The following is a 106,983-nucleotide window of genomic DNA, read 5'->3' on the forward strand; positions in this document are numbered from 1 at the left end:
TTCAGAGGAATCCTAAAGTGTTATTTATACCTGCGATCCAGGGGATCTTGGATCCTAAAATTATATTATATTTTTCAATGAGATCAAAGAGATCCAGTATTCTCAAATCCTGGCATTGCATGGGATCTTGCGGATCTTGGATCTTGATTTTTGGCTGAGGCACAAGTCTGTACTTATACCGACAATGCATGCATAACCCCAGGGTCATGTCCGCCGCACGGTAGGGATTGCGAGAGTTACTAATGCTACTGTAAAACAGATGTGCTTGTGTGACATCGCATTTGCATGACCACCGATAACGGAACTGGATTGGCAGTTAATTTTCAGACGCTGCAGTTAAGAAGTAGAAGAATTTAAGCCGGCCATGCGAATATCGATGGCGTCTTACTGGTATAGTCGTCCTTCAGCATGCGTCATTAATCCTCTGTTTTCAGGTCTGGAAAGAGCTGAGTCGGATAAAAAATGCCGACTTGCAGGACATCAACGAGTTGGAACTCTCCCGGGAAGCCATGACCCCGATTGTGGCCAATGGCGAAGGTGAAAGAGCAGCTGGATGCCTCACAGATGGTAAGTTAACAACATTTTACCCGGGAATGTTGGAACCGTAACCGAATAGGTACCAAAAGCTCATGTATTTATGAACGTCCTGTTAACAGTTTGATATACTCGTATACAATTACACGGAAAGTATTTAAAAGAAGAGCAGAAAAATGTGAAATTTCATTCGTGCTTCTTATAAGAGATCATAGAACTTCATCGTTATATCCACTGTAGTAAACTACAGTGGATCCTCAATACCTATAGGCATTGAGTATGATTAACACATTTTTATCGTCAATTTCAAAGTAATATATGCGAGCACTATTTACTCTAAACATATTTTAATGTTATGCTCACAAGCATCTTCTAACCCGCACCCCGCGGGAGTTCCTGGATTTCCAGGCCCTGCTGGGGGGGGGGAGGAAACGTTTGAACCCCCCTTTTAACTTAGCTCCTGGGCCATGTAGCGATACGGCGAAGGCGGCGTTCGAAAGGACGTCAAAAATAAGGAAGAAATGATTTCGGTCACTTTTTTGGTCAGGTCAAAGGTCAGGTCACCAGAGGTCATTGAATGCAGAAGTTCACCGATTTCCAGGTTAAATTTTGATAATTTTCAATTTTTGACAACATTCAAATTTTGATCAGATCAACGCATAGCTCGGAAACTAATAGAGCTACAAAACCACAGAAAAGCGCCTTTGATAGCCCATTAACGCTCTTTCTGATTAACTCTCTCATATTTGACCTGCCGTCAGTGGTTTTGCATGCGGGGAAGGGGTAAAAACTGCCAAAATAGATATATTTTTTCTGAAAGTTTTTCAGTAAAACTTTTGACTTAAACCTTTCACGTACTTTCTTTTACCGGAATCGTCTTTCTCTCGGCAAGACGCATTGAATAAACTATTATGTGACCTTGAAAGGTTAACTTAAAAATTTGACCTCAGTTCAAGGTCATGACCTGACCGATAAGGGTTAGGTTGCATATCACTTGATCCGTTCGTCGAGATGAACACAACGAAGGTGTTTTCATCGTTCTATACCTCTATCAAAAGTTCTTCGCGAAAAACTGTCAGATACCATTCGTGACCTGAGATGTCATCAGGGGTATAAAACGGGGTCACGGGTGCCATTTTCATGTTAAGTGTGGTTGCACTAATTGCTTATATGCCTGCTTTACCATATTATCAGAGAGTATCATCGATGAAAACACTGAAATAAATTCATAAAATACAGGTATTTGCTGTAAAAGAGATTAGGTGCAGATTTGGTCAAATTAGCCGGTGCACTCGCCGGGTAGCCCGTCGCGAAAACGGCCAATATGACTTACGGCCAATATGACTTACGTCCAAAACAGGCGCCTTTCGATTGTCTCCAATTTACTTACCTTTAACTGAGAGGTCGCAAAATTCACCTGACCTTAGGCCATCGACATCAAAATGCTAAGATTACATTTTGTACAAACTGTTGCTCTTATCAATCGCTGCAAGTTTCAAAGCAATCGGTCACTAGGGTGTAGCTATGGTAGGCTTTATAACTTTTTAAGTAGTGAGGTCACTTGGCTTGACCTGGTGACCTGACTTTAGGTGACCCGGAGCGCCGCCGTTTTTTTTTTAGATATTCGCGAAAATCCACAGAAGGGGTGTTCAAACACCCTCCCCCTCCCCCAGCAAGACGTGGGTTAAAATTGCGAGAGGCATACTGTACCAAATTAAAGTTTGCAGTTCGTGGCCTTGATTTCTGAAGGTAAATTTTTCCGTCGCAGACGATGCGATCGACCATCTTCTCTGCACCGTGCTAAAGAGCACCAAGTTGTGTTCACATCGGCGCCGCAGCCACGGCCTCATGTGGCGGACGACTTCCACGCCATAGAGGGCGTGCCAGCAGTGCAGTTTAAGGAGCTAACGGCAAAGGTGAACAAGCTGCTGACGTGGGGGGCCGCGTTCACAGTGTTTGCGCAGTCGTTCAACCGCCCAGCCATCCGTCTGGCCGGCTACCTGATGTGTGCCGTGATCCTGAAGACCGATGTGTCGCCGCCCCCAAAGCAGTGGGCGGCGATGACCGGCTGCGTTTAGGAGTGCACGGGGAGGGACATGAGGCAGCACTTTAGGGACTTTCTGTCTCTTTTTGTGTTTGTGTTTCTGCCGGGTAGTTTTGCAAAGAAATGGCGTTAACATTTTTTCATGCGTGTAGGCCAAGTTCATGTCTGGAAGGGCATGAGCGTCGTGCTGTGTTCATCACCCTTGTTCATATGATCAATGATGTAATAGTCGTGGTTTATCTGCATGCTATGCATTGTTTTAATAAACCTTATGTTTTAATGTTATGACTCTCATCTCATGGGTGAGGCTGACCGCCAGGGGATGAGTCGACAGAGTGGAAAAACCGGCGGCAGAGCGATCTAATAGGTGTGTTCACTTGACCATCATGTTATGAGTTACATTTAACTCGCGTATCAATCGTTGCATGGCATGAGTTACTAGCAATGCTTGAATTCGTCACAAACGGTAAACTCATGTGGTATGAGTGAGGGAACGAGAGTTAACCCGCAACTCATTGGTGATGTGACCGCTACAGGGCTAGTAACATTTACTAGCGCCTCATGTAGTCAAACGTGTGGTGTCTTCATTAACGGTGTAATATGAGTAAGCCTATACTCGCATATCATGAGTAATCAAAATGAGTTACCAAGAGTACATGAGTTTTTCACAATCGGTTAACTCATAATACACGAGTGAAGAGACATGAGTTAACGCACAATTGAGAGGTGGAATGACCGGTGCAGGCCTAGTTACATTACCGGCGCCTCGAGCAGTCAAATAGGTTGTTTAAAATTACCGCCGGTTCATGAGTTTACTCATCACCCATGGGTAATTTTGTTTTCAGTGCGGGGTTAGTTGGGCCAGTTTTTACTTGAAGCGTCATAGTTTCGGTATACCTATACGTATCATTATTTGTTGATTATTAAATGAGAGCTTTTTTCTTTATCTTTTAAAGAAGACTTAATTAAAGAGAGATGGTAGTATCGTCTTGGTGTCATATCTGATCAAAACGACCATCCTCCAATGTCCCAACTTACCCCGCGGGCGGGGTGAGTCAGGCCAGGGTTGGGGCAAGCTGGTGCACTAGGAAAAACAGTTTATCTCAACACATTTTTATTCATGCTTCACATGAACAGTCATCGCTAATCCATGCGGGTATGTTTAACAACATTTAATGACAAAACGCAAACGTTTGCAGTACTCCTGCGGTAAACAAAAACGCACACACGCAAAATGTGTATGACCAGCTTCAGGTGTTTTTACAAAATGCACCACCAACCTCACTCATTCGCTCCCCGTGTAGCAGTTTTGACAGATGAAGACTGCTGCCCCCCATGTGCATATCGTATGTGCCCAATCTTCACAATGCAAGCATTTCTCCCTCGATTTGCTGTTGACAAACTTGCCCAACTTGCCCCACATCAACCTGACCCAACTAACCCCGAAGCGCCATTTTTATTTTGGAACCACTTGACCAATTCACAATGATTTGGTGAAGAACGGTTGAGAGTGTACTCATAGCCAAAATGTTCGCAGGTCTGCCAGGCGTAGCGAATTTGCAATGTCTCCACTATCAATGACATTAGAAGAGAATATTTTCAAAGCAAGAAAATCACTTTTGGTAGGGGAGAGCGGGGCCAGTTGAACCACTTTTTATATATTGACATGCACAGCGAGATCTAGTTGTCATATCCAAAAATGCACAATGCCATGAAAAATATGCTCTTTTGGCTTTATTTCAAGATATGTAAAATTATGTTTCAAACATATTTTGCTGCCAAACGAATGCTTATAAAACAGCTCTACGTCCGTTTCAAATGACCCCGATGCGAGGGTCAATTGAAGCAGCCCATGGGGTCAATTGCACCTATCCTTAACAATGGGATGTTTTCCTCTTTAAGGCCACTTTCTTAAAGGAAATAGTTCACTTTTTAACATGGGTTTTGAACTGGAATACACTGAAAACAATTCAACCCGCGGATTGCGAGTTGGCCCGAGTATCGCGGGTATTTTGAAGAAATTACCCGCTCTGCGCGAGTTTTTGCTGCCGGGTAGGCTGACTACCCGTTTAGCTTCCCGCGTTTCGCAGAGCATCCCGTTATCATCGTAGCTTTCACCCGCTTCACGGGTGTCAACGCCCGCTATACTCGGGTAAAACAGCAACCCGTCATGCGCGGATACATGAAACCTCCTCTGGCGGGGTCAATCACTCGTCCGCAGCGGGTTGTGGCCGCAGGCGTTACTCGCGCCCACGGAGTAAGCGCACCACGCAGGTTTTGCATCGTGTAACTCGCTGCGCCAAGGTAGGTGACATGCTATACGCAGGTTGCCTTGATCACGCATGTGTCATGGCAGATATCCCACTGATGCACGGCATTGGTTTTGAAATTAATACTTTTGACTTCGACGCTCAAACGAGTGTTGAAATGTGACGCGCCACAATAGTCTCTTTTCGGCTCGGCTGCGTGCTTGTGCAGGCCTTGTGCAGGGGATGTGCAAGGCAATTGTAATCGTAACTGTAACAGCTGTGGGGCTGCGTTCTGTGAGTTAGGAGGGTATACTTAACGGGCTTGGGACATTTGAATCATTGTTTGGATGACGTCACGTCTTGGCCGGCAGAATATTTCGCTGGAACGCTCAGCAGAATATTCTGCAGTCCGCGAATCTGGCGCATTGTGGTGAAGTTTGCAGACCGTTCTTAGCACATTTTATTGGTAAAAATAAGCCTGGATAAATAAATCTTTCCCGATGCAAATGAAATATTTGTCCAAACTATTCCTTAATATTTAAAACACTATAGGCGGATTCATGTCAATTGTCTAAGATAAGCCTTTTTACTTTCTGTATTGAGTCCGCCGTCAGTTCTTCATTTTAATCTGATATACACCGACATTTCAGTCGCTTTGCGTCAGGTAGCCTGTGGCGCAGTTGGTAGCGCATCGGTTTGTAATATCAAAGATATCGGGTTCGAATCCCGGCGATGGCGGCGTTTTCCTCCTTGAACGCCGCCACATGGAGGGTACTTTACCCTCCAGCTGATTTGGACACCCTACCAGCGGATATTTGTACTCGCAGAAAGCGAGTTCCCAATCCACGCAGCGCAGGTAATACGCCATGTGCGGATTGTGTACCCGCTGCGAACGGGTAGGTTGCCTTCTGTGTGTGGGTTGAGTCCTCATCCTATGCGGGTTAGGTACACAATATACTCGGGTTGACAGCCTGCGATATGCGGGTAAACGCACCCGCTGGTAGAGTGTCAAATTAGGTGGTGGGTAGGTGTACCCGCCAGCAGCGGGTTTTACTCGCTGTACGCGGGTTGAATTGTTTTCAGTGTAGCAGTTCCGTAGCTTGGGCTGAGACGAGCATAAATCAGGAGCTTTTACAGCCCAACGATCACCCTAGGCAAAGATATTCTATTTCTCGTCCCGAAAAAGGTGTCTTGCGTTGAGGATGTGTGCCTTGCATATATTTCCATCCAGTATGAAAAGAGCATGGGTCCCGAAAATTCTTCAGAAACTAGAGAAATTATCTACGAGAACTCTAGAGAAATTCTCGTACTGATCAATTAGGACATTAAGGGGAACATTATCAGATCGAGCAGATCGCCCAAATGCCGGTGGCTGAGATAATTTCTCTGTTTCTGAAGAATTTTCGGGACCCATGCTCTTTTCATACTGGATCGCGTGTGCCTTACAGAAACTGAAAAGTTCTTCCTATATCAAAATATAGAAAATAATATTTTGTTATAAAAAGGTTTTATTTTCTTTGCTGATTATTTTGAACATAAAAAATCATAAATCCGTTGCAAAAAAAATAATTTCGTGAAAGTGAACTATTTCCTTTAAGGAGATATTTTGTCCGGTTTACTTTTCCAAATGCTACATTCAATAGGTCGTTGGAAAGCTAAAAGTGCAAAGTTCCTCATAATAGGTGACATAAAGTACATAGACTATGGTAAAATGGGCGGATGAGAAAAATGAGAAATAGGTATCTCAGGCTAGTGTGCTTTCAAGCAAAAGGCCGGAGAAAAAGGGGTCAAAAATTGAGCTCTATTAAACCACTATTTCAGTTTAAAAGCTCATTTCAAAGGTGGACTATTTCCTTTAATGTTTACAGCCCCTGAACAATAACCATTGCAAAGGTCACCGGGGTCCATTGAAACGGCCTGTGGCCCTGTTTCAACTGACCCTCAGAGAAGCGTTTCAATTGACCCCATCCGCTCCCGCCATCTCGCATGCGCCGCAAAGCACATGTCAAACGAGCTGGAGGGACGGCATCATGCTGAATGAAGGGCCAAATAAAGTGTTATTCCGGAGCCAGGAGTTCTTCTTTCAGCAAACAAAGGTATATGAGATATCACAAAATATTCATAAGAACGATTTCTCCCAAACGCCCCTCAAAAACACAAAAACAAGTGTCAAATCAAAATTACCGTCCGTTTGCCGCCCAAACGCCGTTGACAAAGGAAGTGGTCGAGCGCGGATGCGGGTGGACCAAAAAGGATGGAAACATTTTAAACTCGTATAAAACATGCAATATTGCATGCAGGTGACTGAAAATGATACCAAACGACAGTACATTTTGTGGAAATTCATAATGACATCATGCTCAGCTGCTTTCTCTCGTTTTCAGTCTCTCACAGCAAATCTTCAAGGAGACCACCTTTGCGAGACAGGCACAGATCGGCCCGCCTGGCGGCTGACGCGATAGCCCGACGACACATGTCGTCTGGTATGACTCGCGCAGCCTTGGTGATCGCTCTCCTCAGGTCACTAAAGCTTACAGAACCTTCTTTAAGCTTTAGTGAATTTTCACGACCGGTGACCCTTGAGATGACCTACAGGAAAAAATCCATAGGGTCAGGTCGGTTGAGCAGACAGGCCAGTTCCACTTCGGTTCCAGGGTGCGACGTGGCTGACCTACCAAGCGACGCTAAAGAAGTTCTTGAAGTGAGACCAAGCGACGTATGGCAGTATCTTGGACCGCATGTGGTTCGAGCAAGGCGATGCTTCTCCTCGCATAGCAAAACAATGCTCAAGTGGATCGAGAACCACTCTGGTGACCGGCTGATATCCCGCGGTGCCAGTCGGAACTGGCCCGTCTGCTCACTTGACTTGACCCCTATGGATTTTTTTCCTGTGGTGTCATCTCAAGGGCCAGGTCTACAAAGAAGGTCCAGCAAGCTTCTGTGGCCTGAAGAGAGCGATCATCAAGGCTGTGCGAGTCATACCAGAGGACATGTGTCGTCGGGCTATCGGGTTAGTCGTCAGGCGGGCCGCTCTGTGCCTGTCTCGCGAAGGTGGTCTCCTCGAACATCTACTGTGAGAGACTGAAAACGAGAGAAAGCAGCTGAGCATGATGTCATTATGAATTTCCACAAAATATACTCTCGTTTGGTATCATTTTCAGTCACCTGCATGCAATATTGCATGTTTTATGAAAGTTTAAAATGTTTCCATCCTTTTTGGTCCACCCTGTATGTTGCATACTGTTGAAAATAAAGCTATGTTTCATCTGACCCCGTGTTTCAACTGGCCCCGCTCTCCCCTACCTGAAAACAAATTTTAGCGATTATTAACAGCACTTACCTCAGGAAGCGCTGACACCACGTTGACAAACAGACGTGGATGCCAAAATGACGTGGATGCCACTTGTCCGGTTAAACAAACCCGCGACCTATCCGTTGGGGGATAAAGGGCCTCCTCCCTGTGTGTTTTTTTTTTTTTTTTGGCAGATATCTTAGAAACGGCCGAGAATTTCGACTTAAAACTTTCATTACCTCTTCGAACATCAATTCCACATGTTTTCTGAAAAAAAATAAATAGGTCTAAGGTCATCTCAGTTATTGAGGTATTGAGGTTAAACTGAGGTCATGTTTATTGTTTAGTCATTTTTCGTCAAAAAAGTTATTAACGGAGAAAAATCGCAAAAAAATCAGACTCTCAGCCTAGAGAGTCAAATATTGCACCAAAGGTACAAAAAAGCATGGGAAACAAAATGGCTATCTCGAAAGTTCTTAAATCTAAAATATCTAGTTCTAGAGATTTTCTAACTCAAAATTTAGAGTTCTTGAGATATTCTAGACTTTTGGGGGAAATAAAAAATCAGGATATATGTCAGGGAGCCTCTTACTGGCCTCACGCATGCAAGAAATCAACAAAATATCTCTAAAACTGCCAGAGATATAGCCGTTTGAATGACTGAAAAATTAGCGATTTTCTACCCTCTCGCCCTTCGCGCGTGCAGGGCTCACTATCTCGCTCGCTCGTCCTTCGCCCAAAAGGCGTTTTGCTGGTATGTATGGTACACGTTCACCTCTTCCTGACTGAAAATGATCTTTGACGTGGTGAAAGGTACTTTTGCATTATTGAATACTTTTATTGTTAACTGGTACAATTTGACCTTTTCTGGCCTTCTTGTAACGTCACACACACACACACATATATATATATATATATATATATATATATATATATATATATATATATATATATATATATATATATATATATATATATATATATATATATATATATATATATATATATATGTGTATATATATATATATATATATATATATATATATATATATATATATATATAATATGCCTTTATAAAAACTCGATTGTTCAAAATTCAGCTTGGTGTTCCTACGACTCACGCAAGCCTTTTTTGATTTGTTTGTTTTTTATGGTCGAGGCTTACCTCTCTTGTGACGTCACAGGTTATCATCCATTTAGATGACTGTCCACATGTCAGCTATGTATATTATAAACATCACACCTGAACTCATTTTAGAAACCTAGGCTTGTTTTTTATGACCGACTTCTCGGCATTGTAAATTGGTCTGATTTGGCCTTGTTTGATCTCCATGTGACGTCACAGGTAAAATATCGAGGTCACCGATATCGCATCTTGTGTATCTCGATGAGCTCTTTCGAATGTCGTTTGAATCTTTCCGATCTGGCTATTGGTTCCGGAGATACGACGGGGGCGCTTTGTCACACCCCCCCCCCCTCCCAACAGGACGTGGAACCTGGCAGACCTCAATGGGGCGCGGGTTAATGGTGGGGTAGCTCAGGTTTCAGTTTTCCATTTTGTACGCGTCTCGGGCAATCGCAAAAAAGGTAAAAATGTATCATGAGGATTGTGGGCCGATTTGCGGTACACTCAAAAGGAGCTTGGGGATTTTTTAATGGAAGCCATAACTTACTAAAACACATAAGTAGACATTTTAGAGTGTTAACTGGAAATTATTGTTCTTCTAGGTTATGTTTCTTAACTAGATGAAAAATAAACCATTGAACTAAAATATTGGCTATAATGAAACACTTTTTGCACCAGCAGTGCTCGTTATCGTCATTATTCACATTTTTCTCCTTAAAAGCTTGCTTTTATAGCGGCTTTTTAGGAGAAATCCGATCAATTACGATGAACAGACGCAGCTCTCAAGCATGCACACAAACTCAAACGTACAGTCCATCAGCAAAAGTAATGTGCGGTTTCAGTCATGGGTATGTTATGCTTCTAAAGCATAGGGGCGATTAACCAGACTACAATGAAACTGTAAATGTTGCTTACATGTATCGTCACCATTGCAGCTTGAACTTTATCCATTGACGTCTTCTTTTCGATCGCTCCGCATTAAAAAAATCGCCAGTCAAAGCCATCCATTGAGATTGGTAAAACCGCTCATTTCTTTAGTGGTGGGCTGTACCTAAGTACTTACGTATCTCATCGGCATAGTTACATCCCATCACTCTTGTCAGTGATCAATTTGCCTTATCCACTCCTAGCTTTAGAGGCCTCAGATGTATTTGCACGAGTTGCGGTGGTGTGCGATCTCACCTGCCTTCCCCCGCCCCTCCCTGCGCCATCCGTCGTCGGTGGCTGGGTGACACCGCGTCTGTCGGGCTGACAATTAGCCTACTTACCACCGGCGCGCCTCACAGCTGCAGCCCCCTCCGGCTGCTGCAGCACACCCCAGCCACGAGCGGTGCTGCAGGTCACAGACACAGCACGCAGAGCATCATTCACTGGCGACCAGTGAGACGCCTTTGGGGGCGACAAACGAACGAGTGCAATAGCCCTCGCCCATGCAAGGGTTGGTGCAACCCCCCCCCCCTGAGGCTTTTCGAAAATAGTGCAAAAACCGCGGCGCGCAGCGCCGCCAAATTTTGGGTACCTTATAGGGCAAACCTTGCGCATCTTTTGATAAAAAAATTGACCGGGTCATGTCAGGTCACGGAGTTATGACGTCACAAAGGGAACAGTCTCCGGCCAGATTTTCACAAACTGAGTGTCAACGCCCGAGGTTTCCTGCCGGTGGTACGGACATCGGTTGATGGATCGTGATGAAACTTCCCATGCATGTTGGGGCAAGTATTGGCTATCATATGGTATAAGAAACTTGACCGGGTCAGGTCAGGTCACGGAGCTATGACGTCACAAGAGGAACAGCGTCCGGTACTATTTTTGAAAAGCGCCCGAACCACTATTTTGCTAATTCTTGTCACCTCAATGGGAATATGCAGCAATATTAGCTTCTATAGGGAGCAAATAGACCTCCCAAATCCAAAAATACAATCAGATTTCAAAAATTTAAATTTTGATTCTTCGAATTTCTGCCGCCGACTGTGACCTTGCCGACTTCCGGCGCTCCCAACGCGCCATTTTTAGAGCTAGGGAAACGAAATACATACCAAACGATAGAGAATTGATCAAGGAACACGATAGTGAAGGTTTCAAGTCGATATCTCCCACCGTTTTGCCGCAATCGCCGCGGAAATTTGAAAAAAAAGTCTATTTTTCCGAAAATTTGACCTTTGACCGGTCAAAAGTAGGTCAAATGTTGACCTAGGACCAAAAAAATATACCACCAATCGCGAGATCTCGGCGAGAGCAATCCGTTGGTCTTTTCCGCTAAGCTCTACGACGCTCCGTTTTCAAACGCCAAGGGGGGGTCGCACCAACCCCCCCCCCCCCCCCCCTGCATGGGCGAAGGTGGCAGATCGCCGTTTACGGGCGAGGGATAGTAAGTAAGCTTTACTTGTGATCAAGTGAGACGTAAGACCAACAACTGACTTTGGCGGGACACGTTAGAAATTGCTACCAGCAATGTTCAAAATGAGCATAAGCGCCCCAGCGTTCTCGAAATGTGCAAACGTCCTCTGCAACTGCGCACGCCGCACGTGCAGTAGTACTCCAATCGTTATATATCAGCATCACTTTGAGTAGGTGCCCACAGGTAGGCGATGTTTCAGTGTAATAGTCTCAGATATCCCTCGCCGGATGTTTTGGTTTTCTACATACACGCCGGCCGAGGGGGGGGCGGGTATGAGGGTATGATTCTCCCCTCGCCGTTTCGCCCTGGTGGAGCTAGCGCGTCGCGGAGAAAACGAGCGTGTGCGCCGTTACGAGACGCAGAGATTAATATCCGATTGATTCTAAGGCCCTCGGTCATCTGGTGACCTCTGCAGTCAGGTCAAGTGCCCCAAGGTATGGTTCCGTTTTTGGTGAATATACGTTCGCAAAAGCGACCGCAGAGCCGCGATTTTGGCAGCATCGTGTTCGCCTCGCTCAGGCTCATCGAATTATATACTTTTTGTTTGGATGAGGTCAACTTAGGATGTTGACCTCGGGACACAGTCAGGTCAGCCCCCCCCCCCCCCCCAGGTCACGAAATTGGTCGAAGGAAGTCATGTCGTACATCATTCGATTCGGCAGATCTTTTTGAGTCCATTGGTGACTTTTTCGACCCGCTAGCTTAATTTGATCGGAAGTTATTAACGAAACCCTAATATGACCCTAATGACGTCATAAATGACGTCACGCAACGTCAACATTGCAAAAGTGACGCATCGAACCTTGCAAGGAGTGCATGAAATCACGATTCTGTGTGCTTGAGATAGTTGGAGAGCGTTCTCCCGGCGCCAGAATAGCAGTTTTCATTTTTCCCCATTGACTTGAAATGTTTGTATGTGTGTATGTATTGACACCAAAAGCCTTCCACATATGGCGTGGCGATTACAGCTTGAGGTCATGAAAATGAGGTCACGAGGTCACAAATGGTGAGGTCACGAAAATGATCTGACCTCATATGACCTTTAGGAAAAATCCGAGATATACAAGTTGTGAGACTCCTGATGGATACTAGCAAGTAGGTACTGCAACTTTCATTCCCCTGTGAAAGTTCCTCTGGCAGTGAGGGCCTTGCAAAGTTGCGACATTTGAAGACCGTGCAGAGGTTCGCTTATGTCATAGGTCAGTGACCTGACCTGACCCGAAAATGCGGTTGGTGTCAAAAGATCCGGCTTGAATCAAAGAGCAGGTATGATAAGTTTCAGTTTTCCATCTGCATCTGTTCGGAGCTATCGCGAAAAAAAGCTATGGGGGAGCGGCACCCCCCCCCCCCCTCGGCCGGCGAGGAATATAGTTGCGGAGTTATTGCAGGGAACTTTTGACGCCTCTTGTTGATGCGCAATGCACATGGCACGTGGGTACATTGCCACCTGCAATCCACATGCATCAAGAGTAGTTCGGTACGTAGAGGGGATGGAACTACTCAGCAAAAGACCGCAAGTCAATCGGTTCAGTGGTTGTTGAGCGGATGAGCAGGTTTCGTTATTTCCTGTGTACTGTAAAGTGAAATGTTGTAGCATGTTCATCGACCTAACATGCACGATTACATACATAACTATACATGTATACTAGCCTATTTCCACAATCAACTGATCACAGCTGCACGAGGATATGTCAATACGAATGAAAACTACCGTACGCCAGGGCAAGGATGGCCCAAGCGCTTTCAATCGCCATTCGCCGAACACGTCTACTCCCAGGCGACGCAAGGTGCAGCTTTTCGAGCCGAACTGGACTGACATTCCGTTTTTCCTATCTGCGTGCTCGGATCGACAACCCATCGGTCTGTGAGAGAAATGAATCGACGCCGAGCAGCCATTGATCGTGTGTGCCGCGACTGACAGCGGCAGCACGACACTGGGAAGAAGGCCATCGCGTCGCCGCCCACAGATAGAGAGAGACACAGAGCTGCCCGCCGCGCGACGGCTCCGGACGCCAGCCGGCCGGCCGGTCGGGGAGGATGGTCGGCAGGTCCACATCAGGCGGCCGGTGCGGGTACACGTGGCCTGTGCAACGGGAGGTTCTCAGAGATGTCATGCATCTTTTTTTGGAAATAGGGCATGGCGACTGCAAAACTGTCATATTGTTATGTTTGACTATAGTATTAAATATCATCTTTCTTCTGAATGAACATATAGCAAGCCCTGACCGAAACACCCAGCTAGTGCGCCCACTGTCCTCTTCTTGAACTGGAGTGGCCGATGGACTCTCACCGCTCAGTTAAGTTTTCCAACAGATTTGAAGAGTGAAACTTAGCATTACCTAGTGCCAGCCCACGCCCCGTATACGTAGCGCTAAAGCATTTCGAAGGTCGACCACTGAGTTGGAGCTGCCTTGACATTCCAAAATAGCGAAATGAATCTCTAATCACACCTGACATTCCTACCACACGGGCAAAACAATTTGCCAGTGACTGCGGTGCATCGATCACTCACACGCGGTGTCAATATCTAGCACGACCCAGGGCACGCCAGGCGCGTCACCATTTGTACCGTGACGTTTGCGTCCGTCGTCTGAGGCCACCCATTCTCCGGCCGCTCAGCGACCCACGCGAGCGGCCGGGCGACCGCCGCGCCGCGCCGGCACCCACACGTCATTTAGCGTGGTGCGCCGGCAGCGTCATCCCCCTCCCCGCTGCTCCTCCCGCCCCTCTCCCTTCCCTCTCCCCTTCCGTCCCCTCTCGGTGGCCACGCGAAGCACGGGGAGCATCGGGCGCTGCTAATTCGACCGTTTCGGAAATAATCTTGTTATTGTGGCAGTAGTCGGCTCAGAGGCTAGATGAAACACGTTACCTGGGCTGTATGTGCTGGCACCGAACTGCTGTGGCCCTAGTGGGCTAATAACGAGAAGCTATAGTCTGGCAAGCCTAAGAAAGAATGAGGTGAAGCGCTCGAATCACTTTGCAAGCGTATTGATCATTGGAACTGTAGGTATAGTAGTTTGAAGAAGATATGTCTGAAAAGCTAGTTAGTTAAATTTTCTCAGATATATTCAAAACAATATAAAGGTGCCCTATAGTATGTATATGGTCTGGTAAAGGTTGATGCATTAGTAGTGGTTGCACTTTAAAGGTCTTCTTTCTTAGGTTTACCAGACTATAAAAGAGTTAGTGCGTGTAGTGATAGGTAATGTCAAAACACAATATTTAGCCGTTTTCACGACAGTTATCCGGCCCACAAATGGTCATTGGTCACGTTTGGTGCGATTTGGTCAAATTAGGTTCATGTGTTGGTCGCAGCGTGGTTTGCATTAGTTGTGTAGATGCCTTATCTATCAAAATATTAAGCATTATTCTGGAATAAACATTGAAATTAGTTCATGATGTAAATATATTTTCTGAAAAAGGATTTGGTTAGCTTTGGTCAAGTTTGGTGCAGATAACCCGTCATGAAAAAGGCTTATACAGTAGTTATTTTAGTTATTACAGTAGTTATTGTAGTTATTTTACGGCGTAAGAACGAACTGAGCACATCACGATACAAGTTGAGACATCGTGAAATAAATCGCCTAGACTAATCGCCTCACCCACGACCCAAAAGACACCTCTCTACAGACACGAGAGTTAGTTCGCCATTTCCATGGTCTGTATTCACAGGGGCGCTACCCTCTCGCGTGTTCTTCTTCCCCCTCCCCTCTGGAGGTAATTACCGCGCCACGCCGCAAGAAAGCAATTATCCTCGAACGGCGGCGCGGCGGCAGAGACGCAGGTCAAACGCCGGCCGTCCATCAGCCGCACAGACAAAAGGATGGGGCGGCATGCGCGACACAGGCGCTACATCGCCGAACGCCAGTCGCTGCTCTGAAGAATGTTTACGCTCTACAGTAACGTTGACTAAAAGAAACATCTGAGTAAAGCTGCGTGTGATACGCGCTTACTTTCTCTTCCTAGATAACGATAAATTTTGCCGTTCAAAAGATCACTCTAAAATTTGGTGGCATCATTGGTGGTATCATTTACCCTAAAATATATTAAAAATAAATCAAGTGAATCGTAAATGTTGGATTTTCCTTTTAATGGAAGTGGCATGTATCGTGTTACATATCGTTATCTTCCAAGATCATCAGTCACACCGTCCTTGAGGTGTAGGAGTGGACCTGCATCTTCACATGTCCTAAATGATACCGCAAGTGAGTTGTGCCGGTCAGTCATTTAGTTGGTCTGCAATGGCGTACCCATTTGTTATCGTGATTGCTGAATTCGTTCTGGAGATAAACAAACGGACCCGCACAACCGTGCACCTGCTTGATAAATGATATATGCTGCGCAGCCACATCCTCTCAGTCCTTATTTAAAGGGACCCTCCCACCTTAACATTAGATTTGAGTTGAGATAGCCAAAATGGGGTCCCTGGCTCACAATTACCGGTTTCGGCACTCACAACATCGAGAAATGCCTTAAATCGGAAATATTGAATTTCAAAATTGCAGCATTTTGATTCAGAGGGGCTAATGCTTAGGAATACCCCTCTGAATGTGTGACGTCAGCGCAGATATCTAACGATTTTTAAATGTTTGACTAAAACGTTTTGTAGCACGCGGTGGTATATGCTATTTGCGCGCAACATCTGCCGCAAACGCCGCACTTCTAAAATAAAGTCGCTAGAAACAGCGGAGATCCCAAAAAAGTAAACAAATGTAAAAGTCTAATATCTTGAAAACCGGTGAATATTTTTCGGTGAAATTTGGTAGATATTCGTTTTCGCTCTTTCTGAACCGAGCAACATCACTTTCATGCCAATTCATTAACTTTCTTGAAGGTGGGAGGGTCCCTTTAACCAGTATAACGCCTTTTGGGGCGACTAACGGAGCGAGCGAGAGGGTGGGCCTTGCACGTGCGAAATTGCGAGGGGGTACCTCCAACTGACTTGTGCACGGCACCCTACTAACTGGTCTCTAGCGATGTGCCAAATTTGGGCACAATCGGCCCAGCCGTTCTCGAGATCTGGAAGCGGCACCCTGCACGTGCGCACGTGCAAAATGGGTCCCAACTGACTTGTGCACGGCACCCTACTAACCGGTCCCTAACTGTGTACCAAATTTGAGCGCAATCGGTCCAGCCGTTCCCGAGATCTGGAAACGACCCCTGCACGTGCGCACGTGCAGCAGCACCCCAACTCTGGCACATGTATATGCAGTGCCTAGTGGGTGCCTACCTACATGCCAACTTTCAGCGCAATCGGCCAAGTAGTTACCGAGATATTGCAACAATTACAAAACTGACACCTCTTCGTTTTGCACGTGGCACGTGCATAAGGGGTCACCCACATGCATCGGGAATAGTCCAATACTTGGTAGAAGGAATGAAGCTACCCTACAAAAATTACCGCGTGTAAATCGGTCAAGTGGTTGCTGAGATATAAGCCTCGCAAAAGCGTGACCACGGCCGGCCGGCCGGCCGGCCGCTCATACTCAGAAATTTCCGTTAATCTAAGGAAAGACTACGCTCGCTTCGCTCGCTCCGTAACTATTCTTGATGCACAAGCGTGATCGTAACTGCGCATCTCAAGTGTCAAATTAGTTGTGCCAAATAATCCCCCTTGCAATATCCCAGGGATGACTGGACTGATTTATTTAGGTTTCCCACGGGAGCTTCCTTTCTATGTGTCAGGTATCACGATATGGGTGCTTCATTACAGGCACATGTATCTAAAAAAGGCTGACTGATTGCCTTCAAAACTGGTGCGTCATAAAGGTCCGGTGAAATCATGGTTGACCTATTTAAGTCAGTTGAGGTCTCAATTCGCACGGACTGCACATTGCACGTCATCAGTATGTAGATGTGCTCTACGTAAGAGCACTTTTATTCCAGCTTATCCCTCACCGGACCTATTGGTTTTCTACATACGCGCCGGCCGAGGGGGGGGGGCGGGTACGACCCCCCCCCGCCGTTTCGCCCCTGGTGGAGCTAGCGCGTCGTGGAAAAAACGAGCGTGTGCGCCGTTACGAGACGCAGAGATTGGTACCCGATTTTAAGGTCCTGGGTCAACCGGTGACCTCTGAGGTCAGGTCAAGTGCCCCAAGGTACGGTTCAGTTTTTGGTGAATAACTTCTCAAAAAACGGCCGCAGAGCGCCGATTTTGGCAGCATCGTGTTCGTCTCGCTCAGGCGCGTCTAATGATATACTTTTTGTCCGGGTCAGGTCAACTTGGGGTGTTGACCTCAGGTCAAGGTCAGGTCAGCACCCCCAGGTCATGACGTTGGTCGAAAGAGGTCATGTCGCATATCATTCGATTCGGCAGGTCTTCCTGAGTCCATTGGTGGCTTTCCCGACTCGCTAGCTCACTTTGATCAAGAGTTATTGACGAAAAACTAATATGACCTTGATGACGTCATAAATGACGTCACGCAAGGTCAACATTGCAAAAGTGACGCATCTAACCTTGCAAGGAGTGCATAAAATCACGATTCTGTGTGCTTGAGATAGTTGGAGATCGTTCCCGGCGCCAGAATAGCAGTTTTCATTTTTCCCCATTGACTTATAATGGTGAGGTCACGAAAATGACCTGACCTCATATGACCTTTAGAAAAAATCCGAGATATACAAGTTGTGGGACTCATAATGGATACTAGATCCTGCAAGTTTCATTTCCCTGTGACATCTCCTCTGGCAGTGAGGGCGTTGCGAAGTTGCGACATCTGAAGACCGTGCAGAGTTTCACTTATGACGTCATAGGTCAGTGACCTGACCTGACCCAAAAATGTGGTTGGTGTCAAAAGATGCGGCTTGGATCAGAGGTCAGGTATGCCAAGTTTCAGCTCTCTATCGCCAGAGTGTTCGGAGCTATCGCGAAAAAACCCTATGGGGGGGGCGGCACCCGCCCCCCCCCCCCTCGGCCGGCGAGGGTTATATGTCTTGTTTACGTTCCAGTCCCCTAATGACCGTGTTTAGCACCTGAAGATTGCTTGGATTTTGGAAGACACAATGACTGTGTTTGGACTAAAACGTTTTTACTTTCACTGACTGAAAACATCTTATGAACATCGTAAAAAGTTTTTTTTTTCAATTATTGTTTCAGATACGTCTTCACATCCGCCTTCGCATCACATCTCCTTACAAAATGGTTAGAAATCAAAACAGGTACTGACATCAGGAACTTTTTTTAGACTTTTCCTTCCGATTAAAGTGAGCTAAACAAGTCTCGCATTCAAAACGCAGGTCTTTCATGCTTTGCAATTTTGAATAAGATTTTTTTTTTCTTGAATTGCTAGAAAAAGTTGATCAACATGCCCTAAGTGAATTAGATTTTGCTATGGCTAATCAGTAACTTCCTCCATTTCAAGCAGCTTTCAGAAGTCAATCAAACACGATGGTCCAGCAATGGAAATAAATGTTTTGAGCTGGATTTAAGGTAGAATCAGCGGACATGATGTGGTACCTAATCTGCAATGCTGATGCAGGATATTGAAACAGGAGTAGTTTATGAATTCTGCAGCGCTCTGCATTATTTTCAACTCATCAGAAAATGACAAGTGCCTCTTCTTCATCGTTCTGGATCTATAGCTTCAGTAACAGACCTGTCCAATGTCCATAAGGTCAGCATCACCAATCGTTAGGGTGTGAAAGTTATGAGCAATCGAGTGAGCTGCAGTGTCTAAAGACAGTGAAGGAGCCGTGACCATGTGAGCCGTTGGTAACCGCCGGTGTGAACTCTCAGGTCAGTAGTGGAGCCTTGACCGTGTGAGGGCCGTGGAAAGCCGCCGGTGTAATGTCTCAGGACAGTTCACTGGAGGACCCGCCTCTTCCCCGCCGCGTGTGCCCACCAGTCACGGCCGGTGCTCGACCAATCAAAAGAGCCGGCGTGCCACTGGCCCCGCCCCCAGCACGTGACGAGGCCCGCCACTGCTCCCCTGCCAGTGGGTGCTGTGAGGAACACGACTCAGTGACTTGGCTGGGGGTGTGCAGGCTATTGCTGGAGTAGGCCCGGCGCATTCAATTCATTGAGAAGGTAATCGCAAAGCACTGGACGACTTTCCACCTGAAAATAGTTCGAAAAGGTGAGGTGGTTTGTTTAAATTTTGACTCTCACGAATAAGTTCTGTTCACTGTATGCCCAAAACTCAGCTGATTTGTGCATGTTTTCCTTGTCTTGTGTTTTACCTAGCGTGTCTGTAACGAAGGGTGACTGCGCGGTTCGAATGTTTTCATCGAATATCAAACTGGAAACGCAGGAACTCATTATAATACGCTATGAGCCTATTCAAGGAACTCGTATGTTAAAAGCTATAAGAAATCAGCTTGCAGGTCATCTAAAACAACCATCAGAAAGAGAAACCGATGCGAAGGGAGGTCTTACAAGTTGTTGATCCACAGATATGAGCTGAATGTATGAAGGTGTGATCTGTAAGCATGTAAACGAAGAGAGACAAACAAAATATGCATGAGGCAGCTTTTAAAACATCGAACGGGTTGAAGATAAGTTCAAGTATAGCTCCCGCCGCCCGACACCTGATGTTCGAAATTATTCCCCACGCGAAAGGGTTGGAAATGACGTTCAAATACTACTACTGTGCTGCATAACTGTTTCTTTTACAAATGCGCACATACTTACACGTTAGGGGCAAACAGTCAACAGCAGCAGCTCATACGAGGGGTGTCCGGAACGATCGCCCATGCGACTTTGGGAGCGCGTCCATCAGATGAAACGTCAGTTTGTCACGGCGTTAGTATGCTGGTATAAGTTGTTAGTTCATATTTTATTTTCCCTGTACCCTCTTATACTAACTAATCACATCATGAGAACCAAACCATTACGGGTTCTCACAGGAGCGGATTACAATCACCTTGTAAGTTGAATCAAGGGTTAAATCAACGTGTCCAAGTGACTATGAGCAGCTCATGTTTTTCGCACATATCTTCAGAACACGACACCGGATCGGTTTGGAATTTCTCATGCCTTTACATTCATCCTTTAGACACATAGTTTTCGAATTTCAGCTCCTCGTCAGGTCTGCTGGGGAAGAAGCGTCGTCATATATCAGGTCATGTTCGTGGCAATTGGTGAATGTTAGTTCGGTCTAAAGTGGCCTTCTAACTGAATTGTTATAAACGTCTAGATGATTAACAAACTGTTAAAGGTCTTGTAAACAGTTTGTCTAGCCTGAAATATGTCGTATGTTTCATATAAAATGACCTTTTTGACGACCTGACCTTTTTTACTTTTTTAAGCGCCCGAAAGATATCGGCGGTACAGGATAAAATTATTAAATCGCTCGTAGGTAGAAATTTTTTAAACGTCTCGCCGGTCGGCTCGACGTTTAAAAGATTTGTTCTACCTTCTCGCGGTTTAATATATATTAAATAATTTTCTAAAAGCCATATAAGGTTGCACTGAAGTCAACGTCACGTAAGGTCGTGCAATGTCATGCATGATGTTGGCTATATAACTAGGCTACTTTATGGATTAAACTTGGTCATAAGTTTTTAATTTACTCCACTGAGCACCCGGATTATCTATGTGTCCTGATGAAACAAGTCAGTCTGAGTTCACTTGGAAATTGGGATAAACCTTGTTTAGGCCTTTCCCCACTAAAAAGTAGCTACATGAACCCATGCCACAAGACCAACGTAAGGAGGCACATGGCCCTCGAACGTGTTTTGACCAATATTTGTATTTATGCAACCCTTTTTACCCGCGCATGGCTGGGGTATTTTCCATAACGCACATGTGCGATTAGGCTCATTTTTGGTTTACACACTCCTTGATATGTGCTTTAGATACCCTGATGGAACCAATCTTTTACTTCGAATTTTTAAGATCAAGGCCAGGTCATCCTAGGTCACGGATATTTAATGTCATGTATCAGTCACGTGACGCATGTTATATGGTCCATTTCACTCATAGATTTATTTCAAAAACAGCATCGTATGAGTCATTTGAGTTTATTTTCAGCGGCATTTAGCTGAGGTCAGGTCACTTTCAGGTAAAAAAAAATCAAATTTTGAAAATTCACAAAAATATGTATAATAGATGCAGATTGAGCTCAGGCAAACGATGGTGCGATTTATATTACTGTACGATGTCAAAAACCAACTGAAAAATAGTTCTGAAAAAACTAAATTGCAAAATTTTGATTCTAATGCGTACAACTCAGCCATCTTTTAAACATTGGGTTAAAACTTTTACAGTAGTTAATCGGTGGGTGTACTATCACATATATTTCGGGTTTTTCAAAAAAAAAGTCAATTTGGAAGAAAAAAATCATTTTTGGTAATTGTAGGAATATACATAAAGAAATTTTTTAAATTTGGAAAATCCGAGACGACAGCTTGATAGCCACATATATTCTCAGTCCACAAATGCAAAGAAATCGGATCTAGCCTAAAAAAACTCAGCTTTTGAGAGCGATTACCGTCGTTAAACGTTGTGCATCGAAATTGGCCGACATGACGTCACTCTTACGTCATTTTCGGCCGATCTGTGCTAGCTAGATTTTTTATTTTAACACAAGGTGTCAGATTGATGCTGCTGAAGGCACTGCAAGTTTCGTATTGATACGTCAAGCGGTCTAGAAGATATTGCAGAAAAACGGAATGGGCTCTGTAGAGCTCTCCCCCCCCCCCCCAGTCATGCGCGGGTTAAGTTATTTGCCAAATGCCGAATATCCAACCTTTCACTCATCGACCTGACCTGTAAGGTCTCGATTGATCTGACGCCTTGAAATGGGGTCTCTCAAGGAGTCGTCTTTTTTCACAGAGCAATAGCTTAACCCTCGCCGGCCGAGGGGGGGCGGGTGCCGCCCCCCCCCCCCATAGGGTTTTTTCGCGATAGCTCCGAACACGCTGGCAATAGAGAGCTTAAACTTGGCATACCTGACCTTTGATCCAAGCCGCATCTTCTGACATCAACCGCATTTTTGGGTCAGGTCAGGTCACTGACCTATGACGTCATAAGTGAACCTCTGCACGGTCTTCAGATGTCGCAACTTCGCAACGCCCTCACTGCCAGAGGAGATGTCACAGGGAAATGAAACTTGCAGGATCTAGTATCCATTACGAGTCCCACAGCTTGTATATCTCGGATTTTTCCTAAAGGTCATATGAGGTCAGGTCATTTTCGTGACCTCACCATTATAAGTCAATGGGGAAAAATGAAAACTGCTATTCTGGCGCCGGGAACGATCTCCAACTATCTCAAGCACACAGAATCGTGATTTGATGCACTCCTTGCAAGGTTAGATCCGTCACTTTTGCAATGTTGACCTTGCGTGACGTCATTTATGACGTCATCAAGGTCATATTAGTTTTTCGTCAATAACTCTTGATCAAATTGAGCTAGCGAGTCGGGAAAGCCACCAATGGACTCAGGAAGACCTGCCGAATCGAATGATATGCGACATGACCTCTTTCGACCAACTTCGTGACCTGGGGGTGCTGACCTGACCTTGACCTGAGGTCAACACCCCAAGTTGACCTGACCCGGACAAAAAGTATATCATTCGACGCGCCTGAGCGAGACGAACACGATGCTGCCAAAATCGGCGCTCTGCAGCCGTTTTTTGCGAAGTTATTCACCAAAAACTGAACCGTACCCTGGGGCACTTGACCTGACCTCAGAGGTCACCGGTTGACCTAGGACCTTAAAATCGGGTACCAATCTCTGCGTCTCGTAACGGCGCACACGCTCGTTTTTTCCGCGACGCGCTAGCTCCACCAGGGGCGAAACGGCGAGGGGGGGGGGGTCGTACCCGCCCCCCCCCCTCGGCCGGCGCGTATGTAGAAAACCAATAGGTCCGGCGAGGGTTAATTAGGGATTACTCGCGAAGGAGGTGTGAGTCGCAACCTCACCGATTCTACGCGGTCTTATAGAAAGGACATTGGCAATTCCAAATGACCAAAATGGCCAAAATATACGTTTTAAGGCATAAGTGTTTTAGATGTGTCAGCCTTAGCTGACACAGCTTAGACACTGAGAATGGATATGAAGTGTAGAAATTAGCATATGCCTACTTTTAACCATATAAACTTTAACTGGAGTCTTCTGAGAGAAAGTTTAAGTAATGAGAAGAAGTTGTAGTAGATACTACAGGTATGACAGCATTGCATTTATGTAATGCGAAGAGCAAGGTAAGGGACTCTTATATATAAGAGATCATTACTGAAGTTGCGCCTATACAATAGCCTACACAGGGCTACGGTGGCATAGGCGGTGCCAGTGAGTTGGAAATATGTATAAAGAAAATGAGCTGGGCCGATATATTTAGCCACTGTTTTCACTTGCTGGTATAGAAAAAGTAAAACTAGCATGATTATGATAGTTTGGAGATAAAGAAAAGAATGTATAATGCTTAGCATTTGTAGGGACTATTGTTGTAGGTATGTTGTTTTGTTGTGTCGCGTCGGCCACCGGCGAGTCGGCGCGCGGTGCGCGGGCCGGCCCCGAGCCGGTGACCCTAGCGCTAGCACGGTGTGATATGTTTTTGTGCGCGAAAGGGAGGAGCGAAGGAGGCAAGCGGAGCCGGAACCGTGCGCCACCGTCAGCCGATTGGTGCCGAGTCGGCACAACAAAGCAACATACCTACAACAATAGTCCCTACCCATTACATACAATATGATAATGCAGTTCGCGTTTTTTTTTTCTTCTTCCAGATTAAGATCATCCATTCAAATTGCAGTGTAAGAAAGTGGAGCGCATTCCTATAATCCCAACGACCTTTCTAAGACACCGAAATGTGGTGTGCTCTTTTTGTGAAATCGATATGCCGGGCATGCAGCCAGCTCTGGTGATCCTAAAACATCGAATCCTCTCGAAGGTGCCCGAGCCCCAGATAATCGCATATCGCGCATGCAGCACCCCACCCCGGCCTCCGAGTGAGCCGGCGCCGAACGGTTGTCCAATCTGCTCGCTCGGCTGGGTGGATTTGGCCCTATGGCCGGCGGGCGCCGCGACCGGTCGTCTCGGCTCCTTGTGACGATGATGGCCAGCTAACGCTGATGACCCGGCGGCCAAGTGGCGGCTGTCGGCCAGCAGTTTAGCCGGCTGCCGGCGACACCGGCCTGCCGCCGTACCTGATTGTCATGCGGCCGCCACGCCGCCGGCGTCGCACAAAACAGCGATAGCGGAGACCAAACAACAGCCAAGCTCCGCCGGGAGAGAGCCGCTGCGGACCGACGGAGGCAGACCCTCGAGACGAGAGGGGAGGGCTCGCAGCTGGCAGCGTCCGGTGAGATAGGTAGTAGTTGAGGCCCTTCATTGTGTGGCATAAGACGAGGTATCCCAGAGAGCTCCTGTCGTTTTTCCGGTGCTCCTGAAACGGCGGATCGCTGCTAATGGCTCACGGTATGGTCCAGCAGCTTCCCCGCCGCCGCCGACTTCTGCCCCATCATTCAATAAATCACGGCCAGGAGAGGGAGGCCGGGATAAGAGAGCCGCAACCACCATCCAGACTCGACCGGCAGGCCGCGTCTCCCCTCGACAGACCAAACTCGCCGTAAAGTAGCCGCGGTAGATTCCCGGAACGCTCGGCGAAGGGCGGCGCGCGGAGCAAGGAGACTGCAGATGATGGCAAATTGAGTGGTGATTTCGGTAATCACTTGGAAACGAAACGTAAGGTCGGTGTGTCGTTCAATCCGACTCCTAATTATGATGAAAGCTAACGATAAAGCATTGTTTTGCTTATATCAAATTACCAAAGGCATAGGCATCCATTTGAAGTTAACTATTAATTGATATTCAAGCTGAATGCTCGTCTTCTACACTTAAGCTAATGATGATTATGTTTCTAAAGCAACTTGACCATCTTTCGTCGTTTTGTTCGTTTTCAGCCGTGATCGTGGCAGTGCCGTTAACGCTTTGTGAACGGTCGATTTGAGAAAAAATGCATTGCACCTAGGTACTGAGGAAGTGGTAGGGGCTGCACCGAGTACGCTCTTCTGGAAGGTAGCACCAATCTTGGCGGAACAGCCAACCAAATCAGATGTCCATATTGGGGAAAGCAAATCGTCTGTAATTAGGTATACACTTCTTAATCCCCTGAACCATAAGATATTTAAACCTATTGGCAAGGATCCGATGCAAGTGCAGGTGTGTACTAGAAACGGAATAGTATGTACATACATACATAGGTTGGCACGGGAATTATGACGATGTTTTTCGTTTCAGCCGGAGCACTTATTGGAGCGATGAGCCAGTACTGATGCTTGAAGCATGATCTCAAGGAAAACGGTCATAATCGTCCTCGTTATTCTTCCACTAGGTAAGTTGGAAGAACACAAACCTCACATATGCTATCATGCAAGACTAGCTGCGATGCTGCCGTAGTCTCATTGGGGTCGATTTGGCTGTCCCCCAAAAGAAATTCTGGGCTTCTGCTCTGACCCGTTTTCCTGAAATCACGTTTTAGATTTATTTAGGCATATCAAAAGCCTCATAAAATGATGCGCATGTAGACCTAGCAACAACTCTCAGAGCCGATAAGTTGAAGGAACACATTACCTCATGACATGCACTTGCATATCTAGCCGTGTTCCAAAACACGCCCGCGCGGCGGCACATACCTAACTTGTGGACGACGCATACCGTGACGACGGACATGTTGGTCACACCAACTTGTTCGGGAGCAGACTTCTCACGTGTATAGGTATAGGTATTTACAACTGGCCTTGACGATACTTCACTGGAATGTCACCATGGGGCTGAGAAAGGTCAAGCTACCATCATAGCCTTCAGTTTCCGTCGTGTGACTCTGCTTATACAGACATCTGTTTAATGTCGGCTGCTGAGCTGGTTTACACAGCGCGTGCCGGCCGGCCGCGCTGCGTCACGTCTCTGTCGCGTCGCGACCGCCGCCGCCGCGCCACTTGTCGCCGCCGGCACGTGCGCCGATGATGATTGTGGCGGCTTATCGGCTCGTCTGGGCGGGCGGCGCGGCCGCAGGTACCGGCACCAGCGCGGCCGCGGCGGCCCTAACTCGCGCCGACAAATGCCCACTCCTTATCCGCCAGAGGTGGAGTTAGACCCCTGAAGTGGCCGCAGCTGAAAATGGCTGGACTTTTAGCACCGGCTCCTATAGCTTTTATACCCTGGCAATCCGTTTAATTTGAACATACTTGAGATTTTCTCGAAATAGGCCCGCGATTTAGAAAATATTGCAGGTGGGTGCAATGAACTTTCTAGTAAAGAACTGGTGGGCAGGAAAATGCAAAATTTGGTTACGATGCCCAGCTTGAAACACCTTGTAGAAGTTTTATTTGAACAGTCGCATACTCGGGTCATCGAATTGACAGCGTCATATTTGTAAGATGCTCCATTATTTTCACAGCGCTCATAGTCGCTATTTTTATACGTTTGTAGGTAGATATAGCTCTGAAGGTACGGCTGAACTACAACTCGCAACGCACACAAGGTCGTCGGGTGTGGGAGCTACCAAGGCCACCAATGTATGTACCTATTTTCGGTTTCAGCAGAACAGGATTGGCTGAGCGGAAGCCGTTTTTCGTGGTCGGTCTCTACGGGCCGTCAAGATATCAATGCAGCCTCACCAAGCTACCCAAAGCAAAACATCCCTACACCAACCGGAACTTGAGTCATAACTAAGCATTACCGTGCTCCATCTCCATGCAGCTCTCTTCTTCACTTTTTCTCAGTGCAGGATTGGCTGTAAATATGATGTTAAAAACGTATCATGATCAAAGAATCAGGCTTAAATAAATTTTGCGTTAAATGTAAAATTATTAACGTCATGAGTCTTCACTATTCATACTTTTTGTCATCACCTGCATAATGCTAACAGCTTAGCTAGAATCCGTTCCAGTTTTGTCAGCTGACGATTCCTAAAGCTCGAACCATTCCTAAATAGTCGGAAAACACACCAAACACAGCCCACTACCCACTACCCCAAGGCGCAGCGACCGGCCCCTGCAGTGGTCGACACGGGCCTGTAGCGGACCGCGGCCGTGCCGCCCGGTCAGCCCATTAAATCATGCCGACCGGCCGTTCCGATTCCGGCGCAGTAGCGCGCCACGGCCGTCGCCGGCGCGCCATCGCCGCCGCGCGCCGAGCGAGTCGGCCCGGCCGCCGCTGGGGAGCGATTCCACTAACAGGACTCGGCGACGATAAGAAAATAAGAACGCGAATCGTTTTGACTCTGAGGGCATGAAATAGATTGATTTTATCGACAGTACGTGGGGGCGCATTGGTAATGACCGGAGAGCGCTGGCCGGCACCGGAGAACCACTCTTATTTCGCCTTGAGCTGCTTTATGGGGACAGTTGTAGGATAGCACGCGGCGCGCGGCGGCCGGCCGCTGCCATCGCGCGATGCTCGGTACTCGGCCCTGATCGGCCGGTGGCACATCACGGCCCACGGACTGCGGTCACCGGTCACCGGCCGCGGCGGGCAGACGAGATGTCCGGGACGAGAGTGCTGGCCAGGCGCCGTAAATGCTTGAGGAACCAACAGAATTTGGCCTGTTGGAAAATGGTTACTGAGCTTGAATGAGTAAAGACTTAACCAGTTTCAGCTAAGTGTTACACAAAACAATGCATATAACCCAACTATATTGGGTGAAGGAGAGCGCCAGAAAGGCCCCGCTGTTTGCCATATGAGACAAAAATGGTTGGCTGAGAAGGTGCGAGAGATAGGTAAATGACATTGCGATCAACTCGTGATCACTGATCAAAGGCATATTGTCAATTACATGGGATTAGCCTGTGAATCAAATCATGTCTTAATGGCACCTGTACGAGTATTCATGCAGTCGCTTCAAATGGTACCTAACAATTCTTACTCCTCGAATTCAGTGTCGACTCATCATCTCTTTTATAAAATCGCGCCTCCAGCGAGACATTCGGGTGACGGTGGTGGCAGTGTCTGGGCCGGCGTGTGTCCCCGACCCAACGTCCGTATCTGACCGTCGTTTGTGTGTGACCCGGCGGCAGTGTCTGGGCCGACGACGACGTCCGTCTCCGACCATGGCGTTTGTGTCTGACCCGGCGGCAGTGTCTGAGCCGACGCCCGTCTCTGACCGTAGCGTTTGTGTGTGACCCGGTGGCAGTGTCTGGGCTGGTATCGGGTGGCGTGCCAGAGTGCCGTTGGCAGGCGCGGACCGTCACCAGCGCCGCGCCCCAGCAGGCCGGCCCTCCCGCGCGCCGGCTAACGGACCAGTAAACGCTCTAACGCGCCGGCACCGATTGTATTAAGTGCTTAACTTGTCTTTGGCGCCGTAATCGAGTCTGCGAACGGTGCGGAGGCATGGAAGTCATGCGAAGGCCGGCACGGGGACGGCGATTACACCGAATAAACTGACGGACGGGGGCGGCGCCGGTAGCTGGAAAGGGCCCTCCCCGGCCGGACGGGCCGGCCGTGCCAACAGAGGCCAATGACCGCGATCGCATGGCCAGACGCCCTTGGAGGGGTCCGAGCAGTGCCAGGCATTTTCACAGGCGACGGTTAAAATTCCAGATTTTCCAGGTGCTGCTTTCATGGGCGGGGTGCGAATGACTTTATCAAATATTGCTGTGTAACTTAGAGCTGTCCTCGACGACTCCCCACCCTAAATTAGCATACGGCATAGTTAGTCTGGTCATGATTTATTATCACCGAGCATGGTATTCTGAATGTTGGGCAGACTGTGTTACATGATTATTTAAAAGCTGCTCGAGCTAGCCGGTGCGACTCAACACCTCCACACTTTTATCAACTGTAAAGGCAATCAAACGTCAGCTCTCAATTATCGTGAGGATAGTCAAACGACACAATATAAAAAGCGATGCAATGCAACAGATGAGTTGAAAAAAAAAAACGAATAACGCACCACACAGTGACCCATGTCAACGTGTAGTCGGCAGTCACTTCGCTGTGCATGAAAGCACCCTCGCTATCCTCTAACACTAATTTTGTGCGTCCACTCGGTCATTTGGCCGCGGTGCCTTTCCGGTCCCTCGGTGGTCCCCGTCTGATTGGTTAGCGATCCTCGCTACCCGCGCCGCGCTCCGACGCCATAATAATGACGCGGACGTCTGTTTTACAGCGCTCGGTCGATGCCAGTTTTATCATGTCATTATGCCGGCTGTCTGGTCTGACAGAAGAAAGGGGTCGGCTCTCACGCACGGCAGGCTGCCGCGGCGTCTGCCGCCGCCCGGCGGTCGCCGCCGTGCACTGCCGACCTCACGGTCACTGGGGCCGGACCGGGAACACGGCATCGCGCCGCGCCGGGTCGGATCGACAGAGCTCATGGAACTCGAATAGGGATTGGTGCAGTCCCAGGACGAAGGCAGCTGATGGAAGGCCAGCAATAGATTGGATATTTCAGTTGACAACCAGCCTGGATGTTAATTCAGTCACTCAAGCAGCATCAATGATGCATCGCGCATTATCTCTAGGTGCTTTGTTAATGCCTCGCTGAGTCAGTGAAATCTTTAATATCACATTTCAAGCTACAGCAGAGCCTATCGTCGTGATGCCACTTCTGTCACCTCGCGGCGTTGTGGACCGACCGGTACTGGTTAGAGCAGTGCCGGAGGTGGCTGGTGGCCCGCCGCCGGCCTTTGTCCGCGCCCCGGTGGCCCTCCACCGGCCTGCAGCCCGGCAAAATGAATTGTCCGCGTGAGAGGCGCGCACACGAGTGGACCCCGAGATGGCACGGCTACAAAAACAGTCCGTTCGCTGTATCGTGTCGGCGCTCGCCAGTTCCGGCGCTGTTTCCGGACACGAGAGGCTGCCAGACGGACCCTCGGGCCACATCCGGTCAAAGACGGTCTCTCCCTCCCGACGGGGGAAGGGGGCGGGCGGAGATAGAATGTTTGGGCAGTTAGGACTGGGTGAAGTCAAACTGGTTGTCTAGCTGTCACTCAGTTCCGGGCCTGGCAGCAGAGTTGGGAAACGATAATGCGCAGTCACAGGGTGCTACTCACAGTCGTCACAGCCGATAAAATACGAGACAGTGACAAAAGCGCATTTCATCAAAATATGGATAATATTATTATGGTGATCGTTGGTCTGAAATTGGTCTGAAATTGGTCGAAAAGGATCTCCCCAGGCCTGAGCTAGCCATACCAGCCTTTGTGATAGTTAGACTTACAAAATTACACAATTCGTAAATAAGTGTTCTGAACAATGTGCAATGTATGTGGTTCGTTATCGTAATTCTTAAATCGTTCATGAAGTTGCTAGCTTTTCTGTTACAACTTTCTCATAATTTACATCTCACGTTTGGTTTGCCACTGGCTTACAATAGGACTGGCCTCGTCAATTGCGGGTTTGATAGCTGTATTTAGCAAGAAGCGTTGATAGTGAGACAGTTTATAAATCGCTTCTCCCGCTACCCACCGACTGACGTCTGCCGTTTGTGCTCACGCTGCAGGACTGGCATACAGACCCGAGTTTGTGGGCACGGTGAAAAATGTGACGGTGCAAGAAGGTCGAGAGGCGGTGCTCTCCTGCACAGTGGACAAACTCCGAACATACAAGGTGAGTGCGCTGCGTGACTGCCGGGTGTGTATTGCGGCACACTATAACAACCAGGCGGCCGCCTGGCTTAGTGTGCGTTGCGGCACAGTATAAAAACAGGCAGCCGGCTAGCGTATCGTGTACTGCGGCACAGTATAACAACCAGGCGGCCGGCTGGCGTATCGTGTAATGCGGTGCAGTATAGCAGTCAGGCGGCCGGCTAGTGTATCGTGTATTGTGGCACAGTATAATTACCAGGCGGCCGACTGGTGTATTGCGGAACAGTATACGAGTTAGGCACTCTGCCGGTGTGTGTGTGTGTGATCTGCACTTACCTACAGTACATATATCGGCCAGGTGACTGGCAGGAGGTGTGGTGTAGTGCGGCACGTTACTTTTTTCAGCTATTCATCCGTCCGGCTGTTACGGTATGGGTGCTTTGGTATGGTGTAGTAGACAGGTGCTTAGCTTTTACAGTGTGTAGATATTGCGGTACTGTATATCAGTCAGGCATTTTGTTGGTGAGATGCGCTGCAGCACGGCATAACAGGCGGTTGGCTGTTCGAATGAGAATAATTCGAATGAGCTCCGTCACCTTTTCACCGCCAAGACTTGAAACATATCTCTGCTGGTGTAAAACTGTCCTAAACTATACCTACCCGCGCCCCGTAGGGGGGGGGCCGAAACGGCCCCCCCTGTCCTTTTCGGTCGATATCTCCTAAACGGCTGGAGATATCGCCACCAAACTTTCAGGACCCCTCCGGGCATCAATTTTACACATTGTGACCAAAAATTTTTCCAGAGGCTATGATAGGTTGGCCACAAATGACGTCAGAGTGACGTCATGTTCTGTCATTTTCGACCGAAAAAAGACCTTCGCGAGAAGACCTGTCAGGACTACAGCTTTGAAGATACAGAAAAATGATCAAGACATAAAAGGTGTAAAATTGACAGGGCTACAAAACTGTTATCTCGAATTTTTGAAATTTTTGAGTTTTGACCCCCAAAAATCAAAAAAGCATTTTTTGGATATATTCGCCAAAAAATCCAAAAAGTTTTTTGAATTTCGAAAAAAACCGGAATATATGTGATAGTGCCTACCGTCTTCTATCTACATACCAAATTTCAGATCGATACCTCGTTTTTTGGCCAAGTTATAGCGAAAAAACTGTTCAAAAATGATGACGTCAAATTTTCAAACTCAATTTTTGGCAATTCTAGAACTCGTAGAGCAAAACGAAGACCACCATTAGACTCCCCGTGACGAGCTGCATCGAATCGATACCCATTTTATGCAAAAATATCAACTTTGAAATTTGACCTAATTTGACCTGACCTTGACCTGACCTTCACAAAAACGTGACCTAGGCTGGCCCCAAAGGCTGCCTAACCCACATAATCGCATTTGTCATGTAAAATGGACCATAAAACATGTATCACACGACACATTCATATTGTGACCCCCGGTGACCTGACCTCGCTGTGACCTGACCTGGTATCAGTGACCTCAGATAGCAAGGTATGTGTTTGACGAACAATGTACCATCGATGGTTTTCAATCAATTACCAATTTACTCGCTTTCACAGCACATTTCTTGAATTGCCTGTGAACGGTGAAAATCTGACCTTTGACCTGACCTGTGACGTCATCGGTTTGACCTAGGTCAATGAAATTTGGTCACAAGGTAGTTCCCGGGTGGGGCTATCGAACGCCGTTTGAATTTTGAAAATCGGCCGGTAACTTTCCGAAATCTTAGGGGGGGGGGCCGAAACGCCCCCCCCCCCCCTACGGGTGGTAGGGTCCGCCGGTAGCCCTACGGGGCGCGGGTTATTCAGAACTCTACCCTTGACGGCGTGTCAAATATCACACTATATACAAACAGACACACACAGATAAACAGACTACAGACAGACGTGGAGACGGAGGCGCGTATTCGCTGTCCGCGTGTGTCTCCTGAAACTCCAAACATTTACTGAAACCCTATCAGCTCTACAGCGGAAAACACAACATGGCGAAGTATTACACAGTAAGCAGTGAAGGTGATGAGCATCTAGAGTACATTGTTGTCATTTCATTTTTTTCTTTCTTTTTTGAAGTAAATATATAAAGCTTCGATAGATATAATATAATACTTCTGTGATATACCTATTGAATATCTAGGTCTCCTGTAAAATCCCAAACATTTCCTTAAATATTATTAATGCCAATCAGTTGCAAGAGCGCAATATCTTGCGACACATGAGATTTAAAGGCTATACCTAACTGATAGCACACTTCCTGCAAGTATAGTTGCATGAAAGCAATGTGATACAGGTAGATATCAGTTCCCCGTCATTTGGGTGGGCCATCCATCATGCCCCGACCTTCATGGGTCATAGGGATCAGACTGCTCTTCCGAGTACTGTTCAGTTACGTGTGGGAGGATGTGCTGTGTGGAGCTCGCACTAGATGATTAAAAATAGCGCGAAGCTTAGTCTAATCTAACATTTTTTCTGCTAGCATATAAGAAAACAATAAATGCAATTGAATGCAAATTATCCCAGCAATTTGCGAGCAATTTTTCGCCAAACATTTGAGTAGCTCATCGGTTCTATCAAGCACCACATCCCACAACTCGCTACCGGGCAGCTTTATTCGCTCGCTCTCTCATCCCAGGCATCTCGAGTGAATATTCGTCCTGTCGGCGGCGGCCGCGATGGGCCACCTATCAGCGTCGGCTGCCTGTGGCTGGCGTCCATAACCGGCCAGCGACGCGTCCGTGACGAGAGCGCCAGTATCGTCGCCGTTTGTCGTCACACGGCGTCCCCGCCGGGCTCACTCTGACCTCCTTATCTGCCTATGCCTCGCCGCGGCCGCGTGAAACATTAATCTGGCGTACGCCCCAGGGCAGACTAAATCATGAAAATTGGGTTTACTTAGGAGTTATTTAGAGATTAGAGCCGCACACCGCCCTCGTATCGGGTCCCGCAGGTGCAGTAAACTAATTGAGCCGTGTAAAATGTGAGTGCTCTGGTTGAGCTGCCGGATGTCAGAAATGATGGACACGTCGGCTGCCCGCCGGCGCCGCGCCGTGGAAAAACGCTCGGAGGAGACTGTTGCCCAGCCAGAAAAAGATTGGGAGGTGCGAGAGATCGCGGCGCAGCTACCGGTGCGGTCATCCACTGGCGGATGGCACGGTCGATGTGCATGCGTTTCAAGGCGAACTGTTTTCGAGTAGCCTCGAGATAAACAGTATGGTGTTTTTAGTGGGAATTTTAGGCAAGACATTGGGCAGTCTGCGTTCACCATTCACCACCCGACCAAACTTGATCGGTTGATTTGTTTCTCCAGCTGAAAGTGAAGTGGCAAAGTGTTCGACGATTTCTCACTTGGTTTCTTACTTACTCCTTGCTTTCCGTCTCCTTGCTTACTTCTTGCCTCCAGTACTCCGATGAGTACTGAGAAGCGAACAGTAGTACCGATCTTAGCAGTTTTAAACCAGAGACTTAGCAAAATGAACACTCGGAGGTCAACGCAATCAATACCTAGAGAATGTCGAAGGCAGAAATCAGACATAGAAAGCACTTGAGTCGCCCAAAACATGGCATTCTTGCTTGGGTGCTCAGTTATGTAACAGCATAGGTAGTTGCATGCATCCTAGAAACTGGCTCGCCCATAGGTCGATAGATTCACATTTAGCAGGCGAGCTAGATGCACGGTGGCGCATGCTCCTCCGCTGCCCGTGGCGTGCCCCCTCGGTCGGCCGAAGGCGCCACTGGGCTCCACTGTCCATGGCGTGTCCCTCGGTCGGCCAAAGGCGCCACTGTGCGCCTCCTCTGTCACTAATGGATTCCGGAAGTGTGCTGGCCGTCACGCTCTCAGAGAGCGTGGGAACGCTGTCGGCGCCGGCAGATTCGGCCGCCGCCGCTGATTGATTATTGTTAAACAATACTCGGTCATAACGTGTATGGTCGCGGGAGACGGCGCCGCCCTCCGCGGGGACCAGGCGGTGTCACCGCGGTGTCAGGGGGAGGGGTGGAGCGAGGGAGGGGTGGGAGGTAGAAGAAACTCTGCACAGTCCCCCACGTGGTGGGTGCGGTCCTCAGGCTTTTGTGCTTAACCACAATAGCTATAAGCTATTTTGTTCACGCATTCAACATAAGCCCTATTACACCCGTCTACAGAACTCTATGAGGTGACTGTAGAGTGTAGAAGCTAAAATTGCATCATTGAGAATAGAACCATTAAGTTCAGAGTTCTCCATTCACATTTCCACTCGATAAAAGAGAGCGAAACGGCGCCAGCACGATTTCATGAATAGCCGGATTTCATTAGTCATTCACTCGGCGAAACAGTCTCACTCTCAGAGGCTGGCTCAAACACAACACACGTGATTGTTTGCGTTTCCTGATCAAAGACTCTGAAAATGAACACACCCCTACAACAATTTACAGCCTCTGCGATACTGAAATACCTTCAAATACGTTGTAAAACTTCAAACGTGCCTAAACTGATTCCAAGTAAAACCATCAAATTAGCGAGTTTGTTCATGACAACTATCAAAGACCGATAGACCGCCTCTGTCGTTGCACTTTACGACTCTCCTTGTTCACGGCAGCAGCTGCAGCCGAATCTTCCCCGAGCTCCATCAGTTTTGTTTAACACCAGTTCAGCTGCAACGTCTAAAGAGCCACTCAATCACTGGAATATTGCCAGTCTTCGAAAGTGCACATCACAGTGGTGTTGCGTGAGGCCAGACATCACAGTGACGCCAAAGTGACGTCGCCATGCAGGCTGAGGCGGCGGAGAAGAGGCGCTCGAGTGACACGTGCGCCGGCCGGCCGGTGGTGCGGTTCCGCTGCAGCTTCGGCCACGTAATGATGGACGTGTTCCGGTCTCGCGGCTGGAAGGAGGTCGGCCCCGAGGACCAGGACTGGGACGTCAACTGGTGTGACGTCAGTCAGTTGAAGGAGCAGTACGACCACACCTTCCTGCAGGACCACCAGCGCATCTCGCACTTCCGCAACCACTACGAGCTCAGCAGGAAGAACATGCTGATGAAGAACCTGCGCCGGCTGAAGCGGCACATGGAGAAGAGCGGCAGTCGCGAGGAGGCGGAGCGCTGCGTCATCTGTCCGACCTCGTTTGAGCTGCCCAGCGAGTACCACATGTTTGTGGAGGAGTTTCGGCACAGTCCGCGCGCCATCTGGATCATGAAGCCGGCGGGCAAGAGCCAGGGCCGCGGCATCTTCCTCACGCAGCGACTGAAGGATGTCACCGAGTGGAAGATCAAGGACAAACAGTTCACGCCCAGCTTCCTGGCTGGCGACAAAGACGCTGCTCTGGGCCCCGAGACGTACGTCGTACAGCGCTACATCGCCAACCCCTACCTGATCGGCGGCCGCAAGTTCGACCTGCGCCTGTACGCTCTGGTCTCTTCCTTCACGCCGCTCAAGGTGTGGCTGTACCGCGAGGGGTTCGCCAGGTTCAGCTCCGCCGAGTTCACCACGTCCCAGATCGAGGACAACTGCATCCACCTGACCAACGTGGCCATCCAGAAGCACGCGCTCGACTACGACCCGGAGCGCGGCAGCAAGTGGAGCATGCGCCGGCTGCGGCGATTCCTGCGCGCGCGACACGGTGACGCGGTGGTCGACACGCTGATCGCCAATATCAACAACGTGTTCATCAAGGCGCTGCAGAGCGTCCAGAAGATCATGATCAACGACAAACACTGCTTTGAGCTGTACGGCTTCGACATCCTGATTGACAGCGACCTGCGCCCGTGGTTGATCGAGGTCAACTCCAGTCCCTCGCTGGCCACCACCGGCCAGGAGGACTACCGGCTCAAGTTCGCGCTGCTCGACGACACGCTGCACGTGGTGGATGTGGAAGGCCGGCTGACGGGCCGCGAGCTGCGAGTCGGCGGCTACGACCTGCTCTGGAACGACGGGCCCGTGCTGCCGGCGTGCAGCGCTCGCAGCTGCCACAGCTCCGGTGGCGGCGAGCAGCGCTCCGGCTTCCTGGGATGCCACAACGACCGAGAGCAGCAGCTGATGGAGGTGCTGCAGAGCAGGGGCGGCAAGGGGCGCGGCCGCACCGCGCGGCCATCCACCTCCGTCCAGCACATCTGTCAGTGAGGGACAGTGGCGAACGGTACTCGTACATCTATCAGCGAGCGCAAACCACTTCAGATGTGACATCAGTACGACCTACTGCGCAGCACATCTGCCATGCGTCAGCGTTCTCAGTCTTGGCGCATCTGTTACTACAGGGTGTTTCACAATAAATGTTACTTTTGAATAGCTTAAATGAAGATCTTACTTGTTCGTAAGCGCGTAAATTTTATATGCATTTTGCTGCAAATTTGTAGCGGTTTTTAGTCCTTACATTTTTTTTACAAACCGTCAACGGTTCCATCTGTATGGACGTGCAATGCCAACACCGTCAAAACGGGTCAATTCGCCGTGTACAGATGATGAGGCGGTATGGGTGCGTCATGCATTACGGCGCTTTGCGGAGTCTGACCGCAGTGCGACGGAGTTTCAGTAGCCATTTAAAAGGAGGAAGGATATTCCGTCAAAAAATGTCTTTCAAACGGGTAGTAGAAAGGTTCCAGAAGACACGAGACCAGCCCCGACTCCTGGCCGGACGGCGATCCCAGAGAATCTGGTTGAAAAAGTCAGACGGAAGGGTGGCATAGTGGAGAACCCGTGAAGGGTGCTGAACTGAAAGTTATATGTTCATCAGTCCTACTGTTCTGCTGTCTCATGTGGTAATACTCATGAGCCGTATTGTAATACGTCACTGAAACATCGTCGTTTGAAAAGCAACATTCATTGTGAAGGACCCTGAAGCTTAACAGCGAATTGACCCTTTTTGATGGCGTGGATATTGCACGTACATAAAGAATGCAGTTGATGATTCGTCATAGTTTTTGTAAGGATAAGAAACCCGAAAGAATTTGCAACAAAATGAATATGGAATTTATGGGCATACGAATAACTGAGGTCATTTTAAAAGCTTATCAAAAGTAACGTTTATTGTGAAACACCCTGTAGATAAACACACCCTGCGTCAGTAATTGACCAGACATCGCACATCAAGACAACACATTATTGTGGCCGTTTGCTCTGGCACCCAGCTGCCGCTGATGTTTCTGCCGGTAGAACTTGTGTTTTGCACACGTGAAAAGTGATTGTACAACATTGTTGCTATCTAATCGCTAACAAACTCTTAATTTGCATCTGCGTTGAAGTTGATAATTGGCGATCGACACCAATGCCGCAAGGACAATTTCTTTTAGAGGGTGGTATAGAGACAACCATAGACGACTTGTGCGCTAGGTCGTCTATAAAAAAGCACTGTTTTATCTATATCACTTGCAGATGCAATGATTTGTCGACTCAGTCTGTTAGCTTCTTTTCAGATAGCGATTAACACTGTCCGATCATCGACATGCTACTTCCTTTGTGATGACTTGGCGCCTATTCTGCATGATATTATCAGCGACAATCATGTTGTCACCAGAAGTCACCCTGATACAGAAGCTATGACAGTATCTGCCGCTACCGTTCGCTCCTGGAACATTGACAAAGCCGTACCTTTGTTGTGACCTGCACCAGCACGGCATCCGACATTTGTCGACGCCGAACGAAACGATAGAAGGTGGCGAACTCATTTGCTGCAGACCTGAGCTTCATGATTCTAACGTTATGGCCTAATCTCACGCAGCGTAATTGGAAGGTGGTCTTCGTAAATTTGACACATAAATCAAGCGCTGCACAAGTGAAATGTTTCTCTCATTCTCTTTGTGCTACACCCACGTCATTTTCTGTGGTGCCTCATGCACGGGTTGCTATGTCAATTGATTTTCAAAGGTTTGGGCGACTTGGCCACAGCTAATGGCAGAAAACACAGATTCCTTGAGCATGGAAACAAAAAAAAAATAGATAATCCTTCTTTTGCCGTTTCAGCTGGCTTCATTAAAGCTATTCCTATCGCATAAGAGACATTAAAAGAATGAACATCCCACAATTTTATAAAGATGTTTTAATCCTATATCAGGACTACAAATGCAAGGAGGTAGAAAGCGTCAAGTCGATACAGATGGAAATGATATGGTACAACCGAAATATTCAAGTGCACAGAAAGACAATATTTATTCCATGCTTATACAGGCACGGAATTAAGTTTGTTGGTGACATAACAAGAGAAAATGGCTCCTTTATGAGCCTGCAAAATTTGAAAGAAAAACTGCCTTCTCTGCGATTAGACTTCCTAACATATGAAACGATACTGCGAGCAATTCCAAATCACTGGAAAACGATCCTTACAAATACAGCGGTCAGAACCTTGTCCCCTGAAGAAAGAAACGAAGATCCCATCATTCGTGTGAACGATCGCGAAATACGCATAACCGAAGTACGCCCCCGTCATTTATACAGATACGGAATGCCTTGTAAAAAGCCAAAGGCAGTTAAAAGGTGGGAGGAAAGAGGATATGACAGTATGGATTGGGAAAAGTTGTTCAAAATTCCGTATCAATGTACCAAATCGACTCAGTTGCAGTCTTTCCAATATAGAGTATTGAACAGATATATTCCGACGAGAAGATATTTATGCATTAGACAATTGATCGACAGCCCTTTATGTCAAGAATGTGGCTCGCAAGATGATTTGGAGCACTTCTTTTACGAATGTTTCACTGTTCACCATATCTGGGATAAAGTTTTTGAGGGTCTAGGTATGTCTGAACACAATAACGTAAAACATGTGCTTTTTGGAATAGAAGAGGGCCGTAATGCAGTAAATCTTATAATCTTGCTTATCAAACAATACATCGCTAATTGTAAGCTACGGCACAATCAGATAAAACCATCCTACGAAGGGGCTCGAGCCACGGTTGTTCATCAAGTGAGGGTAGAAAAACATGCAGCATTTGTCAGTGACACCCTTAAAGCCTTTATTGAAAAGTGGCAAAACATATTCTTGTGCAGGGACATACATAGCATGGTGATGAATCGGTAAATAAGGATTACGATGCGTTTCAATCGGCACAGACGATCGCACAGTGCATCCTTTTGTAGTATGCATTGCTTAGTATGCTCCTCGCGCATCATGTGTATCTTGTATCTTGTACTATGCATGTGAGTTGAGTGAGCTGTTGCTGATAAAATAAGCAGCATATGCGCACTGCCCGCCCCTAACCCAACCCGGCTAACCGGAGGCCGGCACTATTAAGGGTCGGCCGGCCGGCCGGGCGCGCGGCTCGCCAACCTATCAGGGTGACGGGTCGCGGGCCCGGCCGGCGGCCTGGGGCATCGCCCCAGCGAGGACGGGCATGTGTGTCAATCGCGGGGCGATGCGGGGCGGGGCAGGAAGGCATAGGTGTATTAAACGCAAATGGAAAGTGAAACAATAAGGTGTAAGTGTGCAAATATCGTGTGATTGTGAAAATATATGAACAAGTTGAAAAAAAAAGCTATTCCTATCGCCAAGTCGCATTAGTTCAGTTACCCTTTATTTCACCCTTACGTGAAGCAGTGAGCGCGGTTCCCACTCAACCCGGTCGCGGCGGTGAGAGGCGTTTTCCTCTCCCCCCTCCTCACCCGAGCCCGATCACCGCCTCCGCCGCTCGGCGGGCGAGTGATCATTAAATTCCAACCATTTGCCACTTAGTCACAGCGGCGGACCTAAATCAGTCCAGGAGGAGGCCCGAGTGGCACCGAGCCGACGGCAGGCGCGCCTCTTCTGCTAGAGTTAGGGGCGGCGCCGGCCGGCCCTCGACGGCGCCCGACCGCACGCGGCACCACGAGCACGTGCCCCGCCGCTGCTCAGAGCACCGCCGCCGCCGCCTGCGGCAAGGAAAGATTTTATTGTTGAAGGTTAAAAAAAGGTGGAACGTGTCAAAAGATCATTTGTGAATTTCGCCAGTGAATATCTTGGAAAAAATATCCAGTCATGCATCATTCCATTCAAATGTCATATTTTGTGCCGATCGATTCAACGATGACAGCGGCGGTTTGCCAACTATACCAAGCGAGTCTCTTTTTTTCGACGAAAAGTCGTTTTCGGGGACTGATGGATTCTGATGCGTTCGGATGTAATAACCCGTCTGAGTCGTCACGTAGCACGTGCATGTGACACGAGACATGCTACGCGGCGCACGATACCTCCACGTGGTGGTTGGCGTGGTAGCAGCGAGCCAGTGGAAAGAAGTTCAGTCGCCCAAAGCTCACAAAAGTGATGCCAATTTTCCGATGACAGAAAAACACTCCAAAAAATAATTTATTATAAGGATAGAAAACCAGGGCGTATTTTAACATGTTAACTGGGTCGGCAATTGCCGACCCAGTCACGGAGAATGCCGACCCAGTGACAGCCGTTTGCCGACCCAGTTGCCGCCCCCTCTAGGATGCAGCACGCATATGCAGGCTAGGTGCCGTCATTCATAGTGAGGCTGCTGCCCTCCGAAATGATAATGCCGCCTCTTAAAGTGAAGCAGCCGTCTATAGAAAGTGATGATCCCGCAACTCAATGTGACAGTGCCGCCCCTAAATCTGTTAGTAGTCCCACTCAATGTACCTAATGGTGCCGCCCTTCTAAGAATCTAAGCATCTGTGGAGCCCCGCAATGTGATGATACCGCCCCTCAAGAAGATGATGCCGCCTCTTTCAGTATCGGTGGCGCCCCTCAATAAGATGGTGCCGCCCTCAAAGTGCCGGTGGCGCCCCTGAATGTGATGGTGCTGCCCGCCAACGAGTCGGTGGCGCCCCTCAAAATGATGCTGCCGCCCCTTAAAGCGTTGGCGCCGCCCCTTATAGTGTCAGTGACGCCTTTCGAAGTGTCGGAGGAACCCACCAATATAATGGTGCCGCCCCTCTAGGTATCCACATAGCCCCTCATTGTGATGGAGCCGCCCCTCAAGCAGACGATGCCGCCCCTCAAGAAGATGATGCCGCCCCTGAATGTGATGGTGCTGCCCGCCAACGAGTCGGTGGCGCGCCTCAAAATGATGCTGCCGCCCCTTAAAGTGTTAGTGCCGCCTCTCATAGTGCCAGTGACGCTCTTCGGAGTGTCAGAGGAACCCACCAATATAATGGTGCCGCCCCTCTAGGTATCCACATCGCCCCTCATTGTGATGGAGCTGCCCCTCAAGCAGATGATGCCGCCCCTCAAGAAGATGATGCCGCCCCTTTCAGCATCGGTGGCGCCCCTCAATGTGATGGTGCCTCCCTCAAAGTGCCAGTGACGACCCTAAATGTGATGGTGCCTCCCGTCAACGAGTCGGTGGCGGCCTTCAAAATGATGCTGCCGCCCCTAAAAGTGCTGGTGCCGCCCCTTACAGTGCCAGTGGCGCCCTTCAAAGTTTTGGAGGAACTCATCAATACAATGTTGCCGCCCTCTAACTTTCTGTAGCGTCCCTCCATATACATAATGGTGCCGCTTCTCAAACCATCCGTGGCGCCCCTCAAAGTGATGGTGCCGCCCCTTACAGTGTCGGTGGTGTCTCCTCAAAAGTCAAGGTGCCGCCTCTCAAAGAAATGCTGGTGTCCCTCGAAGTGTCGGAGGCGCTCCTCAATGTCATGTTGCCGCCCCTCAAACCTTCCGTAACGCCCCTCAACGTCATGGTGCCCCCCCCCCCCCAATGTGCTCACGGCGCCCTTAAATGTCATAGAAGCGCCGGTCAAAGTGATGACTGTGCTCCTGGCAGTGTCGGTGGCGCGGGCCCCTTATAGCGTCGGTGGCGCACCGAACAGTATCGGTGGTGCCCCTCAAAGTGATGATGTCACCCTCAAACAAACGGTGACGCCCTTCGAAGTATCGGAGTCCCTAAATATCATACCTATTGCCACCCATTAACGATCTGTAGCGCCCCTCCATATGATGGAGCCGCCCCTTAAAGTATCCGCGGCGGTCCTTAAAGTTACAGTGCCGCCCCTTACAATGGGGTGGGTGGCGTCCTCAAAATAAAAGTGATGTTGCCCCCCCCCCCCCCAAGTAATGTTGCGTCTCTTCTAAGTATCGGAGGCGCTCCTCATTGTCATTTTGCCCTACATTACTGCGCACATGGCGCCCTTCAATGTAATGGTGCCACCCCAAGGCTCAAAGAGATAACTGCGCTTCTCACAGTGTCGGTGGTGCCCCTCAAAGTGGTTTAAGTGCCCTAAAAAGTTGGTGGCGCGCCTCAAAATGATGCTGTCGTCCCTTAGCATATCTGCAGCGCCTCCAAAATGATAGTGCCTTCCCTTAACCGGCGCCGGGCTGAGGTTTGAACCCCCCTCCCGACCCCTATAACTTGGCTACTAGGCCACGTAGCAACACGCGGTAAGCGGCATTCGAAAGAGTGTCAAAAACTACTTGGGTCAGTTGGTTTACCGTACTTTGGTTAGGTCAAGTCAAATGTCAAATATCAGGTGACCAGAGGTCATCAAAGGTGAAATGTGGGTGAAATGTTGTCTGTTTCAACATTTATTGACAAACTGGCGCATAACTCGGGGAAGAATAGAACTACAGCACCGCGAAAAAAAGCGCATTCGATTGCTCTTCAACGTTCCTATAAAGTCCTCAGACTTGACCTAACATCAACGGCTTAACCTCCAGAGCACAACTAGTTTAACCCGTGCCGGGCTGGGGAGGGTTGGAGTGGACAGTGGACCCCCTCCGCCCCTCTACTGAGCTGTTTTAACCCTATTAGTGGCAGGCTCCTGGCTACCCCTATTAGTGGCAGGGGGGAGGCTGTTTACGACCCCCCTTGATATCTCGAGATCTAACGGGCCGATTTTCAAAATTCAAACGGCATTCGATTTCGCTCAACGTGATCTACATTTCTAAAAAATGAAAATTAAAAAATGTCAATAGGGGGGGGGGGGTAGAGGAGGGTAAAAACGGGCAAATTGCAGATACATTTTAGACTGTTTATCACGGCCAGGTTTCTGAACCAATCTTAACGCAACTTTTGCCGATCGATAGAGAATGAACCAGGAATTCACATGGATCCTAAAAATATGCATTTTCAAAAATCATAGGCGGATACAGATCATTGAGATTGGGGGTACTCAAAAAGTATAGTAAATAAGGTTTTTGTTGGTACTGTTTCTGAAAAGGGTGGTAACGGTCTTGTTATGTTACAATTTTCTTATGAGAGAACGACTACAATTGTATTGGTCATGCATAGGCGGTGTCAGGGCACCTATGTTGGGAGGTAAAACATAAATTAAATTAAAGGATTAAAACATAATCCTTTTTGGACGCCTGGATCCGCCTATTATAGCAAAAACGTGTCAAAAGAGGATGCACAATAACTGTATATGTTATCACATGATACCTTTCATTCACTGTTCGTAAAACTGGTGCAGCATCGTGATCTTCGCCCAAATGACTCGCTTCACGAATAGGACCCCCCAATTCCCAGTGCTCTGGAGCCGCCCCTGGTAAAGTTATGAACTTGAAATTTTCAGGGAATGTGCCCAATTTAGTTTTAGGAAAAGTCAGAAAATTTCAGCATCGTAGCTTCAGCGGTTTCGGAGATATTCCCGAAAAAGCTGAGGGGTGGATAAAAACAACCCCCCTGCCACTAATAGGGTTAATGAAGAACCTTTTTACTGTAATAATTATTGACTCACGAAAGTTATGACATTGTTTTTTCAGTACTGTGCTCCTCTCGTCAAGATGCGTCGAATGAACTATAATTTGACATTCAAATGTCATTTGGGAAATTTGAGCTCAGGTCCAGGTCATGACCTGACTGGTAAAGGTCACGTTGCATATCAGTCGATTTGTATCGTCAAACTGAAATCATCTAAGGTGTTTTCATCGCTCAGGCATGTCGCATGTCTCTATCAGAAGTTATTGAAAAAACTGCTGGAGGCCTTCCATGACCTGACATGAACTCAAGGACATAACGAGGGGTCGTGGGTGGCAATTTTCCGATTAAGTGTTTCATTTTTAATTGTTTTATGATGTTTAAATTCGTTAACTTTGACATTTGTCTACCTATAAAAAGAGGCATGCATGCCCTGATTTTCTCCCATTTCCTTATACCTAATGGAAGGGTCGCAAAATTGTCCTTACCTTCGGTCAAAGACATAGCAATTTCGAGACTTACATTTTATATATATACAGTTACACACTGTTTGTCTTATCAATCGCTTAAGTTATAAAGGGATCGTTCAGTCGGTGTATCTATGGTGAGCATTTCCCTGTTCCGTAGCTCAGTTGGTAGAGCACCGGACTCCCCGCATTGTCTTCGCTTGCGTTTTGTCCGCCGGCCGATCCGGAGAGAAAGTTACCGAGTGAAGATCATTTAAATTTCAAAAACTCAATGAAAATGTCACTGGGGTCACGAAAATATTTGAGTAGGTAGGTATACCATTCATTAATTTGGGGGGGGGGATGAACGTATCGTTACAAATCAATACGCTGTTCATTACGCGAGTAACTAATGAATAAAAAATGTATGACTTCATCCTTACTCCACCCGCTCTCCCTCTCCATAAAAAGAGAGTTAATTGTGTTGCATTTTATTAAGATGCAGAAAAATAGAGGCGTCAAAGGATATGGCCGAATATCAGCGACCCTTGCCGTGTAAGCAATGGGGCTTGCAATGGGGTATGACAAGTGGGGGTAATGGCCCCGTCCAGCGCCCATAAAGTGGGCACCACTCGTGCGACCTGCCGACCACTGTTCTAGAGCCATAAAACACCGTGAATGTTTTAAGCTTGACGATACGGATCGACTGGTATGCAACATGTTTTATTTATGGTGAGGTCATGAACTTGACCTCAGGTAAAATTTTTAAATTATTTTTTGTAAAGTCAAATTATAGTTCATTTGTCGCATTATGACACGAGAAATACTAGTTATATCCCGGAAAAATAGACGTAATACCGCTGAGCTTAGGTAGGTTGAATCTGAAATCATTACTTAGAAAGAGTTATAAAAGAACCGTCGAACGTGTCTTTTTTGTCATTAAATATCAGTAGGTATGGCGCCCCCCTCAGATGCCAAGTGCCGCCCCTATGAGTGCAAAATGCCGCCCCTAAATGTGATTGCCGACCCAGTGAAAATCCCTTAAAATACGCCCTGTAGAAAACATACCCATACCTACCATGCCCATTCCAACCAATTCGTCGCTAGCTTTGCTTTGCCTTAGAGCTTTGACGAATTAAACGCTAGGTAGGTAACAAAGTATGCGAAAATGAGGTTAGGGCTACCAGTTGTAAATCAAATCTTTTGAACTTTATACCATGAAAACTTATACCATATCTTTGTTTGCATTTATTTTGTGCCTATGTTCTGTTATCTATGTGCATACCCAGTACCCACCTACTTATAAATGATAAGGCATTGCACGTTCCGCGATATGCCTTAGCGCATTATACTTATAATATTACAGTCATGTTCTAAAACGATTGTCATCCTCTCAGTCCTCAAGCACCCTTTACGATCTCAACAAAGACTTTCCCGCGAAGCTGAGTTGTTCTGGCATTCGCAGGCCCTGCTGGCTGCCACGTAGCCGCTCCACCATTCCTACCGTCCAAATCCTCTCGTCAACGGGGCTCGCTCCTCCCCCGTGCACGTAAATATAAATTGACTGTGCCTTATCAGCGTGCCGGCAATAATCGGCCTGATCCTGGTGGCGGCATAAAGTGGCGACAGTTGCGGCGCCGATAGCGGCTCGGCCGAGTCGTTTCCGACGGCCTCCGGCTCCGAGACGATAGTACCGGTCGGCTCTCCACCGCGGTGGCTAGGCCGGGCGCGGTGCGGGGCCGGGCTGGGCTGCGACTGTTAGTGCCGACCAACAGTCAGAGTAGATCCTTTTACCGGTGAATGAGAAACTGATGCAAGCATACAAGGCATCGATTATGCATTGTATGCACACATGTTTCCGTTTCCGATAATCACGACTTATTAGTGGGTGGATTTCATATGTTAAGCGTTAACGAACCGCAAAGCTTCGTGCGCACGTTCTGCCGCCTCGAACGACTAACATAGCCGAAGAGGAGTCGTCCTTCATGTCGACTTCATCTGACCGACAACATGATTTCCAATGACCAATCACCATACTACCATCAAGCGTAGGTGGCAAACGTCGAATGGGCTCGAAAGGCTCGAGCCTGGACATTGCTGTACGTAGGGCTCAGCATGGTTCGATAAACGATTGGTAGCGGCAACATTTTTCAACTGTGCTGCTGCGTTGCCGGAGAGGTTTCTATATAGATCTCTCCTGGAATAAATACCAAATGACCATTCATGTTCATTGCTCATACCGTCATGTTTGTCGTTTGCCTTCATGTGACCTGTGGCAGACCGTCATATGCGGCCTGGACACTATTTCCACTCTACTTCTCGCCGTCAGGTGGCCTGGGTGCGTGTGGACACGCAGACGATTCTCACCATCCACACGACGGTGATCACCCGCAACCCGCGCGTGACGCTCGAGCACAACGGCCACACCAACTGGCACCTGCACATCAGCGATGTCAACGAGCAGGACCGCGGCGCATACATGTGCCAGATCAACACCGACCCCATGATCTCGCAGGCCGGCTTCCTGCAGGTGGTCGGTGAGTCCAGTTAGCACTGCACGTGGTCGGTGAGTTAACACGCGCACTGCAGGGGGGGTTGTTTTCAACCCCCCCTGTGGTTTTTCGCAAATTGCGAGAAAACGGCGGCGCGTAGCGCCGCCAAATTTTGCATACCTGTTCTCACAACTTTTGCACACCTTGAGTAAAAATTTTGACCCCAGGTGACCTATGGTCAGGTCACCAGGTCAGGTCAAGTGACCCTACCTCGAAACGTAAATTTCGAAGTTTGCAATCCCACCAAGCCCACAGTTGTTGAGATATGATCTTGAAACCCACAGGAACTAGTAAAGTCATCACGAGCTACAACTTGTATATCTCGGAATTTTTATATCGATGACCTAAGGTCAGGTCATTTTTGCGACCGGCCCATTATAAGTCAATGGGAGAAATTTCAACTTACTCTGAATGCCATCCTATGACTTCAATACGCTCAGGATCATAGTATTACAGGTCCCTGTTGGTGATTTCACCGAAACATATCACTTATGACCTTTGGAAGGTGATCTCCAGGTCATCTTAGGTCACCTGAGGTCACCAGCGGTTTTTCTTCAATAACTTGAGATTGAGTAGAGATAGAGACTCCGTTCGACGTTTATCGTGTTTTTCTCGTCAATGCGGATCGAATGATATGCAACATGACCTATTTCGGTCAGGTCATGACCTTGACCTGAGGTCAAATTTTCAACTTGACCTTTCGAGGTCATATTATATATCATTCGATGCGCCTTGACGAGCTAAGAACGATGGCGTTCGAATTGATCCTCTGTCTTGTGTGCAAGACAAGTTATTCAAGAAAAACTACCGCGAAATTCCTGTTGTGAAAATCGTAACATTTTGTCTTCGGTGACCTCTGGTGACCTCGTTTTTGACCTGACCCAAAAATGATCTTAGTATTTCTTGTCGATCTCATCTTAACCTATCCAACGCCGTTTACCGCTTGTCGCTACGTTGCGCCGTTTTCGAGATCTCAGGGGGGGTTGTTTTCAACCCCCCCCCCCCCCCCCTGCAGTTCGTGTTCGGCTCAGACCCGCTGCAGTGCGCGTGTTAAAGGTAGTGTGCCACCTTTGAAAGATTTCCCATTTTATTTTTCCTAGGATAAGAAGCTTCTGTTTTTACCTAATATCGCAAAAAAAATCAAAAAGGGCCTGGAATAGTGCCTTTTTCGCCTAAAAGTTTTTCGGTTTTTAGATATGTATAACAACTGTAGTGGGCTCACCTGCAAACAGGCGTCGGGCAACAATCGCGAATGCGGCGCACTTGTGACAGTAAGCAAAGGTCATTATAGTGTTACGACCATACGACGTACGGGAATGAGTTATCAGCTGTCTAATCGTAGACAACACAATGTCGAGCCTTAAACTGTTAGCCCGTATTGGTATTATTTCTTTTATTTGGCTGTCGAACATTATTTATGGTTTGAAATATGATTTTATGTAAAATAATTGATATGACAAAGCCGTCTTATAAGTTATGACCCCATTTCACCACACGCAAGTGGCAGAAATGACAATGATCAGCTGACGCATTTTTCTTGGCCGAAGTCAGAGCGCGCGGCCCGACGCACCACGCGTATTTGGAAATTCCGACCTCGACGAGCATCAGAAGCCACCTAACAGGCGTGTTCGAAACCGCAGGAGATGATGCTGAACGGGTTTATCGAAACTTGATTGGATGAGCATATCGGTAATAGCGATTTCAGTGTGTGCATTTATTGTTCATAGTGGTGTGAAATGTGGTTGGGGTACGACCGACAACCCGTCGGGGCGAATTTCGCACTGGGGTACTCAAAATTTGAAGAATTTAAGACGTTTCCATGAGTTTTGAAGGTATGGATAAGTTCTAAAAATCCGGTTCTCCTTATCTGGGCCATTAACTCCATACGGTCCAAGAAAGCTGGCACACTACCTTTAACCCTCGCCCATGTAGGGGGGGGGGTTGGTGCAACCCCCCCCCCCCGAGGTTTTTCGGAAATAGTGCAAAAACGGGCGGCGCTGCAAACCTTGCGCATCTTTTGATTAAAAAAAAAAATTGACAGGGTCATGTCAGGTCACGGAGTTATGACGTCACAAAGGGAACAGCCTCCGGCCGGATTTTCACAAAATGAGTGCCAACGCCCGAGGTTTCCTGCCGGTGGTACGAACATCGGTTGATGGATCGTGATGAAACTTCCCATGCATGTTGGGGCAAGTATTGGCTATCATATGGTATAAGAAACTTGACCGGGTCAGGTCAGGTCACGGAGCTATGACGTCACAAGAGGAACAGCGTCCGGTACTATTTTTGAAAAGCGCCCGAACCACTATTTTGCTAATTCTTGTCACCTCGATGGGAATATGCAGCAATATTAGCTTCTATAGGGAGCAAATGGACCTCCCAAATCCAAAAATAAAATCAGATTTCAAAAATTTAAATTTTGATTTTTCGAATTTCTGCCGCCGACTGTGACCTTGCCGACTTCCGGCGCTCCCAACGCGCCATTTTTTAGAGCTAGGGAAACGAAATACATACCAAACGATAGAGAATTGATCAAGGAACACGATAGTGAAGGTTTCAAGTCGATATCTCCCACCGTTTTGCCGCAATCGCCGCGGAAAGTTGAAAAAGTCTATTTTTCCGAAAAAAAATTGACCTTTGACCGGTCAAAAGTAGGTCAAATGTTGACCTAGGACCAAAAATATACCACCAATCGCGAGATCTCGGCGAGAGCAATCCGTTGGTCTTTTACGCTAAGCTCTACGACGCTCCGTTTTCAAACGCCAAGGGGGGGTCGCACCAACCCCCCCCCCCCCCCTGCATGGGCGAAGGTGGCAGATCGCCGTTTACGGGCGAGGGTTAAGTTAGCACTGCACGTAGTCGGTTAGTCCAGTAGCACTGCAGGTGGCGGCGCCACTGCAGGTGGTTGGTGAGTTCCGCGGCTCATGAGTTCGTAGAACTCTTGGCGGCACCACTTCTGAGCGGGGTAAAGCGACATGCGCTATAAAAGATGATCATCTCGTCTTTCACTATCAACTAAACTAATTATTTCTTGACGAGCTTTCGGGTCCTACGTCACGGAGATCATTCACTGTGTTTTTACTGTCTCTCCTGGCCAGACCTTCTCTCTATCTTTGCTCCTCTGCTCCTCTGCCCCTGCTCCTCCTCTGCCCCTCTGACCTCCCGGCGGCTGCCGGACGATGTCGCCGGCGTGTCGGTCCCGCCTCCGTCGTCACGCGATCCGCGCCAACTCGAGAGCGGCCTTTTTTCGGGATCTGGTTAGCGCCGCCGACACCGCGCCGCGGGCTTCAGTTGTGCCGTGAGCCGACCCGATGGATCGCCCGCAGCCGATAACTTCTGCGGCTTCATCGCCCGGGGCGGTACTGGACGATCACGCAAGGCCGAACCCCCACCCCCCACCCCTCCACACTCCGCACCGTCTCCTTCCATACTCAACCCGGTCCCAAAAGGCCGTCTCTGTTCTACTACACTCAACCTATCACCCAGAGTCCCGAACGAAGTATCTCAATGCATAAGTAGGGTTTTCTCCATTTTCCTTTCTGATAAAATGCAGATAAATATCCTTTTTCGACGCATCGAGACTCCCTACGTTTTGCTTTTGGAAAAAAAATACTTTAACACACAAACTAGTATATTATGAGCACATGTTATCCCAATAATGGACGTCGAGTAATTGCTATAAAATATAATCCTCGTTCACAGTGCCACCGAAAATTAACGACCTGGGCAGCAGCACGGACATGATCGTCAGGGAGATGCAGGACATCAGCCTGAGGTGCCGAGCGTCGGGCTTCCCTCCGCCGCGGGTGCAGTGGAGGCGAGAGGACGGCGCAGCCATCCAGCGCGGAAACGGCAGAGGTGGGAACCGGGAAGCGGCAGAGGTTGGAACGGGGAACGGCAGAGGTTGGAACGGGGAACGGCAGAAGGTGGGAACGGGGAACGGCAGAAGGTGGGTAGGGGTTACGACAGAGGTAGGTAGGTACGGGGAGCGGACAGTGGGCGCGAGGTTAGAGGTGCGAAGGGGAGCGAACAGGTAGCGGGACGTCAGACGTGGAAGTAAAGGTCAGAGAGGGACGTTAAGCATCAGAAAGGGACGGTGGGAGTCAGAGGGGGACAATGGTTTGTTCGGGAGGCACACTTCACCTGAATATTCTGTCACAAGGAACAGAACATTCAGTGAGCACTGTTAATTTTGTTCGAGTCTTTTGACCGCAAATATTTTTTATTAAGATATAAAGCCAAATAGGTATATAGTCCTTGGGTAACTTTCACCAGTTTATCCGATTACCTCTCAGCTTTATTCTCTCAGAGCAACCGTGTGTGTTAGCTAATGCATTCATCTCATAATCCAGACCGATCTGACGTTGTGTTTTCTCCCTGTCTGTTACGGACGCAGATTTCTTGCTCGGCGAGAGTTTTCTTTTCGGGAAACCGGAGAGCTGTTTTCTGTCAGGGGACGCAGGAGAGTTTTGACAGCGTCGCCGCCGTCAAGCCATTAAAAACCGGGCTCGCTTCATTACTTGCGCGTGAAATGCAATTCTGGACGCCACCACTCTTGCATTCCGAGCGACCCACTAAAAAATAGGTCTTGTGGTGACTGCCTGTCACAGGGAGATGTTTTGTGTGGGGGAAGGGGAGGGAGGGGGGCTGGAGAGGCGGCTGACCCACTCACTGGCTTATCTCAGCCCAAGAGACAATTCACTGCCTGATGTATCACGTGACGACGGGTCCCCTGTTCGGTCAGACTCCGCTGCGATGCTGGTGGAGGGTGAACAGCTCAACATCACGCGCGTCAGTCGACTGCACATGGGGGCCTACCTGTGCATCGCGCGAAACGGCATTCTTCCGGCCGTTAGCAAGAGGGTCGACGTCAAGGTGCACTGTGAGTGAGCCGGGGTGGGGACAGACAGGCCGGGAGGTCTGGAGGGAACGGAGACTGACGTGTCAATCGGAGCCTGGATTAGCGACTGTTTGCTGAAGTTGCCCGGGTGCTGTCACGTTCAATCTATATTGATTAATTTTGTGCATTTTGCAAAGTCTGTTTTGACCAATAATTGACTGGGCTGAGTGAGATTGTTAATATTGCCCCTGCCTGGTAGCCCGGTCCACCTGTGTGTCGCTCGTGAGTGACTGATCCCCACCCCACCCCTGTCTCCGCCTCCAGTCGGGCCAGTGATGTGAGGCGACTGATCCCCACCCCTGTCTCCGCCTCCAGTCGGCCCGGTGATGCTCGTCTCCTCGCAGCTCGAGTCGGCTTACGTCGGCCAGCGCTCCAAGCGCCTGCAGTGTGAGACCGAGGCGTACCCCCGCTCCATCAACTACTGGACCAACGGCGCCGGAGAGATGATCGTCGCCAGTACGTGCCTCGATCTCCCCCGACAAACCTGGGAAAACGACCCTGGCCGGACGGAGAGAGACCCACTCCGGGCAGACGACTGGGGGACCCGGGGTGAATCATGCAGACTCCCAGGATGACAGTAAAGACCATCGGGCGTCTGTCCGGTCCTTTGGCTGGTACGCTGCGGTCGCCCCAGACGCGTGGAAAGACCGCCGTCCGCAGCTGTCCCCAAGGCTCTGCCGTGTGTGCCGCCACGGGTCTCGCCCTCCCCCCCCCCCCGCCGTGTGGCCTCCACGGGGGCTCGCCCTCCCCGTCGCCCCCTGGGAATGGATAATCACGGCGCCAGCTCGTACGTCGTACCGCGCAGGCCCTGATTCAGTTAGCAGATGTGTTTTCGATTATCTGCCGCGGCAAGGTAGCAATCTGATTTGCGGCCGGCAGAGAATGTTTTTAGAATGTTAATCTGACAAGATTGGTGTCCCCTGGGGAACGCCCGAGAGGGCAGCGCCATATTCCCCTGTCATTTTTCCCTCGGCATCAGAGGACATATTCTGAGGCTCTTTCCGATCTGATTTTCTTGTATTACCTACGCACATAAATTTTACGTAATACTTCGTGAGAACGAGACGAGTTTTTGTACGACTGCCTGCTTTCGATAAAGCTTAATGTAAACAGATCACATTACAAGCAAAATATCATACAGATGGATGATTCACATTTCATTCTTAAGGTGCATTGCATGGTCTTGCTATTATCTGTGAGTCCCTTTTGTCCGTTTCAGGTGAAAAGTACCAGCTCAAGACTGTGGAGAAATCTCTGTATCAATTATCAATGATTCTCATTATCCACCACATACAGAGAGGTGACTTTCAAAACTACAGATGTGTGGCCAAAAACTCGCTCGGAGAAGTGGATGGAGTTATATCCCTGGACGGTGAGCAGCTTTATTTCGTGCGGAATAGTTTACTAGATCGCTTAAGGGGCCCTGACACTTGCACGATTTTGAGGCACGCATTGGCACGAATCGAATCGTGCCCGTGCGCAAACTAGTCGTGAACTGACGTGAAGTGTGCGTTAACTCGTCGTGACTTCGTGCCATGTCGGGTCAAAAACTTTGAAATGTTCAAAGTTTTGGTCACGACAAAATTTCGCAACCGGATCGTGAACTATGCGCAAACTGTTCGTGAACTCGTCGTGAACTCGTCGGGACGTTGCGGGAAGTGCGTAAACTATGCGCAAACTATGCGAAAAGTATTCGTGAACTCGTCCTACCAGCCCGTGCCAATCTGTGGATCTCGGCTTGCTTCGCAGCGCGAAATTTGGGATTGTTTGGTGTTTTTCCCGAGTCGATTGGACGCCTAGATGGGAAGTAATGACCGAAAATGTATTTAACGGGTCATTTCAGGTCAAAGAGGTCAAACTAGGTCACACGGGCTCATGTTAGGTCACAGAGGTCAAATTAGGTCACACGGTGTCAGGTTAGGTCACAGAGGTCACCATGAGGTCACGATGGGTCACGCCAGGTCGCAGAGGTCAGCCAAGGTCACGATAAGTCAGTCCAGGTCAAACTGGTCACATTAGGCAAGGTCAGGACATTTGTGTCACTGGAGGTCACGATGGGTCTTGCCAGGACACGGAGCTTACAGCCTTACATTAGTGAATGGGAGGTCCCACTTTTATATGGCATGCCCAAGTCGGCACAAATTGCGCAAACTTGTCGTGCCAATGCGTGAAGTGCGTAAACTATGCGCAAACTATGCGGAAAGTATGCGTGAACTCGTCGTACCAGTCCGTGCCAATGTGGACACTGATGGGCACGCATTCGTGAATTATTCGTGAAATCGTCGTGAACTGGTCGTGCACTAGTCGTGAACAGTGCGGGAGCCATCCCAGTTCGTGCACGAAAATGGCACGGCTTGCCACGACAAAATCGTGACCAAAAGTCGTGCAAGTGTCAGGGCACCTTTACTGTACGATAGCATTGTACATAAGGTATCGGTCTCGTATTTGCCTTTCTATGTAACTCATTGAGAATCGAGCCACTTATGCATTAGTACAGTCGGATTTTGTTGGCATAGTTATATCAGCAGCCGTAGTTTTGGTTCATCACTGAATTGACCCCGACTACCCTTCAGAGGAGCCTGCGCCGACGACGTACAGCACTGTGAAGCTGAACCAGAACATATACACCTCGCCGGCAGGTGAGTCAGCACCTGTCGCAGGCGGGGAGGACACATACCGCTGTAACATCACTGTGTGCACCACCCCACCCGTCTGTTACACGGCTTCAGGGAGCTTCAGCCGTCGCCTCTGTCCACCGTGGGTGCGGGAAGTTTCTCACCACATAGCTCATTACGCATTTATTAGTTTATCACTCGCTGCACTATAAAATTACACCTACAGGTTTCCGCAGTGAGAGGCTTAGACTTCCAAGCGAGGTTTCTTGTTATGAGGATTCGGCAATTGGCTCACTGCGCTTTTTCGCACCAGTGCTATTCGGTTGATGTACAAAAATCACGCTAATGTAGATCCTATTGTTCACTAGCACCAGAAGCAGTGCACCAGTGCACATAACTTGCGCGCATCTGTATACAGGAGCCATGTGTCGGGTAGTGCACAGTGCACGTGCACCACTGTGCAGCTCCGAGCTGGCAGTCGTCCCGCCACCGCTGTGTGTGTCCGTGTGTGTGTGAGTTTGCACGGCCGTTGCAGAGTCGCCGGCGGAGACTGCCGCAGAGCGGGAGGAGGTCGTCCCTGCTAGACCGGACCCCCGGTCCGACCGCCAGTGGGATGGTGTCCGCAGAGGTCCCACGCCGGCGCGGCCGGAGCGGCCACCTCCCGGTAACGGAGCAGGCTGAACTGACCTGAGCTTACCCGAGCTGAGCTGAGCTGAGGTGACCTGACCTGAGCTCACCTAAGCTGAGCTGAGCTGAGCTGACCTAAACTGACATGAGCTGAACTGACCTGACTTGAGCTGAGCTGGCTTAAACTGATCTGAGCTGAGCTGACCTGACCTTAAGTGGTCGCCTCCCGGTAAAATACACTCGTACCCGACAAGTGAGTGGCCTGAGCTGATAAGCTGAAAGGCGGTAGCTGACCGATTGGGTCTGAGCCGACCTGACCTGAAATGAGGGTCCACCAGACTAATCTGACTTTATACGAGATGAATGGTTGACCTGCTTTAAAAGCTAAGCTCAGCAAAAAAAAGATGAGGTTCCTATTTAGCCATACATGGCCTGGGCCATGGCTGAACAGCTTTACTTTTGATTTGATTTGATTTAATGCTGCTCAGTAACAATTATTGAAGAGCTGTCGGTATCAACATTAAAACATTGTGTTTTGTTACTAAACGTTAACTGCATGTTACCGAAGTAAGATCGGCATCTTTTACATCGTGCTTTAATTGCTTATCAATATATCCTGTCCATTAATTGCGTAATCCATAATAATGAATGTGCAGTCAAGAGTCGCACAATCTTTCTTAAGATAATTTCATTGTAAAAAGGTATTGTTTGTCATGCAAAGATGTGCCATTTAACAAGTGCATAAAGCGATATAGACAATTTTCTGGAGCTAACTGCTAACAATGCTGGTGCGTTCCTTTTTCAGGGCTGGGGAAGCCGGGAGAGGCGTCGGCTGGCGATAGGTACTCGGTCGAGCGGACATCTAGCAGGGCGACAGTCACCCAGGACGCCCAGTGGCTACTGGTAGCCATCGTCGCCGCTGCCGTGGAAGCCTACTGGGGCCTCCGCTAACCGGGAGACTCCGAATGAAACGCTGTTCCTGATGCCCACCGTGGTGATTGTGCACCGTTCAAAGCGTTACCGATGATGAAATGCATGATGTCTAGACTCGTGGTTTTGTCGTGACGTCACTGCAATCCATGCACGGGCCCAGAGAGAGTGTAAAGGAGCCACAGGGTAAGCTTCCTAAGCCAATGCAGGTCTTCAACTGATTCGGAGATTTGCAGTGTTTCCTGTTTACGAATAGCGTTTAGCGGCATCCAGCAGACAGATATTAACTATCTATGGTTATGCGAGTGAGTTGTGAGTTAAAAAGCAAGTGAGTTATATCACAGTGCGGGATTGGGGTGTATATGCAGGCCACACATGTGGCAACGCCACCCTTCCTCGGCTGATGCATCCAGTCCGTTTAAATGGATGAGCCTGTTTCCTAGGGTCACGGGCAATGAATGTCGCTATTTGCATCGGTGGGCTTTTGGATCCATTGGAACGGTAATATAGGCATTTGGTATCATGGTAAAATAGCGAAAATGCTAGATTATGGGAACATTATGTGGATATTTGATATGCAGCTCAGTTATAATTTCTCTCGACAATTAGCACGAGTTAATTTCAAATCATAAAGCAAAGCGAGTGTCCACCTCAATATCAATGTCTGATGTCACGACCCAGCCAATAAGTTTTTGAAAACTGTTTTGGAAGCAGGCTAGCTGCCAGGAGCTGCAGTTCGAGTCGTGCACGACTGAAAATAAGTTGAGTCGTCGTGCATTGTTCAGTGTTGACTACCTATATTTGTTGACGACGAGGTCGTTTGGTGAGAACGGATGTGGCAGTGTTTTCCGCCGTGCTCAGTCGGGCTTTGTGAAAGCACGAATGTTTGATGGTGAGTGTGCATGAGTGCGCAATATGTATTATGTAGCGTAGTCACGGGTATGTGCAATGTGGATTCGACTGCAGGAGAATGGAGGACTGAATATTCGGCGCTGCTGTCCATCGCTGTACGGTCCACGATGAACGTTGACCGCGGGTATCCCGGCCTGGAATGCTACTTTACTTACCGAGCGCAAGAGGTGATTCAATACACTGTGCTGGCCGGGAAAGTTGTCACAATTTGCGTTTTTTTTGGGGGGGGGAGGGGACAACCAATAATCTACACTACCGGACAACCAATACTCTACACTAGCCAAGAAGTCTGATCACTATATCGCAAAGCCAGGATTCTTGGGCTATCACCTATTACTACTTTGTCGGCACACCACTTATAGAATTCTCGACTGCTTTTCTCAGACCAAACGCGACGAGCGATCGGACCCCCCCCCCCCCCCCCACACACACACATAGGCCGGAGCCGGGTGCCGCTGCACCTCTCCCACGGTGTGCATTAAGGAGGCCGGTCCCGAGCCGCCCCTCCAAGACCGATGAAGAGCAAACCTGCCACTGGTGATGCATGCGGCCGGCGGCAGCATTGTGGGCCGGAGGAGCGCCGCGCCGCAACAGGGCGCCGCCGCGCCGCCCCTCAGCCCGGTATCCGCGCTGATTGATAGTGTGGCCCGCTGTACCAGCCGCCGCCGGGTGCCCGGAGCGATCGGCGAGACTCCCGCACCCATAGCGCCGATTAATACCGCCCCATTGATGTGTTATACCGCCTTTTATCGAATGGCGTTTCTTTGATTGAGCATATGCGGAGTGCCGCTTAGTGTAGCGCCGTTATATCAATGGAAAACATTGTTGTATTCTGTACATGTTTAGTTTGTGTAGATCAATGGTCAACACCCAACCTTTGGTGGAATTTTGGATGCACTGTTCACTGTTGAACCATTTGGGAAATTCGCATTATCGATAAGTACCTACCTATACATTATACAAGTCAACTTATCCTGACAAAAGCTATCCTGACAATGAAGAAAATGACGAAGTGCTAATTCCTTGTTGAAGTTTTTGATAATAAAATATAAAATAAAATGAAATATAAATAACAAAAATAACCAAGATAACCAAAATGTGAATAGTGTTAAAAGCTCTTTTTGAAACAAAGGTCGTGTGGGTAGGTATGCTTAAAAGCAGCTCCCTCTCTGTAACCGTCTTGAGCCAACGTAGACAAAAAATAAACACATCAGGAGGGCGGTACTTCCTTCGGTCGGAAAATCAATAAAGCGCGTTGATATTTCCTATCAGGATAAGATCAGCCGTTTGATCACTATCACGCGACTTATGTACACATTTCGCAGCACTCAGAGCGAATAGGTACCATGCATCTCACGACGACAGCAGGCAGAATCGCAAAGGTGTTAGAATGAATAAACTAGCCCAGGAGCCGCTGCGGGGGGAGGGGGCGTAAAGTTGCACCCTTTTACGTTCTGTGTGATATCTCCGAAACCTGATAAGATATGACTTGCTGCTTGATGTAGCTTCAAATGGTTGCACATTTGCACAGGCCATATTTGAGGAAAGTTTGGTGGTTGCAAGACTAAAGATGATTTCATAGTGATGTCATTAAGTTTCCTCGTTTTCTTATACATGGAGCGTTTCCGATGTCGTTGAGCATGAAATGTACCTAACGGTAAATGAACTTTACAGCACACCATTGAAGCATCAATGGTGTGAGTGGAGAAGGAACTCATGGCCTCCCACTCCCGATGGAGGCCCCAAATCCCTATCATGTCTAGACTCTTTTTTAGTCATGTCTGGTTTACTTTGTATCTCGGTCGGGGTGTCTGGGGCGACCAGCAACGCGGACCCGCTATCCGGTCACGAGACGCGGCGTCCCGACACCCCATAAAAACTTATGTGTTCTAAATACATTCACTCACTTCTCCTCTACCGACTGTGACGCCAACACCATCCGCGGATCCCGGCTCCGACGAGGGCGGCCGAAATGGCCGGCCCACATGTGTTACTCAGTTGCATGTTCTCCAACGTCACTAATAGGTGGGTATACCCCCACCAATTGCGGAAGTCGGTATTTTGTAAGGAGGAAAAGAAACGCGAATCTTTAATTGGGCTTCTGACATGACTGTGACGTAATTAAAATAAAGATGAACTCAACGCCAAACGTTGACACAACCAAGATTCTGTTTTGTTTTGTTTGTTTGTTTTGTTGGGTTAGGCCCTTTCGGTCGACAAGACCATTGCAGAGCCGGAAGGATGATAGGAATTAGGGGGAGACATTGGTCTGGGCAGGCACCCTAGAGAGTCGCCGGGGCTGAGCCCGTCCATAGGACAGGCCGACCAGCCCCCCAAGCACTCTCTGCACCCGGCTACGGGGTGCAGCTCCCTCGGGAGCAGCGGTGCCGCTCCAAGGGAGCAGCCCGCATGAGATAAAGATGCCTGTCCAGCCCGGAAGGGGGTTGTGGCGTGGAGGAGAAGGATTTCAGAATCCTGAGGATAGAAGCACGGATAGGTGTGAACCAAGATTCTTTCTACGACTGCCTATTCAGGAATACATGTGCAAAGTTTCGCTTATCTATCTCTTCGCATTGCGACGATATCATCGGAGATGTAAACAGGGGCAACAGATTCCCTCCTTCCCCCCCCCCCCCTCCCTGCGGCTGGCGGGTGGCGCGGAGGCGCAGCAGCCGCCGCGCCGGTCCGCGGCTCGAGCCATGCGGAACAGCATGCTTTCAGGCGTTTGTCACTGCTGCCATCTAGGAGCGATTATTAAAGCTCTAGCCATGCGGAACAGCATGCTTTCAGGCGCTTGTCACTGCTGCCATCTAGGGGCGATTATTAAAGCTCGAGCCATGCGGAACAGCATGCTGTCAGGCGCTTGTCACTGCTGCCATCTAGGAGCGATTATTTAAGCTAGAGCCATGCGGAACAGCATGCTTTCAGGCGTTTGTCACTACTGCCATCTAGGAGCGATTATCAAAGTATTGGTAGGGAACAGGGGTCCAACCTTCAGATGCCCTCTAAATACTATTCGATCCTATTCGGGCCTCTAAATGCGATATGTCTTAGGGTCTTGATTCGAGCAATATCCAGATGCCCAGCATCTTTTGTTTATTACACCAACCACGAATGCGAGGGCATTTGGCCCAAAATAATTTTTCCCCTTAGTTCAGGTTTGTTTTATCGAGTGTAAAGTAATCTTGGTTTGATAGACATCCAAAACTGCATATCGCTGTGCCGATTCGCTCGTATTTGAGGGAGAGCTTCGCGAGCAAAGAACCTCGTGTTGTCGGGTCAAGATATGGATAGAAGGGTTAGCAGTTATGGCTCAGGGCGGTCAATGGCCATTGAACCCTGAGGTTGGGCCATCGCCCATCAACCCTAAAACAAAGGTTAAGCTGCTCCTCTATAAACATTAGCAATCAAAACGGTCACAAACCAATGATCTGCATTATCGTCGCGCTGCTATGATCAGCAGCGTCGAACCAAATACCTTTTGTAGGATCAAGGTCAAACCGAGTGTTGACCTGAGATAAAGGTCAGGTCAAAGCCGGTCAAACAAGCGTGCTGATCCAATAAGCTGGCGGTGCTGATTCAATTCGACAGCCCTTCTAATCTTTCTCAATTCGCTAACATGACTTCTAGATGAACAGCCATGACTTTTATCCAGTAATACGTGCCAGAGTAGTCGATTTTCACGGTCTAAGTCAAAGATAAGTGAACGAACAACGATTGTAAGAGCGGCTTTTACAGCCCAATTCCGATCCTAAATACCTACTTTTGCTCTTCGGTGACGGCTCGCAGTCGAAGAAAAAGCATAATCAGAGAGGAGATTGTATTTATTATACACCAGCCTTTTCACAAAGAGAGAGGGTCAGTTCTAAGCATGTTGCCTTCTCACTACGGGAAAACTATTTAGCATTCACAGAATATTGCCATTAACTGAACGCATATCCACCCTGGAATAATACATTAGAATATACTGTCAACATAAATACATAATAGCGGCGGCAGTCCCCGCCTCACACGCATGCTGGCACCTATCCTGGCGCGCCTGAAGCCACCACGCTCCAAGCGCTACAAACAGTAAGTACAACTGTCTGACCCCAAATCAAGATCCCAAAAGTAAAAGCGAGCAGCAGTACCGTGAAATACATCAACACTGAATTCGGACGTGACGCCGATCTGGCCCACACCGGTGCGGCGATCAAGCGGCGGTTATGGTTCGCGTCAGTGCCAGCGGACGGCGCCCGGCCCGCAACGACACGGACATCGGACACAGCAAGGACCACGAGATAACAACGTCCGCCGGCAGCGAGATCCGACCGAACGGTACAGCCAGATCCGAGCCACTCCCAGCCGCCGAGTCGGACCCCACGCCCAGGGTAGAGTAGTGCGATTCCACTCCTCGTGATCTTCACTCAGGCGGCGGCGGTGTCGGGCCGCAGCCGCGTGGATAGTGCTGCCACCTATTCTGCGACGGTGCTGCCACCTGTCGCTAGCGTGGCGTCTTTGCCACAAGTGATGTGCGGATGGCTCTGCCTGCCGGCGTTTAGAAGCGGCGGTCGCCGGCTCCGCCCGGCTGCTGCATCTGAGTGCGCACGGCGTTGGCGGCGAAGTCGGCAGTAGCGCTCTGCACGGTCTCGTTACGCATCACTCCGCTGGTGAACTCGGCCTGGGCCTTGCTCATGCTGGCGCCGGTCGTGCGGTAGATTTTGTGCACCTGGTGACGGCCGAGATAGAGGTTATTGTAGGCAGGGTGGGAGAACGCTACCAGACAGGCCAATGTCGCAATCCATCAGCAATTGCTGCAATTCGAAGCTCTTGATGACATTCAAGTCTAAAACAATTACGTTATCTTCACAAAATATCTGTTGCGATTAGAATGAATCTAGCAGCCGCTAGAAGAAAATATGGCAAGCATCGAAAGCAATCGAATCCAAAACATATTTGCTGGCAAGCTACTGGTTTACTTCTGGCATAACCATTGAATACTGGCATAACCACCACGCTGACAGACCATGTTAACAGGGGGAATGGGAAGGAGGGGTTAGAAGAATGAGACAGGATTGCCGACAAAAGTTAAGGGCACCAACACCTCCGGATTCAAACTCAGATGGCTTTTGAATGGAAAACACTTTGCTACATGCAAATGTCTGGTGACTAGATGAAAATTACTCAATCACTCGCAAACAAACGAAACAGGAACTGAAAACCCGAATTTGTTTTTTGTTTTGTTGGGTTAGGCTCTTTCGGTCTAGTAAGACCATTTCAGAGCCAGGAGGATGATAGATAGGGGAAGACATTGGTCTGGGCAGGCACCCTAGTGAGTCGCCGGGGCTGAGCCCGTCCGAAGACAGGCCACCCAGCCCCAAGGCACTCACTGCACCCGGCTACGGGGTGCGCTCCCTCGGGAGCAGCGGTGCCGCTCCAAGGGAGCAGCCCGCATGAGATAAAGTTGCCTGTCCAGCCCGGAGGGGGGTGGCGGTGTGGAGGAGAAGGATTTCAGTATCCTGAGGATAGAAGCATGGAACGGTGAAAACCCGAAATCCGCAGCGAAACCCTTGAGCGTATGAATCACATCTGCCTGATACTTCGATTAAAAATGACCGAGAGATATCTATCCGCCGTGCCTGCATTATGCAATAGCAGCCTTGGCGAAGCAATCTTTTCAGAGGTGCAACACTTCCCAGACTAGTGAGGTGCACCGGTCACACCTCCTTCCGCCACCGAGCTCTGTTCCGAGTCTGCTTCCGACCCAGCCGATCTGTTGCCATGGTAACACACGCCGAGTGCAGTTGGCTGGATGTGGCGCCGGTCGTGGCCGCCGTGGGGAGCAGAGAGCGCCAGTCGCGTGCATTTTTCCGCGGCTAGTGGACGCCACGCCGTCCAATGGACACGCCGCATTCTTTCAGCGCCATCCAGGACACCGAGAGCGGAGTACTTCAGCATTCACCGGCCAGCCGGATCGGGAAATCCTCTACCACCTCCACCACTGGGTCCAGCCACCAGCGCACACATCACTCACTCATGCACAGCACGCACACAGAGAAATAAACGATACCTTCACCTCAAGACTTTCCTCCTCAGTCCTCACACACATGATCACAACCACACTCACACACAGACCATCGAACCACTTTAGAGTACTGAACCGCCCCAAAGCAGGCCTGCATCCTAAACCTCAGAAAATACCGAACCAAACTAAGTGGGACTAGATCAGAACTAATCAAACAAAATCAGGCCAACACAACCGACAAACCAAACAAAATTAAACGAACCAAGTTCAATATAACCCGACCAAACCGAACTGAGCCCGACACACAGTAATCAGTCTGTCCGGTTCAAACCGGACTGCGCCGGTTCGATCCGGCCCGCCTCACCCGCAGGATAAGGATGCCGCAGAGCGCGGTGACGCCGGTGAACGCCATGGCGATCAGAGTGGTCAGCAGCGCCAGCGCGGTGGACTCCTCGTAGGTGCTGAAGGCCACCGCCCAGCCGCTGGGGGCGCCGAACAGTCAGAGAGCGGGCCGGTGAGGGGTGACCACGAGAGGGGTCAGCGATGGTGACCCGGTCAGGGACAGCGCGCCGGTCACCCGGCCCGTGTCACCGCTGCGGTCCCTGAGGCGGCGGTCAGGTCAGTGCCGGGACAGCTGTGTGAGAGATGTGCCATCCTGAAAGCCACCTACGTCCGACCACGACCAACAAAACGCGGCGGAATGATGAAAAGACGCAACCTGAAACTGCTTCTGAAACACAGCACAACAGACAACTGCGGCCAGAAGCGTCACTCAGCGATCCAGTCAGGCACGAATCATCGAAAGCTCCTGGATATCTCGGCATCCGCGGCATGTTTAGATGACCCTAAATAGTCCTGAAAGCTAGCCAATCCGCCAGCCGACACCAGTCATACATACGTCTTTTTGAACCGATACATCTCATCGCTGGACAAAATCAACTCAGCTCGGCTAACGGGAACATACGAGTCCACAGGGAGGGCGACTCCGGCATGCAGCTTTGACCATATTCTCCCGGCGTTTGCTCTAGGGACTGTTCAGTGTTCAACCATGAATGGAGAGCACCCATCAGTCCGGGCGAACAACATGGAATATTACGTCAGAGATCAGATGAGTCGAAACCGAGGCCGAGACGAATCCATTATCTATATTGGAACGAAAAAAAAAAACTAATGGAAAACGAATTGATATGCTTGGCTGGCTAGGTAGAGACACCTTGAGGCAAACCTAGAAAGACTGGGTGAAGGCATATTGCCATGATGGTAGGAGAGCGTAAAAGCATCGGTGTTGCGTGATTCGAGGAGCCTAGAACTCTAACCGACACCCGGTGATCAGTGCAGCCACATCACACGTCCGGAGGGATATTTGGCAGGAAACGCTACTGATAACAACGTTAGTCGGATGACGGTCAGTCACAGAGGGGCGCGTAAGACAGTTATAGAAGAGTATATACAGAGTATATACAGAGTCTGGCATAGTGGATCGTGAGAGGGGTGTGAATGAACACCCCAGGAAGGGAGAGGGAGGGAGGGAATCTGACGGAGCGGCGGCAGCCAGTCCGCTGACCTTGACGATCAGGATGAAGTCGCAGAGGGCGACGAAGGCGAACCCGATGCCGATCAGGAGGGCCAGCACGCCGACCACGTAGTTGCCGGCCGTCTGTCCGGCGCTGATGGCGCTCAGGCCGTTGATGATGCCGCTGACGTCATAGTTACACGTCATGTCACACGTCAGTTGGGGTATCACACGTCAGGCACACACAGCGGACCCGGCAGGGCAGTCGGACGGCGGCCACCCGCGGGAACAGCCCGTGGCCAGGTCACGGTGGCTCGCTCGGCTGCAACTGGGCGTGGTGTCGGGCGACGAGGCGGGTATGACACAGACAAAACAATGGAGAGGGACATACTGGTGCCGGGTGGCCGGGGCACACAGAGGAGACTGTTCAATCAATCTGATGCCTAATCACTTATTTGAAATTAAAGACGTTAAACACCTATTCCAAAACAAATATCACAACAAAGGCAAAACCCTTACAAACATCTCTTGTCCTTGCAACAATCAAAAACCTTACAACAATCAGTAGATTGTCCAATCAATCTGGCACGAAGCTTAATCATTAATTTGAAATTTAAGACGTTAAATACCCATTCCAAAACAAATATCACAACAAAGGCAAAAGGCCTTATTTCTACCAAACAAACGCCCGGCATGGGCCATTGGGCAAACATCACCTGTCCTCATCCCAGACCAACCCCACACATCATTCCACCTGTACATTCCACCTGTAGTCCTCCCCAGCCCCGACTACCACCCTCCTGTCTCCTCTACTGTAGTTCCCCTCGCCGGCAGCGGCAGTACAACGGCGGTGGTATCGGTAACCGAACCCTCCGTACCACCGGGATCGCCGCCGGTCCGATCTAATGACACTCCCCATCCCCCCCCCCCCCCCCCCGGAGGGGTGCCGCAGAGGAGCGGCGCGGTGCAGGCACTAGGCGCCCCTCCCCCCTCCCCCTCCCGAGGGTTGCCGCGGCGGGGCAGGGCGGGGCACTCACCAGGCGCCGAGATTATTGATGCCGATCGCGTGCACGCCGCTCACCATCAGTTGAAAAAAGAACACGAAAAAGAAGACCATGAAGTTGAACGAGCTGTCACTCCTGTGAGAAACGAGAGATAAATTATTGCACGTCACAGGGGAATAACAGCTCTCAGTACGGATGGTGTTTATCGGTACAATAACGCGCACATTGAGATAGATGATTAATCGAAACAAGGCGACATACGCAGTGTAATCAACGCACTCGTAAACGTAAGATCCTACCCAAGAGCATGTTTGTACGTGTCATTTACTAACGCTCTTGAAGTTGATCACATTTTCCTGGAAAGCGAGAGCCCGTTACCCGACACCAAACCACAGCTATCACGTGACACGCCTGGGCTGAGTCAGCATCTCCCCGTGACGTCACATATCACCCCCGAGCGCCAGTGACGTCACACATGCTGGTGACGTCACCTATCTCCCGGCGGTCGGACAGACAGAGCCCGCGATAAGGCACTGAGCACTGCGCAGCGGCTAGTCGTTATTGACGCGAGAATAGCCGCGTTGGTGTAAAGGATACCATGGGTTCATCTGAACAGCGCTCTCGCACCCGTCTGTGTCTGCGGGCTCTTTGGGAGCAGATATCAAATAATAGCAATAGCGCGTGGTGTGGTTACCAGGGGCGGGTGTTGGCGGGATCCGGGACGGCCGCCCATGTAAAACCGCCAGCCCCGCGGCGTGCGCCGTCCGAGCGCTCACCTGAACGCCTTGTAGATGGGCCTGAACCAGCACACGTAGGAGGCCGGCGTGAACAGCACAAAGTAGAGCAGCGCCAGGCCGAACATGGAGAACTGGCCGAACTGGATCATCATCGCCATGCCGCCGATGATGTTCACCAGAAGCACCATACTGTGCACTGGGCGGGGGGGGGGGGTAATACAGTCAGTAACCAGCACCATACTGTGCACTGGGTGGACGGGGGGTGAAAATACAGTCAGTAAGCAGCACCAGGCTGTGCACTGAGGGATATAATGACGTCAGTCATCCGTTATACATGCTGTGCACGGACAGTTACTAGTCGTGGTGGACCGGTCAGTCGTGGGACCACAAACGTAATGACGACTGACTATTGACTATAAAAAATCACCTTTGATCACGCAAGCAGCTCGGTAGGTTTGGGGCGAAAACTTATGACGCTCAACGTTGACTGCACGATTTGGACAGTCAACTCAAAATACAAACTCAGCAACATCCCAGAGGTGCCCCACCCCACCTCACCCCACCCGCTGCGCTCCCCACTGGTTACTCACGCCCCCACAGGTAGTAGAGGTGCCGGGTGATGCGCTGAAACTCCAGCGGGATGTCCACGTTGATGTCCTGGTAGAAGCACGGCCCGATGGGCACGAACGACGGCAGCGGCGGCCAATTGTTCTGGCGCGCGTTCAGCTGGCCGCTGCGGAGCGCCTCCTCTCGCCGGCGCAGCTCTTCATCCTTACGCTCCAGCTCCTCCTGCTGGCGCTGCGGGCCACCGAGGTCAGAGGTCAGGTCACCGAGGTCAGAAGTCGGGTCTCCGAGGTCAGAGGTCAGGTCACCGAGGTCAGAGGTCGGGTCACGGCGGCTAGGTCACGGCGGTAGATTACTGGCGCCTGGTGAGGTCAAGCAGGTCATGCAGGTCAGGTCAGGCCACGTCGCGCACCATAACCTCAGATCCCGCCTGAGTCTCGGTGAATAGGTTAAAAACGGTCACCGGAAAACATTGATAGGCGTGTAGTGGATAGGATGGGATTGCAACAGGTCATTACCGAAAACGCAGTGTGCATTACACCGACCCCACCACCATTTTTAACAACCAGTATAACGCCTTTTGGGGCGACTAACGGAGCGAGCGAGAGGGTGGGCCTTGCACGTGCGAAATTGCGAGGGGGTACCTCCAACTAACTTGTGCACGGCACCCTACTAACTGGTCTCTAGCGATGTGCCGAATTTGAGCACAATCGGCCCAGCCGTTCTCGAGATCTGGAAGCGGCACCCTGCACGTGCGCACGTGCAAAATGGGTCCCAACTGACTTGTGCACGGCACCCTACTAACCGGTCCCTAACCGTGTACCAAATTTGAGCGCAATCGGTCCAGCCGTTCCCGAGATCTGGAAACGACCCCTGCACGTGCGCACGTGCAGCAGCACCCCAACTCTGGCACATGTATATGCAGTGCCTAGTGGGTGCCTACCTACATGCCAACTTTCAGCGCAATCGGCCAAGTAGTTACCGAGATATTGCAACAATTACAAAACTGACACCTCTTCGTTTTGCACGTGGCACGTGCATAAGGGGTCACCCACATGCATCGGGAATAGTCCAATACTTGGTAGAAGGAATGAAGCTACCCTACAAAAATTACTGCGTGTAAATCGGTCAAGTGGTTGCTGAGATATAAGCCTCGCAAAAGCGTGACCACGGCCGGCCGGCCGGCCGGCCGGTCGGCCGGCCGCTCATACTCAGAAATTTCCGTTAATCTAAGGAAAGACTACGCTCGCTTCGCTCGCTCCGTAATAAAAAGTTAAAACCATTTCAAACAAGGTACCATTACAAGGAATAACCTAAAGTTACAAAGCCTTCTCAATGAAATGTTGCGGGTCTCAATAGCCCACCAATGAATATAAAATCTATATCGCAGCATGTTAAGCTTGGGCTGTGATACAACGAATAACACCCGCAGTCTACAGTTACGTTCCAACATTTCGACGCTTCGGAGTAAGTGCTTCAATAGAATTCACAATTTCAAACATACTGACAATTCATTGTTTTATCGTTAATCGCGTTTCGTCGTTATCTCTGTTAGTAATCAGAACAGACTGTGCTGAACGGAGCAGCCACCGGCCGTTTATCAGCGTCCGTCGCACACGGGAAAAGACACGGGATATGATGTAAAGGACGGGACAACGGACGAGGCCGTGATTCAGAGGGGATGCATGGTCGAGGACGCTGGGATTGCGTTAAAGCTGTCTTGAGACGAGGATGCGTCGACTCGACTGTCGAGAAATGTTTACACAAGCGTATAGAAACGTGGAGTTTGACAGATACATGACCATAGTATGTGTCTGTATTTGGTGTCATGGAAGTCGCCGTGGTCTAGGTCTTACTTGCCTTATATTGTCAACGACCATAAAGAGTAGCCTGGTAGTCCGCGGCAAGCACAGATTAGTCGCATTCGTTTTACAAACAGCATCACATCATGCATACATGCATGAGTCTGAACAGGTCTGTTCTGGCCTAAACCGGTGGTGTCTAGAAGACAAGCTCACGGAGTTTCGTACTCTTATCGGAATTATACCGGGAAGCTAACAACGACCCGTGCGCTCAGTGCTCCTTTGATGTGTCGATGCAATCTGACTCATTTGACGTGAGTCACAAAGAGCAGCATCAGACGCAAAAAAGGACAGTTTCTTTTTTTCCGACGTGACGTCACTTACGCGTCGGCGTTGGGAGGCAAGTATCGACGCACTATAGCCATCTCGCCCCTAACTATGGTCATGCCTAGCTGCCAGTTTGCCTAACCAGTGTCCCGTATTGACCATGAGCGACCCTGGGGACCATCACGGTACATCACGTCACGAGACCGTCCCGCGGCATGACGTCACCGCCGGGCGTCTGGCCTACCTGTTTTGTAGACCCCTCTCAGCCACCAGCACAGCAGTGACCTCTGCCAGCGGTGTGACCGCTCTGAGACGAACCTAACCGCCGCAGGCGGCTCGGCATGTATCATACTCAGCCCGTGGCGTGCAACGATAGACAGAAGTAGGCAGACCACAAAGACGGGACCGGCTCACAAAACGACACAGGACATGTTGTTTTAGATACGACAGCTAATTGTTCTTTAGGAAATAAGAAAGATAGGGAAAATAAACTATAAAGCAAAGCACGGTTGAAGACATAGCGCAGAAAGTTTTTTTTTGTCGATGCACGAAGCAAAGCGGTCGGTATCGCTCTCATGTCACAAGAGCTGTGGTGTGCTTGAAATACAGTTTGATCTCGCGGCGGGGTAATGTACTTGATGAGGATAAGTGAGTGAGAAAAAATATCATCATCTCCGACAACCGTAAACATTAAAACAGTTAACTAAACGTAAGTGAGGAAAGGTACATACGTCCAAGCAAAGGTACAATGATATACATGCGGCCTGAATTTCATGTTAGTAATATGGTATGAAATACGCAGGTGTACCCGAACATCGGACATCAAACATAGAATCAAAAGTGCAGGCATACAGGTGTACCTACGGAGGTCTATGGTGCAGGGAATTAAAACGTTATGTGTCATGCAACATGCAAATGCTTCACTACCCCGTGGACGAAGCACACTTACCCGAAGAGCCTGAAAGTGGACAGTAAAATTGTGTTAGGTAAAATAGCGAACAGGCAGCACTAGCAAACACCCACTACGTCAAACCCATTAATTATCAATTATTACACGTCATCACACTAGGGTCTTGTTTCACGGCCGCTGCCAGCACACGTGTCAAATTGGGTTTCCATGGAGACATCAACAAGCCCATTGCTCCAGCACTACCACTTAGTGTGACGTCAACTCGCGAAATGCGCTGGCAGCGGCTGGCAGCACGGACGTGAAACAGCCCCAAGACATGCACATAACCAGTTAGTACTATCATCGAATCATTTACTTGTTGCACAATAATGGCATACTTCCAATAAGCTGCCCAATCGCTTTGAATGATTAAGCCAGATTTCTCAATTAATACTTGATTAATACTATGCCACCAATTTATTGAGTCCCGTCAGAAACACAGCATGCCACAAACTTCTCTCAAAGCAAAGCAGATTTAAGCACAACTATATCCTCAGTCATTTACTATGCCAATGTTAATAGCTGCGGCGAGCCACGTTTCTCATACAAGCATCCCATAACTTTTGCTCTCATAAAACATGTTACATGTCGTGGATATTGTAAAAATTCAAAGTCATAGAAAACCTCTCTCTCTCTCTCTCTCTACCCAAAAGTCACGGACCTTCTGTAAGACCACCGCCCAGCATCTCACTACGGACAAGATGGAGCCCCACCGTTCTCCTCTGCTCGGCACCCTCAGCAGACCGCGGCGCGCGGCGGGCTCACCTGGAGCTGCTCAGTGTTGATCTGCTGCTGGGAGGAGGCCGTGTACGGCGGCGGCGGCTGCGTGTCCTGCGTGGGCGACATCACGGCCGGCGCCGCGCCCGTGCCGGCCGCCGGCGCCGCCGCAGTCTGCTGACCGTCGAACGGGTTGTACTCCTCCAGGCCGGGCGCATTGCTCTGTGTCGCTGACTTCACGGCTGGGTCCTGGTCACATGGGGAGGCAGGATCACAGGTGTGCTTCAAACAGGAATAATGGCCGGCCAGACCTTTAACTGACAAATCGGTGAAGGATATGATCCTATACCTACCAAGCTACTTAAGAGGATGGATTTGAGCTGGAACCTTCAATGTTTACCAAAGAATAAGTATCAGAATGATAGGTCTATGGTACAGGTTTGAGGCTGAGTAGCAGCTCACACAGCATTTCAATCACCTATGGAAGGCCAGCAGGTGGTTGACAAGAGTATGCCACAACAGATACATCATGCAAGAAGACCACAACAGCATGTTTTCGCATTTGAAGTTAAACAGCTGGTTAAAATCATCAATGGCAAATCGACCCTTCAAAGAACAATAATTTCAAAAGATATGTCACCAGCTCTCCACCTAGAGTCCTAGACTGCAAAATATGACAATGTAGATGAGATCTCACAAGTACAGCCTACAGGGACACTCAGCCAATGAGCTGACCTGCTGGAATGGAGTGGCTGCAGGTTATAAATGTGAACTGAACTGAACCACTGTGCTGGCAGAGCCTTGTTCAAATATAGGTATGTAGGTATATGTGAGATACATGCATGTGAGGGACTGGAGTAGGTGAAGGATTAGGCATTAGGCATTAGGCAGCATGCATAAAATCATAAACAAGGACTTTCAACTTGATAACATATTTATAGGCCTTGCTCAGTGCAGTGCAGGCTGGTACAGATATCCAGCCTGATAGGTGTGTGCTGGTGTGGGCCTTTCAGTCTTTCACCCGAGCGGATGTGGCTTGTTGACGCCGTCTCAACTCTGCGGCCATGCTTGCAGTAAGGATATTTATGTCAGTTTGGTCTCACATATCATAAGGTGTGTCAAATTATTGAAAATCATGACACAATTTATAAAATGCGAATTAAAACCTTACCGCAAAAGGGTCAGCAAACGGGTTATCATCAAATCCTGACATTTTGGCTTGCGTTGATGGAGAAATGAACGCTGGCACGTAAAGCAGCTGAGCTCAGTTAAACTATTTAGGTGATGAGATACCACTTATGCAATCGTATCATAGCAAACAAATGGTCTTAATTAAAACAAATCCTTATATTTTCCCAATATCCAGCAGCCCCGCTTCGGTAAATGACAACACCGGCGCGACACTGCGCAATTTTAGCCCCGGGATCGGTAGAAGCTGCCATAACAGATCGATGACTTTTTTGTAAAATGACATCATAGATATTGATTTTTCGTGATTCGTTGAAAGATCCTTTCGGGTATACTGTTTCAAATTTGCATCAAGAGATATCTATCATATTTTCATTCAATCTGATCCATTGAAATATACTAAAAATTGACAAAAAAGTATTAATTAATTCCACCAAAGAGAAGGCAATACAAATTGTTTTCATGACGTCATCAAAAACTTAAATGGCTTTTTTGATAAATTTATCGAAATTTGTGGTGCATGTGATTCTCGAGGTGAGGTTGATGAGGTTTTGATCACAGTTATGATAATATGTGTTTTGATAATATGTGCCTTGCAAAAATGAAACGGTGTATATTTAAAGTTTATTTGGGATCGAAATAAATAGGCAGTTTCACAAGTCCAGCTTCTTGGCAGTGTTTAAGACAAGAGTGGATTTATTTTATATAAATAGACTACCTGATAATCCTTCAATGCCATTGATCTCTATGGTTCTCTATGATTGACCATAGATCTCTGTTCAACATAAATACTTATACCAGTACATGTACATATTTACCAGTATAACGCCTTTTGGGGCGACTAACGGAGCGAGCGAGAGGGTGGGCCTTGCATGTGCGAAATTGCGAGGGGTACCTCCAACTGACATATGCACGGCACCCTACTAACCGGTCTCTAGAGATGTGCCAAATTTGAGCGCAATCGGCCCAGCCGTTCTCGAGATCTGGAGTGGCACCCTGCACGTGCGCACGTGCAAAATGGGTCCCGACTGACTTTTGCATGGCACCCTACTAACCGGTCCCTAACCATGTAGGTACCAAATTTGAGCGCCATCGGTCCAGCCGATCTCGAGATCTGGAAATGACCCCTGCACGTGGGCACGTGCAGCAGCACCCCAACTCTGGCACATGGATATGCAGTGCCTAGTGGGGCCTACCTACATGCCAACTTTCAACGCAATCGGCCAAGTAGTTACCTACCGAAATATTGCAACAATTCCAAAACTGACACCTCTTCGTTTTGCACGTGGCACGTGCATAAGGGGTCACCCACATGCATCGGGAATAGTCCAATACTTGGTAGAAGGAATGAAGCTACCCAACAAAAATTACCACGTGTAAAATTTATGATTTATTATATATTGATATGCAATAAAATGAAGTGAGCTAAGGCTGCTAAGCACATCCTGGTTCTCTTAAATTGAAATGTTTTCAACTCTGGCTTCTCTGACTCTGGCTTCCAAAAGTCAACTCTGGGCAAACTTAAAGCCTTGCTGTTTTTCACGTGGTATTAGCACGTTGAGGAAATCCTCACGAAAATAGCTGTTCTTGCATCGTGAAACGAGAGGAATCCCGCCCGACTTCATCAAACACATGCCGGAACGGCAGTTTTAGTGAGAATTTTGTTGGGGGGAGGGGAATGGTAAAAGTATACATTGAGTCCGAGTGACTGTTAAAAGATAAAGTTTTCATATTCTTACATTATTTGACATCCTGAATCCAAAAATGATACTTGACAAAAATGACCTGACCTTGCCTGAAAATGTGGTTGGTTTCTGAAGATCTGGCTTGAATCAAAGGTCAGATATGCATGCCAAGTTTCAGCTCTATCTCCTATCGCGAAAAAAAAAACTATTGGGCGCCAGCCTCCCCCCCCCCCCCTCCCCCATCGGCCGGCGATGGTTAAAGCACTCCATTTCTATATTTGTTTTCCACTGACTAATACGTTGTTTATTTTTCAGGTATGTCACTGTAGAGGACGGTCTACATAAGTATTGAAAATAGTATTTTGCATAGAATCGTTGCTAGTCATCGTCCGAATTACATCATGGAAACAGCTACGTCTCGGTTGTTTTCTCGTCATATACTGAAATGCTGCCGGAGATTCAGTTGGAGTCAGGGTAAGCCAATAGTCCATTAAGTCAATTTTAAGTCAAGACATTGCTTTGTTTTAGTGTCATGATATACAATATCGCTAGAGCTAGTCATTGCACATGTTGCGTAGAAGAAGGCACATGTAATTGCGTGCGTGTGCTTATGTGTACAAGACGGTTGCTTGACGTACACTGTCGGCACTGGTGAGCGGGTCGCCATGCTCTCTGAATCTCTTGCTTTATTTTCTCTCGCCGGTCGTTATAATAAAGGTCAGATACTCAGATGTTATAATAAACTTAAACCGTCGCTCGGTGTCGTAGTCTGCCGTTTTTGTCGCGAACTTTTCGTTGGTCCTTACGAAGACATGCATGCGTGTCGCTAGCAGCGGTATCGGTGCATTAATGGTACTCTCACTCTCCTTTCCAGGCCGGAGGACGTTTCTCTCAGATGCATACAAGTGCCAGGACCTCTGGGATGCCCGCACAAGCCTACCCATCTTCAAAGACCTAAATATGGGTACGACATGATACAATTATGCTTTTCATGCTTACATATTTAATTGTTGGATACAGTTGTTAAATGATAGCCAAGGTTTTGCGGTTATCAAAAACGGTCTGTGCGCCACTCTTTCACTCATATAATATGCATTTCCTATACAATGTGAAAGTTTCACCCTCGGGCCATGTAAAGTCAGGTCACATTAGGACTTGACTTGCACCAGTAAGTCAGTCAATAGCTGGTAAGGACCCTCACTTCAAGAAAATCATGAATAGCACTCATGAAAACGAACTGTTCTTGTTTCAGATAAGTTCTACCTTGCCATTGATAAGAATTTTCAAACAAAAGGGAAGGTCCTTCCTGTCGACATTGATATCGTAAGTACCAGTTATTGTAGTCGGATAGTGCGAGGTGTTTTGTCCTCCTTGCATTCCCCGGTGGTTCTTGTTCCGTCTTCTGTTTCAGTCGGCGATGGCCGACTGACGTGTGTTTTGTGGAACGATTATTGCTACTAGAAGCCATATCTTCGTGGGTCCCATTGATGCTCTTATGGTATTGACTTGTAACGGGCATTTAAAATGTGATTGCAGTGCATGCTGATACCAATTACCAACGATCCCGACCTTCGGCTCGGTAATTTCTCCTTGCCGTGTATGCTAATAATGTGGCTAGGTATGTACCATACCAGATTCTCTGATCTAGCAACATTAGGCTAAAAACCTGAATTAACGTATTGAGTTTTGTATCTTTACGTAGGCTGACAAAATAACTTGGACTGATGTGTTTTGATGGGCCATAATGTCTAGATCCTCGGCTGATTTGAAGCTTGGTGTAATGTGCCACTTGAGTGCAGTTCGGTACCCGCTATGATATCCTCAATAGGTATGTGAATCGTCCTATACGAAACCTCGAGAATAGCGTATCTGCATGCCCGGCCCTCCGGCCTCCCACCCATGTAACGCGTTCCCCCGAGTGTATGTTTGTGCCATGCGCCGCTGTTGCCGCCAGTTCGCCGTGAATGCCGTGTCGGACCAGCAGCTGGACGACCTGCAGGACGTGCTGCACCGGTTCCGGCGCACGCCGCTCACCACCGGCGCGCTGCCGTCCACCGGCCACGCGCTGGTGCGCGCCCTGCTGGCCGCCGCTGACCCGGAGCGCCAACAGCGCCTTCTGGATGTGCTCGACGACAGGATGAACTACGGCGTTTTCCTGGACACCCACACGGCCAACATGTGCATGGACACCTTCCTCAAGGAGGGCAACTACAGAGGTACGACAGAGCAGCTGTCGAGGAGCGGATCGGTGGTAGGGGGTAATATGAGGCACGTCGGCTGCCCGGCAGCTTGTTCGACTTTTGTTTTATACATTTCTGTCCGTAAAATGAATAACGTCCCGTTCTTATATATTCGCATATTTTTCGTCGGCGGTTACACCTGAATTGCTCGAGCTCAACTTGTGCACTGTGTAACCTCGTCACCCCGGCCCCCTTGCAGACGCGGCCAAGATCGCCACGCACCTGATGCTGCAGGAGGAGTGGTCCGACCCGATCAACCGGGCGCTGGCGCTCTACTCGTGCTGCGCCTACGTCGAGAACCCGGTGCCCGAGCCGTGGCGGCAGCCCGACCCCGAGGAGGATCCCAAGGCGGAAACGGTGAGTTCAGGGTACCTACCAAGGTATCAGGGTACCAGAGCCCTCGACTGAAGTAGTGGAGACAGCCCGACCCCGAGGAGCACCCCAAGGCGGAGACGGTTAGCTCCTGAGTGCCGACCGTGACTCCGTATAATGAAACTGACGTCTGATAGATTGTTGTTGGTTGTTGACTAACGATAATGGTACGATAATCAGGCTAATGTGTAGATTTGATTTAATTGACGATGATGACTATGATTGACTGATCATTATTCGTATGGTATATGCCAGCAAGAAGATTGGCTTGCAGTCGACGCGCCCTAAAGCCCCAATAAACAAACAAACAAACAAGAAGATTGGCTCACATATTGAGCTGTCGATAGACTAGTTTGATGAAATGCACCAGCACCAGTACAGACTAGTTAAGCAGCACTCAAAGCGAGACGACTCTGCAAACTAGACGTTTTCGTCATCATTTCACTGGAGACATTGACTGACCCAAGACTGACCTAGTCGAGATGAAATTTATGTTCGCCGGCTGTTGGCAGTCAGTAACTCTCCCGCCCCGCCTCCCCCTCAGGAGTTCATCCGGGTGAAATACCTGCGTAACGAGTGGAACGACGCCCACTTTGATCTGCGCGAGTGGTGGGAGCTGTGCGGGAAGACGCTGGCCTGGGTGGGCGCCTCGGGCGACCAGCTGGGGGACCGCAGCTGCCAGCTGCTCGGCTGGGCCCTCTGGCGGCAGTGGGACCAGCTGCGTCAGTGCTGCGACCGGCTGCAGGGCAGTGACGGCGTTTGCAGGGATACGGTGAGAGAGCGGCGGTCGGAACCGGCGGGGGGGGGGGGTAGGGATGCGAAACGAGTCAGTAGTTATTGATTTGCATTAACAGCTGCTACATATTTGTATAGCTTGTACCCTTGCTCATCATTTGATAATTGTTAGTTCCTGCGCCAAACCACGGTTAGTCCCTCATCATCGGTCACAGTCACATTTGTTATTCAAATATTTAGAAATTTGTGTCCTTTTACCTACTGTATTCGATCCACCTATTTTACCGTAGGCGTAATTGTGGTGGATCTACTTATATTATAGTTCACCAGCGATAAATTGCTAGAAAATCAACAGGTGTGCTGGTATTATATATCGAAGTCAGAATATTTTATCGAAGTATAACCCGCAGTAATATCTTATCGAAGTCAGAGTCCCTCTACTAAACCGTATCTGCCGTCGTATCCCCTGTACCCCATGTGCTCCCGCCCACCGCCGCCGTGACCGTGTGTGTGTGCCGCGCCGCCAGCTGGAGCGGGTGGCCGGTCTGCTGGCGGACGCCGGCGACTCGTGCCCGGACGCAGCGGCGCTGTCGGCGCGGGTCTCTGCGCTGCCGGCCGCCGACGCCCCGCTACTGGAGACGCTGCGCCGCGCCGCTGAGAGCGCCGTGGCCGAGCACGAGCCGGCGGCGGTGGCGCAGCTGCGCGCCACATACGCCGACTGGGAGCGCCGCCGGCTGGAGGCGCTCGAGCAGCAGCGCCAGGCTGAGGAGCGCGCGCGCCGCGTGCAGGCGCTCGAAGAGAAGCGCCAGGAGCTGTGCGAGCGCGAGCGGCTGCTGTGGTTCTTTGACCGCGAGGAGCAGCTGTTGGCAGAGGTGGACCGCCAGTGGAACCGGCCGCAGCCGCCCAAACCGCCGCACGTTCAGAAACTGCTGCGCAAGAAGCGGCCCACGCAGACCGACTACGTTCCGCCGCACGTGCAGCGTACACACAACCAGTGATCATCAACAGGACCGTGTGTATATCTGTGTGTGCTGAGAGCGTAGAGGGCAATACATCGATGACAGTGTAAGACGCACAGTGATTTTGGTAGCATAGGCATTCAGTAATTAACATTAATTAGTGACTATAGTGCTTTGCCCGCGGCTAGATGTAGCTCCTGCATCGTATCACCCAAACGTTGGCCTAAGTAATCCGATTCGATACAAATCAAGACTGAGATAAGCTCTTTTGTTTATATGTTTCTACCCTGCGTCCCTAGCAAGTCCCGATGGTGATGCACGGGGGAGTAGGCTTGCGAAACATTTTGGCAGCAACCGAGGCAACTGCCTCGGCAACATTTTTGACCCGGCACAGAGGCCTGCAAGGCGATATAACCGAGGCCTGGATGGCGATGCGATGGCCCACGGAACATCGCAGGACAGACTTGAGACAAGGGAGCAGGAATACAAAGCTTGTCCCAGCCAAGGCCATATGTAGATCCCAGCGTCTATAACAAAACAATTTCGTGGCCGCATCCAAGGGCTATTTTAGAGACGTTAGTGGTGACTAGTGCGCCAGTTCACTTTTTTTATTGATTGCTATAAATGACGTCATGAATTTTGCAGTTTCAGTCTCATTTTTCTTCAATGTCACAGAAAATACGGTACTCAGGCTGTATATTTTGATATAAATGATATGCTATGATATTTTGAAGCGATTATTTTGCTATTTTTGTCCATTTCACAGTTTCAAGCCTCTTGAATGTTTGTGATGCTTGCCTCCATAGATATAAAAGACTAGATGGGACATTGGCAGTGTTTTAGTGCGTGCGACTGGCCGCCATGTTTGTGAGGGCGGGAATCTGCGGCGCTGTGTAAACACTACGGGAGGAGGGGGGTATTTGAGACTGATTTTGTGGTATTTTTCGACCGAAAAGTGCTAATCTTTTTTGCTCACGGCATTCTTTGGAATGTTTAGATTGTGGAACAAGTGCTGAAATATGCTTATCTATTGTAATTTGGCTACGTTAGCCTTAGACATGTTGCACTGTTGACGCTGATGAAGAATAGGCGGCACCAAAGGTAGATTTGCTTGGCATGCCTGTTTTAGATTTAATTCAGTTCCCATGTTTTTTTTTGTGCACACCACAATCCTTTAATTATTCTTGCATGGATAGAGCATCAGTCATATGATTTTTCACAAAGAAAGCTTACCTAGATAGGTACCAGAACATTGGCAGCGGAAAGCAGACTCATTACCTACACTTGCTTTGCCTGCTCACTTTCTACTGTTGCCTTCAATGGACAATATTTATGAAGTAAGAAGGTTTTATGATTATAGGTTTTAAATAAGTACTTTACTTAATGTCATCAGTTAGGTATTAAATAGTAGTTCAGTGCCAAATGAAAAATCCATGCACTATGCCAGATGCCTCGGGGGCTCTTATCCGCTCTGGGTTCAGAGTGCAGTGTGAGTGGCATACCACGCTCACCCTCAACCAGAGCTGATAGATAGTGAAAATGCCAGACGTCGTGATATCTGCACCAGTGAACCGTGTCGCACATTTGATCCCAATAATGAACAGCACAGGGGTGACGTAAAAATGTGCGTTAGTTGGAGCACCTAAACTCAGATTGTCATTACCTAATTAGTTTTCACATTGTAAAGCTTAAGCTACACTTCATGCTCTTTTGGCTCACCTGTTATCAGTATTAGTAAATAGGGTATTAGTAAATCTGGCATTACCATCAATGCTAAGTGCTAACAAGTAAATATGAAGTCCAAGGAAGATAAAAATCGTAATCTTACTTGACCTAACCTTACCTACTAACCTAACTAACCTACAACCTACAAACCTCAACCTACATACAACCTCCATACCTACAACCTACCCACCTACAACCTACCAACCTTATATGTGCCGACGGTGGCACCAGATTTATGGATACCCTTATTTGTTAGGTACTTCACTCCACTTCTCATTTTATTTGAAGCTCATTTAAATTATTGTATTTAAGTCTGTGTAAACTATTATTTTAAAAATCTGATGCTTTTCCATGACTGTAATCTCACTGTTTGCTATGTGTATTTTGTAGTGTGTACTGTGTGCAAATCCAGTATCCTACACTTGTATGCTACAGGCCTTGTTTTGATCTGACTAACTGTTAATATGTTTCAGCTTTACAGACTAGTATCTTTTGAAATTGAAATTTGCCTCTCAGTCTCTCAAGAATCAAGATGCCAAATAGATGTGCAGGATTTGATTGCTGACAAACCAGGGATGAGGCTCAAGAGTCAAGAGATCACCCTGCATTGGCAAGTAAAAGCTGCAGACTCTTGATTTTTTATATTGTTACAGGTTATCTGTCACCGAGAGCGATTGCTGTAGTTCAATTTCTTGCATCAAAATTGGCAGAATATGACTTCACTGATCACTCTGACGTCATTTCCGGCCGACCTATGGTAGCTACACAATTTTTATTTCTATAAAATGTTTCAGATTGATGCAGCCGAAGGTACTGCAAGTTTCGTATTGACACGTCTAGTGGTTTAGAAATATTGCAATAAATATATATTTTAATTTTTTCAATATATAAATGTAAATATTTTATTGCAGAAAACAGGAGAGGGGCTCTAGAGCCCCACCCTCCAGTCATGCGTGGGTAAAGGCCCATCAGTCACTAAAACCAGAATAAGTGCAAAAAAATTATTACCAAATGCCCGGAGACTGCTTTACCATTGCCAACATGTGTGTGTGTGTGTGTGTGTGTGTGTAGGTGCGTGTGCGTGTGTGTCAACAATGTGTTAACAACAAATACAACACTTGTGCCTGGCGTATGTTAACACTAAACACTATTAGCCATATTTTATTGATAATAATCGAACCTTCCAGGTGGCTGGAACAACCCCAGTGCCGCACAGTTCTGCGGGATATTCCGGCACCTGCTCCACCGCTGCGGCGTCCGGCCCGGCAGCACAGGGAAAGTGGCAGCCCTCGACCCGACCAGCATCCTGGCAGTCGGTCACACGACCAGCGGACGGGGAGCCAGCCTTACTACCTCGGCCTCCACCACCTCAGACAACGGTGCCACGGCACTCCACATCATCACGGAGCACGACTTCCAGCCTGGGCTGTCGTCGCCATCTACATCGCAGGGTTCGTGGTGAAGAAGGCGCTCGACTCTGTCAGCTGTAGCACCTGTCAGGAGACCCTGGTGAGCGACATCCAGCCGGACGACATGACACAGCTTTACCACCTCTTCATCATCTCTGCCAGATGAGCTAAGGTGGGGACGGGTTACATGCCTGGGATCTGACTGAGACCCGCTCATACCCTGCCGAAGTGTTGGTGATTTCAGCGGTCAGCTGTCTCTAGCCGGTGTCAGTGAGTCGCGGCCAGCTGCCGCTGGAGTGGGTATCTACCGTCGATAGCTGCTGTGTGGCGGATAGCGTGGATTTGGATGGACACTTCATATTAATGAACAGATCAATGTCTGGCCGATAAAAGACGTATTTTGTCGATGATTGCTTAGTGACTGAGTGGGTCCACTGGCGACCAATGCAGTGGGCGCTGGGTTAACGCCTCGCCTCTTGTGACCGTGTCGATATGTAGCACTGTTAATTGCCGATTCGTTGCCGGCCGTCTCTGCTCCGTGGCTGGCTGATCCGGCACAAACTGGTGTTCTTGGCTGAAGGCGCGGCTACAGTTACACTAGCTCGCCACGTGGCTGTGCGACTATCGTCGGTGCTGTCTGCAAGGGCGATGTCGGTGCCTGTAGGGGGCGCGGATTGATTCAAAGTGAGGAATGGGTCATCGGAGCTCGGGTCAGGTCATGTTCGGCTAAAATAAGCGGATTTTGCGATTTGCCGCATCCGGGTGAATTTCCTTGCCTTCTAGTGCATGTTTATGCATTTTACATGCGTTTTTTAGTGTTGATGTCTAGATAACGTGCATTTGCCTCGAGGTCAAGGCTGCGCTTCATATGGGCAGTTTTCGGAGCATCTTGCTCATTTTATTCGTAATCCTTAATTATGTTTGCGGATTTGTGCCTGCAAATCATTTTTTAAAGTAAGATTGACACGGGATTCGAGATCGGCGCCCATAAATACACTTCACATGACCCGCCATGTGTCAAGGCCATCCGAGGTCATCTAAGGTCGCTGACCTTGTATGACCTTATGTGACCCGGTTCGCTAGATTTCGAGATGAGGTTGATTGGGAATGATGTAACCCATTTCGCCGACAGTTCACGCGTTTTGGTCGATTTTATAGCGAAAGATCTCAAACTCCAGTGACTTTACTGGTTCGATTTCCAGTGTTTGACCTGACCTCTGAGTTCACCTGTTGACCTAGTACCCTGAAATTTGGTATCACTGGTTTACTCACATCGCGGACAGCATACCTATTTTTTTCCGTTCTTGCTCCGTCGAGGGGCGAACGGCTGGAGTTCACTCCGTTCACCCTGGCTTCCCCTACTCGTAAGACGCTGACAAACTACGAACGGGTGAGGGCTAAAATTGCACTTATTGTCGATCATTGTCCATTGCATACTGTATACATAGATATAAAGTATGGTAGCCATAATGGGAAACGAATTTAATCTTAAATTAGCATGCCAATTGCATCTACCTTCGGTGCCGCATATCCTTTATCAGCGTCTTCAGGGCTATATGTCTAGGGCTGATGTAATTACATTACAATAAATACACATGTTTCTGCCCTTGTTTCACAATCTACTCATTCCAAATAATGCCATAGGTAAAAAAGATTAACACTTTTCGGTCGAAAAATACCACAAAATCTGTCCCAAACACCCCCCTCCTCCCATAGTGTTTACACAGCGCCGCAGATTCTCGCCCTCACCAACATGGCGGCCGCTGCTACGTATTCGCGAGTCGCTCCCGACATGGGGGTGCCCTATCTAGTCTTTATATCTATGCTTGCCTCGATTTATGGCCTTGATTAGGACTATTGCTTGCAGTGAGATGGCTGCAATTCATCATCCTTGAACGCTTGCTGAGGATGGTGTGAAAACTAAAAATAATTTTTCCACGTGTAATGAAAGTGATTCCCTGTAGGTGACCATTATATACTTCACAAAATTACTCATTTTGATCTATTGATCGTCCGTCACTTAGTGTGTCCCAAAATTAGTCGTTATTTGTTTGCCTAATGCCTTCAGTTCTGTGCTGCTGTTAGCATCCATGCCTATTCCTATAACAATAGCATGTCAATGGGGGTCTGTCACAAAGCATCAGTGGTGGTTTTTCAGCTTTGAATGTCAACCATTGTTTCTAGACACAAACAAATTTGAGGCTCGAGCAGTTAAAGTTCAAAGTAGTCTGGCAAGTGGCATGCTCAGCTCACGCCAGTCTGCAAAACATGGCAGGGAGCTCGACAAGATTTTCGGGGCAGACAAAATCCTGCCCCGAATCAGAATGCTGAGTCCAGGGGCAGCCCAATTCCTGCCCCTAATGATGCAAATAATGTAACGATATAATGATGGAGGAAGCAGTGAGAAGCTGAGAAAATCACTTCTGTGTCAATTTTTTAACTTCTGCACCAGATTTTCCTGTTTCTGCCCCAATCTTCCTGAAACCTGCCCCTATTTCTGCCCCAATCTGTGGTGTCTGGCACTCTGCCCCGACGAGATCTCGTCGAAGCCTGCCACGTTTTGCAGACTGGTGCTCACGTAGGTACATGGCATGTTCGTAAGATTATTGGTCAGTAATCCATATCACAAATTGTGAAGGCTATCAAAGTACTTGCTTGGTCTTTGATAGTCTCCCACTTATAAAAAGGGGAGTATAAAACTGTTGAATGCAATGTGGACAGGTCATTAACATTTTGAATTCCTTTTAGTGCTAGGCTACCCAATGTGGAACCTCGAAATTAAAAAAGGAATGGGGATGATAGTGGTATTGTGCATCTGTCTGCATTTTGTGGACAATCTTGTGAAAAACATAGTCAATGTTAGAATCTGAAGCTGACTATAAGATAAAAAGGACATGTATGTCTAAGCAAAAAAAGATTCATAGAATATTTTTGAGATGTGCCTGAATGGGCTTCATAAGATCAAGATGTGGAAGAATAAAATGTGTTCCTTGTAGACTGACAGACAGGAATCCAAGCAAAGATAGGAGTTAAGGCCCTACTCCTCCAGACCTTTGGCTGGGGTTCCATTAAACTATGATGGCAACTTTGTTGAGTATTTTATCTGCAATTTCTTATCAATGCCTTCATTTTTGTAAATAATATGCTTGTTTGAACATATAAGATTCAGGATTTTTGAAAGGTTACAATATTGCATGCCTTTCTCAACAGTCATTGCCATGAGGCTGCTGGTGGGTGACCAATGTTGATGTATTCACTATTCATCACAATGCACAGATGCTTTGGGATTGTGCAGTCCCTCAACACTGTGGAGCTGTCAGCCACACAAAAGTAAAAGCTGCTTTGCACTTCAGATTGGATCAGAGTGAGATTTCAAACACCTTCACCTGGCTGACCCACTTGAGTCACTAGGTCTTGTGTTATTTTGTTTTCATAGGTTTGAATAAGTTTCCACACAGATAACAGTAGTAACAGTAGTTTTACTGTTATCTGTGCTTCCCATAATAATGAAGCCAATTCAGAATTCATTTTGCATCTCAATCTGCCTAGGTACATAACCACACCAGTTTGCTTTGTTACTAATGTTTGGTTTCAAGGAGGCAGCATAGTGAGAAAGGAAGCTGCAAAGAGCTGCATTTCCTATGGCTTGATGCTTCTAGTAAAAACTTCCAAGGACATGTAAAATAATAGATTATTGTTTTTTAAGACTTCCTTGTGGCATGTCCACAACATTATCACCTTGTGATTGTTGTGGACTTCTGCTGGTAGTTTGGCTTAACATTCCAGATTCCATTTGACCAGACTGTTTGGCTGCATTTTCAGCATTTGTAGCTGTAGCTGCTGGTGATCATGGTGAAACGAGGCATTGAGCACAAACCAAGCTGTCAAGATTTGGGAGAGTCATCAGATTCTGCATTCCAGGAGGAAATCGAAACAAGTGAGTCTCTCCACAGGCTTTGAAAATGTTGAATCATGAACATTTTGAAACCCCACCTTGGCCTTGGATAAACTGCTTCCAGTTAGGTTTGTTTTTATCAATTATGTGTGTAGTGTTACCCTCCCAATAAAAAATACTTTTGGTGGAATGTTTATTTCAATTTAATTTCTGAATAATAGACCTTCATATGCTGAAATCCAGTCTGTAATTTTGCTGAATTTCAGCTTGTAGTTAGGTATGAAGTGGAAGTTGTATGTGCTCATCAGTCTCTGTTTATGTAGTGCTCTGTGCTAGTCTAATAGTCTGAAGCTGGGGAGGCCAGTCCCTACAAGTATGTTACAAAGATCCGAACCTAGGTATTTCTGTTTTCAGGTATAAGCATGTGCCAGCACGTGGGCAAGAGTGTCAGCCTGGCTGACATTAAGCGGCAGCTGAAGTCGAACCGGCGGATCGGCGCCTGCGACAAGAAGGTGCCGACCCCATGCACGGCACCCGCGGATGGGGAGGAGGTGAGGGACGCCCACTGGTGCGAGGCGATGGCCGTCACCAGTAGTGACGTGAGGTGACTAGCTGGTGGTTAAAACCAGATCAGCCTTGGAAACTGTCTTGTACCAGTGTGTTTAACATGGGGTTTCTATCATCTCATCCAGCTCATGAAGCAAATCCTTAATCCCGGAAATCCGTATCTGCCTGCATCTGTAGCACTCCTTGTCTGCATCTGTACCTGTATCTGTCCGTGTTTCAGCAGTCGGTGCCGTCGGGCGCGCAGCTGCCGCACGGCGTCTGGCTGTGCATGCAGTGCGGCCACCAGGGCTGCGCGAGGCACGCCACGCAGCACTTTAACACGCCGCGCTCCGACTCGCACACGCTGGCCGTCAACGCCGCCGCCGACTGGGGCGTCTGGTGAGGATGCTGGGGTGGGCCGTCTGGTGAGCAATGAGGTCACGGAGTGGGGCGGCAGCAGCTGCCGACTGGGCCGTCTGATGACAATGATGCGGTGGGGCAGGTTCTTGGTTCCACGCTCGGCGGGTCGTTTCGGGAACTGTTCCTTACACTGACGTTTCGTGGCTGTCTAGAGAAACCATTGACGTCTTCGTAACCCATTGCATTTGGCTAGGAACGTACAACACGCACTTATTCACATTGCAGTGTTTCCACACAATGATAAGCTTCACTGTTGCTTATAACGTTGTATTGTATTTCCAGGTGTTTCACGTGTAACGAGAAAGTGTCACTGAAGAGCAATAAGAAACTTCACGAAGCTGTGCAGTTTGTCAAGAAAAAGCAGGGAACTCTACGACCCGGAGGTAGGTAACTTAGTACCACTTCCAGGCTCCAAAATCTATGGAAAAAATGCCATTTTCTCGTCTATGGAAAATGGCATACGTCACAGCAGTCCATAAGAAGGGATCAAGAACTGAAGCCCAAAACTACCGCCCAATTAGTTTAACCTGCATATGCAGTAAAGTGATGGAAAGAATCGTCAATGAACAAATAATGAGTCATATTTTGCAGAACGACATTTTGAACCCACGCCAACACGGATTTGTTTCCGGAAGGTCGTGTTTAACAAACCTCCTCTCCACTTTGGAAGACTGCAGCCGCAGCCTTGATGAAAAGGTACCTACAGACATTGTCTATCTAGACTTTGCAAAAGCTTTTGACACCGTACCACATGCAAGACTTTGTCATAAATTATACCGATCAGGGATTGGCGGTCAGCTGCTTAACTGGCTTGAAGACTTCCTCTACGATAGGAAACAGAGAGTTGTAGTCAACGGAGCCCACTCAAGCTGGGCAAAGGTAGCAAGTGGCGTCCCACAGGGCTCAGTGATCGGTCCCACACTGTTCCTTCTGTTTATTAATGACATGCCGGATCAAATAGTTAGCCAGGTGCAAATTTTTGCTGATGATAGTAAAATCTACCGACACATCAAGTCACATGAAGATGTGGAGCGCTTACAAGGGGATCTCCAAGAGATTGAGCACTGGTCTCGTCAATGGAAACTATGCTGCAATGCTTCTAAGTGCCAGACCCTTCGAATCGGCACCAAACAAATGATGTCCGACAGACCAGTCTACATGCTCGGTGGTACTAAGCTGGAGAACACCAACGAACAAAGAGACCTGGGTGTTATTGTTGACTCCTCGCTCGAGTTCAACAAACATATCAACAAATGCACCCAACGAGCATATGCCAGTTGGGGCATGGTAAGGAGAACCTTTGAAAAGCTGAGGCCGGCAATGTTTAATCTCACATACAAAACATTTGTTCGCCCTCACATTGAATTCTGTCCCCAAGTGTGGTCTCCATATAAGAAATATAATATCAAGAAGATTGAAACAGTTCAAAGAGCAGCTACAAGAAGAGTTGTGGGACTGCAAGGGTTAAATTATCCAGAGCGGCTGAGACAGCTTAAGCTTACCACCCTAGAAGAGAGAAGAGAACGGGGAGACTTACTTGAGACCCACAAAATCCTCCATCAGCTCCACGAGTGTGACCTCACCCAATTATTTAACGTTAGAAACCGAACAGAGCGAGATTACCTCAAACTGTACAAGCCCCACCACCGGACGTTGAAGAGAGGAAGATTTTTCTCACAAAGAGTTATAAATGAATGGAATTTGTTAAGCTCTCACACCAAGATGGCAAAAACATCTAACCAATTTAAGTCAAGATACGACAAACATCGGGCAGACAGACAAGACTGACCGAAGAGAAATCAAACTGATATAGAAAAACGCGTGATTCAAAAAAGAAATGGGCTACAACATAGACCTCGACGTCTTCTTCCAGAGCCCAAACAACCTTGATTCTTGATTCCAGCTTTATTTGACGTGTTTTTACGGTTTGTTGGCTCGTGACTCGTTAGTCATACAGGCAGATAATTGCAATTATCTGCCTGTAGCTTTTGTTGATCGTCTGATGGCGATTGTAATGTTTGACGGGCATTTTATTTGCATTTCAGCCACGCCGTCCAAGGAGGACACTCCGCCTCCCAAGTCTTCCAAGGGCGCCTCCGCTAAGGAGAAGCAGGCTCAAGCGGACCGCGATAACGAGTCACTTCCGAAGGTCAAGGTGAGTCTTTTCCGGGGTTGATCTGCTGTTTTGCAATTGGATCTGTCTTGGCACTTGAAGTTCCTCCGTGATTGATTTGCAACAATATGAATGGAAGTTTTACCATAGGGATCTAGCATTAGACCTTCGCAAGAGCACGGACAAATCACTCTCCGCAACTGACTGCGGGACCTCTCTTTCCTCTGACAGGGTCTGATCAACCTGGGTAACTCGTGTTACCTGAACTCGGTGCTGCAGTGTCTGAGCCAGTGCCACTACCTGACGCACTACCTAGACATCAGCAGCCGCTCCGGGCGAAAGGTCACAGTCAGCGCTGACGGAGAGGTGAGACGCGAGAAAGAAAGGGAGGGAGAGAGAGAAGGGGCGTCAGGAAGGGGGAGAGTGGCCGAGAGGATAAAAGACGCCATGAGTGTTTGATTGCCTGGCGAACCCAGCGGTCGGTCATCAGACGGCTCCAGTCTGACTGCTGTCTCCTGACTCTCCTCTGTCTGTAACTGATGTCCGTTCAGACTGTGCTGACTGCCGATCATGGCTGCTATCTGGCTAGTCTGTCTGCTCTTTGTGCCTGTCTGTCTGCGCGGAAACGTCTGACCCTGCTGTCCGCGTCTCCGCGCCGTCAGACGATGGAGCTGGTGCTGCCGGAGGGCGGGCCCATCACTGCCTCCCTGTGCGACTTTCTCAAGCAGATGCACATCACGGGCACCGGCTCCACCGTCTCGCCCAGTCACCTGCTCAGAAAGGTGAGATATATAATATCTCCCCCAGTCACCAGCTGCTCAGAACGGTACTGTGTTTCTTTTGTCCTCCTAATAACGTGAGAATGTCCTCAGCTCAATTTACCTTCCGAATAGAAATGCGATCAGTCTATTGACCACCTGATGAAATAGCTAGATATTTCACCTAGTCTCCAGGAGATGCCACCTTGAACGACTATTGTACGCTGTGCCTCTTTGTGTCCGCCAGATCGCCCTGAAGGTGCCCCAGTTTGTGGGCTGTGACCAGCAGGACGCACACGAACTGCTGCGAGCGCTCATGGAGCAGGCGCGGCTTGAAGATCTGCGGGTAAGTGTCCCACGCAACTCCAACTCCGGAGAATGGTCCATGATTGTCCAATAGCGCCTGGACAGGCATGTCCCTGGCCGTTCTAATGTTTCAGGGCGAGTCCCCGGACCCGGACTTGTTCCCTGCACAATGTCTCATCACTTTGTGCTCGTGATGAATACGTCTCACTGGTAAGTTGAAACGTGAAAATCAAGCAATTTTTTGATCGGTCTTTTCGGAGTTTTCGAACCTCCGGATCGGAGTATTATTACTTTGTGTAGAGCAGTGCAGTGCGAGCCGACTGGTGGTACATTTCAGTGTGTGAGCAGCTGCAGTGCGATCATTCTGGTCAGTTAGTGACAGCCGGCGTCCTCCCCCCCCCCCCCCCCGCTCGGCTTCCAGCGGCACCAGAAGCAGATCCTGCTCGGTCTGGGGCTGCCGGCCAAGGCCGACCCCAAGGAGGTACCCGACGACATGAAGGCGCGCGCTAAGGCGCTGGGCCGCCAGGTGTCGCATACGACCATCGACTCCATCTTCAGCGGCCAGCTGGTCAGCCTGGTGGTGTGTCAGGCCTGCATGGCCCGCACACACCGCATGGAGCCCTTCCTCGACCTCTCGCTGCCCGTCGCAGAAGATAAGGTGAGCAGGAGCTGTTGTCTTTGGCAGGTTATTAGATGAGTATTGAGCATGAGCTACCTTGAGTCTGTCAGATCTCATGGATTTATCAGCATTTTGGCATGACCCCTGTTGAGGTTTTGCTAATGAATGCGCCCCGTCTCCATCATAATTATTTATGCTTTCTTCTCCGTCGTTACTCCATGACTACCTGTTCGTCTGTTGCTCGACTTTGAGCTCTCGCTGTCTGTTACCACCTGTCTGTGTGTGCCGTGTATCCCCTCACCTGTTCCACCCTCCCGCAGCCGACCCGTCCCAGGAAGCTGTGCGGTGCGGGAGCAGAGGACGAGGACAGCGGAGAGTACGTCCTCACACCCAGCAAGGCCACCGGCTCCGGGCGGCCCTCCAAACACGCGCTCAAAAAGGAACGGAAGGCGGCGCGGCGAGCCAAGAAACACGGTAAGTGTGGACAGTCCCTGGGGGGCGCTGTGACCTGCTGGTGTGATACGCAGGGTTTTTGTAGTTTTTATGCTGGTGCCTGGTGCACGAGGGTTTACGGGTACGGCATTAGGGCGCAGAAGTATAGATAGGTTGTTTTTGACAAAGCTGTTGCGTGCATATATCTAGTTAATTAGACGAAATATGATAGGATAATATATGTATGACATTCATGCACTATGAGGATAATATATATATGACAATTGACATTCATGCACTATGTGCGTTTCAATTTCCGTTTCACGCTTGATGAGGGAGGGCTCTTTTCGGCCGCAGCCATGCGGTATTTAAATGGCGTGGCTACAATTATAGTTGTGTGCTAAGATATTCGACATGTTTTGTATCACTGAGTCGACCTGATTTTGACCTGACTCCCTCGTGCCCAAAGGTCCGGCGGCGGCGGAGGCGGACGGTACGGGTCCAGAGCCGGCCCCGGAGCCGGAGAGACAGCCGACCAGCGACTCCGGACAGGAGCTCGACAAACAGTCGGACGTCGCCCACGCAGAAGGTGACACAAAATACCGTGTATACGAGTGCTGTATGATCATGGTGCATGCCTTTATACACTTTTTGTCGTCTGGTTCTGGTGTCGTTGTACTTGTCCGCCATTTTCATTTTCTGGACATTTCTCGTAAAGACATTGGGTGGAGACTTCCACTGGCGTCGAACTGAAGCAGACGTCCAAGTTGGCGTCTAACTGGGCGTCTTACTGATGGACAGAGACTTCCAAGCTAGACGCGTCTAAAGTTAGCTGTCGCCAGATAGACGCAGCCGCCGTCCAGCTAGGCGCGTCTAAGACTTAGGCGCGTCTAGCTAGACGCGAAATGGAAGTCTCCACCCATTGTCTCGTCACCAGTTACACTTTGCTATCGCCTGTCGCTTGTTGGCCGTCTGACCCCACCCACCCGCTCTCGCTCCGCCGCAGGTGAGAGTGACGCAGACGAGGAGGATAACGGCGACACGGGCCCGATCATCTTCAGCCTGCTGTCGGAGCTCGACCCGCCGCCGGCCTCGGTCAGCGGGGAATCGACGGAAGACGAGCTGAACGAGCCGCCGGCCTCAGTCAGTCCGGACCCGCCGGCTGACGAACCGCCGGCCTCGGTCAGCCCCGACCCGCCGGCTGACGAGCCGCCGGCCTCGGTCAGCCCCGACCCGCCGGCCGACCTGGCCGCGGAGGAGCTCTCGGAGCGGCTCAGCGCGCTGATCGTGGACCGCGCCGGCGCCGCGGCCGCTGCGGACTCGTGTGGGGACGAGCCGGGCCCGCTGACGGTGAATGGCCGGCCGTCATCACCGGTGGAGGCGGACGCGGCGCCGGCCGGGCGTGTGCCACTGGTCGGTGGAGACGCCCGTCGTGTGCCGGTGGATAAGGAGGATCCCGGAGGAGCCGGAGACGCGGCCAGGAGTCAGGCGGACGGTGGGGACGGGGAGGGCGCCGACAAGGCTCCGAACGGCGCGCCGGAAACGGCGGGAGCGGCCGAGGTGGAGAAGAAGCAGAGCTCTGTGCCGGCGGAGAACTGCGGAGAGGAGGTGGAGGCGCGTGAGAACGGTCTGTGCGGGCCGAATGGACACTGCGGTCAGGCGGCCGAGGAGGCCCCGCGGAACGGCCCGTCACCCTGTGAGCGGACGGACGGCGGTGGTCCGACGGAGGCAGCGGCGAACGGCCAGAGCTCGACGGCAGGGGCGGCGGACGGCGGCGAACCCCAGTCTGCGCCGAACGGCGGCACCTGTGCGCCCACCGAGTCTGCCCCGGCCGAAGGGACGTGGACCGGTGAGGAGGACCCCTCACCCGCGGCCTCCGCCTCGGACGGCCCGCCGCCGCCGCTGAGCCGCTGTGAGTGGCTCAGTCGAGCGCTGACCACCCTGGCGCCGCGCTACCAGGCGGCCGCCGGCGAGTGCAGCCTGCTCACCTGCCTCAACCAGTACACGGCGCCCGAGTTGCTCACCGGCAACAACAAGTTCGGCTGCGACAACTGCACGGAGCTGCGCAACAAGCGGCTCACAGCGGCTGAAAAGGGTAGGGACTTGGGGTGGCAGGCGGGGCGGGGACAGTGTCAGGGCTGGGCACCTCTACAGTCTACATGTAATAAGGAGAACATTACGTCATTGCAGATTTCGCTTGACAATATGTCAAGTGTTTACTCTTAAAGGGACTATCCCACCTTCTAAAATGTTGTTAAAACCAGTTAAATTGTGCCCGACTTTATAGATTGGATGACCAGGAACACGGTTCTGGCATTTATTTTTCATTAAACATCGTAGGCTTCCCATATTCCAAACACAAACATTCAAATATGTGACGTCACAGCCCAAAATTACCTCCTTCCCCAGGCCATATTACTGTCATAAAGCTGATTCTTTTTACTCTGTAGGCACCACAACAAAGTTCAGACCAAGTTTTAAGCGTTTTTTCAACGAAAAAACCCATTTAAATCAGAATGACTAAACGAGGTGACGTCACACTAACGGTCGCTCCATGTTGAAGATAGGGCCTTGTGCAAGGCCCATTTTCAAATGAAGGGAACGAATTTCTTCAACACCAAGAGGCCGCGGGGGTTGCAACCTAGATAGATAGTGGTTTCTGAACCTCGCCGCAAACTTGGCTATCTCAACTCAAACCCCATGTTAAAGGTGGGATAGTCCCTTTAAGTCGGTGCATGTTAAGCGTGAGGTGGACGGATTTATCAGAAGTTTATGTTCAGATTTCATAATTGTGCGATAAATTAATGGCAATTCAGGCTTACAGATGCGCTACCCCAAATACCCCACATGCCTAATACACTTAACCCAATCCTACTAATCCAACTCCATAATTAACTCCCTCCCGCCACTTTTTCAACAGCGGCTGAGAAGAAGCTCGGCACGGTCTACAGCAACGCCAGCAAGCAGCTGCTCATCTATAGCCCGCCGCCGGTGCTGACCATCCACCTGAAGCGGTTCGAGGTGTGCAGCTTCAGCCTGCGGAAGGTGAACCGGCACGTGCAGTTCGGCGAGCGGCTCGATCTGGCCCCCTTCTGCTCCTCCATTAGCCAGGTATGTAATGGCAGCAGGCTGGGTGATTTGTGATCCCTCCATCACTCATCAGTTGAGCAGACAGCGACATGCCCGAAAGCTTCATATTACTATCCCTGCGTAGTGTGCATCCGTTATGTTTCGTGACTCAATATCGTAGCTCGTTGCTACTGGCCTTAGTCATGATTCATCTCATTCAGTCATTCATGATGGAACATTCAGTGATTCATCTCTCGTACCCATATGTAAGCCTCACTCACCGTATACTGACCGCAGAACCCTACCCGATTCTGTGCCACGCAGCCTCCCTGCCCCGTGCGAAATACTCCCACAACGCCGCCAGTGCACCCCGCTGCCGCCCGGCCGATAATCCACCAGCACACACGCTGGCACATGACGTGTGACATCCTCTCTCCCCTACAGGACCTGCCTCAGATGCGGGCCGGCCAGCGGCGGGTGCTCTACTCGCTGTTCGGCGTTGTCGAGCACAGCGGTCGACTGACCAGCGGCCACTACACGGCCTACGTACGCGTCCGCCGCCGTCACGACCAGCTCACGGTGAACCCTGCGCGACTCACCACACTCGTCACCGACGCGTTCGCCGTGGCGTGTGAGCGGGCGAGGCAGCGCGCCGAACAGACCCGACCGGAGACCACGGACGGGCCGCCCCCGGCCAGACCCGCAGAGGAAGGCCGGGGAGACGGGGAGGGTGGGGACGCCGCTGCCGTAGCACAGGAGCCGCAGACGGACCAAAAACAGCCCGGCCCGGAGCCCGAGACGGAGCCGCAGCCGCAGCCGGAGGCCGGGCGGTGGTTTTACGTGAGCGACACGCACGTCACAGAGGTGACTCTGGACAAGGTGCTCAAGGCACAGGCTTACATACTGTTCTACGAGCGAATTGTGTAAGCGACTGCGCTAGCTTGGGATGGTGCTCTGTGCACGGGGCTGTGACGGCGCGCGAATCGTGTCCCTCAGTCTGACCGAGGTGTGATTCTGGCCCCAATCTCCGTCGATGGGTGGAACTCTGTCTCGATCTGCGCTGATGCGCGCTGCGAGCTGCTGTGTAACTATGTCGTGAGTCAAGCGTGCGAGCGTGTGATGTGCCACTGTGATGCGGTTCCTGGGTTTGTCTGATCGGGCCGGGCCTGATCCCAGGCCGTCTGCCGAGCCGTCCTACCCGCAGCTAATAGTTGGCTCCCGGTGTGGGACAGCCCTGTGCGCGCGGATCCGCCTGCGGCGTTGTCCGGGGCCGTTACGGATTTTATGTGGGATAATCCGACCCATGGCGCAATCTTGTGACAGGGTGACAGGGTGAATCTTGTGACTTGTGTCCCCGACATATGATGGGTGCAGCTCAGTTATATGCCGCTGCGCAATGTGGAACACGCGGCTCGGCTCATGACAATATTATGCTGCGTTCGAACGAACCAGTTTCGTCTGTTACCGGTGCAGTGCTATTTATTTTTGGGTGAATACAATTTGTATAAGAGTATGCTAAAAAAAACCTCTTAAGCGATGGATGGAAAATAAATATGCAGTACCCAGGCGATAAATCACAGTAAGCGACAGCACACAGGAGCTGTTTTTAGACATCGACCTACACAAGATGACCACACACATGCTACGAAGAACCATATTAAAGTTAACCTGATGGAATCAAATCATTGACACAATGGCTGAAACGTATACGACATATCTTAGGTAGACGTGACGCTGCCAAGGCGTGCCACAATATCACGAACGCCTTTGGGCTGGCGACAATACGACAAAACCCTATCAGTGAAGTGACGCTCACAAATGCCCTAAACTGGCTGACTGAATGGGAGGTAGTGACAGCCCCGCGATATTCCAGACTTAAGAGGCGGCAGTGAGACTCTCAGCATACCGCTTCGACTAGTGACTGACATCGCACACCAGTCACTAATAACGTAATCACTCAGTATGCATCATCACCGTTGCCGTCATACTTCGGTACATGATTGCCAGTGACATTAACAATCGCAGTATATATCACCAGTCTCGTCACAGTGTGAGTATCTGCGGCCGCACGCCGCGTCCCCGCACTGCCTCTGTCGGCATGCAGAGCACGGGGTCGATGGGCGCCAGCGAGCGGTCCCCGAGCAGCGACAGGCCGGCCAGGCCGAACAGTGTGTGGAACGGGTCGCACACGTCTCCGGGACGGTCCGAGATGCCGCCGTCCTCGCCGTCCTGGCTGGCAAGGATGAACCTGAAGCAGACGGGTGGGGTTAGAGCTTCGAGAGAGGGCGGGGCGGGAGATGGTCAGCGCAGCCCCGTCAGATTCAAGGATACATCAGTGTGGGTAAGCTCAGGCAGACAGAAAGTGAGCTCAGTTACATCAAACTATCAGCCCAGCAGCCCTGCAGCCTCTCAGCCCCTCAGCCCTCAGCCCGCACTCACTCACCTGGTAACGCTTTCCTCGTCGATCCAGTGCAGGCGGCCGAGGATGGACAGCGAGGCGAGCACCCACCACGAGTAGCACACGTCGGGCAGCTTCTCGGGCCGTCCGTTCAGGCCGCCGGCCGGCAGCTGGCGCTCACAGAGCCACCAGCCGGTGCGGTCGGCGTCCAGCTCGCCGAGCCGGCCCAGCAGACTGAGCGCGCCCAGACAGCAGTACATCTGGCCGGCGTGGCTCTCCGAGCGCGGCCGAGAGCCGAACCCGCCGTCCCAGTTGTGGCACGACAGGACGAACTCGCCGGCGGCGGCCGTGTCGATCGCATCCAGACGGTTCTGCGCCGCGGAATAAGAAGGGATGTTACATTTGAGGTGTAAATTCCAGTGACAGGAATGAAACCGCTTACCTACCAGTTGGTAACAAAATAATGGAAACGGTAGCACAACAATCAGAAATTTTTGCGACAAAGGTTGGTTGGGGGCAGATTATCACAAAACACGTTGATAGATCGCAAAAATAAAAAAGACAACGGCTCATAGCTGATACCGTACACGAGGGAAACCGAAACCACGGACGACACCATCCGACAAAGTCCGACAATCACTGCGTTTCCATGACACATCTAAATCCATTTAACGAAATTTCACGTGCGTTTTTCTCAGATACTATTTACCTTATGCAAAAAAGAGCGTATGGCATTATCCAGCACCTAAGCCCATATTTACATTGATAAATGATGCCTAAATGCTATGATGGAGCAAATCCATTTTGCAAAGTCGGCCTAACCTGTGCCATGGAAATGTAGCTTATGTGAACTCTGTCACTGTTTATCGCTCATTACTATATTAAGTTGTCCGTAAAACTGTTTTGCAGTCTGACTGACCAGCAGTGTGAGGCAGGCGATGGCGCAGAACGAGAACCGGGTGTCCACCTCTCCCCAGGCGTCGCCCTGGAAGCTGCCATCAGGTCGCTGTAGGCCGGCCACATACTCCACCAGGCGAGGTACGTCCAGGGTGTCCAGCGCGTCGTACATGCAGCAGATCTGCCCAGCAGTGCGCGGCGCCGAATATCAAGACAGGACGAAAAGGAGAAGCGTGCGTCACACGCGCATCAGTCTGACACGCGTGAGGTACATCATATGTACGTCATACAATATCAGCGCTAGACTGCTCTGAGCAAAACGACACACAAACGGCCGCACTGTGCCGACCTCAAGACAAAATCTGACAGCACAAATGTCAAATTAACTCTGAATCAGCATAAAGTAGTACAGGACAGGCTGCTCAATTAGAGTTCGTCATGACCTGACCGGCCCCGTCCTGACCTGCACGGCGCTGAGGGTGTAGAGCAGGTGCGGGTCGTGTCCGACGGAGCCGGCCACCCCGCCGGCCGGCGTCTGACACTGGCCGATGAACCGGAGCAGCTCGGAGCGGTCCAGCCGGTCGGCGGCACCCAGCAGCCGCAGCCCGGTCAGCGTCCAGTAGGCGCCGCTCATACGCAGGTACTCAGAGATGGTGTTCTCCTGTAAGGGAGTGGAACGGGGAGACATAAGAAGGTGAAAACATGGATGGGTGCGATGTGCTAGATTTACCAGGTCCTTTTTCTCAGGAATTATGTTGCTACTGATAATGAGCACTGAAAAGCAAGAGATATTCTATGTAATCTTGGTCATTATGAATTCAAAACTCATGATGTGAGTGACATAATGTTATACTGAAGACAGTAAGTAGTTGCAGCAAGATAAAGATAAGCATAAAATCAGCAAAAATGTCAGTGCTGCTCAGGCTACACATGCATTTAATGACAAAAAAAAAATCATTCCTACTAATTGTCAGACTTCATTACAAGATCTGGAATGCATAGGTAGTTAGGTACTTACCATAGCATGTTTTGGATTGCTTGAATATGTTGCCAAATATTCTACATGCAGCTTGTGCAGAAGTTCCTTGGGTGCATCATCAGCACATTTGGTAGAACCCTCTACAGACTTCATTGTCGGACTTCAGGCTTCGGACAATGCAAAGACAGAGTTGCCTAAAAATCATAGACAAACAGAGCAATTGGTAACAATATTCTGTTTCACTGAAGCAAAATGCAAAATGCCACTGTTATTTGATACATATATTTACAAAAATTGCATAGAATAGAACATCATGTAACTAAATTGCAGGCTGCATGATGTGTATGTTAACGTATTAGTCTAAGCATAATATGAATCTAAATGAAAATGCTTGAAAATTTTCAACATTATTTCTGAAACTCCAAATAAATTCTTATTGTGTATACCTATCTTATTCATACTGCAATGTTTAAAAAAAAATGATTTGCCTATTTACCTTGGAAGCAACTGGAAGTTTGTGTATTTTTTGCAAAGCGTTCATTGTCATAAAGTAAATACAGCATATCTTATAATTGTTAACGACTCAAAACAGCGTGCCCAAGGTATATAAACACAATACCGTGCCCATTAACTACGAACAATTGTGTCAGAACAATGAAAAACCGGCTGCCACTCGGGAGAGGTGTGGCCGAGGGGCGTAGCCGTTATTGAATTTCCAGAAAACTTAACAATACAAGTTTAAAAATATAAAGTTAACAGAATCTATTAATATAAATGCCATGAGAATTTCAAATAACATTATCATTACTCTTACCCAAGATCTCTTACCTGACTCAAGGCCATATAAAGAAGAGTAAGACCTGACTCTTACCGACTCTTACCTTGACCTAACAGCCATAACCGTAACGGGTGTGTATCAAATGTACCCAAGTACAGTCGGACCCAGAATCCAACGGGACCCAAGATTCATAAGTACCCAGGTGCCTCAGGCTATACGGAAGTACCATAGCGACGTTGGGTCCCAAGGTCCAAGGTTGCCAGAATATGATTGGCTGAGCAGGCAGACCAATCGAACGAGCTGTTAGAAACTACTGTCCCTCAGTACACTCTCTGACAGTGGGCAAGTGCGGTAAAGAGTTCGCATACCAAAGTGACCCTTCCGGAGGACCGGCGGCCGGCGCCCAGTCAGGTAACAATGGGAAGGGTCGGAGGGACGGCCCGCCGCGCCGCACGGTGACAGCTGATTCCCGGGACGCTCAAGTGTCGCCTGTCAGACGCGTCGCCTGCCTCCCCCCTCCCGCCCCGCCGAGCCGCACAAAGCAGCCGGACCCTGTCGCGGAACGAACCACCCGACCATGCTGTCATCATCGGCGGCGAACTGAACTGAATGTCTTTCTGAGTCGTGGCGCTGAGCAAGCCTGAATAACTGGTCATGCTTGCGTATTTCATGCTTCAGCCCTGCTGTGAGCCATATTTTATGATTGCGGATCTTTCGCCGGCACAGGGGGGGGGGGGTTGATGAGGTTTTTCGCGAATAACTCGCGTAAAAAGCGGCCGATCGCGACGAAACTTTCAGTACCCTCGCATTGATCAATTTTACACCTACCCTGAAAATTTCATGACCCTGACCCAAATGACCTTTGACCTGTGACCTCTTTTCCGAGACCATGTTTGGCCGGAATCGCGATTCGGCGTATGTCGGCTCGCATTAGCCGCGCGTTTGCAAGCTTTTCGTCGTTTCAAACGTTCAAACATGTGATTTGATGTTGCTCCCATACATTAGGGTGGGTGTCAAGGTCACCTGAAGGTCAGGTCAGGTCATTGACCTTTGGTGACCTCGGGTGATCTCGGTTCACCTTTTCGAGTTTTACATGTTTCTAGCCTAGTTTTTGGAGCTGAATTCGAATTTAGCAATCATTTTAACATTTACGAAGTAGTTTTGGTGCCTTCGTAACATGTTACGAAGCTGTCAGAGGCGGTTGACACGTATTACGAATATATATACCCGTCACAACCCCTACCGGTTGACCTGACCTGACCTGACCCGACCTGGTCTAAATGCTTAAAGACATCATCTCTGATCAAAACTAACACGATATTCGTGATCGTGAAATTACAGGTATGGTAAAACGTCCCAACTTTGGTTGTCACCTGGTTATGAGTATGAGTTCCGTTTGTATAGATAATGCATTTAATATTCCAGTTTCGGCGGTACTACTCTATTATTTAGGTAAGCAGAAACGTATTAACGTCAGTAACGTGCTTTGGGAGTATATGATTGGATGGAGAACCGTTAAAAAAAACAATACTTCAGCATTTGCAAGCAAAGCTACCTAGCTCAATAAATTCACCCATTGCAAAAAAAAAAATACTGTTTTCAATGTCTTCGTCATCTATTTACCCCAATCAGCAACAATGCATCACAATATAGCCATTTCTGGATTGTGGCAAGCAAATAAAATGGTCAAGGCTGAAACAGATTTTCCGCAGTCAGGAAATCGCATGCGACTTGCGAGAGCCTATTCAAATACATTACAATCCTTCCCGCATCAAACGCATGCGGGAGGTGCGTACGATTGATGCGAGCGTGATTTAATCAATTTGAATAGGCTCTCGCATGCGATTTCCTGACTGCGGAAAGAGTCTGTTTCAGCCTTATTAGAAACCATGCCGGTGCGTTTTGTGAATTTTACAATGCTTGTTTGTAGCGGTATATCTTATATCTGTCATTTATCCCGCGTCGTAGACAGTATTTTCAATTGCTTCACGTGCTAAGAGAGAAAATTATCAGATGTTGAGTAAATGATTTGTTTAACAGGTTCTAGACGTGTAACAGTTGTTAAACGTCTACTGTGACGATTAACAAACTGTTAAACGTCTAGTAGACATTACATGAAATATGTCGGCGGCACGGGATAAATTATTAAACCGCTCGTAGGTAGAAAAATCTTTTAAACGTCTCGCCTATCGGCTCGACGTTAAAAAGATTTGTTGTAGGGGAGAGTGGGGCAAAGCGGCCACCCTAACGCTTCTCACGATGCCAACGCTTGATTTTTAAACTTGGAAAGATCGGTGGTCACGCTTTTGCGAGGCTTATATCTCAGCAACCACTTGACCGATTTACATGCGGTAATTAGTAAAGAAGCTTCATTCCTTCTATCAAGTATTGGATTATTCCTGATGAATGTGGGTGACCCCTTATGCACGTGCTACTTACAAAACGAAGAGGTGTCAGTTTTGTAACAATTGCAATATCGGGCCGATTGCGCTGAAAGTTGGCATGTACAGGGTGTCCCATAAGATCGTTCTCACCTAAATTTTACTTTTAGGCGTACTCTTGTTTTACAACACGTTCAGCGTAACTCGCAAACTAACCCGCGCCCCACTGGGGTGGGGGGCTATTCAATATTCATAGCCCCTGCCGTTTTTCTACTGCAATAACTTCTAAACCGCTTGATGTATCGCCGCCACACTTTCAGTACCTTCGGCTGCATCAATTTGACATCTTGTGTCAAAATTTGAACTTCGTATCCATCATAGGTCGGCCGGAAATGACGTCAGAGTGACGTCATGTTCAGCCGATTTCGACGCAAAACATTGAACCACGGGAATCGGTCCCAAGAGCTCAGTTTTTGAGCTAGATCCAATTTCTTTGCATGAGAGGACTCCGAATGGACTGCGCTATCAAACTGCCATCTCGAATTTTCAAAATTTTGAAAATTTTGAAAAATGTTTATATTTAAATTCAAAATTTGTATTTTTATCTTTTTCAAAAACTTTTTGACTTTTCGAGAAAAAAAAACGGAATACATATGATATAAAAAACGGAATACATGCTTATGACTTACCTACTCTATGCTTTAGGCTAAAAAAAAACGGAGCGCTGAGGACACCAGTAAGGTCATGTGGACTAATTCATGATCGAGATGAAACACTCGCCTAAATCCCAAAACGGTCTCATAAGCGCGAAAGACAGTGCCTCCTTTTCGCCCCTCTTGGTTCCTGTTCAAAAGGCCAGGGCCACGGTATTGTGGGGTTATAGGCGCCCAGGTGCTAACTAAAGTTGCACGAGGTACCCCAAAACTAGTTTTTTTTTACGAAGACTGGTTCACCAGAAGATCTAGGGATCTAAGAGAAGCTTCTTAAAAAGCTCATATCTTTTTCTGTAATTACCTATTGCTGACGAAGCTTCAGGAGCGAAATATTCGATAACTTTAGATATAACTTTTTGGCTCCTATTTCTGATTTATATTATGAGGTTACTGGTTATTCTTATATTATTATTATGATCTAAGAGAAGTCTCTACTTTCCAGCTTAACTCGAACCGCCAGTATTGACTCAGTTTTGGAGGGGAAAATGGCATCAGGGAGATCGGTCGGTCGGTGATACATTAAAGCATTGAGGCAATGATGATGACTACACGTTGACGCTTTGATTTAAACATAAATTAATAGAGACTGATTCTATTCATGTCAATACCTTAATTGGTTTGACCTTGGTACGGCTACCTACCGTCAACCCCTACATCGTAGCAGGGCCTCGTCTAACATGTTAACTGGGGGGGGGGGCAAACCCCCGCAGTCACCGGCCTGCCCCCCCCCCCCCAGTCAGGGTAAAAATGTCACTACTGGGGGGGGGCGGCAAAAGCGAAAAGGCAAACGAATTTTTACTCCAAGGCGTCGATGCGCATAAAAACAAACGCGTAAACGAAACATGGATGCAATGTGAGCATATTGATATACCCGATTAGTACCTCTCACTGTTTTCACGTGTTTAGGTATCTTGTTTACCTGATAGCATTGTTTTTTTTTCTTGGCTCACTGCTCAGCAATACGTTTAAAGGGACCCTCCCACCTTAACATTAGATTTGAGTTGAGATAGCCAAAATGGGGTCCCTGGCTCACAATTACCCGTTTCGGCACTCACAACATCGAGAAATGCCTTAAATCGGAAATATTGAATTTCAAAATTGCAGCATTTTGATTCAGAGGGGCTAATGCTTAGGAATACCCCTCTGAATGTGTGACGTCAGCGCAGATATCTAACGATTTTTAAATGTTTGACTAAAACGTTTTGTAGCACGCGGTTGGTATATGCTATTTGCGCGCAACATCTGCCGCAAACGCCGCACTTCTAAAATAAAGTCGCTAGAAACAGCGGAGATCCCAAAAAAGTAAACAAAAGTAAAAGTCTAATATCTTGAAAACCGGTGAATATTTTTCGGTGAAATTTGGTAGATATTCGTTTGTGCTCTTTCTGAACCGAGCGACATCACTTTCATGCCAATTCATAAACTTTTTTGAAGGTGGGAGGGTCCCTTTAACGTTACATTTCGGGTTTTCAGGCGACCTAACTCTGTGTCCCGCATATTATCTTTCACGTATTCTCCTGTTGTTTCTGTCCTCGGGGCGTCAATCTATTGCTTCTACCCATCGTCGGCCTCACTACGCGACGTCGAACTTCTAGCTGAACGGTCACCGGTGTGCGGCAAGAGTAGCTCCTAATCGTAATGAAGCAGGCTCCCATTCTGGGTGATCGTAAGTTCAGCTTGGTGGTCTGTCTCTGGGGACAGGAAAGACTAGTGTGGGCTACCAGAGGTCAACGTGGGTCCAGAAGCTGGCATTGGCCATCAGAGCTCGGCACCTGACGCTCATAAGCCAGCGGGGCCCATTAGAACCGATCAAGGCCATATATACAGGTTGTCCCAGAATTACCCGAACATTGTTAATTAGCGTATAAAATCGTATAAAATAAGGCAAATATGATTGCGCTTTTTTCTTTTTACCGTCCTATATAGTCAACTAGGGTGGCTGTCAAATAGCACATGCAATAGATACGCTTGTTACAAGATCAGCCGACAATGATGGAAAATGCCAGCCATTGCTGGTCTCAGTTGTTTTACGGGTCTCCCGGAACTGGGTGTAGGCCTGTTTTCTTTGACCTCTTGCCGGAGGATATTACGATCATATAAAGATAAACTTGACATCAAAGTGTTCCCAGGCCATAAGGTATTATCTCCCAAAACAAAAATTTCTGCCTACACCACTTTTGCTGCGTTTTTTACATCTGGAGTGGAGAAGCTCCATGTCTGAACATGGCGCGACCTTTGGCTTCCAACAGATTTGGTTTCCAAAACAAACCCGTTCATGGCCACTTGGTTCACGGCATCCAGTTTTTGTACTGGTAGAGTATTACCGCAGTAGTACTCTGTGCTAACGGTTGTCTTTGGGCCATCATATCAAGCCCAATGAGTGCACGGTGGCTCAAAATGTCTCACAATATGATTTTCGACGGGTGCCTGGCCGTCTCTGCTGTTGGGGCGTTGTAGTCATCTGACGTTCACACACGCCTTTTTCGGGCGGTTCGAATGACATAATACCTTCCTTAGGCCACAAAGTGTGCTTCAATATACTGTTTTGTTGTATATGATATGTTTTTGGGATGAATTGTAGTGATTTGCGCTGCTTTTCCCGTAGTTTTCGCATATTTTTCTGGCGAAGGACCCCAACTTCCAAAATTTTGTCGAAGATAGTGGTGCAAGGTAGGCTGATGTTTTGTAGATAATCCTGATCTATTGCTTAACCCGCGCACCGTCGGGGGTCTGCGCCAACTTCGTACCGACGGGGGGGGGGCGGATGACCGCCCCCCCCTGAGATCTCGAGAACGAAGCAAGATAGCGACAAGCGGTAAACGGCATCGGATACGCACGGTCAAGATCTACAATTTTTACTAAGGTCATTTTCAGGTCAGGTCAAAGATGACGTCACAGGGGTCGAAAAAGTCAAAATGGCGGCGCTGGATATGGAGAGAGTTTTTCTCGAATAACTTTCGAATTAGTCAAGATAGGAACAAACTAAGGGCAGCATCGTGATCCTCTCGTCAATCCGCATCGAATGATATATATGTTGACCTCGAAAGGCCAAGGTCAAAGGTTGACCTCAGGTCACGTGACCTCGAGGTCATCATATATATCGTTCGATGCGTCTTGACGAGCTGAACACAATGAGACCATCCACGCGTCTGTATCTTGTTCCTGTACGGAGTTATTGGCCAAAAACCTTTGGTGACCTTTGATGACGTCACATGACCTCACAGCTGCCCAACAGCAAAACAGACCTCAAGGTAGTGAAGGTTGATCGTATATGAAGTCATGTATGGTATATGGGGCCATTCCGACCCGTTTTAGTGGTAAAAACAGGGAGTTGATTTTTCCCCCATTGACTTATAATGGGGAGGTCGCGAAATTGACCTGAGTCACAGCTGCCCAACAGCAAAACAGACCTCAAGGTAGTGAAGGTTGATCGTATATGAAGTCATGTATGGTATATGGGGCCATTCCGACCCGTTTTAGTGGTAAAAACAGGGAGTTGATTTTTCCCCCATTGACTTATAATGGGGAGGTCGCGAAATTGACCTGACCTTAGGTCACCGATATCAAAATTCCGAGATATACAAATTGTAGCTACTAATGACCTAATAACATCCTGCGACTTTCAAAGGCCTCCGACATCTACTGTAGCTCTGGCACGGTGACAAAGTTGCAAAAAAGTGACTTGAGGTTGGGTCATTCAAAGTGACCTGGTGACCTGACCTTGAAAGGTAGGAGGTTCAAACTTGCACACCATGTGTAAAATTGATGAGGGAATAGTCATACCAAATTTCGCGGCGCTACGCGCCGCGGTTTTCCCGCTATTCGCGAAAAACCTCAGGGGGGGCGGATATCCGCCCCCCCCCCCCCGTCGGTGCGCGGGTTAACTAGTTTTTAGCTAGATCGGTGACGTTTGTTGTCTATGACAAGCAACCACCTGTTTGACAACTGGTGCATGGCCCTTTTTGGCCGAGCCCAAGCTTGTCAATCAGGTTTAGGTATCTCTTGCTCTCTCTCGCTTCGTTAGCTGATATAATTGCGCTTTGCTCAATCCCAACTGCTTGCAGATGAGCTGCTGAAGCTCTCCAGCAAAAACCATGCCGAAAGTCCGTTTACAAAGTTGAGAACGGGAGTTGATTCACCATGGTTACCTGTTAGTGGCTTAAGCTGAAAACGGAAAAGGAATACTCTTACTTGACTCTGGATAATAGGGGAAGCCGGGGGAAGCCCGGGCGCGGGGGAAGCCCGGCAAATTCCCAATAATGCTACACGTACACGCTACGCACCTCCAGCGCTGAGTGGCTGGTTGCCGCGGGAGATGACGTCATAGCCTGACGCCACGCTCATTGGCGTGCGGGTTATGTGACGTCACATCTATCAGCCAAGCAATAGTTAGACGAGGTGGGGTCTATTCGCTAGTCCAGATACAGGTTAAGGAAACTTACGAGGACAATATACGAGTCTATGCACGAACCACACGCGGACCATGGATAATTACCAAGATAATTACCTTGTTAGTTATCCAAGCGCGGACCTAAGGCGCGAATTCAAGGGGGCTATTGTTGGCGTTTGTTGGATGCGCTGACTCAATCCATCGTCTGTATGAAGATAGGCCCCTCTTGCACGGAGACTCATCCCAAATTCGCAGTCTTCTTGGACGAATATGTCTATAATCTTGGTAACGTATTTAGATTGAGATTCATATTCGATATTGATGGTCTGCGGAGTGCGGAGTGCGGACCATTTAGAATCACTTGAAAACGATTTTGACTTGTGTCTCCGTGCAAGAGGGGCCTATCTTCCTCCAGACGATAGAGCGAGTCGGTGCGCTGGGTGTTGAATTTGACCGTGATGGTGTTAGACCTGTTAGACTGTAATTCGTGTTGGATTTGTGGGTAGTGTTGTTTCTGCACCTCTGGTGTTCGATGGAAAAGAATGTTTTTTTTCGGAAAAAATGATCTTCAGGCATTTTGAACATCCACGTGAACTGCAAAGATTTGGCTTTGAGATGTAACGTCAAAACCCTAGAAGAGTTCAGAAACTGGCTGGAAATTTGCTGTTCTTCTACCTCAACTTACCTAAACCCAGGGACACCGC

At 48.9% G+C, this 106,983-nt stretch overlaps 6 protein-coding genes across 22 annotated transcripts; 4 read left to right on the forward strand and 2 right to left on the reverse strand.

Annotated features, from left to right (window-relative positions):
- The first annotated feature begins 19,572 nt into the window (after positions 1-19,572).
- On the forward strand, positions 19,573-57,862 carry LOC122366292 (neurotrimin-like). Of its 2 annotated transcripts, none has more exons than XM_043338369.1 (11): positions 19,573-19,715; positions 25,820-25,913; positions 31,020-31,126; positions 47,449-47,656; positions 51,374-51,529; positions 52,416-52,553; positions 52,887-53,027; positions 53,791-53,943; positions 55,145-55,210; positions 55,722-55,850; positions 56,619-57,862. In XM_043338369.1, the coding sequence occupies exons 2-11, from the start codon at positions 25,865-25,867 to the stop codon at positions 56,762-56,764; spliced, it is 1,293 nt and encodes a 430-aa protein (XP_043194304.1). In that variant the 5' UTR covers positions 19,573-19,715; positions 25,820-25,864; the 3' UTR covers positions 56,765-57,862. The 2 variants fall into 2 exon arrangements, with proteins under 2 accessions (XP_043194304.1, XP_043194305.1); XM_043338370.1 differs by having other exon boundaries at positions 19,582-19,666.
- Positions 35,499-38,328, forward strand: LOC122366291 (probable tubulin polyglutamylase TTLL9). The gene has a single exon (XM_043338368.1). It carries the CDS (start codon positions 35,873-35,875, stop codon positions 37,223-37,225), a length of 1,353 nt encoding a protein of 450 aa, XP_043194303.1. The 5' UTR covers positions 35,499-35,872; the 3' UTR covers positions 37,226-38,328.
- A 3,599-nt stretch (positions 57,863-61,461) lies between the features above and the next one.
- On the reverse strand, positions 61,462-72,751 carry LOC122366293 (secretory carrier-associated membrane protein 1-like). 2 transcript variants are annotated; one of them, XM_043338371.1, is made up of 8 exons: positions 72,444-72,693; positions 71,321-71,521; positions 70,556-70,564; positions 67,504-67,711; positions 66,953-67,109; positions 66,210-66,311; positions 65,224-65,356; positions 61,462-62,363 (listed from the first exon to the last, which is right to left on the reverse strand). In XM_043338371.1, the coding sequence occupies exons 1-8, from the start codon at positions 72,483-72,485 to the stop codon at positions 62,193-62,195; spliced, it is 1,023 nt and encodes a 340-aa protein (XP_043194306.1). In that variant the 5' UTR covers positions 72,486-72,693; the 3' UTR covers positions 61,462-62,192. The 2 variants fall into 2 exon arrangements, with proteins under 2 accessions (XP_043194306.1, XP_043194307.1); XM_043338372.1 differs by lacking the exon at positions 70,556-70,564 and having other exon boundaries at positions 72,444-72,751.
- Positions 72,752-72,771: 20 nt separating this feature from the next.
- LOC122366295 lies at positions 72,772-78,563 on the forward strand. Of its 5 annotated transcripts, none has more exons than XM_043338380.1 (8): positions 72,772-72,994; positions 74,461-74,619; positions 75,020-75,109; positions 75,398-75,468; positions 76,100-76,361; positions 76,585-76,742; positions 77,302-77,529; positions 78,020-78,563. In XM_043338380.1, the coding sequence occupies exons 2-8, from the start codon at positions 74,547-74,549 to the stop codon at positions 78,488-78,490; spliced, it is 1,353 nt and encodes a 450-aa protein (XP_043194315.1). In that variant the 5' UTR covers positions 72,772-72,994; positions 74,461-74,546; the 3' UTR covers positions 78,491-78,563. The 5 variants fall into 5 exon arrangements, with proteins under 5 accessions (XP_043194315.1, XP_043194316.1, XP_043194317.1 ...); XM_043338381.1 differs by having other exon boundaries at positions 72,976-73,008; XM_043338382.1 differs by having other exon boundaries at positions 72,989-73,020.
- Positions 78,564-79,258: 695 nt separating this feature from the next.
- Positions 79,259-95,198, forward strand: LOC122366294 (ubiquitin carboxyl-terminal hydrolase 45-like). Of its 5 annotated transcripts, XM_043338374.1 has the most exons (17): positions 79,259-79,552; positions 80,650-80,790; positions 81,364-83,545; positions 85,408-85,522; positions 85,895-86,031; positions 86,268-86,425; positions 86,729-86,829; positions 88,492-88,601; positions 88,791-88,925; positions 89,222-89,341; positions 89,565-89,663; positions 90,045-90,281; positions 90,563-90,716; positions 91,144-91,263; positions 91,681-92,769; positions 93,595-93,785; positions 94,188-95,198. In XM_043338374.1, the coding sequence occupies exons 4-17, from the start codon at positions 85,435-85,437 to the stop codon at positions 94,668-94,670; spliced, it is 3,222 nt and encodes a 1,073-aa protein (XP_043194309.1). In that variant the 5' UTR covers positions 79,259-79,552; positions 80,650-80,790; positions 81,364-83,545; positions 85,408-85,434; the 3' UTR covers positions 94,671-95,198. The 5 variants fall into 5 exon arrangements, with proteins under 5 accessions (XP_043194309.1, XP_043194310.1, XP_043194311.1 ...); XM_043338375.1 differs by lacking the exon at positions 80,650-80,790; XM_043338376.1 differs by lacking the exons at positions 79,259-79,552; positions 80,650-80,790 and having other exon boundaries at positions 83,442-83,496.
- On the reverse strand, positions 95,196-99,050 carry LOC122366296 (geranylgeranyl transferase type-2 subunit beta-like). Of its 7 annotated transcripts, none has more exons than XM_043338391.1 (6): positions 99,022-99,050; positions 98,057-98,211; positions 97,502-97,699; positions 97,061-97,219; positions 96,187-96,512; positions 95,196-95,991 (listed from the first exon to the last, which is right to left on the reverse strand). In XM_043338391.1, the coding sequence occupies exons 2-6, from the start codon at positions 98,168-98,170 to the stop codon at positions 95,787-95,789; spliced, it is 1,002 nt and encodes a 333-aa protein (XP_043194326.1). In that variant the 5' UTR covers positions 98,171-98,211; positions 99,022-99,050; the 3' UTR covers positions 95,196-95,786. The 7 variants fall into 7 exon arrangements, with proteins under 7 accessions (XP_043194326.1, XP_043194325.1, XP_043194322.1 ...); XM_043338390.1 differs by lacking the exon at positions 99,022-99,050 and adding an exon at positions 98,899-99,019; XM_043338387.1 differs by lacking the exon at positions 99,022-99,050 and adding an exon at positions 98,889-99,019.
- Between the last annotated feature and the right edge of the window lie 7,933 nt (positions 99,051-106,983).

This window comes from Amphibalanus amphitrite, unplaced genomic scaffold (assembly GCF_019059575.1).
Source record: "Amphibalanus amphitrite isolate SeventyFive unplaced genomic scaffold, NRLGWU_Aamphi_draft 000795F_arrow, whole genome shotgun sequence".
Lineage (NCBI taxonomy): Eukaryota > Metazoa > Arthropoda > Thecostraca > Balanomorpha > Balanidae > Amphibalanus > Amphibalanus amphitrite.

Coding starts and splice junctions, on each gene's coding strand:
- LOC122366294 (XM_043338374.1), top strand. CDS start 85,435: ATGGTGAAACGAGGCATTGAGCACAAACCAAGCTGTCAAGATTTGGGA. Junction 88,926..89,221: donor CAGTCAGCGCTGACGGAGAG/GTGAGACGCGAG, acceptor CCGCGCCGTCAG/ACGATGGAGCTGGTGCTGCC. Junction 92,770..93,594: donor GCTCACAGCGGCTGAAAAGG/GTAGGGACTTGG, acceptor CTTTTTCAACAG/CGGCTGAGAAGAAGCTCGGC.
- LOC122366293 (XM_043338371.1), bottom strand. CDS start 72,485: ATGTCAGGATTTGATGATAACCCGTTTGCTGACCCTTTTGCG. Junction 71,522..72,443: donor CGTTTGCTGACCCTTTTGCG/GTAAGGTTTTAA, acceptor CCATGTGACCAG/GACCCAGCCGTGAAGTCAGC. Junction 62,364..65,223: donor ACTTCATCCTGATCGTCAAG/GTCAGCGGACTG, acceptor GGCCGTCACCAG/GTGCACAAAATCTACCGCAC.
- LOC122366291 (XM_043338368.1), top strand. CDS start 35,873: ATGCAGGCTGAGGCGGCGGAGAAGAGGCGCTCGAGTGACACGTGCGCC.
- LOC122366295 (XM_043338380.1), top strand. CDS start 74,547: ATGGAAACAGCTACGTCTCGGTTGTTTTCTCGTCATATACTGAAATGC. Junction 75,469..76,099: donor TTCCTGTCGACATTGATATC/GTAAGTACCAGT, acceptor TGTTGCCGCCAG/TTCGCCGTGAATGCCGTGTC. Junction 77,530..78,019: donor ACGGCGTTTGCAGGGATACG/GTGAGAGAGCGG, acceptor CCGCGCCGCCAG/CTGGAGCGGGTGGCCGGTCT.
- LOC122366296 (XM_043338391.1), bottom strand. CDS start 98,170: ATGAAGTCTGTAGAGGGTTCTACCAAATGTGCTGATGATGCACCCAAG. Junction 97,220..97,501: donor ACACCCTCAGCGCCGTGCAG/GTCAGGACGGGG, acceptor ACTGCTGGGCAG/ATCTGCTGCATGTACGACGC. Junction 95,992..96,186: donor GACGAGGAAAGCGTTACCAG/GTGAGTGAGTGC, acceptor CGTCTGCTTCAG/GTTCATCCTTGCCAGCCAGG.
- LOC122366292 (XM_043338369.1), top strand. CDS start 25,865: ATGATCTCAAGGAAAACGGTCATAATCGTCCTCGTTATTCTTCCACTA. Junction 53,028..53,790: donor CGGAGAGATGATCGTCGCCA/GTACGTGCCTCG, acceptor TGTCCGTTTCAG/GTGAAAAGTACCAGCTCAAG. Junction 55,851..56,618: donor GCCGGAGCGGCCACCTCCCG/GTAACGGAGCAG, acceptor TTCCTTTTTCAG/GGCTGGGGAAGCCGGGAGAG.